Source organism: Narcine bancroftii, chromosome 7, assembly GCF_036971445.1.
Source record: "Narcine bancroftii isolate sNarBan1 chromosome 7, sNarBan1.hap1, whole genome shotgun sequence".
Taxonomy (NCBI): Eukaryota; Metazoa; Chordata; class Chondrichthyes; order Torpediniformes; family Narcinidae; genus Narcine; species Narcine bancroftii.
In genome coordinates this window covers 213,801,432-213,945,610 of record NC_091475.1, presented here as the reverse complement: position 1 = coordinate 213,945,610, position 144,179 = coordinate 213,801,432, and the positions used below count along the sequence as shown (strand labels likewise).

The 144,179-nt window shown below is 47.1% G+C and overlaps 1 protein-coding gene across 6 annotated transcripts; it reads right to left on the bottom strand.

Annotated features, from left to right (window-relative positions):
* Nucleotides 1-38,905: 38,905 nt before the first annotated feature.
* fhip1b (FHF complex subunit HOOK interacting protein 1B) lies at nt 38,906-139,372 on the bottom strand. Of its 6 annotated transcripts, none has more exons than XM_069892272.1 (13): nt 139,283-139,336; nt 95,238-95,439; nt 93,970-94,307; nt 80,656-81,255; nt 78,900-79,058; nt 77,774-77,860; nt 76,934-77,101; nt 69,661-69,740; nt 66,420-66,589; nt 63,608-64,843; nt 61,433-61,611; nt 41,600-41,762; nt 38,906-39,538 (listed from the first exon to the last, which is right to left on the bottom strand). In XM_069892272.1, the coding sequence occupies exons 3-13, from the start codon at nt 94,096-94,098 to the stop codon at nt 39,243-39,245; spliced, it is 3,267 nt and encodes a 1,088-aa protein (XP_069748373.1). In that variant the 5' UTR covers nt 94,099-94,307; nt 95,238-95,439; nt 139,283-139,336; the 3' UTR covers nt 38,906-39,242. The 6 variants fall into 6 exon arrangements, 5 of the variants coding, with proteins under 5 accessions (XP_069748373.1, XP_069748374.1, XP_069748375.1 ...); XM_069892273.1 differs by lacking the exon at nt 139,283-139,336 and adding an exon at nt 129,911-131,784; XM_069892274.1 differs by lacking the exon at nt 95,238-95,439 and having other exon boundaries at nt 139,283-139,372.
* Nucleotides 139,373-144,179: the final 4,807 nt, after the last annotated feature.

Sequence of the window (144,179 nt, the reverse complement as noted above, 5' to 3'; positions counted from 1 at the left end):
TTAGTATATAAGTGATGGTATTGGTGGGGATCCTTGGTATGTAAGTGATGGTGTTGGTGGGGATCCTTGGAATGTAAGTGATGGTATTGGTGGGGATCCTTGGTATGTAAGTGATGGTATTGGTGGGGATCCTTGGAATGTAAGTGATGGTATTGGTGGGGATCCTTGGAATGTAAGTGATGGTATTGGTGGGGATCCTTGGTATGTAAGTGATGGTATTGGTGGGGATCCTTGGTATGTTAGTGATGGTATTGGTGGGGATCCTTGGTATGTAAGTGATGGTATTGGTGGGGATCCTTGGAATGTAAGTGATGGTATTGGTGGGGATCCTTAGTATATAAGTGATGGTATTGGTGGGGATCCTTGGTGTCTAAGTGATGGTATTGGTGGGGATCCTTGGTATGTTAGTGATGGTATTGGTGGGGATCATTAGTGTCTAAGTGATGGTATTGGTGGGGATCCTTGGTATGTTAGTGATGGTATTGGTGGGGATCCTTGGTATGTAAGTGATGGTATTGGTGGGGATCCTTGGTATGTAAGTGATGGTATTGGTGGGGATCCTTGGTATGTAAGTGATGGTATTGGTGGGGATCCTTGGTGTCTAAGTGATGGTATTGGTGGGGATCCTTGGTATGTTAGTGATGGTGTTGGTGGGGATCCTTGGAATGTAAGTGATGGTATTGGTGGGGATCCTTGGTATGTAAGTGATGGTATTGGTGGGGATCCTTGGTATATTAGTGATGGTATTGGTGGGGATCCTTGGTATGTAAGTGATGGTATTGGTGGGGATCCTTGGTATGTTAGTGATGGTATTGGTGGGGATCCTTGGTATGTTAGTGATGGTATTGGTGGGGATCCTTTGTATGTTAGTGATGGTATTGGTGGGGATCCTTGGAATGTAAGTGATGGTATTGGTTGGGATCCTTGGTATGTTAGTGATGGTATTGGTGGGGATCCTTTGTATGTTAGTGATGGTATTGGTGGGGATCCTTGGAATGTAAGTGATGGTATTGGTTGGGATCCTTGGTATGTTAGTGATGGTATTGGTGGGGATCCTTTGTATGTTAGTGATGGTATTGGTGGGGATCCTTGGAATGTAAGTGATGGTATTGGTGGGGATCCTTTGTATGTTAGTGATGGTATTGGTGGGGATCCTTGGAATGTAAGTGATGGTGTTGGTGGGGATCCTTGGAATGTAAGTGATGGTATTGGTGGGGATCCTTTGTATGTAAGTGATGGTATTGGTGGGGATCCTTGGTGTGTAAGTGATGGTATTGGTGGGGATCCTTGGTATGTAAGTGATGGTATTGGTGGGGATCCTTGGAATGTAAGTGATGGTGTTGGTGGGGATCCTTGGTATGTAAGTGATGGTATTGGTGGGGATCCTTGGTATGTAAGTGATGGTATTGGTGGGGATCCTTGGTGTCGAAGTGATGGTATTGGTGGGGATCCTTGGAATGTATGTGATGGTATTGGTGGGGATCCTTGGAATGTATGTGATGGTATTGGTGGGGATCCTTCGTATGTAAGTGATGGTATTGGTGGGGATCCTTGGTATGTAAGTGATGGTGTTGGTGGGGATCCTTGGAATGTATGTGATGGTATTGGTGGGGATCCTTGGAATGTATGTGATGGTGTTGGTGGGGATCCTTGGTATGTAAGTGATGGTGTTGGTGGGGATCCTTGGAATGTATGTGATGGTATTGGTGGGGATCCTTGGTATGTAAGTGATGGTGTTGGTGGGGATCCTTGGTATGTAAGTGATGGTGTTGGTGGGGATCCTTGGAATGTATGTGATGGTATTGGTGGGGATCCTTGGTATGTAAGTGATGGTGTTGGTGGGGATCCTTGGTATGTAAGTGATGGTGTTGGTGGGGATCCTTGGAATGTATGTGATGGTATTGGTGGGGATCCTTCGTATGTAAGTGATGGTATTGGTGGGGATCCTTGGTATGTAAGTGATGGTGTTGGTGGGGATCCTTGGTATGTAAGTGATGGTGTTGGTGGGGATCCTTGGTATGTAAGTGATGGTGTTGGTGGGGATCCTTGGAATGTATGTGATGGTATTGGTGGGGATCCTTGGAATGTATGTGATGGTATTGGTGGGGATCCTTCGTATGTAAGTGATGGTGTTGGTGGGGATCCTTGGTATGTAAGTGATGGTATTGGTGGGGATCCTTGGAACGTAAGTGATGGTATTGGTGGGGATCCTTGGTATGTAAGTGATGGTATTGGTGGGGATCCTTGGTGTCGAAGTGATGGTATTGGTGGGGATCCTTGGTATGTAAGTGATGGTATTGGTGGGGATCCTTAGTATATAAGTGATGGTATTGGTGGGGATCCTTGGTATGTAAGTGATGGTGTTGGTGGGGATCCTTGGAATGTAAGTGATGGTATTGGTGGGGATCCTTGGAACGTAAGTGATGGTATTGGTGGGGATCCTTGGTATGTAAGTGATGGTATTGGTGGGGATCCTTGGTGTCGAAGTGATGGTATTGGTGGGGATCCTTGGTATGTAAGTGATGGTATTGGTGGGGATCCTTGGTGTCGAAGTGATGGTATTGGTGGGGATCCTTGGAATGTATGTGATGGTATTGGTGGGGATCCTTGGTATGTAAGTGATGGTGTTGGTGGGGATCCTTGGTATGTAAGTGATGGTGTTGGTGGGGATCCTTGGAATGTATGTGATGGTATTGGTGGGGATCCTTCGTATGTAAGTGATGGTATTGGTGGGGATCCTTGGTATGTAAGTGATGGTGTTGGTGGGGATCCTTGGTATGTAAGTGATGGTGTTGGTGGGGATCCTTGGTATGTAAGTGATGGTGTTGGTGGGGATCCTTGGAATGTATGTGATGGTATTGGTGGGGATCCTTGGAATGTATGTGATGGTATTGGTGGGGATCCTTCGTATGTAAGTGATGGTGTTGGTGGGGATCCTTGGTATGTAAGTGATGGTATTGGTGGGGATCCTTGGAACGTAAGTGATGGTATTGGTGGGGATCCTTGGTATGTAAGTGATGGTATTGGTGGGGATCCTTGGTGTCGAAGTGATGGTATTGGTGGGGATCCTTGGTATGTAAGTGATGGTATTGGTGGGGATCCTTAGTATATAAGTGATGGTATTGGTGGGGATCCTTGGTATGTAAGTGATGGTGTTGGTGGGGATCCTTGGAATGTAAGTGATGGTATTGGTGGGGATCCTTGGAACGTAAGTGATGGTATTGGTGGGGATCCTTGGTATGTAAGTGATGGTATTGGTGGGGATCCTTGGTGTCGAAGTGATGGTATTGGTGGGGATCCTTGGTATGTAAGTGATGGTATTGGTGGGGATCCTTAGTATATAAGTGATGGTATTGGTGGGGATCCTTGGTATGTAAGTGATGGTGTTGGTGGGGATCCTTGGAATGTAAGTGATGGTATTGGTGGGGATCCTTGGTATGTAAGTGATGGTATTGGTGGGGATCCTTGGTATGTAAGTGATGGTATTGGTGGGGATCCTTGGTATGTTAGTGATGGTATTGGTGGGGATCCTTGGTATGTAAGTGATGGTATTGGTGGGGATCCTTGGTATGTAAGTGATGGTATTGGTGGGGATCCTTGGAATGTAAGTGATGGTATTGGTGGGGATCCTTAGTATATAAGTGATGGTATTGGTGGGGATCCTTGGTGTCTAAGTGATGGTATTGGTGGGGATCCTTGGTATGTTAGTGATGGTATTGGTGGGGATCATTAGTGTCTAAGTGATGGTATTGGTGGGGATCCTTGGTATGTTAGTGATGGTATTGGTGGGGATCCTTGGTATGTAAGTGATGGTATTGGTGGGGATCCTTGGTATGTAAGTGATGGTATTGGTGGGGATCCTTGGTATGTAAGTGATGGTATTGGTGGGGATCCTTGGTGTCTAAGTGATGGTATTGGTGGGGATCCTTGGTATGTTAGTGATGGTGTTGGTGGGGATCCTTGGAATGTAAGTGATGGTATTGGTGGGGATCCTTGGTATGTAAGTGATGGTATTGGTGGGGATCCTTGGTATATTAGTGATGGTATTGGTGGGGATCCTTGGTATGTAAGTGATGGTATTGGTGGGGATCCTTGGTATGTTAGTGATGGTATTGGTGGGGATCCTTGGTATGTTAGTGATGGTATTGGTGGGGATCCTTTGTATGTTAGTGATGGTATTGGTGGGGATCCTTGGTATGTAAGTGATGGTATTGGTGGGGATCCTTGGTATGTTAGTGATGGTGTTGGTGGGGATCCTTGGAATGTATGTGATGGTATTGGTGGGGATCCTTGGAATGTATGTGATGGTATTGGTGGGGATCCTTCGTATGTAAGTGATGGTGTTGGTGGGGATCCTTGGTATGTAAGTGATGGTATTGGTGGGGATCCTTGGAACGTAAGTGATGGTATTGGTGGGGATCCTTGGTATGTAAGTGATGGTATTGGTGGGGATCCTTGGTGTCGAAGTGATGGTATTGGTGGGGATCCTTGGTATGTAAGTGATGGTATTGGTGGGGATCCTTAGTATATAAGTGATGGTATTGGTGGGGATCCTTGGTATGTAAGTGATGGTGTTGGTGGGGATCCTTGGAATGTAAGTGATGGTATTGGTGGGGATCCTTGGAACGTAAGTGATGGTATTGGTGGGGATCCTTGGTATGTAAGTGATGGTATTGGTGGGGATCCTTGGTGTCGAAGTGATGGTATTGGTGGGGATCCTTGGTATGTAAGTGATGGTATTGGTGGGGATCCTTAGTATATAAGTGATGGTATTGGTGGGGATCCTTGGTATGTAAGTGATGGTGTTGGTGGGGATCCTTGGAATGTAAGTGATGGTATTGGTGGGGATCCTTGGTATGTAAGTGATGGTATTGGTGGGGATCCTTGGTATGTAAGTGATGGTATTGGTGGGGATCCTTGGTATGTTAGTGATGGTATTGGTGGGGATCCTTGGTATGTAAGTGATGGTATTGGTGGGGATCCTTGGTATGTAAGTGATGGTATTGGTGGGGATCCTTGGAATGTAAGTGATGGTATTGGTGGGGATCCTTAGTATATAAGTGATGGTATTGGTGGGGATCCTTGGTGTCTAAGTGATGGTATTGGTGGGGATCCTTGGTATGTTAGTGATGGTATTGGTGGGGATCCTTGGTATGTAAGTGATGGTATTGGTGGGGATCCTTGGTATGTAAGTGATGGTATTGGTGGGGATCCTTGGAATGTAAGTGATGGTATTGGTGGGGATCCTTAGTATATAAGTGATGGTATTGGTGGGGATCCTTGGTGTCTAAGTGATGGTATTGGTGGGGATCCTTGGTATGTTAGTGATGGTATTGGTGGGGATCATTAGTGTCTAAGTGATGGTATTGGTGGGGATCCTTGGTATGTTAGTGATGGTATTGGTGGGGATCCTTGGTATGTAAGTGATGGTATTGGTGGGGATCCTTGGTATGTAAGTGATGGTATTGGTGGGGATCCTTGGTATGTAAGTGATGGTATTGGTGGGGATCATTAGTGTCTAAGTGATGGTATTGGTGGGGATCCTTGGTATGTTAGTGATGGTATTGGTGGGGATCCTTGGTATGTAAGTGATGGTATTGGTGGGGATCCTTGGTATGTAAGTGATGGTATTGGTGGGGATCCTTGGTATGTAAGTGATGGTATTGGTGGGGATCCTTGGTGTCTAAGTGATGGTATTGGTGGGGATCCTTGGTATGTTAGTGATGGTGTTGGTGGGGATCCTTGGAATGTAAGTGATGGTATTGGTGGGGATCCTTGGTATGTAAGTGATGGTATTGGTGGGGATCCTTGGTATATTAGTGATGGTATTGGTGGGGATCCTTGGTATGTAAGTGATGGTATTGGTGGGGATCCTTGGTATGTTAGTGATGGTATTGGTGGGGATCCTTGGTATGTTAGTGATGGTATTGGTGGGGATCCTTTGTATGTTAGTGATGGTATTGGTGGGGATCCTTGGTATGTAAGTGATGGTATTGGTGGGGATCCTTGGTATGTTAGTGATGGTGTTGGTGGGGATCCTTGGAATGTATGTGATGGTATTGGTGGGGATCCTTGGAATGTATGTGATGGTATTGGTGGGGATCCTTCGTATGTAAGTGATGGTGTTGGTGGGGATCCTTGGTATGTAAGTGATGGTATTGGTGGGGATCCTTGGAACGTAAGTGATGGTATTGGTGGGGATCCTTGGTATGTAAGTGATGGTATTGGTGGGGATCCTTGGTGTCGAAGTGATGGTATTGGTGGGGATCCTTGGTATGTAAGTGATGGTATTGGTGGGGATCCTTAGTATATAAGTGATGGTATTGGTGGGGATCCTTGGTATGTAAGTGATGGTGTTGGTGGGGATCCTTGGAATGTAAGTGATGGTATTGGTGGGGATCCTTGGAACGTAAGTGATGGTATTGGTGGGGATCCTTGGTATGTAAGTGATGGTATTGGTGGGGATCCTTGGTGTCGAAGTGATGGTATTGGTGGGGATCCTTGGTATGTAAGTGATGGTATTGGTGGGGATCCTTAGTATATAAGTGATGGTATTGGTGGGGATCCTTGGTATGTAAGTGATGGTGTTGGTGGGGATCCTTGGAATGTAAGTGATGGTATTGGTGGGGATCCTTGGTATGTAAGTGATGGTATTGGTGGGGATCCTTGGTATGTAAGTGATGGTATTGGTGGGGATCCTTGGTATGTTAGTGATGGTATTGGTGGGGATCCTTGGTATGTAAGTGATGGTATTGGTGGGGATCCTTGGTATGTAAGTGATGGTATTGGTGGGGATCCTTGGAATGTAAGTGATGGTATTGGTGGGGATCCTTAGTATATAAGTGATGGTATTGGTGGGGATCCTTGGTGTCTAAGTGATGGTATTGGTGGGGATCCTTGGTATGTTAGTGATGGTATTGGTGGGGATCATTAGTGTCTAAGTGATGGTATTGGTGGGGATCCTTGGTATGTTAGTGATGGTATTGGTGGGGATCCTTGGTATGTAAGTGATGGTATTGGTGGGGATCCTTGGTATGTAAGTGATGGTATTGGTGGGGATCCTTGGTATGTAAGTGATGGTATTGGTGGGGATCCTTGGTGTCTAAGTGATGGTATTGGTGGGGATCCTTGGTATGTTAGTGATGGTGTTGGTGGGGATCCTTGGAATGTAAGTGATGGTATTGGTGGGGATCCTTGGTATGTAAGTGATGGTATTGGTGGGGATCCTTGGTATATTAGTGATGGTATTGGTGGGGATCCTTGGTATGTAAGTGATGGTATTGGTGGGGATCCTTGGTATGTTAGTGATGGTATTGGTGGGGATCCTTGGTATGTTAGTGATGGTATTGGTGGGGATCCTTTGTATGTTAGTGATGGTATTGGTGGGGATCCTTGGTATGTAAGTGATGGTATTGGTGGGGATCCTTGGTATGTTAGTGATGGTATTGGTGGGGATCCTTGGTATGTTAGTGATGGTATTGGTGGGGATCCTTTGTATGTTAGTGATGGTATTGGTGGGGATCCTTGGAATGTAAGTGATGGTATTGGTGGGGATCCTTTGTATGTTAGTGATGGTATTGGTGGGGATCCTTGGAATGTTAGTGATGGTATTGGTGGGGATCCTTTGTATGTTAGTGATGGTATTGGTGGGGATCCTTGGTATATTAGTGATGGTATTGATGGGGATCCTTGGTATGTAAGTGATGGTGTTGGTGGGGATCCTTGGTATGTAAGTGATGGTATTGGTGGGGATCCTTGGTATGTAAGTGATGGTATTGGTGGGGATCCTTGGTATGTAAGTGATGGTATTGGTGGGAATCCTTGGTATGTAAGTGATGGTATTGGTGGGGATCCTTGGTATGTAAGTGATGGTATTGGTGGGGATCCTTTGTATGTAACTGATGGTATTGGTGGGGATCCTTGGTATGTAAGTGATGGTATTGGTGGGGATCCTTGGTATGTAAGTGATGGTATTGGTGGGGATCCTTTGTATGTAACTGATGGTATTGGTGGGGATCCTTGGTATGTAAGTGATGGTATTGGTGGGGATCCTTGGTATGTTAGTGATGGTGTTGGTGGGGATCCTTAGTATATAAGTGATGGTATTGGTGGGGATCCTTGGTGTCTAAGTGATGGTATTGGTGGGGATCCTTGGTATGTTAGTGTTGGTGTTGGTGGGGATCCTTAGTATATAAGTGATGGTATTGGTGGGGATCCTTGGTGTCTAAGTGATGGTATTGGTGGGGATCCTTGGTATGTAAGTGATGGTATTGGTGGGGATCCTTGGTATGTAAGTGATGGTATTGGTGGGGATCCTTTGTATGTAACTGATGGTATTGGTGGGGATCCTTGGTATGTAAGTGATGGTATTGGTGGGGATCCTTGGTATGTAAGTGATGGTATTGGTGGGGATCCTTTGTATGTAACTGATGGTATTGGTGGGGATCCTTGGTATGTAAGTGATGGTATTGGTGGGGATCCTTTGTATGTAACTGATGGTATTGGTGGGGATCCTTGGTATGTAAGTGATGGTATTGGTGGGGATCCTTGGTATGTTAGTGATGGTGTTGGTGGGGATCCTTAGTATATAAGTGATGGTATTGGTGGGGATCCTTGGTGTCTAAGTGATGGTATTGGTGGGGATCCTTGGTATGTTAGTGATGGTATTGGTGGGGATCCTTGGTATGTATGTGATGGTATTGGTGGGGATCCTTTGTATGTAACTGATGGTATTGGTGGGGATCCTTGGTATGTAAGTGATGGTATTGGTGGGGATCCTTTGTATGTAACTGATGGTATTGGTGGGGATCCTTGGTATGTAAGTGATGGTATTGGTGGGGATCCTTGGTATGTAAGTGATGGTATTGGTGGGGATCCTTTTTATGTAACTGATGGTATTGGTGGGGATCCTTGGTATGTAAGTGATGGTGTTGGTGGGGATATTTGGTATGTAAGTGATGGTATTGGTGGGGATTCCTTGGTGTGTAAGTGATGGTATTGGTGGGGATCCTTGGTATGTAAGTGATGGTATTGGTGGGGATTCCTTGGTATGTAAGTGATGGTATTGGTGGGGATCCTTGGTGTGTAAGTGATGGTATTGGTGGGGATCCTTGGTGTGTAAGGTATGGTATTGGTGGGGATCCTTTGTATGTAACTGATGGTATTGGTGGGGATCCTTGGTGTGTAAGTGATGGTATTGGTGGGGATCCTTTGTATGTAACTGATGGTATTGGTGGGGATCCTTGGTGTGTAAGTGATGGTATTGGTGGGGATCCTTTGTATGTAACTGATGGTATTGGTGGGGATCCTTGGTGTGTAAGTGATGGTATTGGTGGGGATCCTTGGTGTGTAAGTGATGGTATTGGTGGGGATCCTTTGTATGTAACTGATGGTATTGGTGGGGATCCTTGGTGTGTAAGTGATGGTATTGGTGGGGATCCTTTGTATGTAACTGATGGTATTGGTGGGGATCCTTGGTGTGTAAGTGATGGTATTGGTGGGGATCCTTTGTATGTAACTGATGGTATTGGTGGGGATCCTTGGTGTGTAAGTGATGGTATTGGTGGGGATCCTTGGTATGTAAGTGATGGTATTGGTGGGGATCCTTGGTGTCTAAGTGATGGTATTGGTGGGGATCCTTGGTATGTTAGTGATGGTATTGGTGGGGATCCTTGGTGTGTTAGTGATGGTATTGGTGGGGATCCTTGGTATGTAAGTGATGGTATTGGTGGGGATCCTTTGTATGTAACTGATGGTATTGGTGGGGATCCTTGGTATGTAAGTGATGGTATTGGTGGGGATCCTTGGTATGTAAGTGATGGTATTGGTGGGGATCCTTTTTATGTAACTGATGGTATTGGTGGGGATCCTTGGTATGTAAGTGATGGTGTTGGTGGGGATCTTGGTATGTAAGTGATGGTATTGGTGGGGATTCCTTGGTATGTAAGTGATGGTATTGGTGGGGATCCTTGGTGTGTAAGTGATGGTATTGGTGGGGATCCTTGGTATGTAAGTGATGGTATTGGTGGGGATCCTTGGTGTGTAAGTGATGGTATTGGTGGGGATCCTTTGTATGTAACTGATGGTATTGGTGGGGATCCTTGGTGTGTAAGTGATGGTATTGGTGGGGATCCTTTGTATGTAACTGATGGTATTGGTGGGGATCCTTGGTGTGTAAGTGATGGTATTGGTGGGGATCCTTTGTATGTAACTGATGGTATTGGTGGGGATCCTTGGTGTGTAAGTGATGGTATTGGTGGGGATCCTTGGTATGTAAGTGATGGTATTGGTGGGGATCCTTGGTGTCTAAGTGATGGTATTGGTGGGGATCCTTGGTATGTAAGTGATGGTATTGGTGGGGATCCTTGGTATGTTAGTGATGGTATTGGTGGGGATCCTTGGTGTGTTAGTGATGGTATTGGTGGGGATCCTTGGTATGTTAGTGATGGTATTGGTGGGGATCCTTGGTGTGTTAGTGATGGTATTGGTGGGGATCCTTGGTATGTAAGTGATGGTATTGGTGGGGATCCTTGGTATGTTAGTGATGGTATTGGTGGGGATCCTTGGTATGTAAGTGATGGTATTGGTGGGGATCCTTGGTGTCTAAGTGATGGTATTGGTGGGGATCCTTGGTATGTAAGTGATGGTATTGGTGGGGATCCTTGGTATGTTAGTGATGGTATTGGTGGGGATCCTTGGTATGTTAGTGATGGTATTGGTGGGGATCCTTGGTATGTAAGTGATGGTATTGGTGGGGATTCCTTGGTATATTAGTGATGGTATTGGTGGGGATCCTTGGTATGTAAGTGATGGTATTGGTGGGGATTCCTTGGTATATTAGTGATGGTATTGGTGGGGATCCTTGGTATATTAGTGATGGTATTGGTGGGGATCCTTGGTATGTAAGTGATGGTATTGGTGGGGATCCTTGGTATATTAGTGATGGTATTGGTGGGGATCCTTGGTATATTAGTGATGGTATTGGTGGGGATCCTTGGTATGTAAGTGATGGTATTGGTGGGGATCCTTGGTATGTAAGTGATGGTATTGGTGGGGATCCTTGGTATGTTAGTGATGGTATTGGTGGGGATCCTTGGTATATTAGTGATGGTATTGGTGGGGATCCTTGGTATATTAGTGATGGTATTGGTGGGGATCCTTGGTATATTAGTGATGGTATTGGTGGGGATCCTTGGTGTGTTAGTGATGGTATTGGTGGGGATCCTTGGTATGTAAGTGATGGTATTGGTGGGGATCCTTGGTATATTAGTGATGGTATTGGTGGGGATCCTTGGTATGTAAGTGATGGTATTGGTGGGGATTCCTTGGTATGTAAGTGATGGTATTGGTGGGGATTTTGGTATGTAAGTGATGGTATTGGTGGGGATCCTTGGTATATTAGTGATGGTATTGGTGGGGATTCCTTGGTATGTAAGTGATGGTATTGGTGGGGATCCTTGGTATATTAGTGATGGTATTGGTGGGGATTCCTTGGTATATTAGTGATGGTATTGGTGGGGATCCTTGGTATATTAGTGATGGTATTGGTGGGGATCCTTGGTATGTAAGTGATGGTATTGGTGGGGATCCTTGGTATGTAAGTGATGGTATTGGTGGGGATTCCTTGGTATGTAAGTGATGGTATTGGTGGGGATCCTTGGTATATTAGTGATGGTATTGGTGGGGATTCCTTGGTATATTAGTGATGGTATTGGTGGGGATCCTTGGTATATTAGTGATGGTATTGGTGGGGATCCTTGGTATGTAAGTGATGGTATTGGTGGGGATCCTTGGTATATTAGTGATGGTATTGGTGGGGATCCTTGGAATGTAAGTGATGGTATTGGTGGGGATCCTTGGTATATTAGTGATGGTATTGGTGGGGATCCTTGGTATATTAGTGATGGTATTGGTGGGGATCCTTGGTATGTAAGTGATGGTATTGGTGGGGATCCTTGGTATATTAGTGATGGTATTGGTGGGGATCCTTGGTATATTAGTGATGGTATTGGTGGGGATCCTTGGTGTGTTAGTGATGGTATTGGTGGGGATCCTTGGTATGTAAGTGATGGTATTGGTGGGGATCCTTGGTATATTAGTGATGGTATTGGTGGGGATCCTTGGTATGTAAGTGATGGTATTGGTGGGGATTCCTTGGTATGTAAGTGATGGTATTGGTGGGGATTTTGGTATGTAAGTGATGGTATTGGTGGGGATCCTTGGTATATTAGTGATGGTATTGGTGGGGATTCCTTGGTATGTAAGTGATGGTATTGGTGGGGATCCTTGGTATATTAGTGATGGTATTGGTGGGGATTCCTTGGTATATTAGTGATGGTATTGGTGGGGATCCTTGGTATATTAGTGATGGTATTGGTGGGGATCCTTGGTATGTAAGTGATGGTATTGGTGGGGATCCTTGGTATATTAGTGATGGTATTGGTGGGGATCCTTGGTATATTAGTGATGGTATTGGTGGGGATTCCTTGGTATATTAGTGATGGTATTGGTGGGGATCCTTGGTATATTAGTGATGGTATTGGTGGGGATCCTTGGTATGTAAGTGATGGTATTGGTGGGGATCCTTGGTATATTAGTGATGGTATTGGTGGGGATCCTTGGTATATTAGTGATGGTATTGGTGGGGATTCCTTGGTATATTAGTGATGGTATTGGTGGGGATCCTTGGTATATTAGTGATGGTATTGGTGGGGATCCTTGGTATGTAAGTGATGGTATTGGTGGGGATCCTTGGTATATTAGTGATGGTATTGGTGGGGATCCTTGGTATATTAGTGATGGTATTGGTGGGGATCCTTGGTATGTAAGTGATGGTATTGGTGGGGATCCTTGGTATATTAGTGATGGTATTGGTGGGGATCCTTGGTATGTAAGTGATGGTATTGGTGGGGATTCCTTGGTATGTAAGTGATGGTATTGGTGGGGATCCTTGGTATATTAGTGATGGTATTGGTGGGGATTCCTTGGTATATTAGTGATGGTATTGGTGGGGATCCTTGGTATATTAGTGATGGTATTGGTGGGGATCCTTGGTATGTAAGTGATGGTATTGGTGGGGATCCTTGGTATATTAGTGATGGTATTGGTGGGGATCCTTGGTATATTAGTGATGGTATTGGTGGGGATCCTTGGTATGTAAGTGATGGTATTGGTGGGGATTCCTTGGTATATTAGTGATGGTATTGGTGGGGATTCCTTGGTATATTAGTGATGGTATTGGTGGGGATTCCTTGGTATGTAAGTGATGGTATTGGTGGGGATTCCTTGGTATATTAGTGATGGTATTGGTGGGGATCCTTGGTATGTAAGTGATGGTATTGGTGGGGATCCTTGGTATGTAAGTGATGGTATTGGTGGGGATCATTGGTATGTAAGTGATGGTATTGGTGGGGATTCCTTGGTATGTAAGTGATGGTATTGGTGGGGATCCTTGGTATATTAGTGATGGTATTGGTGGGGATCCTTGGTATATTAGTGATGGTATTGGTGGGGATCCTTGGTATATTAGTGATGGTATTGGTGGGGATTCCTTGGTATGTAAGTGATGGTATTGGTGGGGATTCCTTGGTATGTAAGTGATGGTATTGGTGGGGATCCTTGGTATATTAGTGATGGTATTGGTGGGGATCCTTGGTATATTAGTGATGGTATTGGTGGGGATCCTTGGTATATTAGTGATGGTATTGGTGGGGATCCTTGGTATATTAGTGATGGTATTGGTGGGGATCCTTGGTATATTAGTGATGGTATTGGTGGGGATCCTTGGTATGTAAGTGATGGTATTGGTGGGGATCCTTGGTATATTAGTGATGGTATTGGTGGGGATCCTTGGTATATTAGTGATGGTATTGGTGGGGATCCTTGGTATGTAAGTGATGGTATTGGTGGGGATCCTTGGTATATTAGTGATGGTATTGGTGGGGATCCTTGGTATGTAAATGATGGTATTGGTGGGGATCCTTGGTATGTAAGTGATGGTATTGGTGGGGATTCCTTGGTATATTAGTGATGGTATTGGTGGGGATCCTTGGTATATTAGTGATGGTATTGGTGGGGATTCCTTGGTATATTAGTGATGGTATTGGTGGGGATCCTTGGTATATTAGTGATGGTATTGGTGGGGATCCTTGGTATGTAAGTGATGGTATTGGTGGGGATTCCTTGGTATATTAGTGATGGTATTGGTGGGGATTCCTTGGTATGTAAGTGATGGTATTGGTGGGGATCCTTGGTATGTAAGTGATGGTATTGGTGGGGATCCTTGGAATGTAAGTGATGGTATTGGTGGGGATTCCTTTGTCTTGTCGCTGGTTCTTCAGCAACACGAAGAGACATCAATGGTTGAATATGATCAACTCACATGGTTGAACCTTTTTGAAATACTCTCCTTTCAGGAAGATACATATATTGTGCACTCTGGAGAGATTGAACATCGCCAGCCCTTTCCACAGGGTGGGTCATTGATATTCGAGCACCAGCAGCGACACCCGTGGCTCCTTGCTCGGGTATATTCGTTTCGTTTGCCTGCGATACCCATGGCTCTGCTGGAAGGTTCCATGCTGGCCCTTTGGGTTTGTCACTTTGAGATATAAATCTGGCAGCAGCCTGAGCTAATGCTTTGACTTTGTCCATATTCATAGCACGTTGTTCCTCAAGCTCTAGTCTTTTCTCGATTCAATAATCTATTTTGTTCTCCACTCACCATTTGTAACTTCAGTTGCTGATTCCTGATTTCAGCTTCTTACCTTATTTTCTGAGTCTTCATTTCAGCTTCCATGTCTTTTGTCCAACTACTCACATTGTGCGCAGACAGTAGCCTAGTCTGCTGGCGCCTTAGTTGGCATAGGTGATATGCTTGAAGTAGGTGAAGCTGTACTTGCTCCAGATGCCTTTGAAGATCTTCCTGCGCTCATAACCTTGGAAATACTATAATCAGGATTCACATCTGAACATCCAGATCCCGCTGATTGAGTCTCTACAGCACCAGTGAGGCTTTGCAACGTACATTCATCTGTTCCATTTCCACTAACTAAGTTAGCTTATGAGGCCTGCAGTGCCTTGATTGTGCCTTCTTGCTTGGTAGTTGAAGCTGCTTCTTCTATGGCGGCTGGCTCTAACCTCCTGTCAAGCGTTGTTGGTCCACCTTGCTGGCTCAACTCACAACCAAACAGTTCTTTGAGAGGAGCTGTTTGCTCGAGGTCTTTAGCCTGACAAGACTTCTTCTTATCTATCTTGGGTTCTTCACACTACAGCCTGTCTTCACCTGACTTATCCTGGTTCCTGGAAACTGTTAACAAATTTGTATCTTACTTGGTCCCTTTAAGAGGATTGCTGCTTGGTTGAATCTGTGGTACTTCACACACGCTGGCATATCTCTGATTGTTTATAACTTAAGAACACGTTCTTCTGGGCTTCCTGCCAGATGCTGCTAACCAGGGTTGTATCTTATCTTTCCAAGGTCACAGGTGTCTTGCAGACCTTGGCTTGGTTTAAACCATGCAATTCGCAGATAACATAGACAAGTTCTCACAGAATTGGAATATTCTATTGTTACAGTGAAGATGTCTCTTTGCTTTTAACAAGTTGTGTTATTTCAGACAAATTTTACAAGCCTTTCTTGCAAACAAAGCTCACAATTACAAAATTTTCTTTGAATCAAAATGTAGATGACACTTTCCAGGTTCTAATATTTCCTAATTTCAAAATGTGTCATCTTCAAGGAAATGTGGGGACAATATTCCAAATTACTATATTATTAATCCCATAAAACAAACTTTGTAAATGCAGCTTTATGTAGCTTTAATTCATCGATAAAATGGATAAACATTTTGCATAAACTCACATTAAGATTTTTATAACAGTGAATAAACAAAGCATTTACTGTATTTAAAATATAATGATATTAAACAAAGAGAGATACAAGACAAATTCAAAGAAAATTATCTCCAGCTTACGTCCTCTTCATAGTTTGTCCAAGAATGAAATGCAAACTCTAAGTCTGCGTGGATGTGATGACGTATTACATCATATTCACTATGGAAACACTACAAACAACAGTCTTTCTTAAAGAAACAGACACAATATTAACTCAGAATCAAAACTACAAGGTTTTAACCTTAACACCCTTTTCGAAAAACTCGATCAAATTTGTGACACAGATTCCCAAGCAGGAAACCATAGAACATTACAGCACAAAAACAGGCCCTTTGGCCCTTCACATCTGTGCCAAACTATTATTCTTCCGTTTCCCACTGAACTGCACCCAGTCCATAACCCTCCGTCTACCTGTATTTCTTCAATGTTGAAATTGAGCCTGCATTTACCAATTCAGCTGGAAGATAGTTTCATACTCCCACCACTCTGCATTAAGGTCCCCCCTAACACTCCCCCTAAACATCCCCTTTCACCCTTAACCCATGTCCTCTGGTTTGTATCTCACCTCCCCTCAGTGGGAAAAGCCTGGCTATATTTACTCTGTCTTATCCCCCTCATCATTTAAAAAATCTCCCCTCATTCTTCTAGGCTCCAGGGGATAAAGTCCTAACCTGTTTAACCTTTCCCTGTAACTCTGATCTATCACCCCCTCTGCTCCCTGAACGATCCCTATGGATTTGGACTCCAAATCTCTGTATTCATCATTTCTCGGTGCCCCATTGTTTACTACGTATGCCCTGTTCTTACTTAGACTTCCCAAAGTCCACCCCTCACCTTGTCCATCTTTTCAGCTGATCTCAGTCCTGCTGTAGCCTTGGACAACCTTTGTCACCATCATCAAGCACAGGCTTACTAACCCAACCGTCCACATTCCCCATATATTAACAAATTTATTAACTAGTTACTTTGGGTCTAGGTACTTGCATGCTTCCAGTTACACTCTTACTGGGCTGTAATTGGCCAGTAGTAACCAGTCCTGCCAGTGAAAAGGTGGAGAAGTCCCACTTTGGACACAATCCCACATCTCACTCCATGCCCCGCAAAGAGCTGCTCAAGAATTAGTCAATGTCGGAATGATGCTATGAGGCAGGAACTCATGAGGATAAATTGGAAACAGATGTTCAAGCATTTAGGGACCACTCATGCTGGGTTCAGGATAGGTTTGTCCCAGTGGGACAAGGAAAAGATGATGGGAAAAGGGAACCATGGCTGTTGAAACAGGTCAGACAACAGGTCAAGAGGAAGAAGGAAGCATACATTAGATATAGGAAGCAGGAAACAGGAAGGGCTCTTGAGAAAGATATGGGAGCCAGGAAGGAACTTTAGGAGAGCTCAAAGGGGGCATGAGAAGGCCTTGGCATGTAGGATTAAGGAGAACCCCAAGGCGTTCTATGCATATGTGAAGAACAGGAGGATGAGGAGAATAATGGTTGGACCCTCTAAAGGATAAAGGAGGCAACATGTGCCTGGAGGTGGAGGAGGTTGGGGAGGTCCTAAATGAATACTTTCATAAGAGAAAAGGACCTTGATCAGGGTGAGGTCAGAATTGAACAGGCCTGTGGGCTGGTCAATGTGGAGATTAAGGAAGAGAAAGTTTTGGATCTTCTTAAAAATATCAAGATTGATAAGTCCCCTGGGGCCGGACGCGATATACCCCAGGCTGCTGTGGGAAGTGAGGGAAGAGATAATTGGGGCAGTAGCTATGATCTTTGAATCACCTTTGGCTGCAGGGGAGGTCCAGAGGATTAGAAAATGGCAAATGTAGTCCCCTTGTTTAAAAAAAGGTACAGGTAGACCTGATTTACGAATACTCAGTTCACCAAAACTCACTTTTACAAAGAAACCTGTGTTCACTTTTATGAAAAGATTTGAATGGTTTTTGAAACAGGTTTCGCTTTTTCGAAAATAGTTTTCCATAGGTGTGAATGGGTGTTTGCTTTACACCATTTCGGCTTACGAAAGGTTTAATAGGAGCACTCTTGTTTTGTAAAGTGGGATATACCTGTAATAGAGAGAATCCTGGGAATTATAGACCAGTGATCTTATGTCAGTAAGGTGCAAACTATTGGAATGGATAGGATCTATGAGCATTTGGAGAAGTCCAGTCTACTCAAGGACAGTCAGCAGGGCTTTGTGAAGGGAAGGTTGGGCCTCATGAGTCTAATTGAGTTTTTAGAGGAGGTTACAAAAGAAATTGATGAGGGTCAGGCGGTAGATGTGGTCCATGTGGATTTTAGCAAGGCATTTGACAAGGTCCCCTATGAGTGTTTCATCCAGCTGAGTACAGGGTTAATGATCAGTTGCTTACAAGTGTAGATGAACAGAGGGACCCTGGGGTTCAAATCCATACATCCCTCAAGGTCACAGCACAGGTTGATAGAATCATTAAGAAGGCCTATGGATGCTGGGTTTCATTAATAGGGGGATTGAGTTCAGGAGTAGAGTGGTCACGTTGCAACTCTACAAATCTCTGGTGAGACCACAGTATTGTGTTCAGTTCTGGTCACCTTATTATGGGAAGGATGTTGAAGCTGTGGAGAGGGGGCAGAGGAGATTTACCAGGATGTTGCCTGGATTGGGAAACAAGGCAAGGTTAGCAGAGCTGGGACTTTTCCCTTTGGAGCATAGAAGGATGAGAAGAGACTTGATAGAGGTCTACAAGATTCTGAGAGGGATAGATAGGGTGGACGGCCAGTGCCCATTTCCCAGGGCAGGATCAGCAAACACCAGAGGACGTGTGTACAAAGTGAAGGGAGGGAAGTTTAGGTGAGACAACAGGAGTAAGCTATTTTTTTACATAGAGAGTTGTGGAGGCCTGGAATACCTTGCCAGGTGTGGTAGTGGAGGCTGGAACATGAGGGGCATTTAAGAGACTCTTAGACAGGCAAATGGATGGAAGAAAAATAGAGGGTTGCAGGGTAGGGAGGGTTTAATATTTTTGTTTAAGGAATATATGGGTTGGCACAACATCGAGGGCTGTCACTTTTTTATTATTAAAGTTTAACCCAACATTTCCATAAGCTGTATCTCAGATATTATAATCATATATTCCTATTTGCCATGATTTTCTACTTAATATTTATCTGAGCTCTAAGTAGGGAGTGATTTTGTTTCCAACATAATCATTGATTTGTAAGAATAAGGTCAGGCCTATGAGGTAATTATGTCGTTAGATCATTTTTCCCAGAATGAATCACATTGTTTCGATTTTTGATTAGTAGTGTTCTTTCCCATCTCATGATTGGCCTAATAGCAGCCACAATCAATATAAGTCATTCAACCATCTAACAATTACAGTACGGGAAAAGACCACATTGGCCCTTCTCGTACGCACCCATTTAAATGAAAATTTCGCTCTTTTCAACCATTCTTGAGGGATTGACCCAAAATCTATGGACGTAGTATTTTCTAAGAGCATTTCACATTTAAAAATGACTTGTCGGACATTGTATCCCATTCCAATAATCTCTGATAGCAGGGCAGTCCCAAAACTATGGTCATGGTTTGCAGTTTGATTCCCACAATTTCTCCAGCAAACAGGGAGGTTACTGGTCATCATGGGATTTCTGAGAGGGTGTCATCTCCAGCCAAACTCCCTCCATTGCTGTGAACAGGTCACTTCCATTGACCCCTCCATATTACTGTCTATTCTTCCTCAGCTAAAGTTCTCCCTCCTTCCTTTTCCCATTTTGTTTTGTGTGTTCAGATTTGATGGACCCTTTCTACCCTTGAAATGATTTGACTACCATTATCTGAATTATATGCTTTTCTCAACATGTACTTGCCTTGGTTACATTTTAACTCTCCTATTAACATAATGTTTCATCTGCAAATGAATATGGATAAAGGTTGCTTTTCTAATTTGTGTCTCTCTTTAAGCAGTTCAAAACTAAATAATATTCCTTCTTTCATATTACCTTTAGCCTTGCCGCTCAGCATGGACGATCATGTCTTTCCACCCATCACAATCTCTGATTCTCTAAATTGTCGTTGCCTCCCCTGTTCTCCTTCGGTGAAGGCTCAGTCTTTGAGCTGAGACTGCAGTTGATGTTGCGTTCATGAGTATACAAGGAAAAATACTGAGGTGGTTTCCCGTTGCCTTCTTCAGTTCCAGTGTCCACATTGGATGGGAAACCCTGGACAACGATCAGCAGGTTCATCTGCCCAGTATTTTTAGTTTTACAACCATAAATTCCAATTTATAGAATCTGCTTGTAAAAACCATTCATCATCTGCAACCCAGGGCTTCACGTGACCTTGGTTGGGAGGCTAAGCAGGTACTACACCTTGCCCAAGGGTGTCCTGTTGGTTGTAGGACGGAAGGAGCGCCTTACACCTCCTTTTGCTGAGCAACTGCGTAGCACCAACGCCTTCCTTTAGCTATCCAGCATCCAATTTATCCATTGTAAAATCCAAGTCATACGCACACCATTGGAGAATTGCAACATCTCCCCCGGTTTATATTCTTTTATAGTAGTTTAACATATTTTAAGGGTCCATTCCACCCATGGGTTATCAATACTATTTATGTACCTTCGTAGTTTGTTATCAGCCAGAATTGCCTGTATGGGGATGGAAAGTATCTTCTCCTCAATATTTTTCCATTGATGGGTTACCCCAGCATATCACAGCTCTCAACTGGGCTGCCAAATAATCATCTTTAAGAGAAGTTAGGCCCCATCATCCCTTTCCCTTGGCTAATTGCAATGTTCTGAGATGAACTCTAGGCCTTTGACCTTGCTATATAATATCCTGTTAACATTTTATCCCACTCATTGAATCAATTTTTGGTTAATCTCTATTGGTTGGGTCTGAAAAAGATAATAATAGTCTGGGTAATATATTCATTTTAATAGATTCAGTCCTTGAACTGAGATTTATACAGGAAAGAGGGAATGAAAAATACAATAATTAAATGATACAAAGACCCTCTTGTAATATGTAATTCTTGCAAGAAGTTCAGCACCGTCTACCTCTTGCTTCTGTTTAGCTTATGAACACTTTTGAAATTAATCAGATCTGATGACTCCTTTGGAGGGGGTGAGGTCTGTCTTCTGAAAACTCCGTCTCTTCCTGATAGTCTTCTCTCGCCCTCCACCCATCCCCTGCTTTCTCGATTCTGAAACTATTTCCCAGAGAGAGTGGGATAGCTACTCAGACAGGTTTTTCCTCGGTTTGACCACGCTGATGGACAGCCTCCTGTCCAATGCAGTGAACGGGAATTCACTGTCTGTGTATTGTTTGGATGGCTGGCTCATCCCCTGGCTCCACCCTCACCCACCCCAATATAATCCCTGGTGTTCCCACCTTACCTCAGATGCACTTGAGAACTATTGTATCTACCCCCCATTGATTGTAAGCTATTAAAAGTGTCTCTGAGTGCAATCAGTCACGTTTCAATTTTAATAGCTTAATTTTGAAGCAGGGTAGAAGCCCTTTTGAACCAGGCATGCTCCAGGTTGACCCTCTGTCCCCCGAGGCCCCGGAAGAATTCGCCTACTGGCTGGAGGGCTTCCAGTCCTACCTGATGGTCATGCAAGACGTCTTCAACTCCAAGAGTTTCCGGAGACCAGCACTTCTCTCTCGAGATGGCCCCAAGGGATTTACTGTCAGGGACTGTGATACATACAAGTTAGCCATAGAAAGCTTGAAGGCCATTACATGAGGCCCCAGAATGACGTGCTAGTGAGGCACTGGCTCTCTCAACATTGGCATGGTCTGCGTAAGTCGATGGATGATTATGTTCTTGAACTGTGGGTTCTGACTAGAAAATGCCGCTATGAAGCGGCCTCAGCCTGGGTGAGAGAGGAGGAACAAATCCGGGACACCCTCGTGGCCGGAATGAGGTTGAGGTACGTGAGTGAGTGACTGCTGGAGTTGGGGAAGAAAGACTTGGCCAGCACCTGGAGCTGGCGAATGCACTCAAACAGGCCCAACTGGGAGCTGACGATCTCATGAAAGTGACACCTTCTCAGAGGACCAGGTCAGTGGGGCACTGGTAATCCCCTCAGCCCCAGCACCGACCGCTGCAGCCATGCACGACCGGGGATGCTACTTCTGTGGACAGACCCTGCACCAACACGCCTGATGTCCCATGAAGGACTCCGTGTACACTGGATGCAGTAAGCGAGGGCACTGGATGAAGGTCTGCAGGGCTAAAGGGAATCCAAAGATGGTGACCGAGTGTGCAACCCCAAAATCATCACTCAACCCATGCCCGAGTCCCAAAGTGCTGGCCTCACCCTCTCCATGCTGCTCGTCACCAGCGTCTTGCTGCACCTCATGGTGAGACCCACCCCCATAAGTAAAGCATCGCAGGAAGCCATGGTGGCCATCTTGCTGCACCTCATAGTTGATGCCATCTTGTCTACCCACAGGCCAAGATGGAGAGAGTCAACATCAGCATGGGGAGCGATGGGGTTTCCAGTGCACTGGCATCAGTCATCCTGGATCAGGCAAGACCTCACAAATGAATAATTCAGTGATGGAGGTGAGGGTAAACGGACATTTGACTGAATGTTTGGTAGACACTGGCTCCACGGAAAGCTTTATAAACTCCACGATGGCTCTGTGGTCCAGGGGTATTGTATTGGACATCGACTGTAAAAGAGGTGGGGGACACTTTGTAAGTCCCTTACTACACAGATAAGGTCCGTCGCCTCTTAAAATACACCTCCTTCCCATTATCAACCGAACCCCAGGTGGCTTTCAACTATGTTCGGAGCTACATCGCAAAGGCCACCATGCATGCGGTAGATGAGAACACACCCTACCAGGTAGAAAGCGATGCCTCTGACGTAGCTCTGGCCATGACCCTTAACCAGGCGGGTAGGACGGTCACCTTTTTCTCTCATATCCTACAACACCACGAGCTTCAGAACCCATCAGTGGAGAGAGGCTCAAACCATTGTAGAGGCCACTAGGCACTGGAGGCATTACCTGGCTGGCAGAAAATGTACACTTCTCACCGACCAGCGAACGGTACCATTTATGTTTAATAATGCAAAAAAGAGCAAAATAAAGAATGATAAGATTGCCAGGTGGAGGATTGAACTCTCCACCTATAATTATGACATAGCATACAGGCCAGGTACTCTCAATGAACCTCCAGATGCCCCATCAAGAGGAAGCAGTGCCTCTGCACACACTGGCCAGTTGTGGTCACAGCACCCGGGATCACTGGCACGCAATCACAAGGCACGCAATCTGCACTACACCATTGAGAATATCAGGGAAATGGCCAGGTCTTGCCAGGTCTTCTACCGCTCCGACAAAGTGCACTTGATAAAGGCATCCCGCCCCTTCGAATGACTCTGTGTCGATCTCAAGGGTCCCCACCATTCCACCAACGGAAACATGTGCTTTCTCAATGTCATTGACGAGTACTCACGTTTTCCATTCATTATCCCCTGCTCAGACATGACCACCACCAGTCATCAGGGCCTTCCACTCTATTTTCTCCCTGTTCGGGTATCCCAACTATATCCGTAGTGTCCGGGGCTCATCATTTATGAGCGAAGACCTACACCAGTATCTGCTTGTAAGAGGCATTGCCTCAAGCAGGACAACTAGATACAAGCTACAATACCCAGGGAGACAGACAAGTTGAAAAGAGAATGTGATTGTATGAAATTGGCTCTCCGGTCCAAAGGCTTTCCAGACTCACGCTGGCAAGAAGTCCTACCCATGGCGCTCCACTCCATACGGTTACTCTTCTGGACAGCAACCAACGCAACTCCTCACAAACTTATGTATATGTTCCAGAGGAAATCCACATCTGGGGCTACTCTCCTGGCTTGGCTAATGGCACTGAGGCCAGTCCTGCTGAGAAAGCGCATGAGGAGGAGCAAGACAGACCCCTACGTGACATATCCTGATGGCAGAGATGACACCTTCCCAATCAGAGACCTGGCACCCGCCGGAACTGAAGATCGATGTCTCAAGCGAGCCAGGAACAACTGAGAACTCCACTCAGGGTCCCAGAGGACTGTACTCGACACTGCCCACGACCTGAGTCGGAGCCCTCGAGACACATTGACCCCGTACCACAGGGGGCCCAGGAAACCCAAAGTCCTCCAGTACTGCAGCACTCGACCAGAATAACTAGACCCCCTGACAACCTTAACGTAAATATTTGTAAAGTATTAGTTTTTTTAAATGAATGGTTTCTGTTTTTCACCCACAGGCTCAATTCTGAAGGAAGGGGTGGATGCAGTGAACAGGAATTCACTGTGTGTTGTTCTGATGGCTGGCTCCTCTCCTGGCTCCATCCTCACCCATCCTAATATAAACCCTGGTTTTCCCACCTTACCTCAGATTCACCTGAGGATTATTGTGTCTACTGGCCATTGATTGTGGGCGATTAAATGTGTGTTTGTACACCTCCTGAGTCTCTGAGTGTAATCAGTCGCATTACACCTTCATGTCTGCAGTAACTTCTTCCACTGCCTGTCGAGCCCCGTCTTCATAAAAACACTCACAGTTTAGCAGGAAACGGAGACTGGAAGCTAACCTTTTTTTGCTTTAATATTTGCTTCACTTTAGAATATTTCTTGTGTTTTTGCAGGACTGCTGGAGGTGGGGGTAATTATGATCAAAATATATTAATTTCCCATTCAAAAATACTTTCTTCTTTCCCCAGGCCCTGTTCAGAATCTCTGCTTTGGTTTGATACTGAAGGAATCAGATTACTCTGGACCATGGTTTATCTTTCCTGTCCCCAGAAGGCCCTGGGACGAGTACACGAGGTGCTTCCTCAGTCTCAAGTTCCGTATTCAGGGGGAATCTCCAGGATGTCCTGTAGTAACGTTTCTACAAACTCCACCAGAAACAGCCCCTCCACACCTTCGGGGGGAACATTATATAGCCTAATGTTCTTCCGTCATGACCTTCCTTCTTGATCGAGTTGATTTTCTTGTAGGTTTAATATTGTTAGCATCTTACATAGCATCCGTTCCACCTTTTGAACTCGATCTCCACCTTTTTGAGTCTCTGCCACCTCTATTTTTCGATTAGCGTTGCTGGATTCTGAAGTTTAGTTGCTATTTTATGTCTTTCTGAAATTCCCATATCTCTTCCAGAATTATTAGATTTTCTGCTTCACCTAAACAAGGCCCAACATCAGCTTCGTTATCACTTGCCCATGTAGGAGAGTTATTTATTGCCCCCCCCTCGTCCACAGGCTCAGCAGGTGACACTTTTTTATATCTCCATTTCTCTTCCCCATTCCTACCTCTTTCAACACTTCATCTATTTTCAAGAAATCATGTATTTGGCAGATTAACAAGGCAAAATGATTGTTTTTCTGAGGACCTGCCATTCTGCCACCGGGTCTGTGCTGTCATGTTCTATTACACATGGGTGTTCATGGGTCAGCATGGATATGTTGGGCTGAAAGGCCTGTTTGTTTCTGGGCCCTGTCACTTAAGGACTGTGCTTTAGCGCATTCCAACTTCCAAGCGGAGTTGACTTCCTCTTGAAGCATTTCAAGCCATCTGTCCAGTTACTGTTAATGGAACAGACCCAAAGATTGATGTACCTGCTTAAATAAAACTATAGAGCATTACAGGACAGAAACAGGCCCTATGGCCCTTCTAGTCTGTGCTGAACCATATTTTGCCTAATCCCACTGACCTGCACCCAGTCCATAGCCCTCCATACCTCTCCCATCCATGTACCTGTCCAAATTCTTCTTAAATGTTAAAATTGAGCCCACATTCACCACTTCAGCTGGCAGCTCGTTCCTCACTCCCACCACTCTCTGTGTGAAGAAGTTCCCCCTAAAGTTTGCCCCTTTCACTCTTTACCCATGTCCTCTGGTTTGTATCTCACCCACCTTCAGTAGAAAAAGCCAACCTATATTTACCCTGTCTACCCCCTCATAATTTTAAATACCTCTATCAAATCTCCCTTCATCCTTCTACACTCCAGGGAATAAAGTCCTAACCTGTTTAACCTTTCCCTGTAACTCAGTTCCTGAAGTCCGGGCAACATTCTAGTAAATCTTCTCTGCACTCTTTCAATTTTATTGATATCCTTCCTGTAGTTCGGTGACTAAAACAGTACACAATGCTCCAAATTTGGCCTCACCAATGTCTTATACAACTTTACCATGACATTCCAACTCATGTACTCAATACTTTGATTTACGAAGCCCAAGATGCCAAAAGCTCTCTTTACAACCCTGTCCACCTGTGATGCCACTTTCAGGGAATTATGTATCTGTATTCCCAGATCCCTTTGTTCTACCGTGCTCCTCAGTGCCCGACCATTTACTGTGTACGTCCTTTCTTGGTTTGTCCTTCCAAAATCCAACACCTCACATTTAATCTGCATTAAATTCCATCTGCCATTTTTCAGCCCATTTTTCCATTTGGTCCAGATCCCTCTGCAAGCTGAAAACCTTCACTGTCCACAACGCCTCCAATCTTTGTGTCATCTGCAAACCTGCTGATCCAATTTTCCACATTATCATCCAGATCATTGATATAGACGATAAACAACAATGGTCCTAACACAGATCCCGGAGGCACAGCACTCATCACAGACCTCCAGTCTGAGAAGCATCATCCACCACCACTCTCTGGCTTCTCCCATCCAACCCTTGTCGAATCCAATTCACTATTTCAACATGAATACTGACTGTTTTTATCTTCCTGACTAACCTCCCATGTGGGACAACATCCACAGTGTTTCCTTCATCACCTATCCATACTCATTCCCTGGCTATCAAAATAATTGTATATCCGATCTCTTAAAAAACCTTCCAATAATTTACCCACTGTTGACGTCAGGTTCACAGGCCTATCATTTCCAGGGTTACTTTGGAGCCTTTTATTTAAAAAAACGTGAGTTACCCTCCAATCCTCCGGCACCTCACCCACAGCTAAGGACATTTTAAATATTTCTGCCAGAGCCCCTGCAATTTCTACCTGAAGGTCCGAGGAATTATCTTGTCAGGCCCTTTGGATTTATCCACTCTTATTTGCTTTGAGACAGCAAGCACTTCCTCCTCTTTAATCTGTTTTGGGTCCTTGACCTCACTGCTTGTTTTCCTTACTTCCCACAACTTTGATCCTGTTTTTATGTTAAAATAAAATTAAAAGCAACTTTTGTTGAAGTAACCATTTGTCTTAGTGAATTGCTATTGCTACTGGGTTTAGGGTCCTCTGGGCTTGTAACACTACTAACCTTGTCTTTAATCCAGACAGGAACATACAAACTTTGTACTCAAATTTTCACCTTTGAAGGTCCCCCACTTACCTCGTACATCCTTGCCTGAAAACAACTTTTCCCAATCCACGCATTCTGGATCCTTTCTCATTTCCTCAAAGTTAGCCTTTCTCCAGTTTCGAATCTCAACCTGAGACCCAAACCTATCCTTCTCAGTAATTAACGAAATTAATGGCTCGAGTCCCAGCAACATCCAAGTAAATCTTCTCTGCACCCTATTGATGTCCTTCCTGTAGTGAGGTGACCAGAAGTGCACACATGACCTAAACATTGAATTTGCCGAATGTAAGTACCCCACCTCCATCTGCTTTCATTGTTTACAACTCCTGTCTACTTTTCTAACTGTCCCAGTGGCCTCTCTTCATTTTCCCTCCTCTCCCGCCATCCGTTCAATACTCTACCTCCCCCTTACTCCTCCCCAAATTTTTCAGCCCTCTTGATATCACCCCTTCATATTTTTGACCAAATAAACAGCCCTGATCCATTCGTTCCACACATGCCAGGCCTGGTGAGTCCCTGCAGCTTGAAACCGACTGCAAAGACCTCCCAGTACCCAAACATTTCAATTCCTCACACTGCCATGTCTGTGCATGGCCTCATGCACTGCCAAACTGAGACCACCACAAATTGGAGGAACCCCAACCCAATGGTATTGACATTGACTTCTCCAATTTCAAATGGAGCCCTTCCCCAGTCTCCCTCTTTCCCCGGCCCTCTGTCTTCTTTCCTCCAACTCCCCACCCATCTTCTTCCTTCCTCTATCAGTTACCCTTCTTAGCCCCCTCCCCATCACCTCTCTGCTTCTCTTCTACCCTCCAACCTGTATCCACCTGTTTGCCTGAGTTCCCCCCTGCCCCACCCTACCACCTTTTCATTCAGCTGGTGATCTATATTCCCAAATTCCTGACAAAGAGCTCAGGCCAGAAAAATTGACTGCATTTCACTTCGCTGGATGCCACGTGACCTGCTGAGCTGCTCCAACATGCTTGTGCACTGCACTGGACCCCAGTGACTGCAGACTTTCTCCCACGCAGCACTCTCCAGTCTCGCTTGGAAGTTGGAATGCATGGATGGCTGCATTTGGTGCAGAGTTGCAGGTGGAACCGAACGCCTTGGCCCCAGGAAGTGGTCACCAGCCCAATGTCCCTTCTGGTTACTTCCCTGTGCATGGTGCACTCCAGCCCACATCTCATTTGACCAGATGTCCCTGACACCCCACCTGCCTCTGGAACTCTCCTCCAACATCTCTACTTCACCCAAGACTGAGAGCTCAGTGCGGCACCCAAGACTGAGAGCTCAGTGCCCTGGCACACCCTGATCTGGTGTGTGAGTTATCAATAGGAGGCTGCGCACCTTCCAGCATTTGGCCAATCATCAACACCAGGTTGAGGCAGCGCACGTTCTGGCTTCTCTGGACAAACCCAAGGTGATCACACCAGTAGGAAGGGTGGTGGTGGGGCTGAGGGAGGTCTCCGACAACGCACTTGGCTCTGGAGCATGGGCCACGTTCACAGGACCCACACCTTCCCCCCGCCCCCCATCCAATGAGGCACTCCCATACCAGCTCTGTGATGGAGAACATCTCAGGGGACGGTCTCACCAGGACCGCTGCTTGGAGGAGGAAAGTGGGAAGCAGAAGGCAGGCTTTAATGAGAATTGGCAGAGGCTTGTGCGTGGCGTGAATGGGGAGGGAGTGTGACAAGGTTCATGGTGAGGAGGACAAGAGGCCAGGACTTTTGAGGTCGGTGATGGTCTGGAACTCACTGTGAGGTAAAAGCCCTCCCCTCAATGAACTCCACTCCACTGTGGATTGGAAGAAGTGACCTGCAGGGTCACAGTCCCAGTGCTGAAAGGGGGTAAAATCAGAGGACAGGAACAAGCCCTTTGGCCCATTTGTCTGTGTTGACCATGATGTCCAAACTAAACCACTACTGCATTTGATAGCTATCTCTTTACCTTCACAGGTCCATCCAGAAGTCTCCTAAACACCACTGTTGCAACTACTTCCACCCATTCCAGGCACCCACCAATCTCCATGGAAAACATCTGCCCCACATCTCCCAAACCTCCCCCCTGTCCCCTTAAACATAGAAAATAGGTGTAGGAGGAGGCCATTTGGCCCTTCAAGCCTATACCGCCATTCATTATGATCACGGCTGATCAGTAACCGGTCACCCTATCAATGCCTCGTAATTTTATACACTTCTATCAGGTCTCCCCTCAGCCTCCCAACGTTGCAGAGAAAACAACCCGTCTGTCCAACCTCTCCCCATAACTCATCCCCTCTAAACCAGGCAACACCCTGGTGAACCTCTTCTCTCCCCATAACCCATCCCCTCTAAACCAGGCAACACCCTGGTGAACCTCTTCTCTTCCCTTTCCAAAGCCCCCACATCCTTCCTGTAAAGGGGTGACCAGAATTACACACAATGTTCAACGTGCAGCCTAACCACAGTTTATATCGCTGCAACATGACGTCCTTACTGTTACACTCAATGCCCCACCCAATGAAGCCCAGCAGACCACACGCCTTCTTCACCAGGGCATCAGACTAGAACGAACCTGGCTAGACCACTGGGACCTTTTTTGGGGAAATGGGCCCTACACCGTGATGATGGGTCACATCTAAATCCAAGAGGGATCAGTTTCCTGGCGGGGGCATTTGCTAGGGCTGCCAGCAGAGCTTTAAGCTAGTAGGGTTGGGGACAGGGGTTCAAGTTAGGAAGGACAGCAAGGAGAGGGTTTGTAGGTAAAGGAAAGAGGCATATTTAAATAATTTGAGGGTGGAATGGCAGGAAGTAATGAATAGATGCTATAATGATAATTGTGAGGATGGTAGAGGATAGGCAGAAGGTAGGATGCGGGAGATCTATGAGATGTATTTATTTCAATGTGAGGAGTGTTGGAAGGAAGGTGGATGAGCTAAATGTGTGGATTGACACATGGTGTTATGAAGTTGTGGCCATTAGTGAGACGTGGTTGAAGGAGGGTTGTGACTGGCAGTTAAATATTCCAGGATTTCGCTACTTTAGATGTGACAGAGTTGGTGGAGTAAGAGGGGGAGGTGTGGCTCAGGGAGGATATTACATCAGTACTGAGGCAAGATAGATTGGGGGGCTCGTCGAGGGAGGCAGTGTGGGTAGAGCTGAAAAATAAGAAGGGTGAGGTGACTATTACAGGGGTATATTATAGACCTCCAAATGGGGAAAGGGAACTAAAAGAGATAATGTGCAAGGAAATAGCTGAGATATGCAGTAGAAATAGGGTGGTGTTGGTTGGGGATTTAAATTTTCCAAACATATGGTGGAAATGCAGTCAGTAAGAGGTCAGGATGGCTTAGTATTTATGCAATGTGTTCAGGATTGCATTTTGCAGCACTAGAGGGGCATGGGAATGAAATAGGGAAGGTGAGGAAGGTGAGAGAACTTTGGATCCAGTGATCATGGGTCTATTAGCTTTAGTTTAATTATAGACAATAGACAATAGGAGCTGGAGTAGGCCCTTCGGCCCGTCGAGCCAGCGCCACCATTTTACAGATCATGGCTGATCACTACCATCAGTACCCCTTTCCAGCCTTATCCCCATAACCCGTAACTCTTTTGCCCACTAGAGTCTTATCTAACTCTCTTTTGAACATAATCAGCGAATCAGCCTCTACCACCCTCTGTGGCAGAGCATTCCACAAATTCACCCTTCTCTGGGTAAAAAAATGTTTTCTCATCTCCGTCCTAAAGGGCCAACCCTGTATTCTTAAACTATGCCCTCTAGTCCTCGTCTCCCCCATCATTGGGAACAAGTAATCAGTCTTCACCTTGTCTATCCCCCTGATGATTTTATATACCTCAATCATGTCCCCCTTCATCCTTCTAAACTCCATCGGATACAAGTCCAGTTTTTCTAGCTTTTCAGCATATGTCAACCTTGCCATCCCTGGAACTAACCTTGTAAATCTGCGCTGCACACCCTCTATAGCTAGTATGTCCTTCCTCAAGTTTGGAGACCAGAACTGGACGCAATACTCCAGGTGAGGTCTCACCAGGGCCCTGTACAACTGCAGAAGGGCGTCTCTGTTCCTATACTCCAATCCCCTCTTTATGAAAGCCAACATGCCATTAGCCTTCTTCACAGCTTTCTGAACCTGCATGTTAGCCTTCAGTGACCGGTGAACAAGTACACCCAGATCCATTTGCTCCTCCCCACTCCCTAGCTTGTCTCCATTTAAATAATACTCAGCTTTCCTATTATTGCCCCCAAAATGGATAACCTCACATTTGCTCACATTTAACGTTATCTTCCATTCAGCAGGCCACACCCCCAACCTGTCCAAGTCCCTCTGCATTTTCATGACATCCTCCTCACACCCCACACCGCCACCCAGTTTCGTGTCATCTGCAAATTTGCTCATGTTATTAATAATCCCCTCATCCAAATCATTTACATAAATTACAAACAACTGAGGACCCAATACCGATCCCTGAGGCAATCCACTCGTCACATCCTGCCATCCTGAAAAAGACCCGCTTACCCCAACCCTTTGTTTCCTATTTCTTAACCAATTTCCTATCCATGTCAGCACCTTACCTCCAATACCATGCTCCCTGACCTTGCCCACTAGTCTCCCGTGTGGTACCTTATCAAAGGCCTTCTGGAAGTCCAAATACACCACATCCACAGGCTCTCCCAAGTCCACCCTCTTTGTCACATCCTCGAAAAATTCCAGAAGGTTAGTCAAGCATGACTTACCCTTAAGGAATCCATGCTGACTAGCCCTTATACTATTATTTCTGCCTAAGTGTTCTGCTATTACTCCTTTTATGATAGATTCCAGTATCTTCCCCACCACTGACATCAGGCTGACCGGTCTATAATTTCCCGTTTTCTCCCTCCCTCCCTTCTTAAAAATCGGCACCACATCAGCCACTCTCCAATCCTCAGGGACCTCCCCCGAATCTATGGAACTTTGGAAAATGTCGACCAGTGCCTCCACAATTTCCATAGCAACTTCTTTAAGCACCCTGAGATGCAGCCCATCAGGCCCTGGGGATTTATCAGCCCTCAGTCCCAACAATTTACTCACAACCTCCTCCTTCTAGATCTGGATATGCATTAGATCCCCTACTTCCCCAGGAAAGTTCCCCAAGTCTCTTGATACCGCATGACCACTACCCCCTAACTGACCATAACCTATATCCTCCTTGGTGAAGACAGATGCAAAGTATTTGTTAAATTCCTCAGCTAACTCCTTGTTTCCGGTAATAATTCCACCCTTTTCCATTCTTAATGGGCCAATTTTAGACCGAACCAATTTCTTCCTCTTCACATATTTAAAAAAGCTTTTGCTATCCTCCATTATATTATTTGCTAATTTCCTCTCGTACTTCATTTTCCCCTCTCTTATGACTGTCTTAGTTACCCTCTGATGCTCTTTGAAGGTTTCCCAATCCTCTAACTTCCCACTCCGCTTCGCTATCTTATACTGACTCCCTTTCGATTTGATATTACACTTGATTTCATTAGTTAGCCACGGCTACAATTTGCATCTCCTAGAGCCTTTCCTCCACTTTGGAATAAATTTGTCCTGAAACCTGTGAAAAATGTCCAAAAATACCTGCCATTTTTCCCCAGTTGTCCTCCCAGCTAGTGTATCTTTCCATTTTATTTTGGCTAGCTCCTCCCTCATAGCTGCATAATCCCCTTTATTTAACTGCAGTACAGATGCTTCCGACTTCCTTTCCTTTTCCCTTTCTAATTGCAGCTCAAAAGTAACCATACCATGGTCACTATTCCCTATGGCACCCCTACATCGAGGTCGCTGCACAGCACCAAGTCCAGAATCGACTTCCCCCTGGTAGGTTCCTCCACTAGCTGCTCCAAGTACCTCGTAGACATTCAATAAACTCAGTCTCTTGTGCTCCTGCCCCCGTTTGATTATCCCAGTCCACCTTCATGTTAAAGTCCCCCATAACTACTGTATTGTTACCACTTTGACGTGCCACTCTTAATTCCTGATTTATACTTCTACTGATATCTAAGCTACTTTTCGGAGGCCTGTAAATGACCCCCATTATGGTCCTTATGCCTTTACAATTTCTTAATTCTATCCAAACAGACTCTACCCCACCTGTTTCAATGTCTTTCCTTTCAAACGCCTGAATTTCATTTCTTACCAACAGAGCTACCCCACCTCCTCTTCCTAACTTTCTGTCTTTTCTATAGGACGTGTACCCGGGAACATTTATTTCCCAATCCTGCCCTTCCCGCAGCCATGTCTCCGTTACTCCGACAATATCATAACCTCCCATTGCCATTTGTGCCTCAAGCTCATCCATTTTATTCCTTACACTCCGTGCATTCATACACAATACCTTGATACCATATCTCCTTTCTCCCTCCACCTTTGTTCTCGATGCACTTGCCCCTATTCTCCTATTCTTTTTAGTTCCCTTTTTCCTTATTGTTTCACCATCTAACGGAAACACCCCTATATTCACTCTCCTATCTGCTTCCCTATCAGTCCTGTTCCCTTCCCCTGCCAAATTAGTTTAAATCAAATCTGACAGCATTTTTAAACCTAACTGCCAGTATATTGGCCCCCATTGCATTCAGGTGTAAACCATCCCTCCTGTAGAGGTCTTGTCTTCCCCAGAAGAGATCCCAATGGTCAATGAACCTGAATCCCTGCACTCTGCACCATTCCTCCAGCCACACATTTAACCTCCTGATTTTATTATTTTTGCCCCCACCCATGTACAGCACAGGTAGCAGCCCCGAGATTACAATCCTGGAGGTTCTGCTTCTTAACCTCCTTCCGAGCTCACGGAAAGGGATAGGTCGGGTCCAAAGTCAAAGGTCTTCGAGTGGGGGAAGGCCAGATTTGAAAAAATGAGAAGGGATTTGCAGAGAGTTGCGTGAGATGATCTTTTTGCTGGAAAGGATGTAGAGGAAAATTGGAGGGCATTTAGGGTGAGATTTTGAGAGTACAGGATCTGGCAACTATCGGCCTGTAAGTCTGACGTCTGTGGTAGGTAAATTAATGGAGAAAATTCTTAGAGATAGTACTTATAAACATCTGGATAGACAGGGTCTGATCAGGAGCACTCAACATGGATTTGTGGGAGGAAGGCCATGTTTGACCAATCTGATTGAATTTTTTGAAGAGGTGACTAGGAATGTGGATGAGGGTAGCGCAGTGGATGTTGTCTATATGGACTTCAGTAAGGCCTTCGATAAGGTACCACATGGAAGGTTAGTTAGGAAGGTGCAGTCTTTAGGTATAAATTTTAAGATAGTCAAATGGATTGAACATTGGCTGAAAGGGAGAGGCCAGAGAGTGGTAGTGGATAATTGTCTGTCAGGTTGGAGGCCGGTGACCAGTGGTGTACCTCAAGGATCTGTATTGGGCCCATTGTTGTTCGTTATATACATTAATGATCTAGATGATGGGGTGGTGAATTGGATTAGTAAACATGCAGACGATACTAAGATAGGTGGAATAGTGGATAATGAAGAAGGTTTTCAAGGATTGCAGAGGGATTTGGGCTGCTTAGAAAAGTGGGCTGAAAAATGGCAGATGGAATTTAATGCTGATAAGTGTGAGGTGCTTCATTTTGGTAAGAAGAATCAGAACAGGACATACGTGGTAAATGGGAGAGCATTGAGGAATACAGAAGAGCAGAAAGATTTAGGAGTAACGGTACATCGTTCCCTGAAGGTAGAAACTCACGTGAATAGGGTGGTGAAGAAGGCTTTTAGTATGCTGGCCTTTATCAATCATTGCATGGAATATAGGAGTTGGGAGGTGATGTTGAGATTGTATAAGACATTGGTGCGGCCTAATTTGGAGTTCTGTGTGCAGTTCTGGTCGCCTAATTATAGGAAGGATATAAACAGAGTGGAGAGAGTGCAGAGAAGGTTTACCAGAATGTTGCCTGGGTTTAAGCATCTGGAGTATGGGGAGAGATTGGACAGATTGGGTCTTTATTCTTTGGAGCGTAGAAGGTTGAGAGGGGATTTGATAGAAGTATTTAAGATTATGAAAGGGATAGACAGAATGGATGTGGATAGACTATTTCCGTTAAGAGGAGGAAAGATTAAAACAAGAGGACATGAGTTAAGAATTAAGGGGCAGAGGTTTAGAGGTAACATGAGGGGGAACTTCTTTACTCAGAGAGTGGTAGCCGTGTGGAATGATCTTCCGGGAGAAATAGTGCGGCGGAGTCAATTGTATTATTTAAGAAAAGGTTGGACGGGTATATGGATGAGAAGAAGATGGAGGGTTATGGGCATTGTGCAGGGAGGTGGGACTAGAAAGAGGTGTTTGGTTCGGTGCGGACTAGAAGGGCCTAATGGCCCGTTTCCATGCTGTAAATGTTATATTATGTTATTATATATATTATATTATGTTTATGTTCCAGTCCAGCCAAAAGGCAAGACCAAAAGTTCAAGGGAGCCATGGTTTTCTAAATAAATTGGGAAGTTTTTTCGGGACAAGAGGGAGGCCTATGCAAAATATAAGAAACAGGGGATTTAGATGTATAATCATTACTTAGATTGCAGGAAAAACCTTAAGAGGGAAATTAGAAAGGCAAAAAGAAGGTCCATAGCTAATAAAGCAAGTTTTTACAGATACGTAAACAGTAAAAGGAAGGTTAAGGATAGAGTAGGGCCACTGGATGATGGGACTGGTGGACTATGTGAGGAACTGCATGAGATGGGCGAGGTATTAAACAATTTTTTCTCATCTGTATTCACGAGGGAAAGGGATATTGGGCTATATAAGTGAGGCAAGTGGCTTAGTTACGGAGAGGATAGGGATTAATAAAGTGACGGTTTTGGAGCTTCTAGGGTCAATAAAGGTGGATAAGTCCACTGGTCCTGATGGATTTTTCCAAGGATGTTAAGGTCAGGGAGCAAATAGCGGGGGCTCTGACAGTGATTTTTCAACCATCACTGGAGGAGGGTGTGGTGCCGCGGGATTGGAGGGTTGCGAATGTAGTTCCCCGTTGTTTAAAAAAAAAGCACAAGTTGCAGGCCAAATAATTATTGGCCAGTAGGTTTGACTTCATTGGTGGGGAAAGTTATGGAGGGTATTCTTAGAGATAGTATGTACAAATATCTGGATAGCCAGGGATTGTGAGGGGAAAGTCATGTCTGACGATTCTTGTTGAGTTTTTTGAAGAGGTGACAAGAAAAGTGGATGAAGGTAGGGTGGTTAACGTGATCTATTTGGATTTTAGTAAGGCTTTTAATAAGGTTCCGCATGTAAGGTTAGTAAGGAAGGTTCAGTCATTAGGGATTAATAGAGAGATAGTGAGATGAGTTCAGAGATGGCTGGAAGATAGAGAGCAGAGAGTCATGCCAGACAACTGCCTGTCAGGATGGAAGCCTGTGTCAAACAGGGTGCCTCAGGGATCGGTGCTGGGTCCCTTGTTGTTTATCATTTATATTAATGATTTAGAGGAGGGTGTGGTTAACTGGGTAAGCAAATATGTGGATGATACGAAAATAGGGGGAGTGGTGGATAGTGAGGTAGATTTTCTTGGATTACAGAGGATTTGGTTTGTTTGGAAGAGTGGGCTGAAAGATGGCAAATGGAATTTAAAGTAGACAAGTGCGAGGTGTTGCATTTCGGTAAAAATAACCTGAATAGGACATATACAGTTAAGGGGAGGGCATTGAGGCACACAGAGAACCAGAGGGACCTGGGGATTATGGTACAGAGTTCACTGAAGGTGGATTCACATGTAGACAGGGTGGTTTAGAAGGCATATGGTATGCTGGCCTTCATAAATCATAGCATAGAGGATAGGAGCTGGGAGGTGATGCTGCAGCTTTTTAAGGCATTGGTGAGGCCAGGTTTGGAGTACTGTGCTCAGTTCTGGTCTCCAAATTATAGGAAGGATATAGATAAGGTGGAGAGGGTGCAGAGAAGATTTACAAGAATGTTGCCTGGCTTACAGCATCTCGAGTACGGAGAAAGATTAAGGAGACTGGGACTTTATTCATTGGAACGTAGACGGCTGAGAGGGGTTTTGATAGAGGTATTTAAAATTAGGGAATAGATAGACTAGGCGTAAATAGACTCTTTCCCCTGAGGGCAGGGGAGGTTGGAACAAGAGGGCATGAGTTAAGGGTAAGGGGGCAAAACTTTAGGAGAAATATTAGAGGAGAAATGTTAGAGGATGCTTCTTCACTCAGAGAGTGGTGGCAGAATGGAATGATCTTCCAGAGGAGATAGTTGCGGCAGGGTCCTTTCTGTAATTTAAGAGAAAGTTGGATGTGTACATGGATATGAGGGGGTTGGAGGGTTATGGGCAGAGAGCAGGAGGAGGGAACTAGTGGAGTTGTCCAAGTGAATCAGCGTGGACTCAAAGGGCCGACATGGCCTGTTTCCGCACAGTAAATGGTTATATGGTTATATAAGTGCACTGGGTTACACGATCTCCTGCTGTGTGTTGAGATTTTGGGATTCCGACTCAGTGAAGGGTGAAGAGGCCAAAAGCTAAAAGAAGCCTGTTTCCACAGTGCATGACTCGAGACTGTTTACCAGGATGTTGGCTGAATTGGAGAACGCATCATGAAGCAAGGTTGGCAGAGGCAGGGCATTTCTCTTTGGAGCGAAGAATGATGAGAAATGACAATAGAAGACTACATGATTATGAGGGGAATAGATAAGGTTGACATCGGAGAGACTGGACGCTTTGTTGAGCACCTTGGCTCTGTCCGCTGCATTAGCCTGGATCTCCCAGTGGCCACCCATTTCAATTCCCTGTCCCATTCCCTCTGTCCATGGCCTCATGCACTGCTAGACTGAGACCACCCACAAATTGGAGGAACACCTCATCTTTCGACTGGACCCTCTCCAACCGGACGGCATTAATATTGACCTCTGGCTTTTGTTAACCACCCCCTCCCCCACCTTCCCTCAGGACTGCCTCTCTCCCTTTCGCCGATCTCCTTTCACATAGACCTCTCCCCTTATCATATCCAATTAACATCTTTTGTTGGCCTGGACTCCTGTCCCTGCAAGTACTGTTTCTATTCTGAGATTTCCTGTTTTTGGTTATTCTTTGAAGAAGGGCTCAGGCCCAAAATATCGGCAATATTTCTATCTCCTATGGATGCTGCGAGACCTCCAGCATTTTGGTAGATTATCATGAAGTTGTTTACACAGGTCAGAACAACATTGGGGGCTGAAGGGCCTGTGCTGTCATGCTGCAATATCAAGGTAGTCTAGAGACACCAGGCCTGCGTGTGGGGAGAGGTTGGTCTTGACTCCCTGAAGACTGAGGAGTGACCTTATGGAGTTCTATACAATCATAAGGGGAAGAGATAAAGTGAATGGTCACAGTCTACTTTCCAGGGTTCATGATTCTGGAAAGAGAGGACACAGGTTTAAGGTGAAAGGGGGAAGATTTAAGAGGGATCTGAGGGGCACCTTCATTCAGAGAAGTGTCTGTATTTGGAACGAGCTGCCAGAGGAAGTTGTGGAAGTGGGAACAATTACACCATTCTATAAATAGTTGTACAGATTTATGGATAGGAGGGTTTCGAGCAATGTGGACCAAATGGGACTAGCCCAGAATGCCGGCTCCGTTCGTATGGATGTTGGGTGGAAGGGCCTGTTCCGTGCGGTATGGCTATGGGACAAATGGACTGGTGTGCCCCAAACGCCTACCATTCGAGGACACAACCTGCAGTAACAGGAGACACAAGTGAGTGCCGAGAAGATATTTTTCTTAAAAAAATATTGCACTATTTACATGGCAGAAATCTCCTCATTACATCATCTGCAGAAGGGCTGATTCGCTACGTGTCAGGCTCACGAACCTTCCCCAGATGCTCCTCTCCTGCTGTCAGCACGAGGCCCAGAGAGAAGTGAGTGTCAGCAGGGAACTTCACACAGCAGGGGGTGGGAAGGCCGTCATCCATTCCCATCTGGCACTGACATGGAGTGACAGCAGTGGCACCGGGCGGGAGTGCATGTACACGATGGGAGCGCTGTGTATGCCCTCCCAGGGCTGGGGGTCCACCGAGCTGCCTCGGCCCCAGCCTCCTCATTCCTCCCTGTCTTCCAGCAGGAAGGGTGAGGTCACAGTGTGCTCCTGAGCAATGGCTGCCAGTTCTTTCAGGAATTCCGAGAAGATGAGGGAGCAGTACACAGCGTTCTTCACTCGAAGGGCCTCGTTTTGCTTCTCTGCCGAGCTCTTGAACATGGAGCTGCCAGTCAGCGTATGTAGGACCTGCCCCTCTCGGACATGCTGTAGGGCTAATTGAGCGGCGTTCCGCGCACGGCTCGGACTGCTTGTGTGACGCAGGATCAGCTCACCCAGCGACGGCTTCCGGCTTTTCACTGCAAGGTGAACGCCGCACTGTCAGTGAACGCACACTCACCGTGGAAACAATCACAGCTCACTCATGCAAACGCTGATCACACTCACTCCGAACACACGCTGTCCATGCACACACTCAATGTGAACACAATCACCGCCCATGCTTGCACACCCTGAACACATGCTCTGTGAACATACACACCATCCATGCACAGTCACCACAAACACACACACTGTCTATGCATGTACATCATTAATACACTCACCGTCCACGCACACTCACCGTGAAAACACTAGCCGTGAACACACTCACCCTAAACACACTCACCGTCGACGCACGCTCACCACAAGCACACGCACTGTCTATGCATGTACATCATTAATACACTCACCGTCCACGCACACTCACCGTGAAGACACTAGCCATGAACACACTCACCCTAAACACACTCACCGTCAACGCACGCTCACCACAAGCACACGCACTGTCTATGCATGTACATCATTAATACACTCACCGTCCACGCACACTCACCGTGAAGACACTAGCCGTGAACACACACCCTAAACACACTCACCGTCGACGCACGCTCACCACAAGCACACGCACTGTCTATGCATGTACATCATGAACACACTCACTGTGCATGCACACTCACCATGAAGACACTAGTCGTGAACACACTCACCCTAAACACACTCACCGTCCATGCACGCTCACTGTGAAGACACTAACCATGAACACACTCACCCTAAACGCACTCACCGTCCACCACGCTCACCGTGAGGACACTAGCCGTGAACACACTCACCCTAAACACACTCACCGTCCATGCACACTCACCATCCATGCACATTCACCGTGAACACACACATTGAAAACACTCACCGTGAACACACTCACCCTCCACGTACATTCACCTCAAACACACACACAGTCTATGCACTCACCCTGAATTTCCTCACCGTAAACACAAGCACTCCCGCACACACACACCCTGAACCCACTCACTTTGACCCACACAGGCTCACTGTGAAGACACTAATCATGAACACATGCACCATCACTGTGAAGACACACTCACCCTGAACACACTCACCATCCATGCACACTCACCGTGAACACACTCACCGTGAACACACTCACCCTGAACCCACTCACCGTGAACACTCTCCATCCACGCACACTCACCATGAACACACTCACCCTGAAAATACTCACCGTCCACTGCAAACACACGCACTATCTCTGCACCCTCACTGTGAACACGCACCGTGACCACACACATTGCCCATGCATGCTCATCCTGTGAACACACTCACCGTCAGCATACGCTCACCGTATGAACACCCATCATCCCTGTACACTCACTGCCCGCGCACGCTCACTGTGAACATGCCCACTCACCGTGTGAGCACATCAAATCTGACACGAGTTCTGACTAATGGGTCCCTGGCTCCAGTTCTGGGGAAAGAACAAGGTGTTTTGCTGGGGCAGACTTAGCCTGAGCCAGAGTTGGATTTGTTGGATTAAAGAGATCGAAATTTGGGATATCACAGCTCATGCTTTGGAAGATGACCCTTTGAAATTAGGATATATTAGAAGAAGGAAATTGGGGTCTGGAATGTGTTGCCAGGAGTGGTGGAGGAAGCTAGTACAATAGGGACATTTAAAAGACTCTTAGACAGGCACATGGATGTAATAAAAATAGAGGGTTATGGATATGATGTGTGGAAAAATTAGACTGTTGAGTAGGTTCACTCTATGGGCCAGCACAACTCCTGAGCTGAAGGGCCTGTACTGTGCTGGAATGTTCTATGGGTGAGGTGGAGATCAGTGTGGAGGCTAGCTATTCCCATCGACATGCTCACCACATCCCGGCCAAGCATAGCCACACGCCCACGTGCGATGACAGGCAGGGAGAGGATGCGACGTGTCGAGGCCCAGGTTGGTTCGAGCTCCAAGGTGGCGGGTGAGGTGTTGGCTTGGAGCACAGGAGCTGGCCATGCCAATCTCTGGGATACGCGCCCTCACCAACCCAGTTCCAGTGGGGCAGGACACGGGGAGAAGCTGAGGTTACCTAGACTCTCAGAACGTCGCAGAGGTGGCACAGAGCTTGGGGAGTCGCACCAATCAAGCTTTCCTCTGGCAATCAGATATTTCCTGGCTTTGTACAGCATCATTGGGAAGTCCTCTTGGGAAGCAGCAAACACCTCGATCTTGTTCTTCACTGACCCAAGAACCTGGGGTGGAGGAAAACGCCCTGTCATCAGACAGCTTTCAGGCCACTTGATAGCAGAGTGAGTGAACGTGGTGTGGAGAGTGCAGTACGAGGCTGTCCACTGGCCCACATGCTACAACCATGGCAGAGTGGGGACACATCACAAAGGCCAGACTCGGGGCACGGCTGTGTCTAACCCCCATTCCAAAGAAAACCATTCCTACACCAACCCCACCCCTCCAACAACATGGCCCCTCCCACAATACTGCTCTTCCCTCAATGTCAACCCCTCTTGCAGCACTGTACCGTCCTTCAGTATGGCCCATCAGAATTTCCCCTCCCTCAGAAAAGCCCACATCAATACTGCCCCTCCCTCAGTATTGCCCCTCCTACAGTGTGACCCCCTTCCTCAGTACTGCCCCTCCCAGTGTGACCCCCACGAGTCTGACCCTTCTATCACCTCTGCCCCTCTGAACCCATGGCAATCTCTCTGATCCACTGCCATTGCAGGGTAAATCCGACAAGATAGTCCAAACGCCTAAGTTCCTATGCTCTACTACCTTTGTCCAGACCGGAGGCGGGGATTGCTGCGGTGGGGTGTGGATTGAAACCGGGACCACCGAAATGCGAGGCAGTGGCTCTACCTGCTCCACCAGGGAGCTCCTGAGGCTGCAGCCCTTCCCTCACTTCAGTTCCATCACCTATCCCTCAGATCCACTGCCCCTCTGCTTACCCCGGTTCCCTTTGGATTCTGCCATGATGCAGGGTTGGCTTCACCTCTCTGTTTCAATGGGTTTTGCTGGGAACCCCCCGATTTCTTGTTGGTGGCAAGTCAGTGCTGCTGTACCCCAGTGCAAGATGGGTGCCCCAGGGCAGGGTGGGTGCTCCCAAGGCTGGGTGGGTGCTCCCAAGGCAGGGTGGGTTCCCCCAGGGCAGGGAGGGGTAATAAAGGTTAAAACCTTATGTTTTTGATTTGTAGTTAATCTTATGACTATCCCTTTAAGAAAAATTGTTGTTTGGAGGGTTACTATAGTTACTATAATGTCATATGTCGTAATAACTGGCCATACGAGGAGCTTGCATTCATTCTTTGAAGAACCATGGAGGAGGCGTAAGCTTCAAAATACTTTGAATTCATCTTATTTCATTTTAATCATCTTAATTTTGGTTTAACTGTTTAAAGAAGAATATTGTTATCATTATTCAGAACTATTTTATTTACTCAAGTTATGAAAATCTTGAAGCAAAGTTATGCAAAATGTTTAATAATTGTCAACGAATTAAAGCTACATAAAGCTGCAATTACAGAGTTTGGTTTATTGGAAATAAGATAGTAATTCGGAATATCATCACTTCCGTTTCTGTGAAGATGACGTTTTGAAGTTGGGAAATACGAGAGATTAGAAAGTGTCACCTACATTCTTATTTAAAGAAAAGTGATAAAATTGTGAATTTTGTTTGGAAGGAAGAATGGTAGAAATTTGAGAGAATTTACAACCAGATTTAAAATTGAGAAGCAGTCTGTGAGAAAATGTCTGCCAGCCATGGATGTTTGAATTGCGCAGTTTAAAATTCAAACTAAGAATATCTGACTGAAAGACACCTGTGGCCTTGGGAATGAGATAAGATAGAGCCAAAGCCATTGCTAGCAGCCAGAAACTGGCAGGAAGCCCAGAAGGAATGTTTTGAGAAGTTGTATAAACAACTGATTAGAAAAGGTTTGTGAAGATATAAGAAACTCAGACAGATTCAGCATGAGAAATCCTCTTAAAGGGACCATGCAAGATACAAATTTGTTTACAGTTCCGAGGAACCAGATAAGGCAGAAGACAGGCTGCAATGTGAAGAGTCCAAGATGGATAAGAAGAAGTCTTGTCGGGCTAGAGACCTCAAGAAAACAGCTCCTCTCAAAGAACTGTTTGATCGTGAGTTGAGCCAGCATGGCAGACTGACAACGCTTGGCAGGTGGTTGGAGCCAGCCATCACAGAAGAAGCGGCTTCAACTACCAAGCAAGAAGGCGGCACAATCAAGGCACTGCAGGCCTCAAGCTGACTTAAAGGTTAGTGGAAATGGAACAGATGAATGTATGTTGCAAAGCCCCACTTGTGCTGTAGAGACTAGCGGGATCTGAATGTTCAGATGTGTATCCTGATTATAGTATTTCCAAGGTTATGAGCGCAGGAAGATAACATAACATATAACATAACAATTACAGCACGGAAACAGGCCATTAGGCCCTTCTAGTCCGCACCGAACCAAACACCCCTTTCTAATCCCACCTCCCTGCACAATGCCCATAACCCTCCATCTTCCTCTCATCCATATACCTGTCCAACCTTTTCTTAAATAATACAATTGAGTCCGCCGCCACTATTTCTCCCGGAAGATCATTCCACACAGCTACCACTCTCTGAGTAAAGAAGTTCCCCCTCATGTTACCTCTAAACCTCTGCCCCTTAATTCTTAACTCATGTCCTCTTGTTTTAAACTTTCCTCCTCTTAACGGAAATAGTCTATCCACATCCATTCTGTCTATCCCTTTCATAATCTTAAATACTTCTATCAAATCCCCTCTCAACCTTCTACGCTCCAAAGAATAAAGACCCAATCTGTCCAATCTCTCCCCATACTCCAGATGCTTAAACCCAGGCAACATTCTGGTAAACCTTCTCTGCACTCTCTCCACTCTGTTTATATCCTTCCTATAATTAGGCGACCAGAACTGCACACAGAACTCCAAATTAGGCCGCACCAACGTCTTATACAATCTCAACATCACCTCCCAACTCCTATATTCCATGCAATGACTGATAAAGGCCAGCATACTAAAAGCCTTCTTCACCACCCTATTCACGTGAGTTTCTACCTTCAGGGAACGATGTACCGTCACTCCTAAATCTTTCTGCTCTTCTGTATTCCTCAATGCTCTCCCATTTACCACATATGTCCTATTCTGATTCTTCTTACCAAAATGAAGCACCTCACACTTATCAGCATTAAATTCCATCTGCCATTTTTCAGCCCACTTTTCTAAGCAGCCCAAATCCCTCTGCACTCCTTGAAAACCTTCTTCATTATCCACTATTCCACCTATCTTAGTATCGTCTGCATATTTACTAATCCAATTCACCACCCCATCATCTAGATCATTAATGTATATAACGAACAACAATGGGCCCAATACAGATCCTTGAGGCACACCACTGGTCACCGGCCTCCAACCTGACAGACAATTATCCACTACCACTCTCTGGCCTCTCCCCTTCAGCCAATGTTCAATCCATTTGACTATCTTAAAATTTATACCCAAAGACTGCACCTTCCTAACCAACCTTCCATGTGGTACCTTATCGAAGGCCTTACTGAAGTCCATATAGACAACATCCACTGCGCTACCCTCATCCACATTCCTAGTCACCTCTTCAAAAAATTCAATCAGATTGGTCAAACATGACCTTCCTCCCACAAATCCATGTTGAGTGCTCCTGATCAGACCCTGTCTATCCAGATGTTTATAAGTACTATCTCTAAGAATTTTCTCCATTAATTTACCTACCACAGACGTCAAACTTACAGGTCGATAGTTGCCAGGCTTCCTCCTTGAACCCTTTTTAAATAACGGAACCACATGCGCAATGCGCCAATCCTCCGGCACTATCCCCATATCTAATGACATTTGAAAAATTACCACCAGAGCCTCTGCTATTTCCTCCTTCACTTCTTTCAATGTCCTGGGGAAGATCCCGTCTGGTCCCGGAGACTTATCCACCTTTATATTCTTCAAAAGCCTTAAAACTACACCTTTTGTAATCTCTATATTCCCCATATTTCTTACCATTAACATATTTGTAGAACTCTTTTGGATTAGTTTTCACCCTGCTTGCCATAGTTTTCTCGTACCTTCTTTTAGCTTTCCTAATTCCTCTCTTAAGATTCCTCTTACATTCAATGTATCTTTCAAACATCTCCTTAACTCCATGCTTCTTATATCTAATGTACGCCTCCCTTTTTCTTCGAACCAAGTTTCCAATATTCCTTGAAAACCACGGCTCTCTCAAACCTTTTGCCCCTCCTTTTAACCTAACAGGAACATAAAGCTTTTGCACTCTCAAAATCTGATCTTTAAAAGACTTCCATCTCTCTACTACATCCTGCCCATAAAACAAAATCATTTAGAGTGGTGTGTATGCTCTCACACAATTAAGACTCGGAGACGTGATGCTTTCTCATCCTTTACTTCTATTAACTAACCTGGCTACTAACACACAGGGTAACATATATATGGAAGGGTGACATCATGACGCCCACATCACCAGCAGAGGGGCAGAGGGCGGGCTTACACCCAACACTCTTCTCCCCCCCCCCCTGGGCATAAATGCTGACTGGGCCTATTCAAACGAATAAGATTACATCAGGCCCAGGACTGCAAGTGAGAATTAGAATATGTCTCATGAATAATTAGAATTATAAAAGGGAAAGTATTTAAATAATAATAATCAGAGCACAGAGTCCTTAAAGTGTTCAGGTGGTCTTCTTTCTCTTTTGAACTGCCTTGGCGTGGTTTGCTGTGTCAGTCCTTGCTCGGGGTCCGTTGATAGTTGAGTCGGCAGTGATTGCCCGTCTTCACTGCCCTCTTGGCTGTGTGTTTCAGTTACTGGACTCCTCACTGGACTGCTCGGCTCCACGACAGTGTCTGCCCCCCCTCTCACTTGGCCTGAGGGTTGGGATGGTCGGGGCAGGCCATGGCAGGTCTGGTTCCATCTCCTCCAGTTCATGAGGCAGTTAATGGACCTCGGTGAAATCAATGTGTTGCTTCCACAATCTGTCCCCACTAGAACAGAGTATGAGCAGGGGCTCAATTTTTGTAAGATTACCCCTACCACCCATGGGTCTTTATATTGTCTATAATCTTGTACCAGAACTCTCTCACCCACTTCCAATGTTCTAGGTGAGGTCTGTGGCGATGCTGTTTTTTGCGATCGGAGATCCAGATCTGGATGAACTGAGGACAGCCTGGTCCGCAGGTTGCGGCCAAACATTAGTCCTGCTGGGGTGCGCTTTGTGGTAGAATGTGGCGGGTTTCTGTACCCCAACAGGAAATCTGTGATTTTGTGTGTCCAGGAGGCAGATGGAAGTTTCATGGTTTTCACTGGTTTTTTGAAAGTTTGTACAAAACGTTCTGCCTCCCCATTAGTACTTGGGTGATAGGGTGTGGACAAAATACGTGGATGTCATGATGTTCAGCGGGGGTGGGGTGGGGGGGTGCTTATACATATTAGGGATATGTTTTTGGTAGTGATTAAAAGTCCTCGGAAGGACTGTAAGTTGGATACGGGGCCTTGCAAACGGCTTCTGTTCCTGCTGGATTCATTTCCACCCACTCGTTGTCGATTGTAAACCCAAGGTATGTTACTGAGGGGCGCATGAAGACACATTTGTCCTTTCATAATCGGAGATTGGCCTGATGTATTCTGGTTAAAACCTTTTTAAGGTTTTGTAAGTGTTCACTGTCATTTCGGCCCATGATAATGATATCATTTGGGTCACACCCAACGGAGAGTCCATGAAGTAATTTGGCCGTTGTTGTTTGAAAAATCGCAGGGGCCTGCTGATATTCCATAAGGCCCGTGTGTCGAGGTGAATAGTCCCAGATGGGGATTGATTGTCACATATTCCCTTGATTTTTTTTGTCCATTCTATCTGTTGATATGCTTGTGACAAATCTAGTTTTGTGAATTTTTGCCCTCTGTTTAGTGCTTGGAACAATTCTTCTGCCTTGGGCAGGAGGTGTTCGGGGATTTTGAGGGATGGATTGATGGTGATTTTATAATTGCCGTAAACGCAAATTTCACCATTTGCTTTTCGCACAAATTGGGCGCTGCCCAATCACTGCATTGTATTGGTTCTAATTATACCTTCATGTTTTAGTCTGTTTAATTCGGCCTCAATTTTCCATTTAAGAGCAAATGGGACCATTCTGGCTTAGAAGAATTTTGGTTCTACATTATCTTTTAATTGCAGTTTGGCTTGAACACCTTTGATTTTCCCCAATTCTTGTTGGAAAACCACTGCGTGATTGCTGAGGATTTGGTCGAGTTCTGGTTGGGAGGTGTCCGTGTGGTTTACATTTAGTATTGAACCGATTTCCAGCCAGTCTTGGGGAATGTGTTGTAGCCAGTTTCTTCTGAAGAGTGCTGGTCCCTGGGTATCTACGATGTAGAGAGAGAGTTGTTGGTTGCTGTTGTTTGTATTGGACTTGGGCCGTACTTTTTCCAAACACTTTGATTCTATCTCCTGTAACAGATCTTCGAGTTATTTCAGTTGTTTTTACCAGGAGATGTGGTAGCAAGTGTTCCTTTACATGTAACAGCATTAGGGACACCTCTGCCTGTGTCTAACTCCATCTTCAGGGGGGTGCCCGTTTATTTTTTACCTGAATAATGATTGCTGTATTTCCTCCATTTATTCCTCATATGTGTAATATCTCAGGAGCTGAAATTTCAGGAGGTCAGAAATCTCAAGGTCAGTCGTTGGGCTGTTATCATCGGTGCTAGGTTGCCTCTCTCTCTCTGCAATTGTTTTGACTTCAGCTGCCTGTTTATTTGCAGGCCACCTGCATTTTAAAAGTGAACATTTAGCTTTGATATGTCCTTCTGTTTTGCAATGGTTGCATTTAGAATTTATGAAGAAACAGTTTTCTGGTCGGTGGTTGTATTTCCCACAATGGAAGCAATGTTGGCAGGAAGACCTCCCGACCAGGTCTGGTTGACCCACATCCAAGTTTTTATCTGCCATGTCAGAGCTGCAGGCAGCCCTGTATGCAATCTGTAATGTACCGTCTTCATCCATTCCTAATAATTTCTGTCTTGCTTGGTGATTTGCCAGCCCCATCACTAATCTGTCCCGCGGTGCCTGATTTAGAAGCTGCTCAAAATAACAGTGCTCTGCCAGTTTGCGCAACGATCCCAGGTATTTACTTATTGTTTCTCCTGGTCCTTGTCTCCTTTCATAGAATCATTGTCTTTTTGCCATAACTTGTGGTTTGGGGCTTTAATGGTTCCTTAAGCTGTGCATAATTCATTGAATGTCTTCGTTCCTGGATCCTCCAGGGCCAGCAAGGTCTTATGGAGTCGAACGTTTTACTGCCCATTATACTGAGGAAGAGGGCACGTTTGCAGTGCACTGGACTTTCCACAATATTGTGGGCTACGCAGTAATGGTTAAACCGTTCTACATAGTTATCCCAACTTTCTTCTACTTTGTTGAATTCCCTGAACTTTTCCTCTGCCATCTTGGCACATTTTCATCTTGATCTATTGGCAGAAATTTGTTGGGGTTGTTAGGTAGTTGTTTTCTACCTTTCTTCTGTTGTTTTCCTTCTCACGGTTGGTGCATGGAGTATGTGTAGGGTTTCTTTCATTTCTCGTCGCCACTGTTGTGAATGCACTCACTTAATTAAGACTCCAGGACAAGATCCTTTCTCATCCTTTACTTCTATTAGACTAACATGGCTACTGACACACATGATCTCCAGTAGAGGGTTGGCTATTAACCAACATAGAGCAATTACAGCTTCGCATGCTTCAAGCATATCAGCTATGCATGCTAAGGCACAAGCAGACTTGGCTACTATCAAAACACAACGTGAGTGGTTGGAGAAAAGACATGCTCTAGAAGATAGGAAGCTGAAATGAAGATTCAGCAAGAAGAACAAAAAAGATTATTGAATAGACAACAGGAAAGATTAGAGCTTGAGGAACAAAAGGTATGAATATGGCCAGAGTCAAAACATTAGCTCAAGCTCCTGCAAGATCTGTCACCCAAAGTGAAATACCCAAGGTACAAACATTCCAGTAGGTCAATGGGTACCGCAGCCACGTGAAACGAGTATACTTGAGCAAGGAGCCATGGGCGCTGCTGCTCGTGGTCGAATGTCAATGAGCAACCCTGTGGAAAGAGCTGGCGACATTCAATCTTTTCAGACCGCACAATATATGAATCTTCTACAGAGGAGAGTATTTCCAAAGGTTCGATCATGCGAGTTGATCATACTCAACCATTGATGTCTCTTCATGTTGCTGAAGAACCAGAAACAAATCAAGGATCCCCACCAATACCATTACTTACATCTCAAGGTCCTACACCTCTGGCACCAGTTCAAGATCTGTTTGCTCCATCCACAAGACAACCAGTTGCAAGCCATTGTGGACAAGACAATATAATATCACTCAAAGCGAAACAAAATGAAATTTCTGCTATGTTAGCGCAGCAACAAGGTTCATATGGTTTACCCAAGAAGGAAATTGCAGTTTTTCATGGAGATCCATTACAATATCTGACATTCATGAAATTCTTTTGAACATCACATTGAAAGTAATACTAAAAATGTTAAAGATGGTCTGTATTACCTGGAACAGTAAACTGGAGGACAGGCGAAGGAGTTAGTCAAAGTTTGTCAATATATGAATCCAGAACAAGGGTTTAAAAGGGCAAATTAATGATTGCATCATCTTTATGGTAATGAACATAAAATCGCAAGGGCCACATAGACAAGATTCTTTCTTGGTCAGCAATAAGACCAGAGGATACACAGGCTTTCCAAGCATATGCTCTCTTTCTGAGAGGATGTAGTAACACAATGGGAAATAGAGTACATTTGCAAGAGCTGAATTTGCTTGTTAATTTGTTGATGAGTGTAAATAAATTACCTGATAAACTGCGGGAATTATGGAGAACCAAAATTGCAGAGATTAAAATGATTCCCAGAAGGGACGACACTTTTGAGGATGTTGTACGATTTTTGGAATGACGTGCATGTTTACACTGTACCAGCATTTGGAAATATTAAGGATATTTCAATAGTTCCTAAATATATAAAAGGGACTGAATCATCCTCTCAACAGAAACCAAAGGGAAAAACCTTTGTTACTGCTGGGTCAGATACAAGCAGAAGAAAGAAGAAAGAAACAAAGGAGAAGGAAGATCAGACTGTTCAGGAAAGCTGTTTGTATTACAAAGATAAGCACGTTTTAGAAAAATGTTCACAGTTGGAGAAGAAGTCGTATGACGAGAAATTAACCCATATAAAGAAGAATGGAATATGTTTCGACTGCTTGTGTAAAGGACACATCAGCAAAACTTGTCATAAACAACTCAGCTGTGATATATGCAGTTTGAAACATCCCAAGTTACTGCTCACTCAACGAAGCTAAGGAGGAAGTCAAACAATCTGAATCCAAGACTAAAGGCACAGCCAGAGAGGATGATTCAGCTTCGGTTCAGACAAACAGTCTGACTGGGGCCGATGACAAAGCCCCTCAACAGTTCCTGTACAGGTTAAAGCTAAAAAAGGAGCTTCATACTGAAGACCTACACATTTCTTGATCCAGGAAGTACCACCTCATTTTGTACTGTTGAATTAATGAATAAACTTAACCTTCATGGTAAAAGGTCACAGATCTTGTTGAAGACAATGAATGATGAAAGGAACATTGAACTTAATATAGTTTCAGATTTACAGATTGCTGGATTGAATAGCAATGAATTTTGCCATCTTCCAAGTGTATATACTCAGAAGACTTCCCTATCAGTAAGATATCAGCCAGTGGGATCATCTAAAAGATGTTTGCTTACCTAAGGTTGATGTCAAGATTGAGATGTTAATTGGATTAGATGCACCAAAAGCTCTCAAACCTTCAGAAATAAAAAGGAGTCAAAATGACGGACCTTATGAGAACATTGCTCGGATGGACAATTAATGGATCATTAGGAGGAGAAATGAATAATGATCAGGAATCATCGAATGTAAATATCAACAGGATTTCAGTTGTGAAATTTAATGAGCTGTGGGAACAAGTTTAAAATTAATTTTCTGGAATGTCTCACAGATATTCAAGAGCCTTCAAATGAGATTAAGCAGTGTCTGGATTTAGTTTCAAATTCTGTTCAACATGTCACTGTATATCATTACCTTTGAAAAAAAGAGAAATTTGTAGGCCAGATGTGACAGAATATAGATATGTTTTTGGGAGATAAATTAGGAAAGGTTTTTTAGTGCAGGTCACAGACAAACACTTTAAAACAGATCTTATTTAAAATACTGGAGCTCTGATCATGCTAGACATGTTGGGGCCAACAGTCTTTGCAAAAGATCTGGAGAGTGCCCAAGAGACTTCACAAATGGATTGTTGTTTACAAAAAGGCAACAGATGAAAGAACTTGTCGGAGCCACATTCATTCTGTCTGGAGTGGAACTTGCTGTTCTAGGAGGATCATGTGGTTTTGCCAGCAGAGAGAGTAAAACAGGTTTTCTCTCACAGAGATAGAGAGAGAGAGAGAGAGAGAGAGAGAGAGAGAGAGAGAGAGAGAGAGAGAGAGATCAGTTCTACAGTTTTACAGTTCAGCAGCAGCAACTGGGACTGGAACAGGACAAGCTGGCAAGCTTGTGGAAAACCCCATTTGGAAGATGGGTTGTGAGTGTTTAGTTCAGCCTGGTCAAAGTCCTTGTGGTTCTTGAAAGAGGAGAGGACTAGCTACCTAATGTTTCACTTGAAATGTCTTTGGCTTGGCTTCGCAGACGAAGATTTATGGAGGGGTATGTCCACGTCTGCTGCAGGCTCGTTGGTGACTGACAAATCCGATGCAGGACAGGCAGGCACGGTTGCAGCAGTTGCAAGGGAAAATTGGTGGGTTGGGGTTGGGTGTTGGGTTTTTCCTCCTTTGTCTTTTGTCAGTGAGGTGGGCTCTGCGGTCTTCTTCAAAGGAGGTTGCTGCCTGCCGAACTGTGAGGCGCCAAGATGCACGGTTTGAGGCGAGATCAGCCCACTGGCGGTGGTCAATGTGGCAGGCACCAAGAGCTTTCTTTAGGCAGTCCTTGTACCTCTTCTTTGGTGCACCTCTGTCTCGGTGGCCAGTGGAGAGCTCGCCATATAACATGATCTTGGGAAGGCGATGGTCCTCCATTCTGGAGATGTGACCCACCCAGCGCAGTTGGATCTTCAGCAGCGTGGATTCGATGCTGTCGGCCTCTGCCATCTCGAGGACTTCGATGTTGGAGATGAAGTCGCTCCAATGAATGTTGAGGATGGAGCGGAGACAATGCTGGTGGAAGCGTTCTAGGAGCCGTAGGTGATGCCGGTAGAGGACCCATAATTCGGAGCCGAACAGGAGCGTGGGTATGACCACGGCTCTGTACACGCTGATCTTTGTGTGTTTCTTCAGGTGGTTGTTTTTCTAGACTCTTTTGTGTAGTCTTCCAAAGGCGCTATTTGCCTTGGCGAGTCTGTTGTCTATCTCTTTGTCGATCCTTGCATCAGATGAAATGGTGCAGCCGAGGTAGGTAAACTGGTTGACCGTTTTGAGTTCTGTGTGCCTGATGGAGATGTGGGGGGGCTGGTGGTCATGGTGGGGAGCTGGCTGTTGGAGGACCTCAGTTTTCTTCAGGCTGACTTCCAGGCCAAACATTTTGGCAGTTTCCGCAAAACAGGACGTCATGCGATGGAGAGCTGGCTCTGAATGGGCAACTAAAGCGGCATCATCTGCAAAGAGTAGTTCACGGACAAGTTGCTCTTGTGTTTTGGTGTGAGCCTGCAGGCGCCTCAGATTGAAGAGACTGCCATCTGTGCGGTACTGGATGTAAACTGCGTCTTCATTGTTGAGGTCTTTCATGGCTTGTTTCAGCTTCATGCTGAAGAAGATAGTAAAGAGGGTTGGTGCGAGGACGCAGCCTTGCTTCACGCCGTTGTCAATGGAGAAGGATTCGGAGAGCTCATTGCTGTATCTGAACCGACCTTGTTGGTTTTCGTGCAGTTGGATAACCACGTTGAGGAACTTGGGGGGGCATCCGAGGCGCTCTAGTATTTGCCAAAGTCCTTTCCTGCTCATGGTGTCAAAGGCTTTGGTGAGGTCAACAAAGGTGATGTAGAGTCCTTTGTTTTGTTCTCTGCACTTTTCTTGGAGCTGTCTGAGGGCAAAGACCATGTCAGTAGTTCCTGTTTGCGCGAAAGCCACACTGTGATTCTGGGAGGACATTTTCGGCGACACTAGGTATTATTCTATTTAGGAGAATCCTAGCGAAGATTTTGCCTGCAATGGAGAGCAGCGTGATTCCCCTGTAGTTTGAGCAGTCTGATTTCTCGCCTTTGTTTTTGTACAGGGTGATGATAATGGCATCACGAAGGTCCTGAGGCAGCTTTCCTTGGTCCCATCAGAGCATGAAAAACTCATGCAGTTTGGTATGCAGAGCTTTGCCGCCAGCCTTCCAGACCTCTGGGGGGGGATTCCATCCATACCTGCTGCTTTGCCACTTTTCAGTTGTTCAATTGCCTTATATGTCTCTTCCCGGGTAAGGCCCTCATCCAGCTCTAGACTCAAGGGCTGTTGAGGGAGCTGGAGCAGGACGGATTCTTGGACTGAGCGGTTGGCACCGAAAAGGGATTGGAAGTGTTCTGACCATCGATTGAGGATGGAGATCTTGTCGCTGAGGAGGACTTCGCCATCTGAGCTGCGCAGAGGGCTTTGGACAACAAAAAGGCACTCTGTGATGACCTGAAAGAAAGAGGTTATCATCTGGAGAACCCTGAGGGGGCAAGTTTCTTCAGCAAGACACTGAGACACTGAAGTGGCTGATTAGAAATGAATCAGTTGTGGGTGTCCTGGAACAACAAATCTCTCTCTGAAAACTGACAAGAACCTTCCTGAGTGGTAACCATTTACCTTTCAAGCATCAAAGCCTGGTGAATTTTTAAAATGTTCAATTCTGTGCACAGTATAAGAATTGCCTGCAACCAGTAAACTTGGAGGAATGAGAAGTGAGATTGGACAGTGAATCAAAAAACTTTTCTGAACTTATACACGGGCACTTAGAATGAGTAGGGGGTTAAGTTAAGTTAGGTAAGTTAATAGTAATAAGTTAAAGTTTGATTCTGTTTTCATGTTTAAAGATAATTAAAAGCAACTTTTATTTAAGAAACCATTTGTCTTGGTGAATATCTATTGCTACTGGGTTTTAGGGTCCTCTGGGCTCGTAACACAGATAATAAAATAATCGCAGAACAGCATATGCTGAATTTGAAGAGAAAATTCAAGAGAAATTCTTCCTTTCATTTGGAATCTACAAATGTCATGTTGGACATGATAACCAAGGGTTATGTGGAAAAGGTATCAGAAGATATTTTGGAACGTAAAGATGGTAGAAAATAGTATTTATCTCATCATGGAGTTATATATCCACAAAAGGAGAAACTACACATAGTATTTTTCAAGGAGTTTCATTGAATCCTCAACTTCTATAAGGTCCAGACTTAACCAGTACTTTAACAGGTGTTCTGATAAGATTTTGTAATGACCCTATTGTAATTACTGCATATATTGAAGCGATGTTTCATCAAGTGAAAGTACCATCAGAAGATCGTGATTTTCTACGATTATTATAGTGGCCTCATGGTGATCGAACACAGAACGACAGTTCATTTATTTGGAGCCCCTTTGTCACCGAGTTGTGCAAATTTTGCTCTCAGGAAATATGCTGAAGATAATGAAGAGCAGTTTCGTTCTCAAGCTATTAGTATAATTAGAAATCATTTTAATGTTGATGATTGTCAAACTTCAGTAGTTTCAGAAAAAGAAGCAATAAATCTTTATCAGAGTTAAAAGAGATCTGTAATAAGGGAGATTTCTTCCCTACGAAATGGATGATCCACAGTGGAGATGTGTCGGCTGTTATTCCTGAGGCAGAAAGAGCAAAGGAGGTAAAACATCTTGACTTGAATTGTCGACGTCCAAATGCTAAACCTGGACAACAACAATTAGCAGATCTGTCACAGGACAGAGTTTCACCTGATTTACGTACATGGGAGTTGATTATTTTGGTCCTTTACAAGTAAAATGAGGAAGAAGAGTTGAAAAACGATACGGAGCTACTTTTACTTGTTTGACTACGAGAGTGATTCATATTGAAGTAGTGTCATCGCTTGATACGGACTCTTTTATCAATGTTCTTCGACGTCTTATCACCAGACGTGGTCAAGTAAAGGAATTACGTTCTGATAATGGATCCAACTTTACAGGAGCTCAACTATAGAGTTACAAAAAGCAATTCAAAATTAGAATCCACATCAAATTCATGATGCCTTACTTCAGAAAGAAAGTAGTTGGATATTTAACCCACCCACAGGATCACATCATGGATTTGTGTGGAAATTGAGATAAACAAATATGATTTGATTGGGATTACAGAAACATGGCTGCAGGGTGGGCAAGCCTGGGAACTTAACATCCCGGGGTATACAATATTTAGGAGGGATCGGCAAGAAAGAAAAGGGGGTGGGGTAGTATTGATGGTGAGAGAAGGGACCGACACGATTGACAGGAAGGATATTAACTCAGAAGATGCGGAATCTATATGGGTAGAACTGAGGAATAGCAAGGGGCGGAAAACGTTAGTGGGGGTGGTATATAGGCCTCCAAATAGTAGTGTAGAGGTGAGGGAAGGCATTAAAAGAGAAATTAGAAAAACGTGCAATAAGGGAACAGCTGTCATCATGGGAGATTTTAATTTGCATATAGATTGGACTAGTCAAATTGGTAAAAATACTGAGGAGGAGGAATTCCTTGAATGTTTACGGGACGGTTATCTAGACCAATATGTCGAGGAACCAACTCGGGAGCAGGCCATTTTAGATTGGGTATTATGCAATGATAAGGGGCTAATCAACAATCTTGTTGTACGAGGGTTAGGGTTAGGGTACCCTTTGGGTAGGAGCTATCACAATATGATCGAATTCTCACTTGACATGGAGAGTGATGAAATTAAAACCGAGACTAAGGTCCTGAATTTAAATAAAGGGAATTATGATGGTATGAGACAGGAGTTGAGTAAGATTGATTGGGTGGTGTTAATGGGGGAGTTGACTGTGGATAGGCAATGGAAAGCATTCACAGATTTAATGGTGAAATTGCAAAAATCGTTTATACCGGTTTGGCATAAAAATAAACCAAAAAAGGTGACTCAACTGTGGATAACAAGGGAAATTAGAGACAGCATTGGGTCCAAAGAGAGAGCATATCAATTGGCCAAAAAAAGTACCACAACCGAAGACTGGGAGCAGTTCAAGATGCACCAAAGGAGGACAAAGGGATTAATCAAGAGAGCAAAAATAAATTCCGAAAGTAAGCTTGCGGCAAATATAAAAACCGACTGCAAAAGTTTTTATAAATATGTCAAGAGGAAAAGATTGGTGAAATCCAGAGTAGGTCCCTTGCAGTCGGAATCAGGGGAATATATAATGGGGAATAAGGAAATGGCAGACCAATTAAATTCTTACTTTAGTTCTATTTTTACAAGAGAGGATACAAATAACCTCCCAAGGATGTTGGGAAACATAGAGACTAATGCAAGGGAGGAACTGAAAGAAATCAGTATCTCTAAGGACATGGTCTTGGGGAAATTGAAGGGATTGAAGGCAGATAAATCCCAAGGGCCTGATAATCTACATCCTAGGGTACTTAAGGAAGTGGCCATTCAGATAGCAGATGCTTTAAGAATTATTTTCCAGAACTTGATAGACTCAGGATCAGTCCCCATGGATTGGAGGGTAGCTAATGTTACCCCACTATTTAAAAAGAGGGGTAGAGAAAAAGCGGGGAATTATCGGCCTGTGAGCCTTACATCAGTAGTGGGCAAAATGATGGAATCCATTATTAAGGATGTAATAGCGGAGCATATGACTAGCAAAGAAGGGATCGGACGGAGTCAACATGGATTTACAAAAGGTAAATCGTGCTTGACAAATCTATTGGAATTCTTTGAGATGGTGACAGGTAAAATAGATGGGGGAGAGCCAGTGGATGTGGTGTACCTGGACTTCCAAAAGGCCCTTGATAAGGTCCCGCATAAATGACTGGCTTCCAAAATCAAGGCTCATGGGATTGGGGGCAAAGTATTGATGTGGATTGAGAACTGGCTGGCAGGTGGAAGACAGAGAGTTGGGATAAATGGCTCGTTTTCTGGGGTGCCACAGGGATCTGTACTGGGACCCCAGCTGTTCACAATTTACATTAATGATCTGGATGAGGGGATTGGATGTAATATCTCCAAATTTGCAGATGACACTAAGCTAGGAGGGGTTGTGTGCACGGAAGAGGGGGTCAGGAAGCTCCAGTGTGATTTGGATAAATTGAGGGACTGGGCAGATACATGGCAAATGCACTACAATGTGGATCAATGGGAGGTTATCCACTTTGGTAATACAAACCGGAGGGCAGATTACTATTTGAATGGCAATAGATTGGGAGATGGGGAAGTGCAGAGAGACCTAGGGGTACTTGAAGGTGAGCATGCAGGTACAGCAGGCGGTTAAAAAGGCAAATGGTATGTTGGCCTTCATATCAAGAGGGTTTGAGTACAGGAACAAGGATACCTTACTGCAGCTGTACAGGGCCTTGGTGAGACCCCACCTGGAGTACTGTGTGCAGTTTTGGTCACCTTATCTAAGGAAGGATGTTCTTGCAATGGAGGGAGTGCAGAGGCGATTCACCAGGCTGATACCTGGAATGGCAGGAATGACTTAGGAGGAAAGATTGCGCAAATTGGGATTGTACTCGCTGGAGTTTAGAAGATTGAGAGGGGATCTCATAGAGACCTATAAAATTCTGGCAGGACTGGACAGAATGGATGCAGATGGGATGTTTCTAAGGATGGGAAAATCCAGAACCTGGGGCCATGGTTTGAGGATAATAGGCAAACCATTTAGGACCGAGATGAGGAGGAATTTCTTGACCCAGAGGGTGGTGAATCTGTGGAATTCATTGCCACAAAGGGCAGTAGAGGCAGGTTCATTGAATATATTTGAGGGAATTAGATACATTTCTTCAATATAAGGGAATTAGGGGTTACGGAGAGAAGGCGGGGACGGGGTACTGAACTTTAAGATCAGCCATGATCTCGTTGAATGGCGGAGCAGGCTCGAAGGGTCCAATGACCTACTCCTGCTCCTATCTTCTATGTTTCTATGAAAGAATGATTAGATCAATCAAGAAAATTCTTAATTCCATTTTGATAGTCAAATACTGAATGATGACAATCTTCAGACAGTGTTGTGTGAAATCGACGCTATTTTAAATAGTCGCCCAATAACTAAAATTTCTGTCGATTCAAATGAGATCGAGGCACTTACACCAAATCATCTCTTACATCTTAAATCTAAACCTTTAATGCATCCAGGTCAATTTCAGAAAGAAGATATTTATGTGAGACGCAGATGGAAACAAGTGCAGTTTATTGCAGATTGACTTTGGAAAAGATGGATTAAAGAATATCTTTCATTATTACAAGAAAGATAAAAATGGTCTAAAGCTAAACACAATTTTGTATGTGGAGACATTGTAATGATCATGGACGATTCTGCTCCAATAAATTCTTGGTTGGGGGGGAAAATCATGGATACTGTTCCAGACAAGAAAGGTTTCGTTTGGCAAGTGTGGATTAAAACCTAGACTGTTTACTTAAATCAACCTATTACTAAAATATTTACAAGAAGCTGAAGTTTTGATTTCTAATTTTATATTTATCATATTTACTTGTGTATCTATAATAGTAATTATAATGTATTAGTTATTAATATCTATTATCATAATTAGGGGCCGGAATGTAAAGGTTAAAACCTTGCGTTTTTGATTTGTAGTTAATTGTATGGCTTTGAGTTCTGTGAGCCCGATGGAGATGTGGGGGGGCTGGTGGTCATGGTGGGGAGCTGGCTGATGGAGGTCCTCAGTTTTCTTCAGGCTGACTTCCAGGCCAAACATTTTGGCAGTTTCCGCAAAACAGGACATCAAGCGCTGAAGAGCTGGCTATAGGCAAATAGCGCCTTTGGAAGACTACACAAAAGAGTCTGGAAAAACAACCAACTGAAAAACCTCACAAAGATTAGCGTATACAGAGCCGTTGTCATACCCACACTCCAGTTCGACTCCGAATCATGGGTCCTCTATCGGCATCACCTACGGCTCCTAGAACGCTTCCACCAGCGTTGTCTCCGCTCCATCCTCAACATTCATTGGAGCGACTTCATCTCCAACATCGAAGTCCTCGAGATGGCAGAGGCTGACAGCATCGAATCCACGCTGCTGAAGATCAAACTACGCTGGGTAGGTCACGTCTCCAGAATGGAGGACCATCGCCTTCCCAAGATCATGTTATATGGCGAGCTCTCCACTGGCCACCGAGACAGAGGTGCACCAAAGAAGAGGTACAAGGACTGCCTAAAGAAAGCTCTTGGTGCCTGCCACATTGACCACCGCCAGTGGGCTGATCTCGCCTCAAACCGTGCATCTTGGCGCCTCACAGTTCGGCAGGCAGCAACCTCCTTTGAAGAAGACCGCAGAGCCCACCTCACTGACAAAAGACAAAGGAGGAAAAACCCAACACCCAACCCCAACCAACCAATTTTCCCCTGCAACCGCTGCAACCGTGCCTGCCTGTCCCGCATCGGACTTGTCAGCCACAAACGAGCCTGTAGCTGACGTGGACATTATCCCTCCATAAATCTTTGTCCGCGAAGCTAAGCCAAAGAATGAAGAAAGAAAAGAATTGTATGGCTATTCCTTTCAGAAAAATTGTTGTTTTCTTTGAATTCATCTTATTTAGTCTTATCTTATTTCATTTTAATTTTGGTTTAACTGTTTAAAGAAGAATATCATTAACATTATTGAGAATTACTTTATTTACTAAAGATATGATAATCTTGATGCAAAGTTATGCAAAATATTTAATCATTATCAACAAATTAAAGCTACAATTACAGAGTTTGGTTTATTGGAAATAAGATAGTAATTCAAAATATTGTCGCTTAGGTTTATGTGAAGATGACGTTTTGAAATTGGGAAATACAAGAGATTAGATCTACAGGGGGGGACACTGGGCAGGGAGCGGGACCCTGGGCAGGGAGCGGGACCCTGGGCAGGGAGCGGGACCCTGGGCAGGGAGCGGGACCCTGGGCAGGGAGTGGGACCCTGGACAGGGAGCAAGACCCTAGACAGGGAGGAGTGCCCCGGGGAGGATGAGGGGAACTTGGGCAGGGTGGGGACCCTTGGTTAGGTGGGGGACCTGGTCAGGGGGAGAGGCACCCTGGGTGGTGACCCTGGGCAGACTGGGCTGACCCTGGCCAGTTGAAGGACATCACCCTGACCGACAACTCCCAATGGTGCCAAACAGCTTTCTCCATTATCAGGCGTCCTCACTAAGGTCTGTGACTCGAGGCTGACCCTGGACTTTGTTGCACTTGTGGTGCTTAGATCTGAATGCTCCACATCCCTCCAATCAACCCTCCCCATACACTGAAAGTGCTCTTCAAAGACCATGGTCTCACTCCTTAGTGCCAGCCCACCAGGAAGCCAATGTGGATGAAGTGGCACAGTTGGCATAAGGGTGGCATGGTTAGTTTATGGGTGGGAAGGTTGGTGTAGTTGTTAACGCAATGCTGTTCGAATCCCGTGCTGTCTGTAAGGAGTTTGTACAATCTCCCGTGTCTGTGTGAGTTTTCCCCAGGGGCTCTGGTTTCCTTCCACCGTTCAAAACGTACCGGGGTTGTAGGTTAATTGGGTGTAAATTGGGCAGCATGGACTGGTGGGCCAAAAGGGCCTGTAACTGCTGTATGTCTAAATTAAAATTGAAAATTTAAAAAATTTAAATATACCTGGATGAGGGACTTGACACTGGGTTGGAAGACCATGTTGGTGTTGAGCAGGAAGGAGCGAAGGAGGGGTTGGGGGTAGCACGCGAGCTGAGCAATGATTCCAGTGAGCAGGAAATTGACATAGAGCGAGTTCTGTAACATGTTCTCCAGCTTGGCAAACAGGACAGCGATGAAGGAACCTGGGGATGGGGTGGAACATCAGAATCAGCAGACTCAAACAGAGGGTGGGGAGTGAGGGAGAGTGGGGAGCGAGGGAGAGAGAGAGCGGGGAGCGAGGGAGAGAGAGCGGGGAGCGAGGGAGAGAGAGCGGGGAGCGAGGGAGAGAGAGTGTGGGGGAGCGAGGGAGAGAGAGAGAGCAGGGAGCGAGGGAGAGAGAGTGTGGGGGAGCGAGGGAGAGAGAGTGTGGGGGAGCGAGGGAGAGAGAGAGCGGGGAGCGAGGGAGAGCAGGGAGCGAGGGAGAGAGAGCGGGGAGCGAAGGAGAGAGAGCAGGGAGTGAGGGAGAGAGAGAGCGGTGAGCGAGGGAGAGAGAGCGCGGGGAGCGAGGGGGAGCGAGGGAGAGAGAGCGAGGGAGCGAGAGGGGGTGAAAGAGGGGAGGGGAAAGAGAGGCGAAAAGATTGGGAAGAAAGGGAGAAAGGAGCGAGGTGAAGAAAGAGAGGGAAAGGGAGAAGAGGGAGATCATGAAAGGAAAAGAGTGAGAGGGTACAAAGAGAGGGAGAAGGAGGGGGGGACTGAGATACAGGAGAAAAGGAGAGGGTGCAGTCAGAATGATTATCTTCAAAGTCTGTAGTAGAACCTTCATCCTCAGTTCAACCGATATCATCGGTACCTCAGTGGACCGCAAAAGAATCCTTTGAACAGTTTGCAAGCACGTGACAACACCCTGCATGCCTTTCCTTCCTCCCCCTCAAACGATTTCTTGAACTCTGGTGCTAAGGGGGATTTGCCCACCCTTCCAACAGCATCTGGCACATCTTGTACACAGTTCCATTTGCCACATGATGGGAAGGGCTCGGATGCAATAGAGAGAGTGCAGTAGATCTTCACAGGACTGGCAGGGCCGACAGATGAAGGAAGATTCGATAGACCAGGTTATGGTCATGGCATTTAGAAGAAGATGTTGGGGAAAACTCAGAATATTGGATCACAGTCTGAGGAAGCCCTTTAAGACTAAGATGAGGAGAAACCTCTTCACTCAGAGTTGTGAACTTGTCACAACTGCCAACTAGATAGCTGTTGAGGCCAGTTCATTGGATAGATTCAGGAGGGAGTTGGATGTGACCCTGTGACTAAAGGGGTCAAGGGGTGTGGAGAGGAAGCAGAGATGGGGTCCTGAGGAAACACGATCACCCATGATGGTACTGAATGGTGAAGCAGGTTTGATGGGTCTTATTCCATGGAACGGAGGGCTTTAGTTATAAAAAGATTGAGTTTATTCTCACTGCTACGTAGGAGGTTAGAGGGATAATCAAATAGAGGTTCATAAAATTATTAAGTTTATAGAGAGGATCAATGGAGTCTTGCTCCCAGGGCACGGGAGTCTAGAACAAAGGGGACTGGTTTAAGATGAGAGAAGAGAAATGCAATGGGGATTTGAGAGGTAACCTTTGGTCACAGAGGGTGGTGGGTAATGGAATGAACTGCCGGAGGAAGTGGTTGAGGTGGGGACAGTAACAATGTTTGAAGGACATTTGGACAGGTTCAGAGGGATGTGGGCTAAATGCAGGTAAAAGGGGCTAGCATCGTGGTATGGTCAAGTTTGTGCTCTACGACATTAAACCATTATATTTCTCTTCTCCCACTTTACAACTGTACAGGCCAGGAATGATCAGGCCAACGTCCAACTCTTACACTCAATGCCTCACCCTAACAAGGCAAGCAAACCAAATGCCTGCTCCACCACCCTCTCTCTACACCTCTGTGGCCACTTTCAGCCAGGTGTAGACATGAGAATACTCCCTCACCCAGCTCTTAGCAGTGTACACTTGATTCCAAGAATCCTGTTGGGGGCAAGGCACCTCAGATCCCCTCTGAACCTCCCCTGAATCCTGCATCTCAGTCTCAGATCAGCACTGGGGCAGAGACCCTCACCCATACACCCACCCTGATCCTAACCCCAACCCCATCCCCACCTCCAACATGGGAACAGAAACCTGTGGGATGGTGGGTGGCTCCTACCTGTGTATGGCTGGCCTTGTGCTTGCTCAGGGAACTGGGGGCTCTTAAGCACCTGTGACTGGACTCTTGTTACAGCCTGGCCCCCAGCAGCTGGCTGGCACTCGTTCTGATGCGAGGGGCAGCTCTCCTCCTCATCCTCTCCCTCCTCCTCGGAAAGCAGATCTCCTTCGCTGGCTGTGCTCTCTTCCGCCGGCCTCCAGACACTTATCTTGGCCTCTATCTCCTGTAGCTCCTCTGAGAACTTTTCCACATTAAGTCCCTTCCCATTGGCCTCAGCGGGAGCCCGATCCAGCAGCTTGTCAATCAGGCTGTCAATGGACTCAGAGCCCGACAAGAGTCCGGGGCAAGGCTCAGATCCCCTCCCAGGTTCCTGCTCCCTTCTTGCTGCCAGTGGTTTGTGAGCCCCGTCAGCAGAACTGCCAGGAACTTCACCTGCCGCACTTGCTCCAACCTGTCTCCCAGCCACCTCCGTCCTTGGACAGTCCCGTTCCGGCCCATTCCACCGCACCTTCTTGACCACCAGGCAATTATCGCCGCATTCCGCCGGCAATCTGTGGCCCTTGTCCTCACGTAGACCATTCAGTACCGAGCTGCTGCCCTGAACCGGGCCACCAGCCAGCACCAGGCCACTCTGTCTGGAGGCAGGGCACTGTCCCAGACCTCGATCGCTGCCCTCGAATGAGGGCAGCTGCTGCTTCCCAAGGCCAGGCTTCTTCTCCCTTTGCAGGCCTCGTTTCTTGGTGTGCGGTGCCACGGTGATCTCGCGTGTGCTGCACTGGCAGTCCCAATCACCGTTCTCCAGCCGGTTCCACTGACCGCCGGCGTCTGGTCTGAGTGGGGCTCGGCTCTGCCTGGGATCCAGTCCGAAGTGGTCCATGTGCAGATTGATGGCATCAGCGTCTGAAGGGACGGGCAGTGCAGAGAGGGGGTCAGGTTGCTGGCCATCATATGGAGCTGACCATGTGCCGCAGGCCTTGATGCAGAGGTCGATGTGGCGGCGAGCGTCCCGCAGGTACTCCAGGTAGTTGCAGTCCAGTTCACAAACGTCCTCCCACCGGCTGTGGGCTGGGCTGCTAGTGCTGGAGTCATTGGGACCCCCCACCGGTGACCGCGGTGGGTTCCCACTCTCCGAGCCCGAGCTCTGTTGCCGCATGAAGAGGGAGAGGCGGGAGGGAGTTGATGGCTTGGGCACCGCTGTGGTGACTGTTGATGTGTCGATGCTTGGGCTGCCGTGAGCTACAGGCACAGAAGGAAAGATTTAACACCAGGGCAGAGGCCCACCGCAACTCTCATCCCCATCCCCCTACCACCACCCCTACTCCCATGGCCCTACCCAAACCTTACCCTACCCCAACCCCCTTCCTCACTCCAAATCCCACGCAACCCCCACCCCCTCCACCCAAACCTTATCCTACCTAGCCCCTATCCCACCCCCTTCCCACCCTTCCTCCATCCCCCACCCCTATCCCCTCGCCCCTACCCCACACCTAATTTCACCCCAACCCCTACCCCCATGCCTCTACCCTACCCCACCCCACATCAGGAGAGGATCCACTACGACTCCCACCCTCCTCCCTACACCCACCCTCCCCTACCCCCACCCCACCCCCATCCTGGGGATGGAAACCTGGCCGAGGGAGAGACTAGAGACAAAGTGTCGGAGGAACTCAGCAGGTCAGGCATGGCCTGAGCAGGTCATGCATGGCCTGAGCCCACAGGGAGAGCCATTTTCTGTCAAAGATACCGGAAGCAACACTGAGGGGGTTCTGAACTGGGACACGGGGTGAAATGAATCCAAGGACTGAGTTGAGCTGGACCAACCCTGCACAGACCATTCGTCCAACGTGATTGGGATCAAAAGGATTTTTCCTGAAAAATATTTGGGGATTATGATGGACGACTTCAAGCCGGACACAAAGATCATTTCAGATTTTCTGCATCATGTAGGAATTTAGAGAAACTTTAAATTAACTTATTGAATTTAGCCGGTTTAATCGCATCACGACGCCGACACATTGCGTTAGTTCAACGGACCCAAAAATGTTTTGTTGCTGATTTTTGTTTGTACTCAGCATCTGATGCCTCTCATGTCAGTGACCAACAATAGTCAGCCAACAACGATGGATTGCAGTTGCCCTGAGACCGCTTTACAATGGTCGATCTGTCCTGGTGAACCTTTCACCGTGTTCATCACTGACGGCACCAGGATCAGCCAGAAAAAGACGTCCACGTGCAAATGTGGAAAAGGAGTTGTCACCAACATGTTTTGGATGTTTGTAACAGACTTAAATGATGAAAGTGTTCTAACTAAAAACTGTACGTGATAGGAAATTTTTAAGGTGATTTTCGTGATCAGCAGTCCAAAATCCATAAAATACACCCAAAAGTGTTCAGGAAGCAAAATCTTTGTTGTCCAGTGTAATCATGGAAACACTTCTTGCCCAGTTCTTCCCTTCATAGGTTCCTGTTGAGTCTGCTTGCTGTGGGAGATTGCAGACCTTGTCTCTCCTCCACCTCTCTCTGCCATCCTGATCGCCTCTCATTGTCTTTCTTGAAGCTGCTCTCTATCTCATTCCTTATTCCCTCTTGTCCCCAGCCCTGTTGTCATCCTCATACAGGGTCAGCCCACCCTTCTCCCTGGGCAGGGGCAGCCCACCCTTCTGCCCCGGCAGGGGCAGCCCACCCCTCTCCCCGGGCAGGGGCAGCCCACCCTTCTCCCCAGGCAGGGGCAGCCCAACCCTCTCCTCGGGCAGGGGGCAGCCCACCCTTCTCCTCGGGCAGGGGCTGCCTCGTCTGCTGTGTGAGAGCTCACCTTTCGACCAGACTGCATGTTCCTCCTCTCTCTCCAGGAAGCCCAGGTTTTCCAGGTTGCAGCAGTCTGGGATCAGGGACAGAAACTTATCTGCTGTCTTCCCATAGAAATCCTGATCCTTGACGGCACACCGTTGGCTCAGCATCACATGGTTGCATGGAATCAGATACCTGCAGAGTTGTGACCACCTCCGGTTAACAAATACCCCAAGATCAACAATGCCAGCCATAAGATTTAGGAGTAGGTCATTCAGTATATCAGGTCTGTCCCACCATTCCATCATGAATGGATCATTTCTCCCACTCAGCCCCACTCCCCTACCTTCTCCCCATAACCTTCGATACCCTGACTATTCAGATACTCATCAAACTCTGCCTTAAATACATCCAACGGCCTGGCCTCCACAGCTGCCTGTGGTAGCAAATTCCAGAGGTTCATCGCTCTCTGGCTAAAGAAATTCCTCCACATCTCTGCTTTAAATGGGTGCCCTTCAATTCTGAAGTTGTGCTCCCTTGTCTTAGACTCCACGTGGGGGACCTTGTCAAATGCCTTGCTAAAATCCACATAACCACATCTACCACCTGACCCTCATCAATTTCTTTTGTTACCTTCTCAAAAAATTAAATTAGGCTCATGAGGCATGACCTTCCCTTCTGACTATCTGTGAGTAGACTTGACTTCTTTAAATTTTCAGAGATCCTGTCCTTCAGAATCCTCTCCAATAGTTTACACACCACTGACACAAGACTCACTGGTCTATAATTCCCAAGATACTCCTTATTACCCATTTTAAGCAAAGGGACTACATTTGCCATTCTCCAATCCTTTGGCATATCCCCTACAGCCAAAGAGGACTCAAAGATCATCGCTACTGCCCCAGTTATCTCTTCCCTCACTTCCCACAACAAACTGAATTATGGGTGCTTGGAATGCCTTGCCAGGGATGGTGGTGGAGGCTGAAACATTTGGGGCATTTAAGAGAATCTTAGACAGGCAAAGTATTCATTTAGGACCTCCCAACCTCCTCCACTTCCAGGCACATGTTGTCTCCTTTATCCTTTAGCAGCCCCACCTTCATTCTCTTCATCCTTCTGTTCTTCACATACACATAGAACACCTTGGGGTTCTCCTTAATTCTATATGCCAAGGCGTTCTCATGCCCCTTTCAGCTCTCTGAAATCTTTTCTTAAGCTCCTTCCTGGTTATCATATCCTTCTCATGAGCCCTTCCTGTTTCCTGCTTCATTCTTCTGATCTCCAGGGAGTCTAGACCAAGATCCATCAAACTTTCCTCATATGCTAATCCCTTCATTCCAGGAATCATTCCTGTGAATCTTCTTGAACCCTCTCCAACACCAGCACACCCTTTCTTAAATAAGGAGCCCAAAACTGTCCCCCAAGTGAGGCCTCACCAGTGCCTTATAAACCCTCAATTTCATATCCCTGCTCTTTTATCCTATCCCTTTAGATATGAACATCAACAATGGATTCACCTTCTTAACCACCAACTCAACCTGGAGGTGAACCTTTAGAGTATCCTGCACGCAGACTCCCAAGTCCCTAAGCACATCTAAATTTTGGAAATATATCCTTCTATTTCCCATGTTTATCTAGAAGCCTCTTAAACATTACTATTATATCTCTTCCACCACTACCACAGGAGCCTGTTCCAGACACCCACCACTCTGTGTGTAAAAATCTTGTCAATTCATCTCCTTAAACTCCACCCCGCCCCCCTCCCCACACTGCATCTTAAATGCATGCCCTCTAGTGTGTGACATTTTTACGCTAGGTGAAAATTGTGTCTACCCAATCAATGCCTCTCAGAATTGTATAAACCTTTATGAGATCACCCAACCTCTAGCCTCTGCCACTCCAGAGAAAACAAACAGTTTGCCCAGCCTGTACCCGCTAAACCAGGCAACATCCTGATGAACCTCTTCTGTACCCTTTCCAAAGCCTCCACATCTTTCCTGTCATGGGGCAACCAGAATTGTGGGGGGGAGCCGGGACTCTCCCAACAGTGAGGCTATATTTAGAATGCCAAGGCACACGAGTCCACAGGAAGAGTGCTGGAAAATGGGATTGGTATAGCTGATATTAGCACCTGATGGGGGTAAAGTCACTACCTCACAACTCCAAGGACCTGGGTTCGATCCCGACCTCCTCCGCTGACTGTTAGGGGATTTCCCCTGGGTGCTCCAATTCCCTCCCACCAATGCAGGATCAGGATCTGCAGGAGTTGAAAGGAACTTGGGGAGAATAGCCAGCAGATAAATTTAATGTCGGAATGGGATTGCTGACGGGCTGAATAGTCTTCTTTTCTGCCGTTGGGAATCAGATCTGTGCATGCAGTAGTGGGCAATAATGGCTCTCTTCCAGGCTGTGTGGATCAGCACATGTTGACCATCCTTAAGTGTCAGTGACCTGTGTCACTTCCAAATCCTTCTGAATGCAATGAGAACCAGCCTTTCAAAGCCAGGACAGTCCTCAGCATGGAGCCAGGACAGCCCCCCCAGCACGGAGCCAGGACAGCCCCCCAGTACGGAGCTACGACAGCCCCCCAGCACGGAGCCACGACAGCCCCCCAGCACGGAGCCACGACAGCCCCCCAGCACGGAGCCAGGACAGCCCCCCAGCACGGAGCCAGGACAGTCCCCCAGCACGGAGCCAGGACAGTCCCCCAGCACGGAGCCAGGACAGTCCCCCAGCACGGAGCAAGGACAGTCCCCCAGCACGGAGCAAGGACAGTCCCCCAGCACGGAGCAAGGACAGTCCCCCAGCACGGAGCCAGGACAGTCCCCCAGCACGGAGCAAGGACAGTGCCCCAGCACAGAGCCAGGACAGTTTCATAGCACGGAGCCAGGACAGTCCTCAGCACAGAGCCAGGACAGTCCCCCAGCACGGAGCCAGGACAGTCCCCCAGCACGGAGCCAGAACAGTCCCTCTGTACGGAGCCAGGACAGCCCCCCCAGCCCGGAGCCAGGACAGCCCCCCCAGCCCGGAGCCAGGACAGTCCCCCCAGCCCGGAGCCAGGACAGTCCCCCAGTATGGAGCAAGAACAGTCCCCCAGCACGGAGCCAGGACAGGCCCCCAGCACAGAACCATTCTGACAGGCCCAACTGGCCTGTACCAATATTCAACTTGTCCCTGTTATCAGTCCTGGTAACCAAATCACTCTCCCTCCCAAGCTCTCTGCCCCAGAACTGCCACGTGCCGAATGACCACACGCTACCCATTACCTGAGAACGAGTTGTAGCATGATGTCCTCACAACTCAGAGTCAGCAGGGTCCGGAAGAGACTGAGGGACACCATACAGAGCTGGGAAAATGACAAGAGCATGGTTGCAGGAGAGCGGGCTCGGCATGGTTACAGACGGGCAGGCTCGACGCGGTAACAGACGGGCAGGCTCGGCGCGGTAACAGACAGGCGGGCTCATCATGGTAACAGACAGGCAGGCTCGGCGTGGTTACAGATGGGCAGGCTCGGCATGGTTACAGATGGGCAGGCTCGACATGGTAACAGACAGGCAGGCTCGGCGCGGTAACAGACGGGCAGACTCAGCGCGGTAACAGACGGGCAGGCTCATCACAGTAACAGACGGGCAGGCTCGGCATGGTTACAGATGGGCAGGCTCGGCACGGTTACAGAGGGGCGGGCTCGGCACGGTTACAGACGGTCGGGCTTGGCATGGTAACAGACGGGTGGGCTCAGCGCAGTAACAGACAGGCGGGCTCGGCACTGTTATAGACAGGCAGGGTCGGCACGGTAATAGACAGCAGGCTTGGCACAGTAACAGACAGCAGGCTCGGCACGGTAACAAATGGGCAGGCTCGGCACGGTAACAGACGGGCAGGCTTGGACAGTAACAGACGGGCAGGCTTGGACAGTAACAGACGGGCAGGATTGGACAGTAACAGACGGGCAGGATTGGACAGTAACAGACGGGCAGGCTCGGCACAGTAACAGACATGCAGGTTCAGCATGGTTAAAGACTGGCAGGCTTAGTACGGTTAAAGATGGGCAGGCTCGGCACGGTTATAGACGGGCAGGCTCAGCACGGTAACAGACAAACAGGCTCGGCACGGTAACAGACGGGTAGGCTTGGCACAGTAACAGACGGGCAGGCTCGGCATGGTAACAGACAGCTGGCTAGGCACGGTAACAGACGGCAGGCTTGGCATGGTAATAGATGGGCAGGCTCGGAACGGTAACAGAAGGCAGGCTCATCACAGTTATAATCGGGCAGGCTCGGCACTGTTACAGACAGGCAGGCTCGGCACGGTAACAGACGGGTAGGCTCGGCACGGTAACAGACGGGTAGGCTCGGCACGGTAACAGACGGGCAGGCTCGGCACGGTAACAGACGGGCAGGCTCGGCGCAATGGAAAGCAGCTATCGATGACCAACAGCAGTTCAACAATCCCTATCTCAATCAGTCCTAACCCCACTCACCTCACCCTGTCTTGCACACAACCCAACTCTGTACTCACCCTACACACAAACCCCAAAACTCCCCCCACCCAGCCCCTTCACACCCCGCTAAGTCCCCCTCATGCTCCACCTAGCCCCCTCACGCCCTACTCAGTCTCCTCACGCCCCACCCAGCTCCCTCACGCTCCACCCAGCCCCTTCACGCCCCACCCTGCCCCCTCAAACCCCCCCATCCAGCTCCCCACCACATCCCACCCTACCCCCTTTTCCCCCTACCCGTCTCCTTCACAGCTCACTGCCTCACAGCTCCGTGGACCTGGGTCTGGATGTCTAAATTAACTAAATTATAAAAGTAAATGTTCTCTGAAGTTTCACAAAAACCTTTGTTGAAGATGGGACCAAATATTTAGCCAGTGAAGGGCCTTGGTCATGCGTTGCTTGTAACAGCTGTTTGAATAAAGTTGTGTTTGAATAAAATGGTGTCACCCAGGATGAAGAGCTGATTGATCGTGCTCGCCATTGGCTGCCTGCTTAGTAAGAGGCTCAATCCCTACTTAGCAAGAGTCTTTATTAGTATATTAAGATATTTCTAAGGTTTTATGTATAATCTTGGAGGAGGGGAAGATTAATTGTCTATAACGTTATTGTTCATCTTTCGGGCAACTGTGAAAATGCAGCGACAGGTTAAATGTTTTCAAAGAATGTGACTGAAAATAAAGTAAAAATCTTTAAAGTTTATATATTCATGCAAGTGAAGTTCATTCAGTGTAAGTACAGTCTAGTATTTTTGTCTTTAAACTGTTTATTCTTATTGCAGATGTATTAGTTAGGCCTTGTAAGCAACTGGAAAACCCGCTTATCAGGCATCTACCAATTGATACAAGGGGTTTAAACAGAACTCCTGGCTGGCCAAGTGGATCGAAGGCACAAGACTCAACACATCCCAATGAACTTGTATTTGTAAGAACCCACCCCAAACTCTTTCTCAGCAGCAAAAAACAAACGTCCCCCTCAGCTGGTGGCCGGGGCACCAAAAGTGTGAGTGAAGTGTTTCTCCATCGGCTTGGCTGGAATCCAATACGGATGCAGATGTGGCAGATCCGGTGGGAACTTCTGGCACCAGCACAGTGTCTCAGGGAAGATTGAGCCTCCTGATTTGCATTCCAGGAAGTGAAGCCAAGGCTGAGCTTACACAGTGAATGACAGGGACCTGGGGAATGTTGTCGACCTAGGGATACCGGTACAAAGTTCCTTGAAGGTGGTGAAGTAGGTCTTTTAATTTATTACATGCAGCATGGGAACAGGCCATTTCGGCCCACGAGCTGTCCAATTGCACCCAATTAACCTACACCCCTGGTGCGTTTCTTTTTTTGAATATTTTATTTATATTTTCTATACTTGTATTCATGTCAAAATACAAAATATAATAATGTAATCATATCAAATCCATCATACATGATGGTTTTATAAAACCCCCAAAAGAAAATAAATACCCCACCAGCACCCTCCCCCCAATAATAACTCCAATAGGGATAGAAAAGAAAGAAGGAAGCAAAAGAAAAAGAAAACAATTAGAAAAGAAAAAGAAACAGGCCTGGTCGTCTTTCACTCAATTCTAACTTTTTTTCAGTTTTATATGTTATTTTATTCCAAAGAGTTAACGAGATTTCACGAGGTTTAGGGAAAGCCCATTTATAAATTTATACCTACATTCTGTAAATATGTTACCAAATTTTCAAAAATATATCATATTTATTTCTTAAGTTATAGGTAATCTTCTCAAGAGGTAACAACTATGGATTTCCCCTTGTCATCTTTCCAAACCTAAATGCGAATCCGATTTCCATGTCACTGCTGTACATTTTCTTGCAACTAATGCAATTTTTACAAATTCTCTTTGATATAAATTCAGTTTCAATTTTGGTCTTATCTCTGAAACCCTTCAAATGGTGGGAGGAAACCAGACCCCCCCCCCCCCCCCCGGGGAAAACTCACGCCGACACGGGGAGAATGTACCAACTCCTTACAGAGTGCGCTGGATGTGAACTTCGTTCCCAATCGCTGGTGCTGTAACAGTGTTGAGCTAACAGCTACACTAACCATACCACGCAAGGTCTTTGACAAGCTGGCCTTGATTGGTCAGGGCACTGATTACATAAGTGTTACAAGTGGACTCGATATTGGTGAGACCACACGGAGCATCCAGGTTCGGAAGGAAAGGGTGCAGAAGAGATCCACAAGTATGTTAACAGGACTGAAATGGCTCGAGTTATAAAGAGAGGCTAGGTCGACTGGGACTTTTCTCCCTGAGAAGTGACCTTGCAGAAGTTTATAAAAGCAGGGAGGGCATAAATAAAGTGATTCGTCACAGTCTTTACAAAAAACACAAATGCTGGAGGAGCAGGTTTCACAGCGTCCATAGGATGTAAAGATCTATTACTGATGTTTCAGGCCTGAGCCCTGCTTCAACATAGGCAGGAGCCTGAATAAAAGAAACAGCGGGAGGTGGGGGGAGGTACAGAACAAGAGACATAAGGTAGGTATGGAGAGGAGGCCAGGAGAGAAGAAAAGTGAGAATTGATAGGGGGAGGAGAGGGGTTTAGCTCTGTGAATGCAGAGATGAGGTAAAGGAGATGGGATGGGGGGGGGGGAATGGGGAGGAAGAAAGAGAGAGATACAGGAAATGATACATGGCGGGGTTTGTAGTTTACAGAAACCGGAGATATTGATGTTAATGCCATCCTGTTGGAGGGTGCTCAAACAGAATATGGGACAGCGTTCCTCCAAAGAGCGGGTGGCCTCAGCCTGGCAGTGCAGGAGACCATGGATAGACATTTCACCAAGGGAATGGGGCAGGGACTTGAAATGGGTGGACATTGGGAGATCCCAGCTATTGTGTCGGTCAGTGCTGAGGTGTTCAACAAAGCAATCGCCCAGTCTATGTCCAGTAGAGGAGACCACAACAGGACCACCAGGTGCACTAGATGACCCCTGCAGATTTTCAAGTGAAGTGTTGAGAACTGGTCGCAGACCAGGAGATCACTTTGTTCAGATCTGTTTGCTGCAATAATAGGGATCTCCCAATGACCACTCATTTCAATTCCCCACCCCATTCTCTTGCCAACATGTCTATCCATGGTCTCGTACACTGCCAGACTGCGACCACCTGCAAATAGAACACTACAGCACAATACAGGTCCTTCAGCTGACAATGTTGTGCTAACCAACAATAAACCAAACACTCCATACCTCATAATCCTCTTTTTCTTCCATGTGCCTGTCTGAGATGCTCTTAAATGCCCCAAATGTTCCAGCCTCCACCATCATTTCAGGCACCTACACACTCTCCATAGCTTCCACATCCTTCCTGGAATGAGGTGACCAGACTGAACACAATATTCCAAGTGTGGCCTCACCAGAGTTTTATTGAGCTGCAACATCAATCACCTCATGACTCCTGAACTTAATGAAGCCCTAGCATTCCATAGGCCTTCTTAATTATCCTATCAACCTGTGCAGTAACCTTAAGAGATCTATGGATCCAAAATCCCTCTATTCTTTCACATTGTTAAGCATCTGACCATTGACCAAGTACTCTGCCTTCAAGTTTGATCTTCCAAAATGCATCACCTCACATTTATCTGGATTGAACTCCATCTGCCTCTTTTCCATCCAACTCTGCATCCTGTCTATATCCTGTCCTATGACACCCTTCACTATCCTTCAACCTTCATATCATCCACAAACTTATTGAACCATCCTTCTACATCTTCGTCCAGGTTATTTATAAAAATCACAGAGCAGGGGTCCCGGAACAGATCCCTGCGGAACTCCACTAGTCACCGTCCTCCAGGCAGAATACTTTCCTTCCACTACCACTCTCTGCTTTCTACAGGCAAACCAAATCAGAATCCACTTCTGAATTGGAGGAGCAACATCTCATTTACTGTCGGTGCACCTTCCAAGCATAAGGCATTGCAATGACTTCTACGCTTTCTGTTAGTCACTACCCACCCACCCCCATCTTTCCTTAAACACTGTTGTCTCCTTTCCCCCAGCTCTGCATTGACAGAGCCAAATCCCCTCTCCTCCAGCTATCAATTCTCACGTTCCCTCTCTGATTATCACCTTTTGTCTGTTGGTCTGCACTCCTCCCCCTAACGTTTCTTTTATTTAAGCACTGCCTGCTTTTTTATCCCCTCACACCTTGAAGAAGGGCTCAAACCCGAAACCTTGGATATATATTTTTACTTGGGGTTCCTCCAGCAATTCTGTGTTTTGACTTCAATCACAGCATCTACAGACTTTCGTGTTCACTACAATCTTTACTAAAACTAGAAGGCTTGGGTTTAAGGACAGGGGAAAGGCATTCAGGAGACCAAAGGGGAAATTGTTTTGACAGTGGTGGTAAGTATATGGAGCCTATACAGATTAAAGAGGAGGAGGGGCTTGCTGTTTTAAAGTGAATAAATCCCTAGGGCCTGACAAGATATTCACTCAGACCTTGAAGGAGTCTATTGTAGAAATTGCAGGGCTCTGGCAGAAAAACTTAAAACATCCTTAGCCACGGGTGTGGTGTCAGAGGATTGGAGGGTATCTCATGTGGTGAGGCCATATTTGGAGTATTGTGTGCAGTTTTGGCCACTGAACTACAGGAAGTATATCAATAAGATAGAAAGAGTGCACAGAAGATTTACTAGGATGTTGCCCAGACTTCAGGAACTGAGTACAGGGAAAGGTTAAACAAGTTAGGACTTTATTCCCTGAATTATAGAAAAATGAAGGGAGATTTGATAGAGGTTTACAAAATTATGTTGGGTATAGATGGAGTAAATGTAAGCAGGCTTTTTCCACTGGACAGGTGAGGTACAAACCAGAGATCATGGGTTAAGGGTGAAAGGGGAAATGTTTAGGGGAACTTCTTCACACAGAGAGTGGTGGGGGTGTGGAACAAGCTGCCAGGTGAGGTGGTAAATTTTAACATTTAAGAAGAATTTGGACAGGTCCATGGATGGGAGGGGTATGGAGGGCTATGGACTGGGTGCAGGTCAGTGGGACCAGGCAGAAAAATGTTCATGGAAATGCAAAGTTGTAAACCCCAGGAGAAAATTACTCATCATCTAAGGAATGAATGTAATGTATTCAGCGATATTTGACAGCCTTATTTGAATTATTTAAATGTCCGGGTAGTTTAGATGAGTTATTAAATATTTTATATTTAATTTTCATCCCTAATTAGTCATTTAATTTTTTAAAATTTCACTTTTGATTGTATTAAATTCCCCTTTTCTTTTTCCTTCTTCTTCTTCTTCTTCTTCTCCCCCTCTGTCCACTGTTTCTTTTCCTTTCTCTTAAGGTACGGGGTTATTTCTAGGCTTAATATGCATTTTAAGGGTATAATTTTTTCTATATTTGTATATATTAGTATATACTTTCATTGAGTCCTTTTTGTATGTGTGTGTGTACACAAACACATTTCTTAAACATTAAATAAAATATAATATAAAAGTTCAGCACAGACTAGAAGGGCTGAAGGGCATGTTTTCTGTGCTGTAATGTTCTATGGAACAACCTGCCATAGAAAGTGGTAAAGGTAGGGACCACTATAGACGGGTACATGGAATGGAAAGATTTGGAGAGATATACGCCAAACTCAAGCAGATGGGTCAAGCTCAGGGAGACAACTTGCTCAGCAAGGACAATGATCCCTGAGTCCCTTGCTCCGGTTCCCCCTTTATCTCAACACCTTGAACCTGATTTCCTCAATGTCCATTTGCCCAACCTCGGTACATCCCTCAACACCAGTGGGACACTCTGGATCCATTACTGAATCCAGGAAGTTCAGCAGACGAGAAGTTCTCAAGCGCAGGATTGAGATGATACCTGTCTGTGATGCCACAGTGTCCCAGGGAGAGTTCAGCTGCCATTCACTGGGACACGGGCTTGGTACACCTACGAGAATTCGAGAATCTTCAACAAAAAAAGCCGTGACGACTTCAGCCCAACTCTGCAGCCTGAAAGCGGGCTCAACAGCAAGGTGGGAGGGGGCGGAGGTAAAAGTGAAGAAGAGTGAGGCTCACCCGGGAGTTACTGCTGATGCGGCTGGTCAGTGTGTCAAGGATGGTGATGTTCTCATGCCTGTGCAGGACAACAAAACGCAGGAAGGTTTTGAGCAGGATCACCTCGGTGATGCTGCGCAGGAAGAGGTCCAGGTAAGCGGTGCTGGCTATCATTTCCTCAATGGAGGTCTGTAGAGATCAAGAGTAGGCACACAGTCCCCAGTGCAAACCATGCAACCGAACCCTTGTTTCAACCACTCTTCCCAGCACCAGGGTACTGACATGCAGGAGTCATGGTGTGGCCCCCTCAGTCCTGTCCCTCTCTGAGAGTTACCCCCATCAGTACTCCCCCTCCCACAGTATGACACCACCCCCCCCCCCCCACCCCCCAGCAGTGGAGCTGAGTCCACTATGAACAGAGTCACAGTGATGGGTGGCGATGGTACATTGGGTCAGTGGTGATGCATTATGATGTGTTGATGGTTGGAGGAGAGGTTTTGGAGGCCAATTTTATTTTTAGACATACACAGTAACGGGCCCTTTCGGCTCACAAGCCCTTGTTGCCCAATTACACCCAAATGACCTACAACTCCCAGTCGGTATGTTTGGAAGGGTGGGAGGAAACCAGAGCCCCTGGGGAAAACCCACGCAGTCACGGGATTCAAACCCTGGTCCCAATAACTGGCACTGTAATAATGTTGTGCGAACTGCTAAGCCAGCAGTGCCGATGGGTGGGGAAGGACTGGGGGAGTGCAAGGGAGAGGAGGTGGGGAGGGTGTGTAGGAATGTCAAAGGGCCAGGGTTGAGCTTGCCAGGGTTGACGTGAGGGACTGAATCCAGGAATCCTGCTGTCTGGCTTACCTTGTGGAGAGCAGGACCCATGACGGGCACAAGGAATCCGTTGTAAACATAGTCTACCAGCTGGTTGCGCACCAGAGGATGGGCGACCTGCACAGAGCAGATGGTGGAAAAATACCTCAGAATTACCAGTCACCAGCTACAATCCACGAGCCGCTCCCAGCCACAAAGTGCTTTACACACTTCCCAATCTTCAGGGACCTTTGAAAATCTCTGTTAGTCCCACAACATCAACAATTTCACAGTGATCTGGTTAAACGACCATCCTATCAGAAACAGCACTTCAGCCGTAGGAAGGGGGTAAAGTGAAGTGTATTTAAATTCTCTAATGACACAAAATCACATAGAAAAGCACATTTTGTGACACATGTTCATGACAATAAACCTGATTCTGATTCAGCCCGTAACTCACCTCCAGGGGCCAGTTATTCTCTTAAATTTAGCCATACAGCTCGCTAACAGGTCCTTTCAACCCACGAGTCCAGGCTGCCCAAATACACCCAATTAACTTCCAACCCCTGGTACATTTTTGAAGGGTGAGAGGAAACCAGAGTCCCTGGGGAAAACCCACACAGACACAGGGAGAACGTACAAACTCCTTACAGACAGCGCGGGATTCGAACCCAAGTCGTTGGCAGTGTCATATTGTCGCCCTAACCATGCCGTTCAAATTCTATATTCTACATGAAGCCCTGGAATAGATCCTCATTTCTGGGAATCTGTTATTCCCTATATAACCCCGACAAACCCCCGGATTACATCCCAACCCGTAACCCACTCCCGCAGATCTGTGTTATGAACTGGCTGGACCCCTTTGATTAGAAGACCCCTATATTATTGGTTAAACTAACACCCCCTTTCAGGATGGCACAGTTAGCACTGTGGTTAGCGCGACACTGTTACAGCGCCTGTGACCAGGGTTTCAATCCTGTGCTGTCTGCAGGGAGTTTGTACCTTCTCCCTGTGTCTGCGCGGGTTTCCTCCGGGGACTCCGGTTTCGTCCCACCATTCAAAAACATATGGGGTTGGAAGTTAATGGTGTGTAACTGGGCGGCATGGGTTTGTGGGCTGAAAGGGCCTGTTACCAAGCTGCACATCTAAAGAGTGGTCTGAGCTGACCTGACCCTACCTGGATCACAGTGTTGCAGAATTCCAGTGAGTTCATGAACATGGCAATGGCGGGGACGCCCATCCAGTCCTCACGCCGAAGTGCATGCCAATCATCCCCTCGCACTTCAATCTTTCGAGGTAAGGAGGAGTAAAGTGCACTGAGCCCCGTGGCCAGCACCTGGAGGGATAAAGGTGAAAGGTCAGAAGTGAAGGTATCCCAGAACACTAAGGTGGCCAACAATACCAAGAGAGGATGTAGGCAGGCCCCACTCTGACAGAAATATGTGAGGCATGTGAGTGACTGGAATTTGAAGACACACACTGCTGGAGGGTCAAGAAGCATCCATGACAGAAAAAAAAATGATCAAGATTTCAGGCTGGATCCCCTCACCCAGGCTAATCAGTATTTTGAGCCCGAAACCCCCATCCGATCCCGATGAGGGGTTTGGTCTGAAACGTTGACCTGATACTGCTCAACCTGCCGAGTTCCTCCAGCAGATTAGTTTATGCTTCTCAAAATATCTTCTCATTGAAGCCTTTAAAGCTGCATTTAAGCCCCAGCATGCATCCTGTGTGCAGGAGAGGTATCCCAGCTCTTCACTACCCTCTGTATGAGGAAAAGCTTCGCAGTGTGGCCTGAAATGGCTGCACTTTTTTAAAAAATTCCCTTCAGCTTCAGAGACTTCACCCAAGGAAGTGGGTGGTGAAGAGACCACACCAAAACTGTACGGCTTTTTACTTTCCTCACTGAGCACGCCCTGGCAGGTCTGGCTGCAGGGTAATGTCATTAGAGGGCATACAGCAAACGCACTCAGTTAAGTCTGCAGCTTCTGAGCAGGACGGCAAAGCTGTATCCATCTCCCGTCAACAATTCTGTTCAGGAACCGCCCAGGACATTCCACAAATTGTAGTGCCAGGTCAATGACTCACCCATGGTATGTATACAGGGCCAGAACTACTGCACTACTGACAATGGGTAATGTGCCATCGGGGCTGGGTTAATGCAACGTCAGGGCTGGGTTAACATGACGTCAGGCGCTGTCGTGGCTGGGTTAATGCAACGTCAGGGCTGGGTTAATCCGCCGCCAGGGCTGGGTTAATCCGCCGCCAGGGCTGAGTTAACATGATGTCAGGCGCCGTCAGGGCTGGGTTAATGCATCGCCAGGTCTGGGTTAATGCAATGTCAGGGCTGGGTTAATGCAACGTCAGGGCTGGGTTAATCCGCTGCCAGGGCTGAGTTAACATGACGTCAGGCGCCGTCAGGGCTGGGTTAATGCGCCGCCAGGGCTGGGTTAATGCAACGTCAGGGCTGGGTTAACATGAGGTCAGGCGCCGTCAGGGCTGGGTTAATGCGCCGCCAGGGCTGGGTTAATGCAACGTCAGGGCTGGGTTAATGCAACGTCAGGGCTGGGTTAACATGAGGTCAGGCGCCGTCAGAGCTGGGTTAATGCAACGTCAGGGCTGGGTTAATGCAACGTCAGGGGTGGGTTAACATGAGGTCAGGCGCCGTCAGGGCTGGGTTAATGCGCCGTCAGGGCTGGGTTAATGCAACGTCAGGGCTGGGTTAACATGAGGTCAGGCGCCGTCAGAGCTGGGTTAATGCGCCGTCAGTAGTGGTAGAGTCTTCCACTACCTCATAAGGTATTCCTCCACATCACCCTTATCCTTTTCTCCCCTCCTCATGCCATCCCATCCCCAAACGCTGTCCTGGAACCCTCCCCACCCCTACAACCCACCCCCACCCCACCAGCCCCTGCGCACGCTCCTGCACTCACTGGGCAAAAGTAGGAGTTGTTTGCGATGTAGCTTCCCACGGTGGCATTCTCTGCTGAGATGGCCATAATGAGGAGCAGTGCATCTCGGGCTTGCTGTCCAATCAGACCCTCGCGATGGATGAAGGGGATAAGGATGGAGAAGATTAGAAGGTTCACTGGACCCTGATTGGTCTGCGTGTGGAAGAAGAGCTCCAGGATGGAGGGCTCCTTGGAGAGCGACACACACACCTGATTGAGGAGCAGCACAAGGCTGTTCTCCAGAGCTGGGGAGCGGGGCTCCCCGCACGCACCCAGCAACCTGATCAAGGCGTTCAGCACGGGCTTGTGCCGCAGCAGCAGTTGCTGGGACTGACTGACCAGCAGGTCAAAGAGCTTCAGCTGCTCGATCTTCTTGTTGTCATCGAACTGCCAGTGCAGGTTCCAGCACACCAGCTTGTCCAGAATGCCCTCCAGAATGACCAGCTCCAGGATGGGCCCGATCCCTGTGTCCCCCTGTAGTTTCTCTGCTGCCAGCAGGTACACCATCTGATCGCTGTGATTGCGCACAGCGCTGATTTCATCCGCTGTCCGCCGGTCCCGGCGCTCCAGAATGCGGCTCACCTGCATCACAAATCAAATCACAACAGATCAACTGAAGCCTGTGCCTTGCAGACCAATCACCCAGCTTCTAGCTTGCTTGAATCTTAACCACCATATCCTTAGCATCCCTTCCATGGATCCATACAACACACAAACAGGCCCTTCATTCCATCTAGTTCTATTATTCTGCCCAGTCCCACTGACCTGCATCTAAACCATAGCCCTCCATACCCCTCCTATCCATGTTCCTGTCCATATTTTTTTAAATGTTAAAATTGAGCCTGCATTCACCACTTCAGATAGGAGCTCATTCCCCACGCTCCCTCTAATATTCTCCATTTTCACCCTTAACCCATGTCCTCTAGTTTGTATCTCATCTCCCCTCAGTGGAAAAAGCCGACCAACATTTACTCTGTCTACCCCCTCATCATTTTAAGTCCTTCAATCAAATCTCTCCTCATTCTTCTACATTCCAGGGAATAAAGTCCTAACTGCTTAACCTTTCCCTTCACCCGAATTTATGCTCAAACCATTGGGGTGACCCACATTCCAGGCTGCCTCTTGCCAAGGGTGATCCAGACTTTCAATCCTCTCCTCATACAAAAGTTTACTGTCATGTACACACTGAAATTCTTACTCCCTGCAGCCACGCTGATAAGCTCAGTTCCCTCCATAAGACCTTATTTTTTCTTTTATTTGCCCCTTTGCAAATACATTTGTTATCAAACAATTCACATTTAAATAAAGTGCACATTCCAGATTTTATTCAAGGTTATTTGTGAACATTTTGGTTTGTCCAATTGGAAATTCCAGCACTTTTTATACATAGTTCCCTCATTTCAGGGCACTATAATGTTTGGGACATTTAGCTTCACAGGTGTTTGTGAGGACTCAGGTATGTTTAATTGCTTCATTGGTGCAGGTAGAAGAGAAGCTTGTCTTGCTTCTAAGCTTTTGATCACTTCTACCTGGGGAAAAATCCCCAAAAGTCCAGAAATACAGAGGTTACTTCTACTTGGGGAAAAATCCCTAAACGTCCAGAAATAGAGGATACTTCTACTTGGCCAAGGTGGAATGCTTTGGATCTTGGGCAGTTCCTTTCCACCTCCACACTTTGTTTCTGCCATCGCTCTGATACAGGTTAATCTTGGTCTCATCTGTCCACAGGACCTTTTTCCAGAATTCTGCAGGCTCTTTCAAATCATTCTTGGCAAACTATAATCTGTCCACCCTTATGATTTGCATCTTGCAGAGTAACCTCTGTATTTCTGTTCATGAAGCCTTCTGCGGACAGTGGTCATTGACACATCCACACCTGCCTCCTGAGAATGGTTCTGATCTGGCGGACATACATTTGGGGATTTTTCTTCATTAGGATGGGAATTCTTCTGTCCTCAGCCGCGGAGTCTTCCTGGAATCCCAGTCCCTTTGCGATGAGTAAGCTCAGCAGTAGGCTCGATGTTCCAAACTGTTGATTTTGGTAAACTTGAGGTTTGGGCGATGACTTACTGTTTAATTCTTGTTTGTCAGCCTCATAATTGGCTTCTTTGACTTTCACTGGCACAACCCTGTTTAAAAATGGCAACTGCAGACTCCAAAGGTGATCAAAAGGTTAGAAGCAAGTCAAGCTTCTCTTCTCCCTCCACTAATGAAGCAATTAAACATACCTGAGCCCTCACAAACACCTGTGAAGCTAAATGTCCCAAACATTAGGGTGCCCCTGAAATTGGGGAACTATGTATAAAAAGTGCTGGAATTTCGACATGGTCAAACCAAAACGTACAGAAATAACCTTGAAGAAAATCTGGAATGTGCACTGAATTGTTTGAGTTCCAGCTTAGCAGGGGCAAATAAAGGAAAAAAATTGAATTTGTCCTGAACATTATGGAGGGGACTGTAAGTTACACCAATAGCAAAAGAAAACATGACATGACCACAATATGCCGTGGACAGAAAAAGTGATAATATAAAAGGATAAATAACTTTTCAGTTAGTGTGTAACACTACTGATTTCCCACAGCTTACAAACAAATAAAGAACACACTCACTCGTTTCTTTCTGCCACCGTGAAGTCGACTTTCTTTTATTCACTAGACACAACACTGCATTCTTCAACTCCCCAAACACCACCGGCCAAACTCCGCTGACCTTCTCAGGGCTCACTGCCACACGGGTGATCCTGACACTCTCAGTCTCCTCCTCCTGCATCGGAGATTCATCACCCGCTTACTGACGTGACCGCGACAAGGGCAAAAATGAGACAATGCAGACGGATTCTTAGGTGGTCCCTGGGTAGTTTAGGGTTAGGAGATTCAAGAACTTGATCACTGCTGGGACAAATACTGATCTTGAACCCTGAGGTGACGAACCTCAGGCTTGTGCACCTTCTGTCCGAAGGTGGTAGTGACGAGGTGAGGAACAGCCTGGGTCCACTGGCTTTGACAATGATGGAAGGTTAGTGTCATATGGACATGTACAACGTACAGATGTACCACAATCCTTGGTGCTGCAAACACACAGCTCCATGTTCCAGCCTCCCTGCCACTTCAGCCCCAATGTGATTTGTCGATCGATGAGACCAGGTCATCAGTGGCAATGCCACAATTCACTGCTCATCTCCAGCTGCTGCTGAGATGGTGACGGTGAGCTATAGTCTAGTTCTACACCAGTCCTGGAGATAGGTCTCCCACAGTGTGGTTGGGGAGGGAGGAATGGTGATGCAGGAATGGTGATTATTTCGAGTCAGGATGGTGAGTGACTTGAAGGGGAGGGGGGTCTTAGTAAGTAAAGTTTCCCTACACATACCACCCTCGTCCTTCCTGCTAGGCTTGGACTGACAACTTTATATGCTCCACCCTATCTTGCATGCTCTCGAACGTATTCTCCACACAGTGTGACCTCATGGTCTAAACCAGTGGTTTTCAAACTTTTTCTTTCCACTCACATACCACCTTTTTTTTTAAAATTTTTTATTTTTCACACCATAAACCACATTGACCAAGATACATACATTTTCCTTTTCAAATATATACAGTGTCATTTTCTCCCCCCCCCTCCTCCCATCCCACCCTCCCTACCTCCCATCCCATCCATTTAAAGTACAAAATCTAAGATACATTAAACCAGTCAAACAATGTTGTCATTCAATAAAAATAAAAAAGAAATTCCACTGAGTCAATTCTTTTCATTCCCTTCTCCTTCCGTCATTTTAGGTGGTGAATGTCCCCGGTAGGTTTTCTCTATTGTGTTTCATCTATGGCTCCCATATTTGTTCAAATATTTCAATATTATTTCTTAAATTATATGTTATTTTTTCTAATGGAATACATGTATTCATTTCTATACACCATTGTTGTATTCTCAAGTTATCTTCTAATTTCCAGGTTGACATAATACATTTTTTTGCTACGGCTAGAGCTATCTTAACAAATCTGTTTTGTACACCATCCAAATCAAGTCCAAATTCTTTGTTTTTTATGTTACTTAGGAGGAAGATCTCTGGGTTTTTTGGTATATTGTTTTCTGTAATTTTATTTAATATCTGGTTTAGATCTTCCCAAAATTTTTCTACTTTCTCACCTGTCCAGATTGCATGAATTGTTGTTCCCATTTCTTTTTTACAACGAAAACATCTGTCAGATACTGTTGGGTCCCATTTATTTAACTTTTGAGGTGTAATGTATAGCCTGTGTATCCAGTTATATTGTATCATACGTAACCTCGTGTTTATTGTATTTCTCATCATTCCAGAGCATAACTTCTCCCATGTTTCCTTCTTTATCTTTATAAATGAATGCCCATTCAGAGCCAGCTCTTCAGCGCTTGACGTCCTGCTTTGCGGAAACTGCCAAAATGTTTGGCCTAGAAGTCAGCCTGAAGAAAACTGAGGTCCTCCATCAGCCAGCTCCCCACCATGATTACCAGCCCCCCCACATCTCCATCGGGCACACAAAACTCAAAACGGTCAACCAGTTTACCTATCTCGGCTGCACCATTTCATCAGATGCAAGGATCGACAATGAGATAGACAACAGACTCGCCAAGGCAAATAGCGCCTTTGGAAGACTACACAAAAGAGTCTGGAAAAACAACCAACTGAAAAACCTCACAAAGATAAGCGTATACAGAGCCGTTGTCATACCCACACTCCTGTTCGGCTCCGAATCATGGGTCCTCTACCGGCACCACCTACGGCTCCTAGAACGCTTCCACCAGCGTTGTCTCCGCTCCATCCTCAACATCCATTGGAGCGCTTACATCCCTAACGTCGAAGTACTCGAGATGGCAGAGGTCGACAGCATCGAGTCCACGCTGATGAAGATCCAGCTGCGCTGGATGGGTCACGTCTCCAGAATGGAGGACCATCGCCTTCCCAAGATCGTGTTATATGGCGAGCTCTCCACTGGCCACCGTGACAGAGGTGCACCAAAAAAAAGCTACAAGGACTGCCTAAAGAAATCTCTTGGTGCCTGCCACATTGACCACCGCCAGTGGGCTGATATCGCCTCAAACCGTGCATCTTGGCGCCTCACAGTTTGGCGGGCAGCAACCTCCTTTGAAGAAGACCGCAGAGCCTACCTCACTGACAAAAGGCAAAGGAGGAAAAACCCAACACCCATCCCCAACCAACCAATTTTCCCCTGCAACAGCTGCAACCGTGTCTGCCTGTCCCGCATCGGACTTGTCAGCCACAAACGAGTCTGCAGCTGACGTGGACTTTTTACCCCCTCCATAAATCTTCGTCCGCGAAGCCAAGCCAAAGAAAGAAAGATATTTAAATCTTGTTCCCATTTTTGTTTAGTTTTACCATTTGTATCCTCATTCTCCTTTTCTTGTAGTTTAATATACATATTTGTTATAAATCTTTTGATTATCATTGTATCTGTAATCACATATTCAAAGTTACTTCCCTCTGGTAACCTCAGACTGCTTCCTAATTTGTCCTTCAAGTAGGATCTCAACTGGTAATATGCCAACACTGTATCTTGAGTTATATTATATTTATCTTTCATTTGTTCAAAGGATAATAATCTATTTCCTGAAAAACAATTTTCTATTCTTTTGATTCCTTTTTTCTCCCATTCTCTAAAGGAAAGGTTATCTATTGTAAAAGGGATTAACTGATTTTGCGTCAGTATTAGTTTTGGTAATTGGTAATTTGTTTTATTCCTTTCTACATGAATCTTCCAAATATTGAGCAGATGATGTAATACTGGAGAACTCCTACGTTGTACCAATTTTTCATCCCATTTATATAATATATGTTCAGGTATCTTCTCCCCTATTTTATCTAGCTCTAATCTAGTCCAATCTGGCTTTTCCCTTGTTTGATAAAAATCTGATAGGTATCTTAATTGTGCGGCTCTATAATAATTTTTAAAGTTTGGCAGTTGTAAGCCTCCTTGTTTATACCATTCTGTTAATTTATCTAGTGCTATCCTCGGTTTCCCCCCCCTTCCATAAAAATTTCCTTATTATTTTCTTTAACTCCTTGAAGAATTTCTCTGTCAAGTGTATTGGCAATGCCTGAAATAGGTATTGTATCCTTGGGAAAATGTTCATTTTAATACAGTTTATCCTTCCTATTAGTGTTTGTGGTAAATCTTTCCAATGCTCTAAATCGTCCTGTAATTTTTTTCATTAGTGGATAATAATTGAGTTTATATAGATGGCCGAGGTTTTTATTTATTTGCATACCTAGGTATCTTATTGCTTGCATTTGCCATCAAACATTTTCCTTATTCTCCTATTTAAAACTTCTTTAACCCCATTCTCCCCTCCCCCCCTCCTGAGTTGCCCTTTATCTCTTGCCGGGCAACCACATCTCCCCTCTCCATTTGGATTTGCGAATTCACTCGCAAGCGTCAACTGATTTTGCAGTGACCGTAACTCCTCCCCAACCACCTCTCCCCCGGAAAAGATTTCAATTTTCATATATAACAAAGGTCATTCTTTTAATTCCCTCCTTATTTCCTCTATTCCCTTTCATTCCCTTATTGATTCTTATCTATAATCTATATATTTTCCTCTAAATACGGATACACTCATGTATACACATATATACATACATACATATCGTTCGTGGTCATTTTTACTCTCATTACATGTCTTCATCTCTCTGCTTGTTTTGTAGTTGTTCTGCAAATTTTCTTGTTTCCTCTGGATCCGAGAATAGTCTGTTTTGTTGCCCTGGAATAACTATTTTAAGTACCGCTGGGTACTTTAACATAAATTTATATCCTTTTTTCCATAGGATCGTTTTTGCTGTATTGAACTCCTTCCTCTTCTTCAGGAGTTCAAAACTTATGTCTGGATAGAAAAAAATGTTTTGACCTTTGTATTCCAGTGGCTTTTTGTCTTCTCTTATTTTCTTCATTGCTTTCTCCAATATATTTTCTCTTGTTGTATATCTTAAGAATTTTACTAAAATGGATCTTGGTTTTTGCTGCGGTTGTGGTTTCGGGGCTAATGTTCTATGTGCCCTCTCTATTTCCATTTCTTCCTGTAATTCTGGTCTTCCTAGGACCCTGGGGATCCATTCTTTTATAAATTTTCTTGCCTTCTTCATCTTCCTTAAGGCCCACTATCTTTATATTATTTCTTCTATTATAGTTTTCCATTATATCTATCTTCTGAGCTAACAGCTCATGTGCCTCTTTAACTTTTTTATTAGATTCTTCTAATTTCTCTTTTAAATCCTCTACTTCCATTTCTACGATTATTTCTCGTTCTTCCACATTATCCACTCTTTTTCCTATCTCTGATATGACCATTTCTATTTTATTCATTTTTTCTTCTGCACTCTTAATTCTTCTTTTTATCTCATTAAATTCTTGTAATTGCCATTCTTTCACTGATTCCATATATTCTTTAAAAAAAGATATATCCATTGTCCTGCCTTTCCCTTCTTCTTCCATCTCTCTATGTTCTTCTTCTTCTTCCTCTGGGTTGGCCATCTGTTGTTTCCTTGTTTTCTTTTTGCTCTCTTCTTTCTTGTTCTCGTTATTTTCTATGTTCTCTTCCTGTTGCTGTGTTGTAGCTGTCACTCTCAGCTGTGGAGATCGACTCCTCAGCTGTTCCCCCCTCCCGTCAGTGTGTTTTTTTTCATGCGCGGTTGCGCACTTTTACTCGGCTCCGCGAGCCATTTTTGTAGTCCCGAACTCGGGACTTCCACCGACCTTAGGGAGCGGGCTTCTCTCTCCGCGGCGGGCCTCCTCGGACAGGTAAGGCCTTCACCTTCTTCTTCCGACGTTCTTTCATCTTCTCTTCTTCCCGTTGCTTTCGACTTTTCTCTCTTCGCTGCCATTTTCTTCTCACCTTTACTTTTACTTTGTTTTAATTTTTATTCTTGTACCTTCGTGTTTTGTGCGTTTTTTTTCAACTTTTCCGGAGAGGGCTGGAATTCCCTGACCGGCCACTACTCCATCACGTGACTCCTCCACATACCACCTTAAGTAATCCCTATGCCTCCTAGGCTAATCTGCTTCCAGAATGGAATGGGTCTGGATGGAACTTCCATAACCAGAACCAAACTCCCTGCTTTAGTCATCAAGCTGAGTTCAAGGTCAACTTGCATTACTCTCTAGAATTACAGAGGGGCCACAAGTTGAAGTAGGAATAGGCCAGTCAGCCTCTTCAGCTTGTTCCACCATTCAACATCATTGTGGTCCATTTTGTCCATGCTGACCATGGTTCCAAACTGTTAATCTCATTTGCCTACATTTGGCCCATATCTCTCCGAATCTTTCCCATCCATGTACCTGTCCGGATGACCTTCACATGCTATAAATGCCCCAGCTCTATCACTTCCTCTAGGAGTTCAATCCACATACCCTCCACTCAGTGAAAAGGTTGCCCCTCAAGTCCGCTTTCAACCTTTTCCTTTTTAAATATATAAAGCCCTGTTTTAGGGCTCCCAACCCTAGGAAAAAGACTAGACCATGCCTCATATATTAAAAACATCAAAGGTTCCCCTCCCACCCAGCCTCTTTCATTCGAGCAACAACAGTCCCAGCCTATTCCAGTCAAGATGCTTTTGAATCTCTTTTACACTCTCTCTCTCTCTCTCTCTCTCAAGTGTAATCAGATCCTTCATGCACTGTGGTGACCAGAACTACACTCCAAACTCCATGAGTACAACCAATGTTTTATACAGCTGTAACATGACATCCCAGTTTTCTTGTACTCAGTGCCCCAGCCAGAAGGAAATTGTGCCACACCTCTTCATCACCTGTTCACTAATTTCAGGGAACAATGTACCTATACCCCTTGGTCTCTGTGCCTGGCAACACTCAGCAGGACCCAGCCATTGAGTATGTTATGGCAAGGCCAAATTTAGATTATTGTGTGCATTTTTGGTCATTAACTCCAGAAAAGAGATCAATAAAATTGAAAGAGTGCACACATTTACTGGGATGTGGCCAGAACTGGAGGAACTGAGTTGCAGGGACAGGTTAAACCAGTGGTTTTCAAACTGCTCCCGAAACTCACATTCCACCTTACGTATTCCCTATCCATAACTGCTTTTAAGGTGGGATGTTGGTGGGAAGGGAAGGGTGAGAATCACTGCTCTAGACCCAATTGTTACTGAAATGTTTTGCTTGAGAAAAATTGTCATTGGCCCATTTCCTTTGGAGTTCTGAAACCGTGCACATAACGAGTCAATGAGGGCCGATTAAAACAGTGGTTTTGAAACATTTCCTTTCCACCCACATCCCACCTTAAGTAATCCCTTACTAATCACAGACCTTTTATGGCATAGGGATTACTTAAGGTGAAATGTAAGTTTAGGGAGACAGTTGAAAACCATAGGAAAGTTAGGACTTTACAGTACAGTTTTGGGCTCCTTATTTAAGAAAGGGTGTGCGGTGTTGGAGAGGGTTTAGAGAAGATCCACAAAAATGATTCCTGGAATGAAGGGATTAGCAGATGGGGAATGTTTGACTGCTCTTGGACTGGATTCCTTGGAGTTCAGAGAATGAGGGTGGAACCTCAAAAGCCCGGACAGAGTAGACACGATAAAGTTGGTAGGGAAGTCTAGAACAAGAAGGCACAACTTCAGGATTGAAGGGTATCTATTTAAAACAGAGATGCATAGGAATTTCTTTAGCCAGGGAGCGGTTGTTGAGTGTGTTTTAGGCAGAGATTGATCGGTATTTGAATAGTCAGAGTAGAAAGATTACAGGGGGAAGTCAGGGAACTGGGGCTGAGTGGGAGAATAGATTAATTCATGATAAAATAGCGAAATGGACTCAACAGGCCAAATGGCCTATTCTGCTCCTGTGGTCTTATAGTCTTTATTCCCTGGAGCACAGAAGAATGAGGGGAGATTTGATTGAGGTATTTAAAGCTATGAGGGGGATAGAGAGAGTAAATATAGATAGGGTTTCTCCACTGAGGGGAGGTGAGATACAAACCAGAGGACATGGGTTAAGGGGATGGAAGGGGAAAGGTTTAGGGGGAACTTCTTCACACAGAGTGTGGTGGGGGTATGGAACGAGCTGACAGCTGAAATGCCGAATGTGGGCTTAATTTTAACACAAGAAGTATTTGGACAAGGACACGGATGGGAGGGGGATGGAGGTAGGTCAGTGGGACTAGGCAGAATAATTTGCACTGAAGGGCCTGTTTTCTGAGCTGTGTATGTGTTCACCTTGTTGGTTATCTCGGCTGCACCATTTCATCGGATGCAAGGATCGACAACGAGATAGACAACAGACTCACCAAGGCAAATAGCGCCTTTGGAAGACTACACAAAAGAGTCTGGAAAAACAACCAACTGAAAAACCTCACAAAGATTAGCGTATACAGAGCCGTTGTCATACCCACACTCCTGTTCGGCTCCGAATCATGGGTCCTCTACCGGCATCACCTACGGCTCCTAGAACGCTTCCACCAGCGTTGTCTCTGCTCCATCCTCAACATCCATTGGAGCGACTTCATTCCTAACATCGAAGTACTCGAGATGGCAGAGGCCAACAGCATTGAATCCACGCTGCTGAAGATCCAACTGCGCTGGGTAGGTCACGTCTCCAGAATGGAGGTCCATCGCCTTCCCAAGATCGTGTTATATGCCGAGCTCTCCACTGGCCACCGTGACAGAGGTGCACCAAAGAAGAGGTACAAGGACTGCCTAAAGAAATCTCTTGGTGCCTGCCCCATTGACCACCGCCAGTGGGCTGATATCGCCTCAAACCGTGCATCTTGGCCCATCACAGTTCGGCGGGCAGCAACCTCCTTTGAAGAAGACCGCAGAGCCCACCTCACTGACAAAAAACAAAGGAAGAAAAACCCAACACCCAACCCCAACCCACCAATTTTCCCTTGCAACCGCTGCAACCGTGTCTGCCTGTCCCGCATCGGACTTGTCAGCCACAAACGAGCCTGCAGCTGACGTGGACATTTACCCCCTCCATAAATCTTCATCCGCGAAGCCAAGCCAAAGAAGAAAGAAGAAGAGAAAAAGTATGTGTTCAAAATTCTGTCCTCACCTTCTTTCCTGCCTGATGTACATTCTCCTTGATCTTCTCAGTACTCAGTAGCCTCAGTCTCGGAAATACTCAGCCAGCGGAGTCTCCAATGTAGAGTGCTCCCTATACTCACACAGAACAGCCCCTTTCACCCATCAACTCTGTGCCCAAATTAAACTAAAATTCTGCTGCTTGCACATGATCCCTTCATTCCCTTCCTATCCAGAAGCCTCTGACATGCTGCTATCTTATCTGCTTCCAGCACTAACCCTAGCAGCCTGTTCCCAGCACCCACCACTTTTAGTATCAAAAAACATGCCCTGCCCCTTACCTTTCAACTTTTCTCCACTCATTATCATCCAATTGCACAAGTCAAACCCTGTCCTCAGTGCAAAACAGACAGAACTCACATACAACAATACATATACGCGGAACAAGTATTCATCTATTCAAATAAATGTTGTTTTGTACATATGAGAGTCTTGGATGGTCAGTGCGTGCAGTTCCTTTGGTTATTCAGTATTCTTACTGCCCGTGGGAAGAAGCTGTTTCTCAGCCTGGTGGGGCTGGCTCTGATCCTCCTGGATCTCTTCCCCGACAGGAGCAGCTGAAAGATGCTGTGTGAAGAGTGGAAGGGGTCCTCAATGATTTTGTGCATCTTCTTCAAAAAACGATCCTAGTAGATCATGTTGATGGATGGGGGGGTGGGTAGGGAGACTCCAGTGATCCTCTTTGCCAATCTCAGGTGTGGATTCACCTCTGATCCATTTCTCTGAGGCTCTGTAATGCAGACAGCCAAGACGCTCTCAATAGAGCTCTTGTAGAAGATTGACATAATGGTGGCCTGTAGCCTTGTCCGCTTCAGTTTTCTCAAGAGGTGGAGTCGCTGTTGCACATTCCTGACAAGTGCGAATATGTTGAGAGTCCACAATAGGCCACCAGTTAAATGAACTCTACGTGGGAGGTTATTTCAGAAGTTAATACTTGGAGGGGTTGTAAACTGGATTCGAAATTGGCTGTGTGGGAGCAAACAGAGTGGCAGTGGATGATGCTTCTCAGCCTGGAGGCCTGTGACGAGTGTTGTGCCTCAGGGATCAGTGCTGGGACCACTATTGTTTGTTGTCTATATCAATGATCTGGATGATAACGTGGTCAATTGGATCAGCAAGATTTCTGATGACACAAAAATAGGAGGCTTTTTGGACAGCGAGAAAGATTTTCAAAGCTTGCAGAGGGATCTGGACCAACTGGGAGAATGGGCCAAAATTGGTAGATGGAGTTTAATGCAGACAAGTGTGAGGTGTTGCATTTTGGAAGGACAAACCAAGGTAGGTCATACACAGTAAATGGTCGGGCACTGAGGAGTGCGGTGGAGCAAAGAGACCTGAGAATACACGTACATTGTTCCCGGAAAGTGGCACCACAGGTGGACAGGGTTGTACAGAGAGCTTTTGGCATCTTGGCCTTTAAAAATCAAAGTATTGACTATACGAGTTGGGATGTTATGTTGAAGTTATTGAAGACATTGGTGAGGCCAAATTTGGAATATTGTGTGCAGTTCTAGTCACCGACTACAGGAAGGATATCAATAAGATTGAAAAAGTGCAGAGAAGATTTACTAGGATGTGGCTGGGTCTTCAGGAATTGAGTTACAGGGAAAGAGTAAACAGGTTAGGACTTTATTCCTTGGAGCAAAGTAAAATAAGGGGAGATTTGATAGAGGTTTACAAAATTATGAGGGGTATAGACAGAGTAAATGTGAGGCAACTCTTTCCACTGAGATTAGGAGAGATAAACACGAGAGGACATGGCTTTATGGTAAAAGTGGAAAGGTTTAGGGGGAACATGAGGGGGAACTTCTTTCAGAGAGTGGTGGGAGTGTGGAATGAGCTGCCATCTGATATGGTGGGTGGGGACTTGATCTTGAGTTTTAAGAATAAATTGGATAGATGTATGGAGAGGTCTGAGGGTTTTGGAATGGGAGCAGGTTATTGGGACTAGCTGAACAATGATTAGCACAGACTAGAAGGGTCAAACGGCCTGTTTTTCATCCTGTAGCATTCGATAGTTTATGGAACTTATCAGTGATCTGTGCCATTGGCCATTGCCGCCCTGGGTAAATGGAGCTGGCTGTGCACCCTATCGATGACTGCCTTGTCCTGTCTATTGGGAATCATCCAAGAGCATACGTAACTGCACTGGGAGGGTCATGGTCAATGCTGAGGATGTGCCAACAGAGAAGCGATGAATAATGTGCTGGTCTTACCTGTGCCCAGTGATTCTTAAACACCATGAAGCAGGTCTCTGGGTCAGCAGTGAGCGGGCTCTGGGAGCCTGTGGAACGGCTCACCCTGCTCCCGGTGCTTCTGGGATTCAGCTTACTCAGCCAGCTCATTCTCTGTAGATTGGATGCTGGGTGTCAGGGAAGGATAGGTGTGAAGAGTGGGAGAAAGGTGGGTGGGGGGTGGGGGAAGAGAGGGTGCAAGGGAAGCGAGGGGATGCAATTCCTTCGGGGCGTGTCTCCGTGCTCTGCAGTTGGTGTCCTGCTGGTGGACGGATTCATCCTGTCTGCAGGTGCTTCCCTTCCATGTTGTCTCAATCACACTGCACAGATGAAGCACACAGAGAGGTAAAGGTTAATTCACGAGTTCACAATAAAACAGCAAAATGTGCACATCTTCAAAATTCACAGTGATGCTCTGAACGTATGTTCAATGCAAACCTCCCACACAACCCTACGCACAAATCCACTGGAGGGGGGCTTCCAGGACAAAAGTCATAATCTCTCTCAATACTGGCACACCAGGGTTCCACTGTGCCCAGGGATGACCTTAATCACTGGATGAACCCAAGGGATCCTTTGTGAACATAGCACCCTCAGGGATGATCAATACAGGATCCCCCCCCCCACAAACTACAACTGTGGAAGCAATGCTATACCTGGATTCTCTTGGGTTTCCAAGAAACTCAACTATGAGCAAGGCTGGTGTTTTATAAAAGGAAGGACTGAATTTTTACAAAAGCTTGAGATTTCTCATCCCAAGTTTTGGGATGGAGCTGTAATCTGTAATCTTGTTCTTAAAATTGCCAGGAACACTGGGGAAATAGTGAGTATTTCACTGAGTCCCATGGATACTGTATACCCCTCTCTCTCTCTCTCTCTCACACACACACACACAGACACACACACACAAACTAATGCAATCATCAACCCTGCATATCCACACACACATTTCCACAAACCCCCATGCAATCCTTGCTCCATGAGTTCATACACAAACACAGGCACGCAAATATGCACATAGACCCACAAATTATCAATCCCACCCCCCCCCCCCCCCCCACCCACCCCACACATTCAGATATCTCTCTCTGTTCCCAACATGTGCATAAGGAAACGTCTATAAAACACAGCTGACATGGCACAGGTACACAACTAACTCACAAATGCATGTACACAACACACAGATATTCTCTCTCTCACTCACACACACACACCCCCTTCTCCCTTAAAGTATGTGGTGAACGACTCACGGTGAGCTGTGGCTCCAGGCCCCAAGCACTGCTGAGGTGTTGTTTCAGTTCCATTCACAGCAGCATTGTGTCTCCGTGACAGGACAAATGCCAGCGCACGGCGAGCTGTGCTGTTGCAAGGCAGGGTCAGCTCCCTCCACAATCCACCAAGGAAATACTCAGCACGCTCCACAGCAGCCGAGAATTCTGGAGAGCACCCTCACTGCCAGATATTGTGAATGGTGAGACAAACAATTGTGTTAATCACCACACACGTCATCCTTTGCCAGAGCTGCAACTGCCTGCATTCCCTCCTCAGTCCGCACTCTCCCTCCAGATCCAATATCCTCCTGAGAACCATTTTAACCCCCCTCCCCCCACCCCTGTCAATAATGATGCCAATCAGCACCTCTGGGGGCTCACACACTGAAAATGTCATCAGATAACCTCCTTCCACAAAACCTGGCTTCAAATAAATAACTCCTGGGAGGGTCAAGGCATTTCCTGAAGAAAATTGTTTTTCAAAAAGGGATATACTTCTGTGAAAGCCTTTGTAGGTTTCTGCAGGAGTCACATCCAGAGGGAGAAATTACTCCTTCCCAACGAGGGTGTGTTCTGATGTGTAATGTACAATCATTCCTCTCTTGATTCTTCCCACTCGGTGACACATTCACAATGAAGGGTGTGCAAATAAATCATATGTTTTGTGGCAAGAATTCCAGAGAGGAGGAGTCAGGAGGTTGAGGGCAGAATTGTGAAGCTCAGTTATTTCATTGTCCAGTAGAGAAGCCATCTGATTGTGTCACCCCTCTTCAACTGTCTCCAATCCCGTCCCTCCTTCATCCACCTCCTCCTCAACTCTCATTCGACTCTCACATGTGGTAGGAAATAGCTCCCAGTGGGATCAGAAGACTATAAGATATATGAGCAGAAGTAGGCCATTCAGCCATCAAGGCCACTCCACCATTCCATTTTGAGCTGATCCATTCTCCCACTCCCCTGCTTTCGCCCCATAACCCTTGATACCCTGGCAATTCAGATACCGATCAATCTCCGCCTTAAGTATACCCACAACCTGGCCTCCACAGTCGCTCATGGAAGCAAATTCAGAATCAGAATTTATTGTCATGAACTTATCACAAAATTTGCTGTATTGCAGCAATGTTACAGGTGCAAATATTAAAGCTGTAAATTACATTATAACATTAATAAATTAGTGCAAAAAGAAGAGAAAGTGAGGGAATGTCTGTGGGTCATTGTCCATTCAGAAATCTGATGGAGGAGGGGAAGAAGCTGTTTTTATAATGTTGAGTGTTCATCTTCAGGCTCCTGTACCTCCTTCCTGATGGCAGCAGAGAGAAGAGGGCATGGCTTGGGCGGCGAGGGTCCTTGAGGATAGAGGTTCACCACTCTCTGGCTAAAGAAATTCCTCCCCATCTCTGCTTTAACCCTGAAGTTGTGCCCTCTTGTCCTAGACTCCCCCACCATGGGAAAAAACTTTGCCACATCTACTCTGTCCAGACCTTTCAACATTCTATGAGGTTCCCCCCTCATTCTTCTGAACTCCAAGGAGTCCAGTCCAAGAGCCATCAAATGTTCCCCATCTGCTGATCCCTTCATCCCAGGAATCATTCCTGTGAATCTCCTCTGAACACTTTCTGATGCCAGCACATCCTTTCTTAAATAAGGAGCCCAAACCTGTCCCCCGTACCCCAAGTGAGGCTTCACCAGTGTCTTATAAACCCTCAACATCACATCCCTGCTCTTGTATCCTATTCAGGACAGGAAAGTTTTGGCCAGTGGCATCATGGGCATTAGTCTTAACACCATTAAGGACATCTGCAAAAGGCAGTGTTTCAACAAATCAGCCTCTATCATCAAGGACCCACCATCCACGCCAGGCCCTCTTCTCACTGCTGCCATCAGGAAGGAGGTCCAGGAGCCTGAAGACAAACACGGGTGGTACAAAAACTGCTTCTTCTCCTCCACTGTCAGATTTCTGAATGGACAATGACCCAGACACGACCTCTTCTCTTTTATTGATTTTTGAAAATGCAATTTTTAGCAATTTTTACATCTGTGAAGCTGCACAAAACAATGAATTTCATGCCACGTGTTCATTACAATAAATTCTGATTCTCCTTCTTCTACTCCAGATATGAACGTCAACATTGGATTCACCTTCTTCACCACCGACTCAGCCTGGAGGTGAACCTTTAGGGTATCCTGCACGCAAGTCCCTCTGAATTTTGAATTTTCTCTCCATCCAAATAACAGTCGACCCTTTTATTCTTTCTGCCAAAGTGCACGATCATACACTCTCCAACACCTCTTCACCCATTCTCCTACGTCTCTCTCTGCAGCCTCTCCATTTCCTCATCAGTATTTGCCCCCTCCACCTCTCTCTGTATCATCTGCAAACTTGGCCGCAAAACCATTTATTCCACAATCCAAATCATTAATATACAAGGTGAGAAGAAGTGGCCCCAACACTGCCCCAGAATAGGATCCCTTTATTCCCACTCTCTGTTTTCTGCCAATCAGTCAATACTCAACTCATATTAGTATCTTTCTTGTAATTCCATGGGCTCTCATCTTGTTATTATCGGGTCTCACAGATTTACCACTCCAGTATTGGTCTTTCTATAGACCATTACAGCACAGAAACAGGTCTTTTGGCCCTTTGTATCTGTGTTGAACCATTATTTCTGCCTAGTCCCACTGACCTGCATCCAGTCCATAGCCCTCCATTCCCCTCCCATCCATGGACCTATCCAAATTCCTCTTAAATGTTAAAACTGAGCCCACATTCACCACTTCAGATGGCAGCTCGTTCCAAACTCCCACCACTCTCTGTGTGAAGATGTTTCCCCTCCTGTTCCCCCTAAACTTTTCCCCTTTCACTCTTAACCCATGTCCTCTGGTTTGTATCTCACCTCCCCTCCATAAAGAAAGCCTCATCTTTGCTGGAGGATATAATGAAGGAGCAATTAATGCAGAATTAAAGGATGCTGGTGAGTCCACATCGATTAATTAAACACACACGGACCCTCACTGAGGGATGGGTCTCCCACACACTGACCCTCACTGGGGGAACAGGTCCCACACACTGCCCTCTCTAGGGAACGAGTCCCACACATACTGACCCTCACTGGGGGACGCGTCCCACACACACTGCCCCTCACTACCGAATGGGTCCCCCACACACTGCCCCTCTCTGGGGGAACAGGTCCCACACATACTGACCCTCACTGGGGGTTGGGTCCCACACACACTGGCCCTCACTGCAGAACGGGTGCCCCACATACTGACCCTCACTGGGTGTACGGGAACCACACACTGACCCTCACTGGGGGAATGGCTCCCACACAATGACCCACACTGGGGGAATGGGTACCACACACTGACTTACTGGTGATGGTCTGATCTTTGCAGTCCCTCATGTGAACCCCATAATGTAGAAAAATATCAAAGGAGGGGGAGCAGAGAGAGAATGGGAGGAGGGAGAATAGAGCAGCAAAGTGAGTGAGTGCAGTCTGGCAGAAATCCATACTGGGCATGGGTTTCACGTCACAGCGGGGTGCTGGGACAATGAATGTGGGAGTGGGATGGTCAGAGGGTCAAGGCAGAGGAGTTATGTCCCACGTGGTGCCATTCTGAGGGTTATACACAGAAAACTAAAATGGCATTTACAGAGGAGAATACTAAAAGCCAATTCTGAATAACACACAACTGAATTACAATGAAGACTTGCTATCCCTCCTGATACTCCTCGACCTGCTGAGTTCCTGCAGCAGATTGCTTTGACTGATTTGTAATTCCTGACACAGTACACCACTCAAAGAGCTTTAATAATTATTCCCTCCAACTGACATGAGGTGGTTTTGCTCAGTTAAGGCACTGCTGTGCTCCAGGTAATTTCACAAGACGTGTCTCTCAGGGTGAACTGATAGAGAGGCAAGGGGTACAAAAAGTCAGGATCTTTACCCAGTGATCAGGGCACAGTTTTAAGACGAAGGGGAGATGATTTACAGAGGAGCCGAGAGGCAGGGTTGGCATAGAGAGTGGTTGATATCTAGAAATTGTTCCCAGAGGGGGTGGTGGAATCAGATATAATTACAAAAATTTGGAAACATGTAGACATTTAAATTGGTAGGAGACGAAGATTATGGATCTAATGTACACAAACAGGGTTTATGTAGATGGGCATAGAGATTAGTGTGGAGTTGGTGAGTCAAGGTGGCTGTTTCTGTGCTGTGCAGGAAGGGAGCACAGTCACAGCCTGGTACAGGAGTAGAGTCACCTTGAAAACTGCTCCAATGACAGAAATGCTGAGCCTCCGCTAATGTGCTTCATCAGGAGGCTGCGACTATAAATGATTTGTTCAATTACTTCGTACAATGTCAGAAACCAACAAAACTGTCTTCACCAGAAAGTACATGGATCACAAGACCCAAAATATGAAGGTAAGAGACAGAACAATTTTATTTAAACCCCAAGGTCAAACAAAGTCAAGATCCCTCTACACCACACATGTCAAACTCTGGCCCACGGGCCAAATTTGGCCCGTGATATAATTATATTTGGCCCGCAAGATCATATCAAAAATGTATTAGAGGTGGCCCGCTGGCCGCCGCGCCAGTAAAGCGCATGCACAATAACCGCTGTGTCCCAGGGTGAGAGAGAGAGAGAAAAATACTGGTCCTTGAAAAGTAGTGGTGGGTGGTTTTATAAACACGCTGTCATGTCCCCCCACCCACCCCCCCACCGCAGCGCGGCCTGGGGAAGCCAAGGCCGCTTCCCAGCGCCCGGAACCCCAGTGGCAACCCCAAGCATTTCTTGGAGCTGCAGATGGAGTCGGGACGCCGGAGGTAAGATTGGGGCTCCCCGCCGGGCGATGGGGGCGCCGGCCGCCCTGCGCCTTCCCACCGGACCAGCGGCGGGTGCCCGGAGTACACTTGGAGAGCGAGGCTGGTCGGGCAGGTAGAGTGGAACCCCCCCCGCCAATCTCGGGAGTGGCGTGGGCTGGATCGGGATTAGCCGCGCTCACCTGCTCCTCCACCGCTGACCGGGATCCCAGCGCGGTCCTGAGCGCGGAGATTGCCCTGGAAAGGTCCTGGGACACCGGCACGGAAAGAAAAGGGGGTCCGGGAGAAACTCAGCAGTTCAAGGGGGGTCCGGGAGAAACTCAGCAGGTCAAGGGAGGTCCGGGAGAAACTCAGCAGGTCAAGGGGGATCCGGGAGAAACTCAGCAGGTCAAAGGGAGATCCAGGAGAAACTCAGCAAGTCAAAGGGGAATCCGGGAGAAACTCAGCAGGTCAAAGGGGGGTCCGAGATAAACTCAGCAGGTCAAGGGGGAGGGTTCTGGGAGAAACTCAGAAGGTCAAGGGGGGGGGGTTCCGGGAGAAACTCAGCAGGTCAAGGGGGGTCCGGGAGAAACTCAGCAGGTCAAGGGAGGTCCGGGAGAAACTCAGGGGGGCCTGACCTCGCCAGGACCGTTGCCCAATCCCCCTCCCTGCCGCAGGCCGACCCGCGACTCACGGTGACGGGGCCGCTGATCCCCCGAGATGCCGCCCTGCAGCGAGAGCCGATACCCCGCACTGTCGTTGTCCAACCCGATCGCCCGCAAACCCCACCCTCCCGCACACAGGCCTGAGTAAGTATTATGAACTTTAATCTCAGGATAAAACGATCTTCCAATAGTTTCATGTCATAGTGATAAATATATTCCTGATTAAAAATGGTCCTGCACCTGGATACAAGCTCATTAGGCATAAAACTTGAAAAGTGTGTAAATCAAAGGATATCTGTACCAATGGAAAAAGGGCATGGCAAATAACCCTGCTAGAGTTCATGCCCACAATCAGTCACCCATTTGATTGTTTCAGGAATCATGTTATTCTCCCACATTCTCAATAGCCCTCAGATTTTACTATTCGACAGCACACTAGCAACATTTGACAAATCCTCTATAGAGAAATATTATTTATTGAATATTTTATTTCTCATTTGTTAATGCTTCTGGAAAGATTTTATCCAAAACTATTATTAAACATTTATTTTAATAAGGAAAAGTTTAACATTACATATGTTGAAAGAAGAGAAAACAAGCAGATGTTGTTGAAAATTTTCAATAAATATTTAGTTCGGCCCTCGACTTAGTCCAAGTTTTTAATTTTGGCCCTCCGTGAATTTGAGTTTGACACCCCTGCTCTACACCATCCCATCACCCACTCCGGGCTTCAGACTCAGAGTGAAGCTTCCTGCGTACCGTACCATCTCACATTCCCATGGTCAGACACAGAGTGAAGTTTCCACCACACCATCCCATCACACAATCCCGGGTTCAGTCGCAGAGTGAAGCTCGCTCCACACCATCCCATCACACACTACAGGGGACAGACACAGAGTGAAGCTCCCTCCACAATGTCCCATCACACACTTTCGCAGTCACATAGTGAAGCTCCCTCCGCACTGTCCCATCACACACTCCAGGGTCAGAAACAGAGTGAAACTCCATCAACAACATCCCATCACGCACTCCAGGGATCAGACGCAGAGTGAAACTCCCTCCACACCATCCCATCACACCCTCCTGGGGTCAGAATGAAACAACCTCCACACTGTCCCATCACACAACCCCGGGGTCAGACACAGAATGAAGCTCCCTGCGCACCATCCCATCACACACTCCCAGGGTCAAATACAGAGTGAGGTTCCCTCCACACGGTCCCATCACACACTCCCAGGGTCAGATACAGAGTGAAGTTCCCAGCACACCATCCCATCACACAATCCCGGGTTCAAACGCAGAGTGAAGCTCGCTCCACACCGTCCCATCACTCACACCCAGGGTCAAATACAGAGTGAAGCTCCCTCCACACGGTCCCATCACACTCCAATGGTCAGACACAGAGTGAAGTTTCCACCACACCATCCCATCACACAATCCCGGGTTCAGACGCAGAGTGAAGCTCGCTCCACACCAGCCCATCACACACTCCAGGGGTCAGACACAGAGTGAAACTCCATCAACAACATCCCATCACACACTCCCGGGATCAGATGCAGAATGAAGCTCCCTCCACACCATCCCATCACAAAGTCCTGGGTTCAGATGCAGAGTGAAGCTCGCTCCACTCTGCGTCTGAACCCGGGATTGTGTGATGGGATGGTGTGGTGGAAACTTCACTCTGTGTCTGACCAAGGGATTAATCAAGAGAGCAAAAATAAATTACGAAAGTAAGCTTGCGGCAAATATAAAAACCGACTGCAAAAGCTTTTATAAATATGTCAAGAGGAAAAGATTGGTGAAATCCAGAGTAGGTCCTTTGCAGTCGGAATCAGGGGAATATATAATGGGGAATAAGGAAATGGCAGACCAATTAAATTCTTATTTTAGTTCTGTTTTTACAAGAGAGGATACAAATAACCTCCCAAGGATGTTGGGAAACATAGAGACTAATGCAAGGGAGGAACTGAAAGAAATCAGTATCTCTAAGGACATGGTCTTGGGGAAATAGATGGGATTGAAGGCAGATAAATCCCAAGGGCCTGATAATCTACATCCTAGGGTACTCAAGGAAGTGGACATTCAGATAGCAGATGCTTTAAGAATTATTTTCCAGAACTCGATAGACTCAGGATCAGTCCCCATGGATTGGAGGGTAGCTAATGTTACCCCACTATTTAAAAAGAGGGGTAGAGAAAAAGCAGGGAATTATCAGCCGGTGAGCCTTACATCAGTAGTGGGCAAAATGATGGAATCCATTATTAAGGATGTAATAGCGGAGCATATGACTAGCAGAGAAGGGATCGGACGGAGTCAACATGGATTTACAAAAGGTAAATCGTGCTTGACAAATCTATTGGAATTCTTTGAGATGGTGACAGGTAAAATAAATGGGGGAGAGCCAGTGGATGTGGTGTACCTGGACTTCCAAAAGGCCTTCGATAAAGTCCCGCATAAACGACTGGCTTCCAAAATCAAGGCTCATGGGATTGGGGGCAAAGTTTTTTTTTCACACCATAAACCACATTGACCAAGATACATACATTTTCCTTTTCAAATATATACAGTGTCATTTTCTCCCCGCCCCTCCCTCCTCCCGTCCCACCCTCCCTACCTCCCCCCCCATTCATTTAAAGTACAAAATCTAAGATACATTAAACCAGTCAAACAATGTTGTCACTCAATAAAAATAAACAAGAAATTCCATTGAGTCAATTCTTTTCATTTCCTTCTCCTTTCATTAATTTAGGTGGTAGATGTCCCCAGTAGGTTTTCTCTATTGTGTTTCATGTATGGCTCCCATATTTGTTCAAATATTTCAATATTATTTCTTAAATTATATGTTATTTTTTCTAATGGAATACATTTATTCATTTCTATATACCGTTGTTGTATTCTCAAATTATCTTCTAATTTCCAGGTTGACATAATACATTTTTTTGCTACGGCTAGAGCTATCTTAACAAATCTTTTTTGTGCACCATCCAAATCAAGTCCAAATTCTTTGTTTTTTATGTTACTTAGGAGAAAGATCTCTGGGTTTTTTGGTATATTGTTTTCTGTAATTTTATTTAATATCTGATTTAGATCTTCCCAAAATTTTTCTACTTTACATGTCCAGATTGCATGAATTGTTGTTCCCATTTCTTTTTTACAACAAAAACAGCTATCAGATACTGTTGGGTCCCATTTATTTAACTTTTGAGGTGTAATGTATAGCCTGTGTATCCAGTTATATTGTATCATACGTAACCTCGTTTTTATTGTATTTCTCATCATTCCAGAGCATAACTTCTCCCATGTTTCCTTCTTTATCTTTATATTTAAATCTTGTTCCCATTTTTGTTTAGTTTTACCATTTGTTTCCTCATTCTCCTTTTCTTGCAGTTTAATATACATATTTGTTATAAATTTTTTGATTGTCATTGTATCTGTAATCACATATTCAAAGTTACTTCCCTTTGGTAACCTCAGACTTCTTCCTAATTTGTCCTTCAAGTAGGATCTCAATCGGTAATATGCCAACACTGTATCTTGAGTTATATATATTTGTTCAAAGGATAATAATCTATTTCCTGAAAAACAATTTTCTATTCTTTTGATCCCTTTTTTCTCCCATTCTCTAAAGGAAAGGTTATCTATTGTAAAAGGGATTAACTGATTTTGCGTCAGTATTAGTTTTGGTAATTTGTAATTTGTTTTATTCCTTTCTACATGAATCTTCCTTCAAATATTGAGCAGATGATGTAATACTGGAGAACTCTTACGTTGTACCAATTTTTCATCCCATTTATATAATATATGTTCAGGTATCTTCTCCCATATTTTATCTAGCTTTAATCTAGTCCAATCTGGCTTTTCCCTTGTTTGATAAAAATCTGATAGGTATCTTAATTGTGCGGCTCTATAATAATTTTTAAAGTTTGGCAGTTGTAAGCCTCCTTGTTTATACCATTCTGTTAATTTATCTAGTGCTATCCTTGGTTTCCCCCACTTCCATAAAAATTTCCTTATTATTTTCTTTAACTCCCTGAAGAATTTCTCTGTCAAGTGTATTGGCAATGCCTGAAATAGGTATTGTATCCTTGGGAAAATGTTCATTTTAATACAGTTTATCCTTCCTATTAGTGTTAGTGGTAAATCTTTCCAATGCTCTAAATCGTCCTGTAATTTTTTCATTAGTGGATAATAATTGAGTTTATATAGATGGCCGAGGTTTTTATTTATTTGTATACCTAGGTATCTTATTGCTTGCATTTGCCATCTGAATGGTGATTCCTTCTTAAATTTTGAGAAATCCGCATTATTCATTGGCATTGCTTCACTTTTATTTGCGTTAATCTTATAATCCGACACTTCTCCATATTCCTTCAATTTCTTATATAATTCTTTTATTGATATTTCTGGTTCTGTTAAGTATACTATAACATCAGCTGCAAATAAACTGATTTTATATTCCTTGTCTTTTATTTTTATCCCTTTTATTTTATTTTCTGTTCTTATCAATCCTGCTAGTGGTTCTATAGCTAACGTGAACGATAAGGTTGATAGTGGGCATCCCTGCCTTGTTGATCTGCTTAAATTAAATTGCTTTGATATATATCCATTTACTGTTACTTTCGCCAATGCTTTAATCCAATTAATATACTTCTCTGGTAAACTGCATTTTTGCAATACTTTGAATAAATAATTCCATTCTACTCTGTCAAAGGCCTTCTCTGCGTCTAAAGCAACTGCTACTGTTGGCGCTTTACTCCCTTCTACTGCATGAATTAAGTTAATAAATTTACAAATATTGTCTGTTGTGCGTCTTTTTTTAATAAATCCAGTTTGGTCTAGATTTACCATTTTCGGTACATACTCTGCTAATCTGTTTGCTAATAGTTTAGCTATTATCTTATAATCCCCCCCCCCCCCACTCCTGAGTTGCCCTTTATCCCTTGTCGGGCAACCACATCTCCCCTCTCCATTTGGATTTGCAAATTAACTCACAAGCGTCAACTGATTTTGCAGAGACCGTAACTCCTCCCCACCCAGCCCCCCCCCGGAAAAGATTTCAATTTTCATATATAACAAAGGTCACTCTTTTAATTCCCTCCTTATTTCCTCTATTCCCTTTCATTCCCTTATTAATTCTTATCTATACTCTATATATTTTCCTCTAAATACGGATACACTCATGTATACACATATATACATTCACATCTCTATATATATATATATATATATATATATACCCATATACACACATACATATAGTTCGTGGTCATTTTTACTCTCATTACATGTCTTCATCTCTCTGCTTGTTTTGTAGTTGTTCTGCAAATTTTCGTGCTTCCTCTGGATCCGTGAATAGTCTGTTTTGTTGCCCTGGAATAACTATTTTAAGTACCGCTGGGTACTTTAACATAAATTTATATCCTTTTTTCCATAGGATCTTTTTTGCAGTATTGAACTCCTTCCTCTTCTTCAGGAGTTCAAAACTTATGTCTGGATAGAAAAAAATGTTTTGACCTTTGTATTCCAGTGGCTTTTTGTCTTCTCTTATTTTCTTCATTGCTTTCTCCAATATATTTTCTCTTGTGTATATCTTAAGAATTTTACTAAAATGGATCTTGGTTTTTGTTGTGGTTGTGGTTTCGGGGCTAATGTTTTGTGTGCCCTCTCTATTTCCATTTCTTCCTGTAATTCTGGTCTTCCTAGGACCCTGGGGATCCAATCTTTTATAAATTCTCTCATATTCTTGCCTTCTTCATCTTCCTTAAGGCCCATTATCTTTATATTATTTCTTCTATTATAGTTTTCCATTATATCTATCTTCTGAGCTAACAGCTCATGTGCCTCTAACTTTTTTATTAGATTCTTCTAATTTCTCTTTTAAATCCTCTACTTCCATTTCTACGATTATTTCTCGTTCTTCCACATTATCCACTCTTTTTCCTATCTCTGATATGACCATTTCTATTTTATTCATTTTTTCTTCTGCATTCTTAATTCATTTTTTTAAACTCATTAAATTCTTGTAATTGCCATTTTTTCACTGATTCCATATATTCTTTAAAAAAATATATCCATTGTCCTCCCTTTCCCTTCTTCTTCCATTTCTCTATGTTCTTCTTCTTCTTCTTCTTCCTCTGGGTTGGCCATCTGTTGTTTCCTTGTTTTCTTTTTGCTCTCTTCTTTCTTGTTCTCGTTATTTTCTATGTTCTCTTCCTGTTGCTGTGTTGTAGCTGTCACTCTCAGCTGTGGAGATCGACTCCTCAGCTGTTCCTCCCTCCTGTCAGTGCGTTTTTTTTCATGCGCGGTTGCGCACTTTTACTCGGCTCTGCGAGCCATTTTTGTAGTCCCGAACTCGGGACTTCCACCGACCTTAGGGAGCGGGCTTCTCTCTCCGTGGCGGGCCTCCTCGGACAGGTAAGGCCTTCACCTTCTTCTTCCGACGTTCTTTCATCTTCTCTTCTTCCCGTTGCTTTCGACTTTTCTCTCTTCGCTGCCATTTTCTTCTCACCTTTACTTTTACTTTGTTTTAATTTTTATTCTTGTACCTTTGTGTTTTTGTGTTTTTTTTCAACTTTTCCGGAGAGGGCTGGAATTCCCTGACCAGCCACTACTCCATCCCGTGACTCCTTGGGCAAAGTATTGATGTGGATTGAGAACTGGCTGGCAGGTAGAAGACAGAGAGTTGGGATAAATGGCTTGTTTTCTGAGTGGCAGGCGGTGACCAGTGGGGTGCCACAGGGATCTGTACTGGGACCCCAGCCGTTCAATATTTACATTAATGATCTGGATGAGGGGATTGGATGTAATATCTCCAAATTTGCAGATGACACTAAGCTAGGAGGGGTTGTGTGCACGGAAGAGGGGGTCAGGAAGCTCCAGTGTGATTTGGATAAATTGAGGGACTGGGCAGATACATGGCAAATGCACTACAATGTGGATAAATGGGAGGTTATCCACTTTGGTAATACAAACCGGAGGGCAGATTACTATTTGAATGGCAATAGATTAAGAGATGGGGAAGTGCAGAGAGACCTAGGGGTACTTGAAGGCGAGCATGCAGGTACAGCAGGCGGTTAAAAAGGCAAATGGTATGTTGGCCTTCATATCAAGAGGGTTTGAGTATAGGAACAAGGATACCTTACTGCAGCTGTACAGGGCCTTGGTGAGACCACACCTGGAGTATTGTGTGCAGTTTTGGTCACCTTATCTAAGGAAGGATGTTCTTGCAATGGAGGGAGTGCAGAGGCGATTCACCAGGCTGATACCTGGAATGGCAGGAATGACTTATGAGGAAAGATTGTGCAAATTGGGATTGTACTCGCTGGAGTTTAGAAGATTGAGAGGGGATCTCATAGAGACATATAAAATTCTGGCAGGACTGGACAGAATGGATGCAGATGGGATGTTTCCAAGGATGGGAAAATCCAGAACCCGGGGCCATGGTTTGAGGATAATAGGCAAACCATTTAGGACCGAGATGAGGAGGAATTTCTTGACCCAGAGGGTGGTGAATCTGTGGATTACCTCACATTTATCCACATTGTAGTGCATTTGCCATGTATGTATGGAAGGTTAGTTATGAAGGCTGAGACATTAGGTATTAATGTTGAGATAGTCAAATGGATTCAACAGTGGCTCGAAGGAAGATGCCTGAGAATCGTAGTGGATAACTGTTTGTCAGACTGAAGGCCAGTGACAAGCAACATGCCTCAGGGTTCTGTATTGGGTCCCTTGCTGTTTGCCATTTACATTAATGATCAGATGATGGTGTGGTAAATTGGATTAGTAAATATGCAGATGATACTAAAATAGGTGGAATTGTGGATAATGAAGAAGGTTTTCAAACATTGCCGAGGGATTTGGGCGACTTAGAAGAGTGGGCTGAAAGACGGCAGGTGGAGTTTAACGCTGAGAAGTGTGAAGGACTTCGTTTTGGAAGAAATAATCAAAACTGGATAGTAAATGGGAGGGCATTGGGGAATGGAGTGGAGCAGAAAGATCTAGGAATAACAGTGCATCATTCCCTGAAGGTGGATTCTCATGTGAATAGGATGGTGAAGGGAGCTTTTAGTATACTGGACTTTATAAATCAAAGCATAGAACACAGGAGTTGAGAGGTATGTTGAGATTGTTCAAGGTATCAGTGAGGCCAAATTTAGAATACAGTATGCAGTTCTGATCACTGAATTATTGGAAGGAATATCAACCAGGTAGAGAGTGTGCAGAGAAGATTTACAAAAATGTTACGCGGGTTTCCGTATCAAGATTACAAAGAAAGATTGAGCAGATTAGGTCTTTATTCCTTGGAGTGTAGTAGGTTGAGGGGGGATTTGATAGAGGTATTTAAGATAATGAGGGGGATAGATAGACTTGATGTGGTTAGGCTTTTTCCTTTGAGGGTAGGAGAGATTGAAACAAGAGGTCATGTGTTAAGAGTTTAAGGGGCAAAAATTTAGAAGTAACATGAGGGGGAACTTCTTCACTCAGAGAATGGTGGGAGTGTGGAATGAGCTTCCGGGAGAAGTAGTGGCAGCAGGGTCCATTTGTGTCATTAAAAAAAAATTCAATAGGTATATGGATGGGAGGGGAATGGAGGGTTATAGGCAGGGTGCAAGTAGGTGGGACTAGAGGAGAGAGAACTAGAAAGGCCAAAATGGCCTGTTTCCGTGCTGTAATTGTTAAATGGTTTTATGGTTAATATTGTAACCCAGTGTTAAACAGTGACAGACTCGTACCCACCAATACTGTACCCAAGTGTTATATAATGCAGACCTGTCTCCTCCAGTACTGTACCCAGTGTTATGCATTAACAGAACCATCCTGATCAGTACTGTACCCCACTGTTACACATTGACAGACATGTCCCCACCAGTACTGAACGCAGTGTTATACATTAACAGAACCATTCTGACCAGTACTGTACTCCAGTGTTACACAGTGACAGACCTGTCCCCACCAGTACTGCACCCAAGTGTTATATAATGCAGATCTGTCTCCTCCAGTACAGTACCCAGTGTTATGCATTAACAGAACCATCCTGATCAGTACTGTACCCCACTGTTATACATTGACAGACATGTCCCCACCAGTAATGTACGCAGTGTTATACATTAACAAACCCATCCCCACCAGTACTGTACTCCAGTGTTACACAGTGACAGCCCTGTCTCCACCAGTTCTGTACCCGGGTGTTACACAGTGACAGCCCCGTCCCCGCCAGTACCGTACCCCAGTGTTATACAGTGACAGACCCGTCCCCACCAGTACCATACCCCAGTGTTACAAAGTGACAGACCCGTCCCAACCAGTACTATATCCAGGTGTTACAAAGAGACAGGCCTGTCCCTGCTAGCACTATACCCCTTAGCTATACAGGGACAAACCCATTCCCACCAGTACTGTACCTCGGTGTTACACAGTGACAGATCCATCCCCACCAGTACTAAACCCCTGAGTTATATAGGGACAGACCTGTCCCCACCAGTACTGTACCCCGGTGTTACATAGTGATAGACCCATCCCCACCAGTATTATACCCCTGAGTTATACAGGGACAGACTCGTCCCCACCAGTACTGTTTCTTCTTTGGCTTGGCTTCGCGGACGAAGATTTATGGAGGGGGTAAAAAAGTCCACGTCAGCTGCAGGCTCGTTTGTGGCTGACCAGTCCGATGCGGGACAGGCAGACACGATTGCAGCGGTTGCAAGGGAAAATTGGTTGGTTGGGGTTGGGTGTTGGGTTTTTCCTCCTTTGCCTTTTGTCAGTGAGGTGGGCTCTGCGGTCTTCTTCAAAGGAGGCTGCTGCCCGCCAAACTGTGAGGCGCCAAGATGCACGGTTTGAGGCGTTATCAGCCCACTGGCGGTGGTCAATGTGGCAGGCACCAAGAGATTTCTTTAGGCAGTCCTTGTACCTTTTCTTTGGTGCACCTCTGTCACGGTGGCCAGTGGAGAGCTCGCCATATAATACGATCTTGGGAAGGCGATGGTCCTCCATTCTGGAGACGTGACCCATCCAGCGCAGCTGGATCTTCAGCAGCGTGGACTCGATGCTGTCGACCTCTGCCATCTCGAGTACCTCGACGTTAGGGGTGTGAGCGCTCCAATGGATGTTGAGGATGGAGCGGAGACAACGCTGGTGGAAGCGTTCTAGGAGCCGTAGGTGGTGCCGGTAGAGGACCCATGATTCGGAGCCGAACAGGAGTGTGGGTATGACAACGGCTCTGTATACGCTTATCTTTGTGAGGTTTTTCAGTTGGTTGTTTTTCCAGACTCTTTTGTGTAGTCTTCCAAAGGCGCTATTTGCCTTGGCGAGTCTGTTGTCTATCTCATTGTCGATCCTTGCATCTGATGAAATGGTGCAGCCGAGATAGGTAAACTGGTTGACCGTTTTGAGTTTTGTGTGCCCGATGGAGATGTGGGGGGGCTGGTAGTCATGGTGGGGAGCTGGCTGATGGAGGACCTCAGTTTTCTTCAGGCTGACTTCCAGGCCAAACATTTTGGCAGTTTCCGCAAAGCAGGACGTCAAGCGCTGAAGAGCTGGCTCTGAATGGGCAACTAAAGCGGCATCATCTGCAAAGAGTAGTTCACGGACAAGTTTCTCTTGTGTCTTGGTGTGAGCTTGCAGGCGCCTCAGATTGAAGAGACTGCCATCCGTGCGGTACCGGATGTAAACAGCGTCTTCATTGTTGGGGTCTTTCATGGCTTGGTTCAGCATCATGCTGAAGAAGATTGAAAAGAGGGTTGGTGCGAGAACACAGCCTTGCTTCACGCCATTGTTAATGGAGAAGGGTTCAGAGAGCTCATTGCTGTATCTGACCCGACTACGCCGGTGTTATACAGGGACAGACTCGTCCCCACCAGTATTGTACCCCTGTGTTACACAGTGACAAACCGTCCCCCCAGTACTGTTCCCCAGTGTTACACAGTGACAGCCCCGTCCCCCCAGTACCGTACCCCTGTGTTACACAGTGACAGACCGTCCCCCCAGTTCCGTATCCCTGTGTTATACAGTGCCAGCCCCGTGCCCCCAGTACCATACCCCTGTGTTACACAGTGACAGACCGTCCCCCCAATACTGTACCCCGGTGTTACACAGTGACAGCCCCGTCCCCCCAGTACCATACCCCCGTGTTATACAGTGCCAGCCCTGTCCCCCCCAGTACCGAATCCGTGTTACACAGTGACAGACCGTCCCCCCAGTACTGTACCCCAGTGTTACACAGTGACAGCCCCGTCCCCCCAGTACCGTACCCCTGTGTTATACAGTGCCAGTCCTGTCCCCCCAGTACCGTACCCCTGTGTTACACAGTGACAGACCCGTCCCCACTAGTACTGTACCCGAGTTATACAGTGCCAGTCCCGTCCCCACAGTACTGTACCCCTGTGTAACACAGTGACAGACCATCCCCCCAGTACCGTACCCCTGTGTTACACAGTGACAGCCCCGACCCCCAGTACCATACCCCTGTGTTATACAGTGCCAGTCCTGTCCCCCCAGTACCGTACCCCCGTGTTACACAGTGACAGCCCCGTCCCCCCAGTACTGTACCCCAGTGTTACATATTGATAGACCCATCCCCACCAGTATTATACCCCTGAGTTATACAGGGACAGACTCGTCCCCACCAGTACTGTACGCCAGTGTTATACAGGGACAGACTCGTCCCCACCAGTACTGTACCCCTGTGTTACAGTGACAAACCGTACCCCCAGTACTGTTCCCCAGTGTTACATAGTGACAGGTCCGTCCCCCCAGTACCGTACCCCTGTGTTACACAGTGACAGCCCCGTCCCCCCAGTACCGTACCCCTGTGTTACACAGTGACAGACCGTCCCCCCAGTACCATACCCCTGTGTTACACAGTGACAGACTGTCCCCCCAATAATGTATCCCAGTGTTACACAGTGATAGCCCCGTCCCCCCAGTACCATACCCCTGTGTTACACAGTGACAGACCGTCTCCCCAATACTGTATCCCGGTGTTACACAGTGACAGCCCCGTCCCCCCAGTACCATACCCCTGTGTTATACAGTGCCAGCCCTGACCCCCCAGTACCGAATCCGTGTTACACAGTGACAGACCGTCCCCCCAGTACCGTACCCCTGTGTTACACAGTGACAGACCGTCCCCCCAGTACCATACCCCTGTGTTACACAGTGACAGACTGTCCCCCCAATAATGTATCCCAGTGTTACACAGTGATAGCCCCGTCCCCCCAGTACCATACCCCTGTGTTACACAGTGACAGACCGTCCCCCCAATACTGTATCCCGGTGTTACACAGTGACAGCCCCGTCCCCCCAGTACCATACCCCCGTGTTATACAGTGCCAGCACTGTCCCCCCCAGTACCGAATCCGTGTTACACAGTGACAGACCGTCCCCCCAGTACTGTACCCCAGTGTTACACAGTGACAGCCCCGTCCCCCCAGTACTGTACCCCTGTGTTATACAGTGCCAGTCCTGTCCCCCCAGTACCGTACCCCTGTGTTACACAGTGACAGACCCGTCCCCACTAGTACTGTACCCGAGTTATACAGTGCCAGTCCCGTCCCCACAGTACTGTACCCCTGTGTAACACAGTGACAGACCGTCCCCCCAATACTGTATCCCGGTGTTACACAGTGACAGCCCCGTCCCCCCAGTACCATACCCCCGTGTTATACAGTGCCAGCCCTGTCCCCCCCAGTACCGAATCCGTGTTACACAGTGACAGACCGTCCCCCCAGTACTGTACCCCTGTGTTACACAGTGACAGACCCGTCCCCACTAGTACTGTACCCGAGTTATACAGTGCCAGTCCCGTCCCCACAGTACTGTACCCCTGTGTAACACAGTGACAGACCGTCCCCCCAGTACCGTACCCCTGTGTTACACAGTGACAGTCCCGACCCCCAGTACCGTACCCCTGTGTTATACAGTGCCAGTCCTGTCCCCCCAGTACCGTACCCCTGTGTTACACAGTGACAGTCCCGACCCCCAGTACCGTACCCCGGTGTTACACAGTGACAGCCCCGTCCCCACAGTACTGTACCCCTGTGTTATGCAGTGCCAGTCCTGTCCCCCCAGTACCGTACCCCTGTGTTACACAGTGACAGACCGTCCCCCCAGTACCATACCCCTGTGTTACACAGTGCCAGTCCTGTCCCCCCAGTACCGTACCCCTGTGTTACACAGTGACAGTCCCGACCCCCAGTACCGTACCCCGGTGTTACACAGTGACAGCCCCGTCCCCACAGTACTGTACCCCTGTGTTATGCAGTGCCAGCCCTGTCCCCCCAGTACCGTACCCCTGTGTTACACAGTGACAGACCGTCCCCCCAGTACCGTACCCCGGTGTTACACAGTGACAGCCCCGTCCCCACAGTACTGTACCCCTGTGTTATGCAGTGCCAGTCCTGTCCCCCCAGTACTGTACCCCTGTGTTACACAGTGACAGACCGTCCCCCCAGTACCATACCCCTGTGTTACACAGTGCCAGTCCTGTCCCCCCAGTACCGTACCCCTGTGTTACACAGTGACAGTCCCGACCCCCAGTACCGTACCCCGGTGTTACACAGTGACAGCCCCGTCCCCACAGTACTGTACCCCTGTGTTATGCAGTGCCAGTCCTGTCCCCCCAGTACCGTACCCCTGTGTTACACAGTGACAGACCTTCCCCCCAGTACCGTACCCCTGTGTAACACAGTGACAGACCGTCCCCCCAGTACCGTACCCCTGTGTTATGCAGTGCCAGTCCCGACCCCCAGTACCGTACCCCTGTGTTATACAGTGCCAGCCCTGTCCCCCCCAGTACCGTATCCGTGTTACACAGTGACAGACCGTCCCCCCAGTACCGTACCCCGGTGTTACACAGTGACAGCCCCGTCCCCACAGTACTGTACCCCTGTGTTATGCAGTGCCAGTCCTGTCCCCCCAGTACCGTACCCCTGTGTTACACAGTGACAGTCCCGACCCCCAGTACCGTACCCCTGTGTTATACAGTGCCAGCCCTGTCCCCCCCAGTACCGTATCCGTGTTACACAGTGACAGACCGTCCCCCCAGTACCGTACCCCGGTGTTACACAGTGACGCATTTGCCGTATCAGCAGACTAACCACGTTTTTCTGTGCCACATTTGCTTCTTCAGTACTGCAGCTATAAATCTTGCTTTTGGATTCTGGCCAGGTCCATAAGAACAGGATCTATAGTTGCTGTGAAGGGCAAATTTTACAAACCAACTTGGAAATTCCCTCACCCACCAATGGGCATAGTTGCAATACCAGCGGTAGCGTCTTACATAACATGATCAGCTCAGGTTTCCTCTCAGAGTTCAACACTTTTATTAATATCCTGACCGCTCCCAGTTTAAAATGTCTGAAAGGCTTGCTATTCCTGAACCATATTTACTTCCTGATACCCATGTTCCCCTCATATCTCCTACGGGATTTAGTTACGGACAACAGAAGGACAAGTCTTCGTATTGTCTCACAGAAAATGTCTGCCAATGAGCTTTGCGATTCCGTGATATCTTTGTCCAACTGGCCTGTCATGTTAGATCTTCCCAACCCTTCTGGAAAACCCTTTGTCTTCTTGGAAGTTTCTTCTGAACCTGAGTAGATTGACCCAGCAATAAAACTGACGAACTTCATCCTTGAAGCCCTACCAGTATCCCTTCTCTGTTCCCACTTCAAGTCTGTGGGGTCTAGCACTGTGTTCTCCTGCTGAAGTCCCACTTGTGTTTCACAAAAGAGCTGTGACACATTTACTGCTCCATGCTACGCCTTGAATAAAGAAAGCATTTTGGAGGGTTTTGAAACAAAGTATTTTAAAGAACAATTAAAGTAAGATAGGTAAATATTTCAACGACATTGGCCATAGCCACAGGTCCTGATAGACTGTAGACAAATAGAATCACTTCCATCAATCAAGACTGCTGAAGGAGAAATGGAATGTTTTTTGCATTTCCAACGCAAATTAAGGCCAAAGTGCCAGATGGGGGTGAAGCTCCTTTTCCACATGAAGTGAACTTTGTAATCAAAGAATAATGATTCTATTTTCCACAGGACAAGGTCCACCAGAACAGGCACAATAGTGTCGTGGGGGATTATTTATTGGTCTCAGGACCAGGTGCAACAGGGAACTCCCAATTTCTTCTCTCAAGTAAGATCGTAGGGATCTTTCATGTCCACAAGGGTGGGAATAAGAGAGAGTCTGTCATCAGAGAGATGGCACTTGGACAGTGTAGGTGTAGAGCGCTCGAAAGAACCAAAGACTTGTCGATCCAAACCAAGGCTTTTATTAACTAAAAGACTGGAGCCTATCACAAGTAGGTCGACCAGTCCAGATGACATAGTCTGGCGAGGAGCAATCCTTTAAGACCTGCCAGTAGGTGTGTCTACGCTCTCAGCCAATCACAGTCATCCTACACGACCATCTACATAGACACATTGGTGATAGAATCTGGACTGTCACAGTAGAGTTCCCTCATTACAGCACAACATGAGAAAAATATCCCCAAAAGCACACCCCTCCCAAAGTATGACCCCCCTCAGCAACACCCATCCCAGTGTGATCCCCGTCAGCACCGTCCCTCCCTCAGTGTGACCCCCATCAATACTGCCCTCCCTCAGTGTGACCCCCCTCAGTACTGCCCCTCCCACAGTGTGATCCTCTTCAGCACTGCCCCTCCCAGTGTGATCCTCTTCAGTACTGCCCCTCCAACAGTGTGACCCCCCTCCCTCCACCCAGCGCATCTGCTCCAAAGCCTTTGATATAAGGCTAACATCAGGAGCTAGGCCCTAGAATGAGACCCACAGAGGCAGCCCCTGTGGAATGTCTGCACTCTTATATAACCATATAATAATTACAGCAAAGAAACAGGCCAACTGGGCCCTTCTGGTCCATTCTGAACACCTAACCCCACTGACCTCCACTCGCCCCGTGACCCTCCATTCCTTCCCGTCCATGTCCAACTTCTCCTTAAATGCTAATATCGAACCTGCCTCCACCACTTCGTCTGGAAGCTCCTTCCACACACCCTCCACTCTCTGAGTAAAGAAGTCCCCCCTCTAAATTTTTGCCCCCTAACTCTTAGTTCATGTCCTCTTGCTTGTATCTCCCCCTTTCTTAAAGGAAAAAGCCTCTCCACATCTATCTATACCCCTAATAATTTAAATACCTCAATCAAATCCCCTTTCAACTTTCTAAGCTCCAAAGAATAAAGACCTAACTTATTTAACCTTTCCCTATACCTTGTACCCTGTAACCCCGGCAACATTCTAGTCAATCTTCTCTGCAATCTCTCCAAATTGCTGATATCTTTCCTATACTTTGGTGAAACTGTACACAATTCTCCAAATGTGGCCTCACCAATGCCTTGTACAATTTTAACATAACATCCCAGTTCCTAGACTTGATGCTTTCTTCACCATCTTATCCACATGTGTCTTCACCTTCAGGGAACCATGTACCATTATTCCTAGATTCCTCTGTTCTCCTGCACTCTTCAATGCCCTACCATTCACCATGTATGTCCTATTTTGATGAGCCCTACCCAAATGTAACACCTCACACTGATCTGCATTAACTCCATCTGCCATCTTTCAGCCCACTCTTCTAACTGGCCTAAATCCTTCTACAAGCTTTGAGACCCTTCCTCACTACCCACAGCTCCACCTATCAGTATGATCCACATACTTACTCATCCAATTTCCCACCCCATCATCCAGATCATGGATGTATATACAAATGGTAATGGACCCAATACTGAACCCTCTGAGGCTCACCACTCATCACCAGCTTCCAATCTGACAAACAATTATCTACCACTACTCTCTGGCATCTCCCATTCAACCATTGTTGAATCCATTTTACTACTTCAATGTTAATACCTAATGATTGAACCTTCCTAACTAATCTTGCCTGACGAACCTTATCAAAAGTCTTACTAAAGTCCATATATACAACATCCACTGCCTTACCCTCATCAACTTTCCTAGTAACCTCCTCAAAAAATTCAATAAGGTTTGTCAAACACGATCTTCCCCCTCAGAAATCCATGTTGACTGTTCCTAATCAAACCCTGTCTATCCAATATTGCTATACACGGTCTCTAAAAATACTTTCCATCAACTTACCCACCACTGACATCAAACTTACAGGCCTAGAATTATTAGATTTACTCCTAGCACCTTTTTTAAACAGTGGAACATGAGCTACCTCCCAATCTTCCGACATCATTCCCATCTAATGACATTTTAAATATCTCCATCAAAGCCCCTATTTCTACACCAACCTCCCTCAAGGTCTAAAGGAATACCTTGTCAGGATTTGGAGACTTATCCACCTTTATTTTCTTTAAAAGCCCCATAACGTCCCAAATTATTTCCCTTACTTTACACTGGATCAATATCCTTCTCCTTAGTAAATACTGAAGAAAAAAAACTGTTCAAAATCTCCCCCATCTCCTTTGGCTCCATGCATAGCCGTCCACTCTCATCCTCCTCCAGGGGACCAATTTTATCCCTCACTATCCTTTTGTTCCTAATATATCTGTAGAAATCCTTTGGATTTATTTTCATCTTACTTGGCAAAGCAACCTCATATCTCCTCTTAGCCTTTCTCATTTCCTTCTTAAGATTCTTCTTACATTCTTTCTATTCCTCTAACACATCATTTACTTCATGCTGTCTAGACTTTTTGTACACCCCTTTCTTTTTCTGAACCATATTTCCAATAGCCCTTGAAAACCAAGGCTCCCTAAAACCTAGCCTTTACTTTCATCCTGTCAGGAACGTACCATCTCTATACCCTTAAAATTTCACCTTTGAATGCCCTCCATTTTCCTTGTACATTCTTCTCATAAAGCAATTTATGCCAAATCCATTCTCATCTCCTCAAAATTAGCCTTTCTCCAATCAAAAATCTCCACCCTGGGTCCAGACCTATCTTTCTCCATAATTATTTGGAAACCCATAGTATGGTGATCTCTGAGCTCCCCAACACACACCTGACCAATCTCATTTCCGAATAGCAGATCCAACACTGCCCCTTCTCTACTTGCCACCTCTATATATTGATGTAGAAAACTATCTTGCACACATTTAACGAACTCCAAACCATCCAACCCATTTGCAGTATGGGCGTCCCAATCAATCTGTGGAAAGTTAAAATCACCCACAATCACAACCTGGTGCTTCCTACAAATATCTGCTATTTCCTTACAAATTTGTTCCTCCATATTAGATGCTCTATAATACATCCCCATAAGTGTTACCATTCCCCTATTCTGTGACACCTGAAGCAACAAAAGCCTGGTACATTTAGTTGCCAATCACACCCCTTCTGCAGCCTTGTTTCACTAATGGCTGCCGCATCATAATCCCAAGTATCTATCCATCCTCTAAGCTCATCTCCTTTTCTCACAATGCTCCGAGCATTGAACTAAATACACTTAAGAAACTCTCCTTCTTTTGCTCTCCGTTGATGACTAATGGTGCATACAACTTCCCTGTCTTTCAATTTCATGCTTTTGCTCTACATCTATTCTTTCATTCTGGTTCCCCTCCCCCTTCATATCTAGTTTAAACCCACTGGAGCCACACTAACAAACCTACCTGCAAGAATATTTGTCCCTTTCCAGTTAAGATGCAAACCATCCACCCCGGAATGGTTCTCACCTTCCCTGGAATGTTGCCCAATTATCCTCAAATCTAAAGCCCTCCCTCCTGCACTATCTTTCTATTTCTTACCTCACCTGCACGTGGCACTAGTAGCAATCCTGAGATTGCTCTCCTGGAGGTCCTATCCTTTAACCTTGCTCCTAGCTCTCCCTCCACACCCTTCTTCCCCACGACATTGGTCCCCACATGGACCACGACATCTGGCTGTTCTCCCTCCCCTTCTCAATATTCCATGGACTCGATCTGTAATATCCCATACCCTTGCACCAGGGAAGCAAGATATTTGATCTCCATGGAACTTTCTATCTGTACCCCTAACTATAGAATCCCCATCACAACCCTGAGCTTCCTCTAATCCTGTCCCTTTTTAGTCATAGGACCAGACTCCAAGCCGGAGACCTGATCACTACAAATCGTCCCCGGTAAGTCAAATCCCACAACAGGAGCCAAAGCGGCATACTTGTTCTTCAGGAAGATGCCCTACTCTGTCTAATACCTTTCCTCCTGACCGTAATCCAACTACCCTCCTCCCGATTCTGAAGTATAACATTATCCCTACAGCCACTCTCTAATAACCCCCTTGGTCTCCTGAATGGTACTCAGCCCATCCAGCTCCAGCTCCAATTCTGCAACCCATTCATTTAGGAGCTGAAGCTGGATGCACCTCTCACATATGAAGTCCCTGGGGTCTCTGCCAGTTTCCCCAATCACCCATGTCATACAAGAGGAGCAATTCCTTTTCTTACCTTCCATCTTCTCGATTTCCCTAAATCTACTCTCTCAATAACTAACTATTCTACCAGCCCCTCTGAACTTTAGCTATTTTTCTAACCCTCACTCAACTCTAACTACTTCGGTAGCTCCCCCGAACAATAACAGCTCACTCGAACCCTATTCCTTTTCTTTTAAAACTCTAATTTCTTCCACTAACTCTAACTCAACTCTTTCACAACTCCCCTCTGTAACTAAACTTTTTTTCCTACTCAACCAACTTCTCACCGTAAATCTTTTAAAATCCCTCCCTCTTTTTTTATCCAGCTCTTACTCATCTATCACCTTCTCTTTTATCCTCTGTTGCAGTGGACAGAATGAAAGTCCTCAACAAAACGATCTTCCAGTCAGCGAACAGTCTCCCTGACGTAGAGGAGGTCACATCAAGAGCAGCAGATGCACTCGATGACCCATGCAGATTCACAGATGAAGTGCTGTTTGGGGCCCCAAATAGTGGTGAGGGAAGAGGTGTGTGTGTAAGTGCAGCATTTCTTGTGGTCACAGGGGTAGTCTACCGTCTCCCCCTCTCACTCCTTAACCAGGAGAGGGTGCAGGGGAAATTTACCAGGATGTTTCCTGGATTGGAGAACGTGTCTTATGAGGTAAGAGTAGCAGAGCTGGGGTTTTTCTCTTTGGAGCAAAAAAGGCTGAGAGGTGAATTAACCATATAACCGTTTACGGTGCGGAAACAGGCCATGTCGACCCTTCGAGTCTGCACCAGTTCACTTGAACAATTCCATTGGTTCAACCCTCCCGCTCTCCACCCATAACCCTCCAAACCCCTCACCTCCATGTACACATCCAACCTTCTCTTAAATGATAGAAGGGACCCTGCCGCAACTATGTCTTTTGGAAGATCATTCCATTCTGCCACCACTCGCTGAGTGAAAAAGCATCCTCTAATATTTCTCCTAAAGTTTTGCCCCCTTACCCTTAATTCATGCCCTCTTGTTCCAACCTCACCTGCTCTCAGGGGAAAGAGACTATTTACATCAAGTCAATCTATTCCTTTCCGAATTTTAAATACCTCTATCAAATCCCCTCTCAGTCATCTATGTTCCAGTGAATAAAGTCCCAGTCTCCTTAATCTCTCCCTGTAATCCAGATGCTGTAAGCCAGGCAACATCCTTGTAAATCTTCTCTGCACCCTCTCCACCTTATCTATATCCTTCCTATAATTTGGAGACCAGAAGTGAGCCCAGTACTCCAAACCTGGCCTCACCGATGCCTTAAACAGCCGCAGCATCACTTCCCAGCTCCTATACTCTACACTATGATTTATGAAGGCCAGCATACCATATGCCTTCCAAATCACCCTGTCTACATTTTGCTCATACCTTGATGAAGGCCTCAAGCCCAAAACATGGCTATGTAGAAACATAGAAGATAGGAGCAGGAGTAGGTCATTCGACCCTTCGAGCCTGCTCCGCCATTCAACGAGATCATGGCTGATCTTAAAGTTCAGTACCCCGTCCCCGCCTTCTCTTCAGAAGGACACTGTTTGACCTGCTGAATTTCTCCAGCATCATGTTTTTACATTAATGTATTGCCCTGGACCCCAGCATCGCATATTCCTTGATCACCTTGCAGTTGCCCACACCAGGCAACGGGAGAGGGATGTCAGTTCACACTGCCAAATAATGCGAGTTGAACCAGGTCATTTGGTGGGTCACCTGGCAATATGAATGTCCCCAAGCGGGGTTGGGGTAAAAATCAACCAGGCTCTGATACCTGATAGGGGGTTGTATCAGAGTCTGGCCGAGTTGACTCAGCTGCAGTGCGAATGGCCAAACCGCTTAATCGGACATTATTAGTGACGTTAGTGCCTGCATCAGTCTGGTAGTTTTAATATCAGTGCAGTTATATTTCACAGGGCAGCGGTGGAGCTGTTAGCACATACCTGTACTTTAAATCATCTCAAGATTACTTATAATAGCTAATACAATGTAATGCTATGTAAATAGTTGTTATACTCTAATATTAGGGAATAAAGACAAGCTGCTCTGTGGGTTTGTCCAAAGTTTGGACAGTCTGAAGCTTACTGCAGTAGATTTTCCCTATGATCTTTATGTGCTTTATTCCCATTACGATTTCACTGCTCTGCAACTACGTAATATGTTACTCGGGACGTCACCACTGGAGGTTGCCCCCCCCCCCCCCCCCACCCCACTTAGATCCACAATTCATGGTCCAGTGCAAACGGCTCACCCAGTAATGCAACATGGGTCATTTACTCGCCTATTTAGTGGGTCGCCAGTTGTCCAGCAGCCCACACCAAGCTGTTTATTTGACTGTTTTGAGACTCACCATCTGAATATTTTCAACAGCTTCTGCATCCGCCTGTGGTGACTGCACCACTGGCTCTGAAGCATTCGTACACAGCTCAGCCCAAATGCACATGAATACTGCACCAGGTACAATCAATACTTCACAGCAGATCAGTGCCTGCCCCTCCCAGCTTGCTGCAATTCAACAGTGAGTCACTGCAACGAAGGCAGAGGTGGGGCTGCTCAGCCCCAGCCACCCACACCAGGGCAAATCAATGGGACTGAACTTCAACGCTGTGACACAGAAAACCATTGCTGGTGTTGCACTGAGTCTTAACCAAAATAGTTCAGAGCCCACGGGAGCACTGTGGCAAACAAAGTGGCACAGCAATAAGCTGCACTGCAGAACAGTGTGATAGAAAACCTGAAGGACAGAGAATCAAGTCCCACACCAGAGAAATGAGCAACAATTCCCACTGACATGGTGACTGCAGTACCAAGGGAATGCCGCACTAACAGAGAACAGTATCGAAGGAGAACTACTTTACGGGAGACTCAGTAGCAAGGGGTGCTGCATTGTTGGGAGGGGCAGGACTAAGGGTGTGGGGAGTCACACTGAGGGAGGAGAAATAATTAGTGGGGGGTCACACTGTGGAAGGAGCAGTACTGAGGGGGGTCACACACAGAGGGGCAGTTCTGAGGGGCGGGTCACTGTAGAGGGGCATTACTAAGGGGGGGGTCACACTGTGCGAGGGGCAGTATTGAGGGGGGTCACTGTGGGAGGGGCAGTATTGAGGGGGGTCACTGTGCGAGGGGCAGTATTGAGGGGGGTCACTGTGGGAGGGGCAGTATTGAGGGGGGTCACACTGTGGGAGGGGCAGTATTGAGGGGGGTCACTGTGGGAGGGGCAGTACAGAGGGGGGTCACACTGTGGGAGGGGCAGTATTGAGGGGCGTCATTGTGGGAAGGGCAGTATTGAGGGGGGTCACTGTGGGAGGGGCAGTTCTGAGGGGAGGGTCACTGTAGAGGGGCATTACTAAGAGGGGGGTCACACTGTGGGAGGGGCAGTATTGAGGGGGTCACTGTGGGAGGGATAAGTTCTTTGTTCTATATCCTTCATGCAATGAGATGACCAGAACTATAGAATGCTACAGCACGGAAAACAGGCTATTCAGCCCCTCTAGTCTGTGCTAACCATCATCACCCTAGACCCACTGACCTGCTCCCATTTCATAACCTGCAGCCCTCTCCCATCCATGTACCTATAATTTTTTCTTAAAGCACACAAGTGAGCCCACGTTCACCACATCAGGTGGCAGCTCGTTCCATACTCCCACCACTCTGAGTGAAAAACTTTATCCCTAAACCTTTCCCCTTTCAACTTAAAACTATGACCCCGTATTTATCTTCCCCCCCCCCCACCAATCTGTGGAAAAAGCCTACTCACATCCACTCTGTCTATACCTTGCAAAATCTTGTAAACCTCGATTAAAACTCCTCTCGTTCTTCCTCGCTCCAAAGAATAAAGTCCTAACCTGTTTAATCTTTCCTTGTAACTCAACCCCTGAAGACCCAGCAACATTCTAGTAAATCTCCGCACTCTTTCAATCTTATTGATATCCTTCCTGTAGTTCGGTGAACAGAACTGCCCACAATATTCCAAATTTGGCCTCATCAATGTCTTAAACAACTTCAACATAACATCCCAACTCCTGTTCTCAATACTTTGATTTATAAAGGGTGAGGTTCCAAAAGCTCTCTGTACAACCCTGTCCACCTGTGATGCCACCTTAAGGGAACAATGTATCTGTATTCACAGATCTCTCTGCTCCTCCACACTCCTCAGTGCCCGACCATTTACTGTGTATGTCCTACCTTGGTTTGTCCTTCCAAAATGCATCACCTCACACTTGTCTGCATTAAACTCCACCTGCCATTTTCTGACCCATTCTCCCAGTTGGTCCAGATCCCTCTGCAAGCTTTGAAAATCTTCCTCACTGTCCACAACGCCTCCTACCTTAGTGTCATCAGAAATCTTGCCTATCCAATTGACCACATTATCATCCAGATCATTGATATAGACAACAAACAACAATGGACCCAATACGGATCCCTGAGGCAAACCACTCATCACAGGGGCTCCAATCTGAGAAGCATCATCCACCACCACTCTCTGTTTTCTCCCAAACAGCCAATTTCAAATCCAGTTTACAATCCCTCTATGAATATCTCGTGTCTGAACCTTCTGAACTAACCTCCTATGTTGGACCTTGTCAAAGACCTCACTAAAGTCCAGGTAGGCAACATCCACAGCCCTTCCCTCATCTACCTTCCTGGTAATCTCGAAAAACTCTACAAGATTCATTAAACACAATCTACCACGCACAAAGCCATGCTGACTGTCCTTAATCAGCCCATGACTGTCCAAATACCTATATACCCTATCTCTCAGAACTCCTTCCAATAATTTACCTACTACTCACTGGCCTATCATTTCCTGGTTCACTTTTGGAACCTTTTTTAAACAATGGGACAAGATGAGCTCTCCTCCAATCCTCTGGCACCTCACCCATGGCTAAGGACATTTTGAATATATCTGTTAGGCCCCCTGCAATTTCTACACGTCTCCCTCAAGGCCGGAGGGAATATCCTATCAGGCCCTGGGGATTTATCTACCTTTATTCGCTCTAAGGCAGCAATCACCTCCTCCTCCTTAATTTCCATCTGTTCCATATCTCTTCTGCTTGTTTCCCTTCCTTCTTATGTACTATGCACTATGAACTGAGCACAACATTCCAAGTATGGTCTCACCAGAGATTTATAGAGCTGCATCATAACCTCACAGCTCTTGAACTCAATCCCCAACTAATAAAAACCAGCATACCATAAGCCTTCTTAACTACCCAATTAACCTGCACAGCAATCTTGGCAGATCTGTGGATTTGGACCCCAAGACCCCTCTGTTCTTCCACACTGTTGAGAATCCTGCCATTAACCATGTACACCACCTTCATGTTCCACCTTCCAAAATCCATCACCTCACATTCAACTGCCACTTCTCCGCCCAACTCTGCATTCTGTCGATATCCTTTTTTGAGACCTATGACAACTTTCTACACCATCCACGACTCGTCCTGCCTTCATGTCATCCACAAACTTACTGACCCATCCTTCTAATTCTTCAATGAAATCATTTTTTTAAAAATCACAAAGAGTAGGGGTCCCAGAATAGATCCCTGTGGAACTCCACCAGTCACCAACCTCCAGGCAGAATATGTTCCAACTATTATGACCCTCTGCTTTCTGCAGGCAAGCCAATTCTGAATCCTCACAGCCAAGGCTCCGTGGATCCCATGTCTTTTGGATGAAATGTCAAACCAAGCTCCCCTCAGCACTCACCTGACCAAGAAAGATTGGCTGGCAATGTTCTGGGGCTAATATTCTGTGACTCACTAACCACTAAAAATAGATGATCTGATATTCTTACTATTCAAAGTATCTTGGCCGCAATGTTTCACCAAAGACTGCATTTTGAATGTAGTTCAGTGGCTGCCAAGTTTAAATGTAGACATACACCCACAGTAACAGCCCCTTCTGGCCTTGGAGCCCGTGCCACCCAAACACCCCAATTGATCAACAACCCTGGTACATTTTGAACGGGAGCACCTGGAGAAACAAGGAGAACGTACAAACTTCTTATAGACAGCGCCAGGTTCAAACCCTGGTTACTGGCACTGTAAGAACACTGCACTGCTCATTCTTAGGATGTCAGCATACCAGTTTTCTCTTTTGTTGAGAACCACAGCACAGAAACAGCCCTTTCAGCCCTTCTAGTCAATTATTCTGCCTTGTCCCATTGACCTGCACCCAGACCATATCCTCCTCTACCTCGTCCCATTGACCTGATCCCATTCCATGACCTTCCATAACCCTCCCATCCATGTACCATCCACATTTTTCTTCAATGTCAGCGAGGCCACATTCACCACTTCAGCTGGGAGCTCGTTGCACACCCCCTCCACTCTGTGTGTGAAGAAACTCCCCTGATTCCTTTAAACATTTCCCCTTTCACCCTTAACCCATGTTTTATTGCTCTTGTCTCACACAACCTCAATGCAAAAATCCTGCTTGCATTTATTCTATCTATCCCTATCATCATTTTGCCTACCTCAAACAAATCTCCCTTCATTTTTCTACACTCCAGGGAATAAGTCCTAACCTGTTTAACTTTTCCTGTAACTCAGTTCAAGCCGTGACAGCATCCTTGTAAATCTCCTCTGCACCCTTTCAATCCGATTGATAGCCTTCTTGGAGTTAGGTGACCAAAACTATATGCAAAATGCCTAATTTGGCCTCACCCATGTCATATACAACTTCAACATAACATCCTGTAAATACTTTAATTCACAAAGGCAATGTGCCAAAAGCTCTCTTTACAATCCTACCTCCTGTGCCATCATTTTCAGGGAATTATGTATCTATATTCAAGTGAAGCAAAGATTTTATAGTGCTGTTTAAAATTATTGCCTTTCCTCACCCTGGCGCTCAAGCAGTCGGTACACATCACTGCCCAGCTCGGACCCTGCCTCACCTGAAGCCCACCTTTCCATCTAACGCCACCTATACACCTTTTTCAATTTCATTGCAATTGTACTGACTTGCCTTTTGGAATTGAAATCTCCCCCAGCTGGAGAATAAATTCTGCAACAAACTCTGTGGTAGTTTACACTGGATGCCAAACATCTCACCATAATCTGTCAGATTGCCAGGGATTCCCTCAAGTCCCTTCACTGATAAAACAGTTCTCCAGATAAAAAAAGACATTTCCATATTTCTGGCACTGACTGGGAATGTTGAAGTAATGCCTCTCCCTCCCCAGTCTGCACAGTAGCCCTCCTGCCAGACTCTCAGAGACTGTAAATGCAGCCCGAGGACTTAAACCATATAATTTTATAGCACAGAAAAAGGCCATTTCAGCCCTTCAAGTCCATGCTGAACACTTTCTCCCACTAGACCCATTGACCCGCACCCAGCCCATCACCCTCCACACCTCTCTTGTCCATACTTGTGCTGTCAAGTGCCACTCCCATATGTTTCAGTGTCCGATTACCCACAACAGCACTTGGAGCAATAACAAGCTTCAATACCCTCTGGCTGGGACAGGGCTTGGGGTGGGGTGGACGGAGAACAAGGTCAGGCTGGGGTGGGATTGTTGTGGGGAGCCCCCTGCCTAAAAATGGAGTCCATCCTTCAAACTGGGTAATGAGCAAAGTTTTTGGGAGAAGCGACTGAAGTTTGGAAAGGGTAATAGATTGATGATATCTTGATCCGCAATCCAACAACTCTAGGATGCTGACGAGTGACCTGACAGAGACTTATAAAATTATGTAGGGCATCGATAGAGTGAACAGTCAGAATCTTATCCCCAGGCAACACACACTAAAAGATGAATTTAAGAATAAGGGGAGATTTGATCGAGGTATTTAAATTTATGAGGGGGATAGACAGAGTAAATGTAGGTTGGATTTTTCCACTGAGGGCAGGTGAGATACAAACCAGAGGACATGGGTTAAGAGTGAATATGAGGGGGAATTTCCTCACAGAGAGTGGTGGGGGTGTGGAAGGAGCTGCCAGCTGAAGTGGTGAATATGGGCTCATTTTTAACATTTAAGAAGAATTTGGACAGGTACATGGATGGGAGGGATATGGAGGGCTATGGATTGGGTGCAGGTCAGTGGGACTAGGCAGAAAAAAATGGTTCAGCACAGTCGAAAAGGGCCAAAGGGCTGTTTCTGTGCTGTTCTACGGTTCTAAGGTATGGGGAATGTTTTACACAGAGTGTGGAGGGTGCCTGGAATGGGTTGCCCGGAGCAGTGCAGATTAAATAGTAGCATTTAAGAGACTTCAAGATGGACCCATGAACATGAAAGGGGATGGAGGAATATCTATTAGGTGCAGTTTCATTTGGACATCATGTTCAGCACAGACAGAGGATGATGGACCTGTTCCTGTTCTCTGTTCACTTCCAACTTGTTATGGTTGAAGTAAAAACACAATGTTGGAGAAACTCAGCAGGTCAGACTTGTACTTTATCTTTGGCTTGGCTTCGCGGACGAAGATTTATGGAGGGGTAAAGTCCACGTCAGCTGCAGGCTCGTTTGTGGCTGACAAGTCTGGTGCGGGACAGGCAGACACGGTTGCAGGGGAAAATTGGTGGGTTGGGGTTGGGTCTCTCCTACCAACTACATAAAAAATATAAAAACATTTCTGTAATGTGAGGAGAAAAGAAAACAAGGGTTTTACTTAAATGTGCTGTGAGGGTGGTGTGAGCATAGGGACCCTGTTGAGAATGGATGCTCTAGATAACTAGTTCACCTCAATCCTGTTAAGAGAGCATCCTAAATTTCACTGATGGATTCCCCCTCGATCTGTCTGGTTAACCAACCTCCCTTGGGGCTCGTACAGTAATGTCGCATTGGTAACAGGGGGAGTCCCCTAGGGAATCGTGTGTACAGTTGATGATGAAAATCATGTTTTAATTTGGCGTGTAAAACTGTGAAATAGAGAGGCGGCAGTGATTACTGCTTCTTGCAGTTTTGTTACCACATGTTAATGGTGGTTTTTAATTGCAGCTCTATGTTGTGGTTTGTGTCTTGTAATGTTGTTTTGAATAAAGTTTGTAAAACAAAAATGTGTGCCAATGGTATTGTTTGGTTTGGGTTCCTGAAGCAAGCAATATCAGGGGAGGAAGCAGAGATTCCAGTCCCAGACCATGAGCACAACTGGAAAGGATTACCTTGTGCAGGGTGGGCCAATTACAAATTCAGGTGACATCGATGATAACGCAGAGTACAAACTGCACAGACGCTCCCCACACTATGATATCATGTTCGATGTTTGTTAATTAAATTGGCAAATTATATATTCACAGATCTCAGGATGAAGGCAGCTTGTGTACCTTGATGAAGGGCTCAAGCCCAAAACATTGGATCTGTATCTTTATCTCTGCCAAGTGAACTGTTTGACCTGCTGAGTTTCTCCAGCTTTGCGTTTTTACTTCAACCATGGTATCTGCAGACTTTGGTGTTTTACTTCGGAAGGCAGCTTGTGACTTAGTGCTACCATCATGTGTGCTAAGCAGGAAGGAATGAAGGCACCAACCACTCTGGTCTTCCACAGAAGCTTCAAAGGTCAAAGGTGCAAGACATTGCATCAAAGGAGCAAAGGTTCCTCCACCAGGTTGTGATTCTGTGCAATCACCTGTCACACACATTACTTTGGTAAGTTAGTCTCCCAGGGAAAGGCTTGGAAAGTTTCTACTCAATTCTACAATCAATTGTTCTGAAGATCAATGATCACCTGAGTGGTGATCATTCACGACTGCCCTGCTCCTACCCCATAAAGCCACCGCACGCAGTGAGGAGGAACACAAGAGTTTTGGGAAACGTACAAAGTTACTGCTTTAAAATTCATACATCTCACCTGCGGGGCTTGTTTCAACGTGCCAACCCCTCCCGCACTGAGGGACAGCTCAAGCACGAGCCATAGGGTGGGTGCAGCAGGAGGATGCTTGGTCATGCTTTGCTGAGCAGATGGTTTCACTGCAAACTCTTACACACCGCCTGCAAACAGCTGCACTACTGGAGGGGCTGCATTATCAGAAGCAGAGTGCCACACTGTCAGACGGACAGTACTGAGGATCTGCCATGCATCTGGAGGGGTAGTTTGGATGGGGACTGCATTGAGAAGGAGGACTAATGGAGCATGCACTACCAGTACTTGAGTTGCAACTATAAATTCAGGTCTGAGAGGAGTTGGAAAGATCTCACTGACTTTTCTGGCCAATGGTAGGTTTACCACTCTCAGTTATTATTTTCTAGGTTGACAGAGCTAGGGTTTTTCCTCTTTGGAGTGATGAAGGATGTGAGGTATCAATCCAGATATTCAAGATTAGGAAGAGCATAGTATGGACAGCCAGTACTTCTTTCTTGGGGTGACAGTTGCAAAAATCAGAGGGCATCTGTTTAAGATGAGTGGAGGAAAGTTCAAAGTGTTTTTACACAGAGTGGTGGGTGCCAGGAATGCATTGCCAGGGTTGGTGGTGGAGGCTGGTACAATAGGGACATTCAAAAGACTCTTAGTCAGGCACACAACTGGAAGAAAATGGTGGGTTTTGGTATGCAGTAGGGAAGGGTTTGCTGTTGTAGAGTAGGTTTCCACTGGCCGGCACTACATCGTGGGCTGAAGGGACTGCTCTGTGCTGGAATGTTCTATGACTATTTCATTACTGCTTTGAGAGAGCTGGCTGTGAGCAACAGCAAAGTGTATTACTCTAGGGTGGGGGAAAACAAGAACAAGTGATACTGTGCCACACAGAGACCCAGTTCGATTCTGACCTCCGGGGGGTGGGTGTGTGTGTGAGAGAGAGAGGGTCACCCACGGGTGCTCTGGATTCCCCCCCCCCCCCACCCCGCCACAGATCTGAATGGGAGGGAGGTGTGAATGACCAAATGGGAGACATCTGGTGTCAGAAAAGTACAGAAGGAAATGGGATTGTGGACATCCTCCGAGAGCCAGCATAGACTCGAAGGTCCAATGGGTCTTCCTCATGTGAAAAAATATCGTTGATCCATCCAAAGGAAAGACCAGCAGCCATCATTCTGCTTCTACACACTGCCCCGTCATGGGGACTGCCTGGAGTGAGCATAGCCAGTTTTATTTTGTATAAATCTAGGTGTATTTCTTTTTGCATGCAGATTCAAAGGGTTAAGGCAGGGGATATCCCAAATCGTTTCACAGATCTGCTGTTATCTGCTGAACAGACTCAAGGAGCTCAAAAAGCTAACATTGGAAATGGAAATGGAAACTTTAAATGGTGGAAATGCTCAGGTCAGGCAGCCTCTGTACAGAAGGAAACAGTCAATGTTTTCAGTCAGTGACCTTTCATTGAACTGGGAGAAGTCAGATTTAAATTGCAAGGTGTGAAAACTCCATGCTTGGAAGGCACAGCAGTGAGATCACACAGCCCAACAATCAATGCAGAACACAGTCACGCTTCACAATGCAAAATCAAAAGATACACATTTCCCACTGGGATCTGAAAATGGGAGCCAGGGACAATGATCATCTGGGATCAGGGACTGATATCAGGATTCAGAATATGGGAATAGGTTCAGGAACTAGGATTTGGGCTGGAACCAGGAAAATAATTCAGGGTAATTGAGATCATGGACTGGAAAGTTGTTCCAAATGAAATGCAGGTGCTGGTGAGTCTTCTGCATGATTGCATCGACGTGAGGGCCCCAGGATAGATCAGCTCAACATCATGGGCAGAAGGGCCTGGATGAAATGTGAAATCAGGAATTGTAGGTGGAGAGAGCAGGGGAAGGGTGGAGAACACAAAACTGAAGTCCAAGATGGAAGGCTGGGGTCAGAAACTGGAGGATGGGGATTGAGGCAAGGGTTCTGAAATCCACACTGGGATCGGGGATTAGGTTAGGGTACCTGGGATTGAGGTCTGGGACAGTTGACAGGGTTCAGGGAGTGGGATCGGTGTCTGGAGTCAGAAAATAGGAATCGTAATTGGAAACAGGGACTAGGATCCAGACAGGAATTGGCAATGTGGAAGGGAATTGGATAGGGAAATGGGATTTGGGATCAAGGTCAAGATCAGGTAGGAGGTGCTGGCAGTCGAAATGCGAATGGTGTCGGGGTGGGGTTTACAGATGGGTCGCGACCGGAATCTGGGAACAGGAATCAGGCTGTATCGGAATATATCAGGGAATGGGTTTACAGGCCAGCGTTGGAGATAGGGAACTGTGGTCAGGGTGGAGGTCTGGGGTCGTGGCCGCGGGGGGGTGGAGGGGTGTTGGGAGGCTATGGACAGGGGTCTGGGGGATTGAAGGTCTGGGGTCAGGGTTGAGGGTTAGGGTTAGGGACAAGGAGTTGTGGCCAGGTTTGGGATCGGGGAGCTGTGGTCTAGTTCAGAGCTGGGACTGGGGTCAGGGTTTGTGGGGGGGGCTGGGGTCTAGTTCAGAGCTGGGACTGGGGTCAGGGTTTGTGGGGGGGGCTGGGGTCTAGTTCAGAGCTGGGACTGGGGTCAGAGTTTGGGGGGGGCTGGGGTCTAGTTCAGAGCTGGGACTGGGGTCAGGGTTTGGGGGGGCTGGGGTCTAGTTCAGAGCTGGGACTGGGGTCAGGGTTTGTGGCGGGGGCTGGGGTCTAGTTCAGAGCTGGGACTGGGGTCAGGGTTTGGGGGGGGCTGGGGTCTAGTTCAGAGCTGGGACTGGGGTCAGGGTTTGGGGGGGCTGGGGTCTAGTTCAGAGCTGGGACTGGGGTCAGGGTTTGTGGGGGGGGGCTGGGGTCTAGTTCAGAGCTGGGACTGGGGTCAGGGTTTGGGGGTGCTGGGGTCTAGTTCAGAGCTGGGACTGGGGTCAGGGTTTGTGGGGGGGGCTGGGGTCTAGTTCAGAGCTGGGACTGGGGTCAGGGTTTGGGGGGGGCTGGGGTCTAGTTCAGAGCTGGGACTGGGGTCAGGGTTTGGGGGGGGCTGGGGTCTAGTTCAGAGCTGGGACTGGGGTCAGGGATTGTGGGGGGGGCTGGGGTCTAGTTCAGAGCTGGGTCTGGGGTCAGGGTTTGTGGGGGGGGCTGGGGTCTAGTTCAGAGCTGGGACTGGGGTCAGGGTTTGGGGGGGGCTGGGGTCTAGTTCAGAGCTGGGACTGGGGTCAGGGTTTGGGGGGGCTGGGGTCTAGTTCAGAGCTGGGACTGGGGTCAGGGTTTGTGGGGGGGGCTGGGGTCTAGTTCAGAGCTGGGACTGGGGTCAGGGTTTGGGGGGGCTTGGGTCTAGTTCAGAGCTGGGACTGGGGTCAGGGTTTGGGGGGGCTGGGGTCTAGTTCAGAGCTGGGACTGGGGTCAGGGTTTGTGGGGGGGGCTGGGGTCTAGTTCAGAGCTGGGACTGGGGTCAGGGTTTGGGGGGGGCTGGGGTCTAGTTCAGAGCTGGCACTGGGGTCAGGGTTTGGGGGGGGCTGGGGTCTAGTTCAGAGCTGGGACTGGGGTCAGGGTTTGTGGGGGGGGCTGGGGTCTAGTTCAGAGCTGGGACTGGGGTCAGGGTTTGTGGGGGGGGCTGGGGTCTAGTTCAGAGCTGGGACTGGGGTCAGGGTTTGTGGGAGGGGGCTGGGGTCTAGTTCAGAGCTGGGACTGGGGTCAGGGTTTGGGGGGGCTGGGGTCTAGTTCAGAGCTGGGACTGGGGTCAGGGTTTGTGGGGGGGGCTGGGGTCTAGTTCAGAGCTGGGACTGGGGTCAGGGTTTGGGGGGGCTGGGGTCTAGTTCAGAGCTGGGACTGGGGTCAGGGTTTGGGGGGGGCTGGGGTCTAGTTCAGAGCTGGGACTGGGGTCAGGGTTTGGGGGGGGCTGGGGTCTAGTTCAGAGCTGGGACTGGGGTCAGGGTTTGGGGGGGGGCTGGGGTCTAGTTCAGAGCTGGGACTGGGGTCAGGGTTTAGGGGGGGATGGGGTCTAGTTCAGAGCTGGGACTGGGGTCAGGGTTTGGGGGGGGGGCTGGGGTCTAGTTCAGAGCTGGGACTGGGGTCAGGGTTTGGGGGGGGCTGGGGTCTAGTTCAGAGCTGGGACTGGGGTCAGGGTTTGGTGGGGAGGGCTGGGGTCTAGTTCAGAGCTGGGACTGGGGTCAGGGTTTGGGGGGGGCTGGGGTCTAGTTCAGAGCTGGGACTGGTGTCAGGGTTTGGGGGGGGCTGGGGTCTAGTTCAGAGCTGGGACTGGGGTCAGGGTTTGGGGGGGGCTGGGGTCTAGTTCAGAGCTGGGACTGGGGTCAGGGTTTGGTGGGGGGGGCTGGGGTCTAGTTCAGAGCTGGGACTGGGGTCAGGGTTTGGGGGGGGCTGGGGTCTAGTTCAGAGCTGGGACTGGGGTCAGGGTTTGGGGGGGCTGGGGTCTAGTTCAGAGCTGGGACTGGGGTCAGGGTTTGTGGGGGGGGCTGGGGTCTAGTTCAGAGCTGGGACTGGGGTCAGGGTTTGGGGGGGGCTGGGGTCTAGTTCAGAGCTGGGACTGGGGTCAGGGTTTGGGGGGGCTGGGGTCTAGTTCAGAGCTGGGACTGGGGTCAGGGTTTGTGGGGGGGGCTGGGGTCTATTCAGAGCTGGAACTGGGGTCAGGGTTTGGGGGGGCTGGGGTCTAGTTCAGAGCTGGGACTGGGGTCAGGGTTTGGGGGGGGCTGGGGTCTAGTTCAGAGCTGAGACTGGGGTCAGGGTTTGGGGGGGCTGGGGTCTAGTTCAGAGCTGGGACTGGGGTCAGGGTTTGGTGGGGGGGGCTGGGGTCTAGTTCAGAGCTGGGACTGGGGTCAGGGTTTGGGGGGGGGCTGGGGTCTAGTTCAGAGCTGGGACTGGGGTCAGGGTTTGGGGGGCTGGGGTCTAGTTCAGAGCTGGGACTGGGGTCAGGGTTTGGGGGGGGCTGGGGTCTAGTTCAGAGCTGGGACTGGGGTCAGGGTTGGGGGGGGCTGGGGTCTAGTTCAGAGCTGGGACTGGGGTCAGGGTTTGGTGGGGGGGGCTGGGGTCTAGTTCAGAGCTGGGACTGGGGTCAGGGTTTGGTGGGGGCTGGGGTCTAGTTCAGAGCTGGGACTGGGGTCAGGGTTTGGGGGGGCTGGGGTCTAGTTCAGAGCTGGGACTGGGGTCAGGGTTTGGTGGGGCTGGGGTCTAGTTCAGAGCTGGGACTGGGGTCAGGGTTTGGGGGGGGCTGGGGTCTAGTTCAGAGCTGGGACTGGGGTCAGGGTTTGGGGGGGGCTGGGGTCTAGTTCAGAGCTGGGACTGGGGTCAGGGTTTGTGGGGGGGGCTGGGGTCTAGTTCAGAGCTGGGACTGGGGTCAGGGTTTGTGGGGGGGGCTGGGGTCTAGTTCAGAGCTGGGACTGGGGTCAGGGTTTGGGGGGGCTGGGGTCTAGTTCAGAGCTGGGACTGGGGTCAGGGTTTGGGGGGGGCTGGGGTCTAGTTCAGAGCTGGGACTGGGGTCAGGGTTTGGGGGGGCTGGGGTCTAGTTCAGAGCTGGGACTGGGGTCAGGGTTTGGGGGGGGCTGGGGTCTAGTTCAGAGCTGGGACTGGGGTCAGGGTTTGGGGGGGGCTGGGGTCTAGTTCAGAGCTGGGACTGGGGTCAGGGTTTGGGGGGGCTGGGGTCTAGTTCAGAGCTGGGACTGGGGTCAGGGTTTGGGGGGGCTGGGGTCTAGTTCAGAGCTGGGACTGGGGTCAGGGTTTGGGGGGGGCTGGGGTCTAGTTCAGAGCTGGGACTGGGGTCAGGGTTTGGTGGGGGGGGCTGGGGTCTAGTTCAGAGCTGGGACTGGGGTCAGGGTTTGGGGGGGCTGGGGTCTAGTTCAGAGCTGGGACTGGGGTCAGGGTTTGGGGGGGGCTGGGGTCTAGTTCAGAGCTGGGACTGGGGTCAGGGTTTGGGGGGGGCTGGGGTCTAGTTCAGAGCTGGGACTGGGGTCAGGGTTTGGGGGGGGCTGGGGTCTAGTTCAGAGCTGGGACTGGGGTCAGGGTTTGTGGGGGGGCTGGGGTCTAGTTCAGAGCTGGGACGGGTCAGGGTTTGTGGGGGGGGCTGGGGTCTAGTTCAGAGCTGGGACTGGGGTCAGGGTTTGGGGGGGCTGGGGTCTAGTTCAGAGCTGGGACTGGGGTCAGGGTTTGGGGGGGGCTGGGGTCTAGTTCAGAGCTGGGACTGGGGTCAGGGTTTGGGGGGGCTGGGGTCTAGTTCAGAGCTGGGACTGGGGTCAGGGTTTGGGGGGGGCTGGGGTCTAGTTCAGAGCTGGGACTGGGGTCAGGGTTTGGGGGGGGCTGGGGTCTAGTTCAGAGCTGGGACTGGGGTCAGGGTTTGGGGGGGCTGGGGTCTAGTTCAGAGCTGGGACTGGGGTCAGGGTTTGGGGGGGGCTGGGGTCTAGTTCAGAGCTGGGACTGGGGTCAGGGTTTGGGGGGGGCTGGGGTCTAGTTCAGAGCTGGGACTGGGGTCAGGGTTTGGTGGGGGGGGCTGGGGTCTAGTTCAGAGCTGGGACTGGGGTCAGGGTTTGGGGGGGGCTGGGGTCTAGTTCAGAGCTGGGACTGGGGTCAGGGTTTGGGGGGGCTGGGGTCTAGTTCAGAGCTGGGACTGGGGTCAGGGTTTGGGGGGGCTGGGGTCTAGTTCAGAGCTGGGACTGGGGTCAGGGTTTGGGGGGGGCTGGGGTCTAGTTCAGAGCTGGGACTGGGGTCAGGGTTTGGGGGGGCTGGGGTCTAGTTCAGAGCTGGGACTGGGGTCAGGGTTTGGGGGGGCTGGGGTCTAGTTCAGAGCTGGGACTGGGGTCAGGGTTTGGGGGGGGCTGGGGTCTAGTTCAGAGCTGGGACTGGGGTCAGGGTTTGGGGGGGCTGGGGTCTAGTTCAGAGCTGGGACTGGGGTCAGGGTTTGGGGGGGGCTGGGGTCTAGTTCAGAGCTGGGACTGGGGTCAGGGTTTGGGGGGGGCTGGGGTCTAGTTCAGAGCTGGGACTGGGGTCAGGGTTTGGGTGGGCTGGGGTCTAGTTCAGAGCTGGGACTGGGGTCAGGGTTTGGGTGGGCTGGGGTCTAGTTCAGAGCTGGGACTGGGGTCAGGGTTTGTGGGGGGGGCTGGGGTCTAGTTCAGAGCTGGAACTGGGGTCAGGGTTTGGGGGGGCTGGGGTCTAGTTCAGAGCTGGGACTGGGGTCAGGGTTTGGGGGGGGCTGGGGTCTAGTTCAGAGCTGAGACTGGGGTCAGGGTTTGGGGGGGCTGGGGTCTAGTTCAGAGCTGGGACTGGGGTCAGGGTTTGGTGGGGGGGGCTGGGGTCTAGTTCAGAGCTGGGACTGGGGTCAGGGTTTGGGGGGGGGCTGGGGTCTAGTTCAGAGCTGGGACTGGGGTCAGGGTTTGGGGGGCTGGGGTCTAGTTCAGAGCTGGGACTGGGGTCAGGGTTTGGGGGGGGCTGGGGTCTAGTTCAGAGCTGGGACTGGGGTCAGGGTTGGGGGGGGCTGGGGTCTAGTTCAGAGCTGGGACTGGGGTCAGGGTTTGGTGGGGGGGGCTGGGGTCTAGTTCAGAGCTGGGACTGGGGTCAGGGTTTGGGGGAGGCTGGGGTCTAGTTCAGAGCTGGGACTGGGGTCAGGGTTTGGGGGGGCTGGGGTCTATTTCAGAGCTGGGACTGGGGTCAGGGTTTGGTGGGGCTGGGGTCTAGTTCAGAGCTGGGACTGGGGTCAGGGTTTGGGGGGGGCTGGGGTCTAGTTCAGAGCTGGGACTGGGGTCAGGGTTTGGGGGGGGCTGGGGTCTAGTTCAGAGCTGGGACTGGGGTCAGGGTTTGTGGGGGGGGCTGGGGTCTAGTTCAGAGCTGGGACTGGGGTCAGGGTTTGTGGGGGGGGCTGGGGTCTAGTTCAGAGCTGGGACTGGGGTCAGGGTTTGGGGGGGCTGGGGTCTAGTTCAGAGCTGGGACTGGGGTCAGGGTTTGGGGGGGGCTGGGGTCTAGTTCAGAGCTGGGACTGGGGTCAGGGTTTGGGGGGCTGGGGTCTAGTTCAGAGCTGGGACTGGGGTCAGGGTTTGGGGGGGGCTGGGGTCTAGTTCAGAGCTGGGACTGGGGTCAGGGTTTGGGGGGGGCTGGGGTCTAGTTCAGAGCTGGGACTGGGGTCAGGGTTTGGGGGGGCTGGGGTCTAGTTCAGAGCTGGGACTGGGGTCAGGGTTTGGGGGGGCTGGGGTCTAGTTCAGAGCTGGGACTGGGGTCAGGGTTTGGGGGGGGCTGGGGTCTAGTTCAGAGCTGGGACTGGGGTCAGGGTTTGGTGGGGGGGGCTGGGGTCTAGTTCAGAGCTGGGACTGGGGTCAGGGTTTGTGGGGGGGGCTGGGGTCTAGTTCAGAGCTGGGACTGGGGTCAGGGTTTGTGGGAGGGGGCTGGGGTCTAGTTCAGAGCTGGGACTGGGGTCAGGGTTTGGGGGGGCTGGGGTCTAGTTCAGAGCTGGGACTGGGGTCAGGGTTTGGGGGGGGCTGGGGTCTAGTTCAGAGCTGGGACTGGGGTCAGGGTTTGGGGGGGGCTGGGGTCTAGTTCAGAGCTGGGACTGGGGTCAGGGTTTGGGGGGGGCTGGGGTCTAGTTCAGAGCTGGGACTGGGGTCAGGGTTTGGTGGGGGGGGCTGGGGTCTAGTTCAGAGCTGGGACTGGGGTCAGGGTTTGGGGGGGCTGGGGTCTAGTTCAGAGCTGGGACTGGGGTCAGGGTTTGGGGGGGGCTGGGGTCTAGTTCAGAGCTGGGACTGGGGTCAGGGTTTGGTGGGGGGGGCTGGGGTCTAGTTCAGAGCTGGGACTGGGGTCAGGGTTTGGGGGGGGCTGGGGTCTAGTTCAGAGCTGGGACTGGGGTCAGGGTTTGGGGGGCTGGGGTCTAGTTCAGAGCTGGGACTGGGGTCAGGGTTTGGGGGGGGCTGGGGTCTAGTTCAGAGCTGGGACTGGGGTCAGGGTTTGGGGGGGCTGGGGTCTAGTTCAGAGCTGGGACTGGGGTCAGGGTTTGGTGGGGGGGGCTGGGGTCTAGTTCAGAGCTGGGACTGGGGTCAGGGTTTGGGGGGGGCTGGGGTCTAGTTCAGAGCTGGGACTGGGGTCAGGGTTTGGGGGGGGCTGGGGTCTAGTTCAGAGCTGGGACTGGGGTCAGGGTTTGGTGGGGGGGGGGCTGGGGTCAAAGGTCTGTGTCCAGGATTGAGGTCAGGAGTCAGGGGTGTGTCGGGTGGGGGCTTGGGGACTCACCAGGGCACTGCGGTCGGAGCTGGGACTGGGGTCAGGGTTGGGGGGGGGGGGAAGTCCCTGTCCGGAGAGGGGGCTGCGGTGGGGGGTCCGGGGTCGGTCGGGGTCCGGAGATCGGGTGTCGCTCGTTCCCTCACTTACCCTCAGTGTCCCCGATCCGCAGCGCCGCCATTGACAACATGTGACGTCAACGCGCAGCGCCGTCATTGACAGCATGTGACGTCATCGCGCAGTGCCCCAGTGCAGTCGCCCCGCCCCACGTTTCCAATTTGAAGAGCACCGAGTCTAACCAATCAGAAGCAAGTGACGCGCGGCAGGAGGGAGGCGGGACCACGTGCCCGTGGAGACCCTGCGTTCTCCTGGCGCCCACTCGGTCCATGGGAACCACAGAGCGGGTTCACGTCAATAAAGATACAGGATGCCTTACACGGTTACAGGATAGCACCACACAAAGCAGAAACATGTCCTTCGGTCCATCTAGTCTGTGCTGGACTAGTAATCATCCTCATCCCATTCCCCAGCACCCGCCGGACCCTTCTCCTGCACCCGGACCCTACCCTTGCATCCGGACCATTCCCCAGCTCCCAGACCCTTCCCCTGCACCCGGACCCTACCCTTGCACCCAGACCCTACCCTTGCACCCGGACCATTCCCCAGCACCCGGACCCTTCCCCTGCACCTGGACCCTACTCTTGCACCAGACCCTACCCTTGCACCCGGACCATTCCCCAGCACCCGGACCCTTCCCCTGCACCTGGACCCTTCCCTTGCACCCGGACCCTTCCCCAGCACCCAGACCCTACCCTTGCACCCGGACCATTCCCCAGCACCCGGACCCTACCCTTGCACCTGGACCCTACCCTTGCACCCAGACCCTACCCTTGCACCCGGACCATTCCCCAGCACCTGGACCATTCCCCAGCACCCGGACCCTTCCCTTGCACCCGGACCCTACCCTTGCAACCGGACCATTCCCCAGCACTCAGACCATTCCCCAGCACTCGGACCATTCCCCAGCACCCGGACCCTTCGCCTGCACCCGGACCCTACCCTTGCACCTGGACCATTCCCCAGCACCCGGACCCTTCCCCTGCACCCGGACCCTACCCTTGCACCCAGACCATTCCCCAGCACCCGGACCCTTACCCTGCACCCAGACCCTACCCTTGCAGCCGGACCCTACCCCTGCACATCCCGCCCACCCATTAGGCTATAAGACATAGGAGCAGAAGTAGACCATTCATCCCATCAGCTCTGCCCTGCTGTTCCATCATGAGTTCCATCACTCAGCCCAACTCCGCAGCCTGCTCCCCATAACCTTTGATACCCATCAATCTCTGCCTAATGACTCGGCCTCCACAACTGCCTGTGGTAGTAAATTCCACAGATTCACCACCCTCTGGCTGAAGAAATTCCTCCCCATCTCTGTTCTAAGTGGATACACTTCAATCCTGAAGTTGTGGCCTCTTGACCGAGTCTTTCCCACATGGGAAACAACCTTCCTACATCTACTCTGACCAGGCCTTTCAACATTCAAAATGCTTCTCTAAAGTTGCCCTCAATTTTCTGAACTCTGAGGAGTTCAGTCCAAGATCTTGTGAATCTTCTCTGAACCCTCCTCAACGCCAGCACATCCTTTCTTAAATAAGGTGCCCAAAACCATCTCCTTCCCCCAAGTGAGGCTTCACCACTGCCTTTTAAAGCCTCAACATCACATCCCTGCTCTTATATTCCATCCCTCTAGATATGAACGTCAACATTGGATTCACCTTCTTCACCACCGACTCAACCTGGAGGTTAATTTTGTGGATGTCCTGCGCGAGGATCTCAAGTCCTTTTGCACATCCAAATATTGAATTTTCACCCCATCCAAATAATAGTCGGCCCTTTTATTCCTTCTGCCAAAATGTACGATCATTCACTCTCCAACACGGTATTTCATTTGCCACTTAAATTTAAATTCTATATTGTAAATTTTAATTTAGACATACAGCACGGTAACAGGCCTTTCATGGACGTGAGTCCGTGCTACCCAATACATTTTGGAGGGTGGGAGGAGACTGGAACCCCTGGGACAAACCCACGCAGAGAAGGGGAGAACGTACAAACTCCTTACAGACAGCTGGGGATTTGAACCCCATTCCCTATCACTGGCGCTGTAACAGCATTGTGCTAACCGCTACGCCAACCATGTCACCCTCTCTTTGCCCATTCTTCTAATCTATCAGTCTCGCTGGAGCCTCTCTCTTTCCCCATTACCTGCTCCTTCACCTATAATCATATCATCTGCAAGCTTAACCTCAATGACATTTATTCCACAATGGCTTACAGGGGATCCCGTGGAGTGTGTCAGTGTTTACAGGGGGTCCCGGACCATTCCCCAGCACCCGGACCCTTCCCCTGCACCCAGACCCTTCCCTTGTACCCGGACCATTCCCCAGCACCCAGACCCTACCCTTGCACCCGGACCATTCCCCAGCACCCGGACCCTACCCTTGCACCTGGACCCTACCCTTGCACCCAGACCCTACCCTTGTTGGTGTTTACAGGGGGTTCATGGGGTGTGTGTCAGTGTTTACAGGTGATCCTGTGGAGTGTGTTGGTATTTACAAGGGATCCCAAGAAGTGTGTCAGTGTTTACAGGGGGTCCTGGGGATTATATGGTAGTGTGCCGGAGTTCACCTTGATGTGTAATTCCCAACATTTCCAGCAGGGTACAGCATCTCTCCATGTTCGAGTTAAACGGGGAAGTCTGCAGATGCTGGAGTCAAGGGCAGTCAGTGCACAAACATGCTGGAGAAACTCAGCAAGTCACACAGCATCCACAGGAAGTGAAGGGTGTCCAATGTTTCGGGCCTGGGCCCTTCGTCAGGTGCAAATGTGCCGAGTGTTTGTGCTGTACACATGTTTTGTGGAATACTAGCTTCCACCTCATTAGGCCCAGAGGGAAACAACAGGTCCAGTGTTTCCCACATCCAAAGAACAATATTTACAATTAGAGAACTATTTATAGTATTTACATGCTCTACATCCCGAGGGAACTCTTGCGAGTCCTCTCTTTCACACACACGTGACTGGATTGATAGCTCAAGTCCCGAGAACTGATAACACCCACTCCTGTGGGGTCGCTCTGTTTAGGGTGTCCGAGCACCTCTCCCTTGGAGCTGGTTTCTCGTATGAGTGGAGTCTGGGATCCACATGGAAGGGCTTCAATGGTCTCCGAACTTTTTGAGATTTCCTTACGGATTCCAGTGATGTAGCGGGTAGAGGCTTGTTTCAGGGTGATGGGTGTGATTGGTGGTTCAATGGTTTCTGAAGTTCAAATGTGTCCAACAGGGGATCCAGACTGAGTTGTGCAGGTATTGTTTCAGCGAGGTTGCATTGTGTTGGTCACAATTGGTTGTCACATCTGGTCCATCTGTCTGGTCCAACTTGTACATGGTAGAGAACATCTCCAGTTTTCCTTCGGATTCTCCCCAGCTCCTGTACATCTGACTTGTCTCTGTATTTCCACACCAACACACATTGATCATCATGCAACATGCTTTCTTTGGATCCATGCCGGCAATTGGATGGTTGTTCCATCTCATAATCTCTTGGTCCAGATTCTTTGTGGAAATATGACGTCATGTGGTGCTCGTATTTTCTTACCAAAGGTTTTCAGCAGGTGAAATGCTGGAGTTGGTGGGTTTGGAGCAATCCTGTAATTTAACTGTAATGTCTGCAGGCTCTCCTCCATTGGACCCTCTCCCTTTGCCTTGTTCAGAGCTTGTTTGACCGTATCCAGAAAACATTCTGCTTGTCCATCGGACTGAGGATGATGTGGACGTGAGCGAATATGCATGATGTCACACTGCTTGCAAAATAATCGGAGCCGGCTGCCATGAATTGTGTCCCATTGTCTGAAACTAATGTTACAGGAGAACCAAAGCGATTGAACATGGACTTGAGTTCCATGATTGTAGCCGATGCAGTTGGTCGGGCTACTTCGATATCTCTGGCCATTTGGAGTATGCGTCCATTGTGATTAGGTGGTACTGCCCATTAATTGGTCCTGCATCACCTATATGAAGATGATTCCATGGCCCGCTTGGTTCTGGCCAGGAATATAGATTCATCTTAACAGGGAATTTCGCAGCCGAGGCACATCGGATACATGACGGTGTCAGTTGTTCAATCTGGTCGTCCATCAGAGGCCAATAAACATAGCTTCATGCAAGTGCTTTCCTTCGATTGGTTCCAGGATGTCCCCTGTGAAACTGTTTGAGGATTGTTGATTGTAGATCTTTGGGAATCACAATCCTTTCTCCAAACTAAAGACAGGCATGAGTGATGCCAACGATTCTCATCTTTTGAAGAGTGGCTGGATTTCCATTCGTGGACAAGTTCTTGGCCACCCTGAACAATGGTAACGCATTATCTCTTGTCGACGCTCGTGGGTTGTTTGACTCTTTCTGCTGTGACCAGCAGTGAGTTAATAACATCTTTGAATACCTGGTTGACCTCTGCCTCTACCGAGAGTTCCGCGACTAGAATATCTACTGGCTCTGTTTCCTGTTCGCTGATGAGCCATGACAATGCGTCAGCTTGTCCGATACTTGTGGTCACAGGTATTTAATGTTGAAATCGTACCCAAGCAGCATGGTTGCCCATCTTTGCCGACAGATTGCTGTGTAAATTGGAATTCCTTTCTTTGAACCAAATACTGCTAATAGCAGTTTATGATCTGTCAGAAGAGTGAATTGCCATCCAAAGAGCATTTTATGGAATTTCTTCACCGCAAAAACAATTACTGGAGACTCCTTTTCAATGTGTCCGTAGTTACGCTCTGCGGCGGTTAGAGAATGCACTGTGTGCGCTCTGGCCTTCTGATTCCCATCTGAGAATGTGTGAGAAATGACTGCAACCACCCCAGACTCTGATGCATCTGAATTACGACTATCTCCAAGTTGGGATCGTAGGACGTCAGAAGAATGTTTGAGTTTCGCATCATCTTAACGTGATTGAACGACTGTTGACATTTTGATGCCCATTTCCA

Bases quoted from the DNA above. Each gene is read 5' to 3' on its own strand.
- fhip1b (XM_069892274.1), bottom strand. From the start codon at position 94,098: ATGAGCTGGCTGAGTAAGCTGAATCCCAGAAGCACCGGGAGCAGGGTG. The intron at 81,256-93,969 runs GTAAGACCAGCA...TTTGTGATGCAG, and splicing joins TTAAGAATCACTGGGCACAG to GTGAGCCGCATTCTGGAGCG. The intron at 39,539-41,599 runs GTAACCTCAGCT...TTCACCTTGCAG, and splicing joins GCGACGTTCTGAGAGTCTAG to TGAAAAGCCGGAAGCCGTCG.